Source organism: Cydia fagiglandana, chromosome 2 (assembly GCF_963556715.1).
Source record: "Cydia fagiglandana chromosome 2, ilCydFagi1.1, whole genome shotgun sequence".
Taxonomy (NCBI): domain Eukaryota; kingdom Metazoa; phylum Arthropoda; class Insecta; order Lepidoptera; family Tortricidae; genus Cydia; species Cydia fagiglandana.
This window is the reverse complement of record NC_085933.1, coordinates 22,060,771-22,204,949: the sequence shown is the minus strand read 5'-3', so window position 1 is coordinate 22,204,949 and position 144,179 is coordinate 22,060,771. Positions and strand designations below refer to the sequence as shown.

The 144,179-nt window shown below is 36.8% G+C and overlaps 3 protein-coding genes and 1 non-coding gene across 11 annotated transcripts; 2 read left to right on the top strand and 2 right to left on the bottom strand.

Annotated features, from left to right (window-relative positions):
- Nucleotides 1-19,064: 19,064 nt before the first annotated feature.
- Nucleotides 19,065-19,136, top strand: Trnaq-uug (transfer RNA glutamine (anticodon UUG)). The gene has a single exon. It is a non-coding gene; the product is annotated as a tRNA-Gln (tRNA).
- Nucleotides 19,137-43,767: 24,631 nt separating this feature from the next.
- LOC134679687 (uncharacterized) lies at nt 43,768-50,575 on the bottom strand. Its single transcript, XM_063538635.1, has 8 exons — nt 50,359-50,575; nt 49,727-49,840; nt 48,696-48,795; nt 45,945-46,093; nt 45,315-45,392; nt 45,132-45,214; nt 44,472-44,594; nt 43,768-44,109 (listed from the first exon to the last, which is right to left on the bottom strand). The coding sequence occupies exons 1-8, from the start codon at nt 50,450-50,452 to the stop codon at nt 43,768-43,770; spliced, it is 1,083 nt and encodes a 360-aa protein (XP_063394705.1). The 5' UTR covers nt 50,453-50,575.
- Nucleotides 50,576-80,302: 29,727 nt separating this feature from the next.
- Nucleotides 80,303-140,516, top strand: LOC134678787 (TOX high mobility group box family member 4-like). Of its 7 annotated transcripts, none has more exons than XM_063537509.1 (3): nt 80,303-80,442; nt 138,256-138,381; nt 139,027-140,516. In XM_063537509.1, exons 1-3 carry the CDS (start codon nt 80,322-80,324, stop codon nt 139,230-139,232), a joined length of 453 nt encoding a protein of 150 aa, XP_063393579.1. In that variant the 5' UTR covers nt 80,303-80,321; the 3' UTR covers nt 139,233-140,516. The 7 variants fall into 7 exon arrangements, with proteins under 7 accessions (XP_063393579.1, XP_063393570.1, XP_063393595.1 ...); XM_063537500.1 differs by lacking the exon at nt 80,303-80,442 and adding an exon at nt 85,679-85,834; XM_063537525.1 differs by lacking the exon at nt 80,303-80,442 and adding an exon at nt 117,120-117,276.
- Nucleotides 108,991-115,549, bottom strand: LOC134678426 (uncharacterized). 2 transcript variants are annotated; one of them, XM_063537011.1, is made up of 2 exons: nt 115,314-115,549; nt 108,991-114,370 (listed from the first exon to the last, which is right to left on the bottom strand). In XM_063537011.1, exon 2 carries the CDS (start codon nt 113,699-113,701, stop codon nt 112,739-112,741), a length of 963 nt encoding a protein of 320 aa, XP_063393081.1. In that variant the 5' UTR covers nt 113,702-114,370; nt 115,314-115,549; the 3' UTR covers nt 108,991-112,738. The 2 variants fall into 2 exon arrangements, with proteins under 2 accessions (XP_063393081.1, XP_063393075.1); XM_063537005.1 differs by having other exon boundaries at nt 115,345-115,549.
- Nucleotides 140,517-144,179: the final 3,663 nt, after the last annotated feature.

Genomic DNA, 144,179 nt, shown 5'->3' with positions numbered 1-144,179 from the left:
ATTTCCATAGAAAAATGAACAGTATTGCAGCTGCAGTTGGAAATGGAATGTCACTCTTATGGCAAACCCCAAAATTGGGGTCTAACGGATGTACTTTTAGGTACCTGTAGCAAAGCGACGAAATCGCGGAGTGAGCCACACCTGGCATGGTAACATTTATAGAGTTGGACCAAGTTAAATATGGCAAACTTCGCAGTTACGGAATGAGGGATGTGCCATCAAAAATGTAAAATTTTGTATGAAAATTATACGACATAATTATTGTTAATTCAAAGTCATGCAAAGTACGACTATAAAGATAAACATGCGTATGGATTAAAGCTTCTGTTGACTGAACATTTTTTTTTATAGCGGGAAATGGTGTAGGTATTGAGTAAGTAACATTGAAAGCTGCGTATATTTATTTATTGTATTGTGATGTAAATTTAATTTAATTTTAATGCACTGTAATGTAAATTTAATTTATTTTAATGGCATTGTAATTTTTATTTACATCCAAGGCCAAAAGTATGGAAACAACGTTGTTTTCTTTAATGTCTCATGTATCTATCTTTGTTGTATATTTGTATCCTAAAATTTGCATTGGACAACCCCAAAATATTAAAAATTCCCGCTACATATCAAAATATCCTAAAATATTGTCGAAAAGATAAAAAAAAGTTAGGACAAAGAAGATAGTTGAGGACAGCCTTTTCAAAAGGGCTTATTGGTCTATGGACACCATACAAAAATCCTCCTCTCTATCATAGCCATCATTTGAGTAATTTACTATTCAAATGTTCTATTATTAATTTTACCATATTGTTTCCAAATCGTCAATGAATAATATAAAATCAAACTTTTCTATCAAAGTATAAGCTTGTATACTTTTGGCCTTGGGTGTATTTGTTGAGATTTTATCTGTTTTATTTATTGTTATTATTTCTTTATTAAACATAATTTTATCCTGTATTTATTTGTAATTAATTTGTATTTAAATTTTAAAATGTTGACATGTATTTTTAAGTTAAAGGTCATTGGGCATTTTGTTCGGACATATGACCCACAGCGTACACAAACGAAATAGGGCTAGGTATGTGGGTAAATGTATCTGCTACACAGTGGTATGAGTCGCATTCTTGCAAGCCATGGGAGAATTGAGAAAAAAATAAAAATGGTTTCTTATCATTTTTATTTTTTGGCATTTTTGCAATGAATTAAGTCAGAACTATTGGAATTATATCAAAAATACTTTGAATAGCTGCTGTTATATTGCGTTGCTGTTGTTATATTGTTTAATATCAAGAGGAACAAAAATAAAATCCAGTTATAAAAAAAAACAATATTTTTATTCTGCTTGATCAAAATAAATTGTTAATTCGTCTAAAAAGGCAGCAGGCGCGAAATAAAGGGGGAGTCAGCATTCACCACACCGCTGGGGGCTGGGATACTCTTCGAGCCCCGCTCCGAGGCGGAGTAGCGCAACCCTCCTTCACACCGATTGAAGATATCAAGAAACTCCTGGAGAAGCTGGGCCACCCCAAATACGCCAAACGGATAGACGCAAGAGGGGGCTGGGGCTGCACATGGGCATCTACGGGATGTCGGAGCTTCTCCAGATGAGGAGTGTCAAGGTGGAGGCATGGCGCGGAAAGAAGGGTCCCGCGCAATGTCACCGCTGCCAGGGCTTCCGGCACTCATCACAAGGATGTCACAGACAGCTCGCTTGCGCTCGCTGCGCCGTACCACACTGGGCCAGCCAATGCACGCGACCTGTAGACCAGAATTCGAAGGCCACCTGCAAAAACTGCAGAGGAGACCACCCCGGCAACAGCCGCAATTGACAACATTTCATTTGCCATTGTGCTATAAAACGTTTATCATGCTGCACGGACCACACTTTTGCACAATGCTGAAAGTAAAAACATTAATTACGCTATCTTGTACTGTTGAATAACTTTTTTCTGCCGGGTGATATATAAAAAATAATTTCATATTTAGAAAAGTGAGATTAAATTCTCTTTTTTAAAACTAGTTTGGTCTCTGTACGCGAAAATTCATAAAGCGGGTCAAAAACGCCCAATGACCTTTATAATTTTAATGTGACATTGTTTTTTTTTTATCTATGTGTATTTTTGCCTCAAATAAACATTTTGATTGATTGATAAATATTCCGTCGCTAGTTCAAATATGGAAATGATGTGTAGGTGGTAACCGAAAGACCACAACCATTACTTAGGTAGGTATCTAGTAATAAAGTAAGTTGACGGACGGTGATGAAGTTTAGACAGACAGCCATGCAGTATTGATTGATTGTACTGAAACCAGATCGCGATCGAATAAGGCTAGTCATAAAACGTTATAGGTCCGCATTCAGCCGTTGGAATGAGGTGCAAATTATACGGATTATGTATACTTGTTAGTTAAAATTATCTTTGAAAATTGTTTTTCATAGCCATTTTAGCTATTAGGCTGCAAGACGGCCACATCTCAAAATATATGATTTTTGGTGATTGGATACTAATTAAAAAATAAAGAGTACCCTTTAAAAATGGTAGGTAGATACGCTAGGTAACCAAGTGGTCGTATTTCAGGACCCGTACGATTTGACCACATGATAAATTGTCTGTCTGTCACCGAAAATCCTTTTGCAGTGTTTTGACAAAGAACATGTTTTGTTCATCAGTAATGAGTAGGTTTCGTCTGCCTATCGGGTATCAATAATTTAAAATTAAACTTTTTTTATTGCTAGTAGAATAAATACACTATTTATAACGATACTAAAAGCTAACCGACCATTATTTAATTAACTGTAAGAATTGGCAAAAATTGCACTCCCAATTGGCCAAATGGGTTCACCATTACACCTTTGTCGCTGTCAAGTAATGTAGAAGTTAGTAAACAACGTGTACTTCTGGTTAAAGTGACAAGGTACTTCAGTCCCTTGTAATATGCAACTTCGCGGAGACGGAAATAAACTAACGAATATCGTCTATTCCTGGAAGTTCAGATGTTTGAGCAATTGAATGGAACTAAATTTGGCACAATTTACGAGTTTGATGCTATTTGATTAAAACAGTAGTTTCACGAACTCAAAGTTACGTTGTAAGCATAGTTGAAAAGAAATAGGTACAGTAGCGTTCAAAAGTACATGGATAAATGTCGCCCGTGATGCCTTAAGGATGACTCACGTTAGAGCGGGCCGTGTCCGGGCCGGAGCTTCCGGCGCATCGTTTCCTATGGAAAACATAGGCCCCTGTTTCACCAGGGAACACCCAAATATTCCGAAATACGTTTTTCCGACTTTCATAACCTCGATTTTCATAATCCCGATTTTTTACATGACCGAAATATCGAAATTACGACTTTGAAAACCACGAAAGAACAAAATCACGACTGTGTTATTTCCGAAAACTTAAAATCCGATTTTCATATGGACGAAAGCTTAAAATTCCGATTTAGAAAAAATCCGAAAATATTTTTCCCGAATTTGTCTATTCCGAAAAATCATTGACCGATCGGAAATAAAGTAATTCGGTATTCAGAAATTCGATCTTTTGTGAATTCGGAATAATGAAATTCGTGATTTTCAAAATAAGATTTAAACGCACTTTTTTAAGTCTCACTAACCAAAATCCGAATCGGAGCACCCCACTATCCACGTCGTCTTGTCTGTCCTACCCCTAGAGTGTATGTAAAAAGCCAGAGGCGCGGAGGGAAAGCACGCCCGATGTAGCAAAGCAGAACAGCCGAAGCGGCTGAGGCGAGCATTAGTGCCTGCGCTTTGCTACGCAAGGGCCAAGAGGCTGCTAACCCGCAGCGCCGGAGCAGTTGCGGAGCAACTGTTGCTAGATGAGTGGCTCAGGTTAGATTAGAACTGCAACCCGACGAAATCAAACTGTTGCCAGAAAAGTGGGTTAGGTTAGGTTAGAACTGCAACCCCCAAGAAAACGAACAGTTGCTAGAAAAGTGGGTTAGGTTAGGTTAGAACTGCGACCTTTACAGAAACCAACTGCTAATAGAAAAATGGGTAAGTTTAGAACTGCGACCTTTACAGAAACCAACTGCTACTGGAAAAGTGGGTTAGGTTAGGTTAGAACTGCGACCTTTACAGAAACCAACTGCTACTGGAAAAGTGGGTTAGGTTAGGTTAGAACTGCGACCTTTACAGAAACCAACTGCTACTAGAAAAATGGGTAAGTTTAGAACTGCGACCTTTACAGAAACCAACTGCTACTGGAAAAGTGGGTTAGGTTAGGTTAGAACTGCGACCTTTACAAAAACCAACTGTTGCTAGAAAAGTGGGTTAGGTTAGGTTAGAACTGCGACTTTCACAGAAACCAACTGCTACTAGAAAAATCGGTTAGGTTAGGTTAGAACTGCGACCTTTACAGAAACCAACTGCTACTAGAAAAATGGGTAAGTTTAGAACTGCGACCTTTACAGAAACCAACTGCTACTGGAAAAGTGGGTTAGGTTAGGTTAGAACTGCGACCTTTACAGAAACCAACTATTGCTAGAAAAGTGGGTTAGGTTAGGTTAGAACTGCGACCTTCACAGAAACCAACTGCTACTAGAAAAATCGGTTAGGTTAGGTTAGAACTGCGACCTTTACAGAAACCAACTGCTACTGGAAAAGTGGGTTAGGTTAGGTTAGAACTGCGACCTTTACAGGAACCAACCGTTGCTAGAAAAGTGGGTTAGGTTAGGTTAGAACTGTGACCTTCACAGAAACCAACTGCTACTAGAAAAGTGGGTTAGGTTAGGTTAGAACTGCGACCTTCACGGAAGCCAACTGCTACTAGAAAAATGGGTTAGGTTAGAACTGCGACCTTTACAGAAACCAACTATTGCTAGAAAAGTGGGTTAGGTTAGGTTAGAACTGTGACCTTTACAGGAACCAGCTGCTACTAGAAAAATGGGTTGGGTTATGTTAGAACTGCGACCTTTACAGAAACTAACCGCTACTAGAAAAGCGGGTTAGGTTAGGTTAGAACTGTAACCCCCCACAGAAAAGAAGTGTTTTTAGAAACAGAACTAACTACATACACAATTATGTAGAAACATACATAATACATAATATTTTCGTTATTCGGAATTTAAAAAATCGGAATCACGTCAAATCGGAATTTAAAATTTCGGAATAATGACAATTCGGAATTCGTGATTTCAACAATCGTAAATGTTAAATTCGGTATTTTTCACTATCGGAATTATAATATTCGGAATTATGTGGTTCGGAATTTTAAATAATCGGCGGTTTTGCTATTCGGAAATATAAAACTTCGTGATTTTCATAGTTCGGTAATTACGACATTCGGAATTATGATGGATCGAGCATTTAAAAATCGGAATATTAAAATTCGATATTCTAAAATTCGGCATAAAATATTTCGGAATTGTGTAGTGTACCCGTTTCACCAACGTGACAGGTGCGACGAATTGTAAAATCACTGTTGCTGACGTCACAGGCATCCATGGGCTACGGTTACCGCTTACCATCGGGCGGGCCGTATTCCTGTTTGCCACCATCATTGTATTATTAAAAAAAAACTATGATATCGGAAAAAAACAGATATTTCTCTTGCTAAGTTTATGACAATTGTATCCATCATTGTACATCATTGTATTTTTTAAATAATACAATGATGGTGGCAAACAGGAATACGGCCCGCCCGATGGTAAGTGGTAATCGTAGCCCATGGATGCCTGTGACGTCAGCAACAGTGATTTTACAATTCGCCGCACCTGTCACCGATGTGAAATTTGTCATATCATAGAAAAGTAAAGCGTCGGAAGCTCCTCCCCGGACACGGCCCGGTCTAACGTGAGTCATCCTTTAATATTACGGTCAAAAAATTTTTCAAGCAATTTTGAACGCCAGAACATTAATTTAAAAGCTGAGGGCCTGCCGCGAAAACAGTAACTGGCAAATTGCGTGGTATCTTTCTCTTTTACTCCAATAAAAACGTAATTAGAGTGATAGATAAAGATGCCTGCAGTTTGCGAACTTTGATTTTCGCGGTTACTAGCCCTGAACCATTGATTTTGGAGCGTAATAGGCGGTGCGTTTCATATTTGAAAAATATATTAAGTAAAAGAATTACTACAATCTATTATATATTGATTATTAAATATAATTACAATACGTGGTTCTTTATTGTAATTATATTCCGTCGTTTTTATCATATCAATTCAAATAAAAATAAAAAATACGAATGTAGGTAGTAATCAATACACACGACTGACCGATTTGATTCAGAGGATTACTGTCAACCTGTCACTAAAACATTAATATTTAACTACTTGACACCACAAAAACAAAATGTGATCAATTTTAAATGCTCTTTAAAATAACTTGCAAAGGTTTTATTTTAAATGTTTTTTTAAACTTGTGGGGTGTGATGAAGTGGGAACTGGGAACTTACTATAATTTTTAATTTATTTTCACTAGCGTACACGTTCAGAGTTCACTAGCGTACACCAAAATTGAATCATTTACGATGTTCCTACACATCAAAAACTGTGACTTTTTTTTTCTACATACTTATACTTTTTTTTGCAAACTATACCTACTTACTACCTACCTAAGATGTTGGAATTTGGTGTAAGTATTCAATTTACCTACGGAAGACAATAGTCGATGTTTATGAACTTTTTATCACACACTACAATCAAAAGTAAGGTGTGAGAAACCGGACTATTTAGCTTTTAATTTTAACTTACTTTAAGAAATTTATCTACATACAGCATCTGTGTTTTGATCACCAAAGATATAGTGTTACAATTATTATGCAGCTGCTTAAATCCGCTATTACACAACACAAATTGTACTGACTCCTAAAGGTTTATAAACTTAAAGTACCGTTAGCAAAAAACAGATTAGTTACGGAAGGTTTCGTAACGGAGTAGCAAAAAAGATGGTAAAGGTACAAAGTGGCCCAATCATTCACAAAACATTTTTTCTGGCTGTTTTAGACACTAGTCTAATTTGAGCATGAGGTCCGTTATAACTTTGTGCTATTGGGGATCTTTTAACACTGGTTTTATAGAGGTGTAAGTGTAGTTAATAAGATGTCAGGTTATGTGATTGGGGCCTTTCAGATATTAAGGAATGTTTTTGTTATTCTTATGCCTTATCATTGGTTGCAGTTTGTACTTTTTTAGAGGTATAAAGCTCGAAAGAGTTACCTAACATAAATCTCTTGAACTTTACAATTATATACCTAAGTAATAATAAAATTCTGGCGCTACTTTCATGAAAATATAAAAAAGAAAACTTTTTATAGTCAAACAAAAAACTAAGTAGGTGGCTAAAACGACGTTAGCTTAACCAGTACCTATACAAATTACAAGCATAAACATAACAGTATTTTACACAATAAACATCAAAACTATAGATCAAAACCACCTCCACAATTGCTTAATGTAATATTATAACAACCTAATAATGGCTAATTAAAACCCAACGACATCTTTAGTGCCGTAACTTAGTCGTAAAATTAATAAAATTTGCTAATAAATTAGTTATTTCACCGTCGTATTCGTTTTTGGGTATAATTAAATTATTGTTGCTAGTTTAGGGATAATGGCCAATTAGACGAAAACGGTCGCTTCTGTTTTGTCATAGAGTAGAGATTGTAGAGAATGATTTCGAGCTAACTGAATGTATGGTAGAAATATCGGAGTCTCTGGAAAGTTATATTTTCAAAATCTTATGAATTTTAGGTTACATCACTTGCGTCCCACATAAGAAAGAAAAGAAAGCTATGCTCATTCGGCCCCGGTCTAAAGATTTTTACCATAGACTTAAGGCTCTAGACTTCATCAAAAAACCTAGTGGTAAATATTAAATGATACGAAATTTATTTGTAGGTACGGTTATACTAATTCCATTCTAGAGTACAGATTATAATTCAAATGTGATATTGATTTAGTTAGGGTTGAGCACAGGGCATCAATATCAAATTCATCATCTTCATTAATCATTTTTTAAATCCGAATGCGGCTGTTTTGAACCTTTTTTCTAAGTAATAAATCTCTCTAAAATGATGTTATATTTGTTCGATATTTGCTGCTCAATAGATACATAGTGATACTCAGAGAAGATTATTCAAAAATATTACCAAGTTATGGTTATGGTATGGTTAAGTTACATTCTTGGTTGGATCTTTTTTCAATTCTTTCAATATCTTTCCATTTATAATTTAACCTAAAAATAGTCTCTAAAAACTGCTCTCACCTACCTACCTACCTACTCTGCATAGGTAGTTAAATATGTGCTACTTTAGTCTGCCAAATCGTCGTCTGCGCAGCGCAGTGCATCTCTGGAACCGCTCATTATATTTTATCTGTTCGGACGTGACGTACATATATCGTATGCGTGCTTTGCTTACGGCTATCTATATGTAGAAGCATATATTATAGGAAGTTCTGGAAAATATCTTAGTACTTTTGTGTTATAAATGCACCTAATGAAAGTTATCAAGGGCGAATCGAATTTTGTTATCGATAGTTAAGTAAAGATTGTGAGCTTGTGTGAACTTTTCGTTTGTTTGTAGATATGCAAATCAATCCCATTTTCACCCTATTACCTACTAATACTAACTCTTCAATAATCTGGGTAAAATGCTCTATCAGAATGCAGTGCTTTAGAACCCCAAAACTCGTTATATAATAAGGACAATTATTGCTAAACATCTTTAATTTCTTTTTGGATTTACTAATTGATTTGTGCAATAAAATGTTTATTGCTGAATTTTCACCCCTGATCTTATTGCACGTCTACAACCTTCGAATAGTTTCAAATCTCCTTCAACGGTTTAGGTAGTTAGATATAAATAGATAAAACGGCTATCTGATTCACTGATAAGCAATTACGCCGTCGATAGCATCCAGGTCTATCGGTATGACCTAGACTTGCAATTTACGCTGTCTAGACTTGTTACAATATTTATGAAACTGACCGATAGCTATTAAGTTCCAAGGTATATTTGAATCTAATATTTTTCATGTTTTTATTTTAACAGTAAATAGAAATAAACGTCTACTCGTATTACTGGACGTAAATTCATTAGTTATTAGTGTTATCACCATGCTAGTAGTTCTAGTAAAATAAAGTAATCCCATTTTGCAATTTAAATGCAATTTCAATTTTAATATCCTGTATGAGTTGGAAGACCACTAAACAGTCCTTTGTATGGAAATGTGACGACAAAGTCCCTTAAATCCTTAAGCGCCCTATAAGTAAGTGCATGAGCTTAACACAGGACATATACAGGATGCATTTAACCTAGAGGCCTATTCGGTTTTTACATAATAATCGCGTCGTGGATGTCATAATCATAACGCAGTGCAACTCCATCGAAACCTCTCCACGCCAATTTAGTAGGCCCATAATCTTATTCTTATTTAGTCAAAGTAATGTCTTTAAAACTTGTATTTATTCAAGTTATAAAAATAATCTAACCAGCTTGTGCATGCCAGTTCTTAATATCTACCTATTTCTTTAACTCATTCAAATTAGCGTATAGGTAATATATGTATTATCAGAGACAATGAAATAATAGACTTTTAATCTCCATTGAAAGCTGCTTTATATTATAACTATGTACATTCCTATAAGTACTAAGTAGCTGTGTAGCTGAAGTTCTACACTGTGACACCACCTAATTTTTTTTTTGAGAGATTTAGAGATAAAGGACATCAATGAGTTACAAACTCTATAAAAGTACTTATACCTACTTAAAAAGATATCGATGATGGCGTAGTGTAGTATATAGATGTATCAATTTTTATGGAATCGACACTATGTTTGTTAACTTGTCTCTGAGTAAGAAATATATAAATATGTAATATGTATTCAAAGTTAAAGCAAAGTAGCGTTAAAATAAAGCCTGTAAAACTGAACCTTATTCAAAAGACTTTAAGATCACACTATTTCCAGATTTTATATGTATTTATACAATGATCTATAATAGTGATTTAAATTAATTGGCACAGCTTTATGGATTGTAAAATGAATTATAATTTTATGGCAGCTCGTCATAACAGTTGTTTATTAGTCTGTGGGCTTCTTCAGATTGGATGTCGTTTATGATTTATATGTTACCTGTTGTAAAACAATTAAGATGTATAATGTATTGAATATTTAAAAGGTGCTTTAGGTTGATTCCGAACTGTTGGTAAATGCGAAAATATATTTGATAGTGAAAATAATATGTCTTGTCTCGGTACATACATTTACATATTAGCCGGGGAATAAAAAAACCGCTCGAGAATCGAGATGTTATATCATCAAGGATGATTTTTATTTTCATGTCGAAGATAACGGTTGGTTAGAAGAGCTCTTTGTTTTGGCCGGTATAAATCCGAAATCACAACTTGTCCCGAAAGAAATGTACCTACTGGCATTTTCCGTTGAGCACGAAAATATCATACTTTTTCGTAACTCAGTGGATTATTTTTTAGGACATTGTAATAGGTAAAAATTGGGCTTATGTTGTACAGAATGGAGAATCTGTTTAATAAAATCAAATTTAAACGCAATCTGACGAAAAGAAAATTCGGCAACAAAATAAAATTTGACCCATCATACAAAACATAATTAGTGGTGTTAAGTATGCCTTATGACGGACGCACAGACCAACCCCTATAGACCGAGCTTATAGGACGACTCGCGGTCACCGCACGTATGGTGTATAGGTCAAATATAAGATTGCTCGCGCGCCACTCCGATCAGTTGCGCCCAAGATTACGACCTGTTAGCAGTGTGCACGAGTCTCAGAAAATAAATCGTAAACTATTGAATTTATTGGGAAATCATGGGATATTGCAGCATAAAATGGTGTGGCAAGTCATCTAAGACTTCTACTTACAAAACAGATGGAATAACATCTCACTGGAAAGTAAAATTCATTATTTCATTGAATAATGTTTCTTGTCCGCGGGGTTCATTTTATACTGGTCACTAAGCAGAGGCGCAGTAGTCCGTCCCTTTTCGTCAACTTGAAAATGCAATGTGCTATCCCTTTCCCTTTCGACTAGTGATGTGACGATGATGGTTTCGTCAGTTGCGGAAACTTCGTGCTTCGTCATGCATGCCGTATTGTACCATTTTAGACATAATATGTAGGTAATTTGTTTTTAGAATCCTCTAGGCCAGCGGAGCCGCATGTTATAAGATGGACCTGATGATGAAAGACGTGCGAGGGAACTCGGTGTTGGTTTGTAATAGACATATGTTGTATGGGTTTTTTAGAATCCTCTAGGTGAGCAGTTAGGTCTCATGTCACGAGATTGACCTGATGATGAACTTCAAAGAAGTGCGAGGGAACTCGGTGTTGGTTTGTGATAAACATATGTTGTATGGGTTTTTTAGAATCCTCTAGGTGAGCAGTTAGGTCTTATGTCACGAGATTGACCTGATGATGAACTTCAAAGAAGTGCGAGGGAACTCGGTGTTGGTTTGTGATAAACATATGTTGTATGGGTTTTTTAGAATCCTCTAGGTGAGCAGTTAGGTCTCATGTCACGAGATTGACCTGATGATGAACTTCAAAGAAGTGCGAGGGAACTCGGTGTTGGTTTGTGATAGACATATGTTGTATGGGTTTTTTAGAATCCTCTAGGTGAGCAGTTAGGTCTCATGTCACGAGATGGACCTGATGATGAACTTCAAAGAAGTGCGAGAGAACTCGGAGTTGATTTGTAATAGGCATATGTTATTGGTCCATTTGAATATGTTTTCAATACAATCTTCTATGACCTTAATAAAAGGGACATAAAAAAAATTATGATATTTTGGCGACACTTTTTTTCTCGTATCGAAAGAGATTGCGATTCTGAGTGGAAATAATATGAAATTTCTAAACTTTAAAATTCAAGTTCTGGGTACTTTAAACAGAAATGCCCTAATATGTTAAGTAAAATTTTCAGGTACTTTGTTAAATTACTTAATGAAATATTAAATTATTCAATATAATTATTAAGTAAGTTTACTCTAAGTATACTAAATTGGTAACAATTTTACCACAATAAATTTCGGTATCACTAGTAGCAGTACCCACTAACTGTAATGAACATGTCCCATCCCTACGCTTACACGTATCAGCGCGCCATGTTTGAAACGACCAATCGCAACGCCGTGAGCACCCCTCCCGCACCTCACAGTTTGGTGATTTGCGTCGGGAACAAAATGGCCAATATTAGGTTTCTAGAGGCGGTGTTCTGTGGACGGACGATATTGGATAGGTAAGGTAAGCTACGGCGAAACGTTGCTCATCCTTTAAGGATGATTCGGACGACTCACGTTAGACCGGGCCGGAGCTGCCGGCGCATCGTTTTCTATGGAAAGCATCACGTGATCGCCTGTTATGTCATAGAAAAGTAAGCGCTGGAAGCTATGGACCGGACACGGCCTGATCTAACGTGAGTCATCCTAAAGGCCCCCCCACATCTGGCGTCTTTCGAGCGTCGGCGTCTGTCGGCGTCGGTCCAGCGCTATGGAAAATGACGTCGCTGCGCAGTTGCGTCGACGTCGGCCATAGAATTGTAGACGCCGACGCTCGAAAGACGCCAGATGTGGGGGGGGGGGGGGCTAAGCGTTAGTTTCATCTCGAGTATGGATATAAACTTATTTTTGACTTAACACTAAACCACTTGAAGTGCATGAGTAACCGACATAGCTGAGTCATCCTAAAGGGAAATCTTTTGCAGGTGGTCGGAGCTATGAGAATTAGTTGTAGGTATTTAGGAATGCAAGCAATTAAGAAAAATATTTCAAATTTCTTGAATACCTACCACACAAGTGGACTCTACAACATAGCATCAGAAATTGTTGGACCGATATGTTACTGTACTATATACTGTATGTAAACCTAATTATCGCTGCGAATTTATGCGTTCGATCCATCCAAACTAACGAATTTAAGTAAATATATGTAGAAGCCACTTTCCAAGGTAGTCGGCTATTAAAAAAATGTCGGACTATAGCTATTTGTCACGGCTTTCAAGTGTTATATCAAATCGTGCATGATTAAAAGTAAATACTAGTTAACTACACCCAATTAATAAAACGAAACGAGACGAAAATGCGATTAATGTCAGCCACTAGTTCTTTACTACCATTTCGCTTTACAAACTTAATTTTGCGTCTGTAAAGGTCTCGGAGCGAATCTTGAAGTCGTGGTAGGTCTTCATAGCAACGGTTTTAGTTGACCATTGATGAACTGTATGTCGTTGCAATAAAGTTTACAAATTATCATTATCAGTTAACAGTGAAGACGATGGTACTGGATTGCCCGCGCTGACAGTCGTCAGTGATATATTTTCACTCTAAATGATTCTACTTAAGCAGTATGTGGAAACCTTTAGTTCCTCAAGTTTCAAAGGTAAATGTAAGCTTGTCGAAGTATAGCAACCATGTAGCGACAAATTTACGTTTACCGTTCAATATTTCGCTGCAATCGCCCTACAGACGGTAAATGAGTTTTGAGGCTATGTTGGTTACTTTTCCGAACCGCATCTATAAATTTGTAATGCAATGGAATTAATTCTCCAGCATCAAAACTGAAATGTCGTACTCCATACATGTTCCATATTACTTTAAGATTTTCTTTTTTTGGCCCGAAGATGGCACCGGAGAGACACAGGTTCGACTAATCTAATCCAAATTTATGCAAATATATAAATATGTATGAGAAAGATTACGATTTCGTGTATATCGAGTATGCACTTATTTTGATGGCGGATTTGAGGTGTTCGTCGGAAAATTATGTGTGAGACGTTTTCGTGTCGTAATTCTATGACGAAAGGAAAAGGGCTAAAGAGCCGGCGGGAAGCGAATCTAAGCTTGAGTGTAGTTCGGTTTTGAAACGAAATGACAGTCAATAAGGGCGGTTACAGACTAGCGTCTTTTCTGCGCTTATACGGTTGTTTCAGCATTTCGCGCTTAACACGCGCGCTACATTTTGCTACATTTGGTATGTACGCGCCTACACACACGCACTTCCGAAAAAAACGTATAAAACGCTATTAGTCTGAAACCGTCCTAATGACCGTAACACAAATGAATGTAGCATTTTCTATCATTCTTGTCGATATATTGCAGAACAAGAATATTGCTGTGAAATGACATACTGTGAAAGACAATTAGCACTTGTACATCAGTGGTGGATATATTATCTACAGGACAGATGTAAATTTTATTTAAGTAAGCCCTAATATTACCTAATAGAAAGTAGTTTTAAAAGCCGAACGAAACTGGCATCATTACAAAGACAAATTCTCTAGAAAATTGCATTACTTAAGTTGAATTTTACCTATTCTCGGACGTTACTCATTACACAAATACACAAGTTGCGTCACACTTCATCTTCAAAACTATTATTTTTATGGCAATACCTATCTAAGCATGTTTATTTCCTATTGTTTTGCCTGCCAATAGCTTCCTACAGGTACCTAAATAATCGTATCCAGCATAAAGTGTATTTCTATGCTATAAAATTACCAATAGGTACTTGTAAATTTAATCTTAATTTTTGGCAGCCAATTATTGAAACTGACTATTTTTCGGAACTTATGTACGAAATATCATATAATATTTACCACTACCTTTTCGGTGAATAAAAACATCGTGAGGAAACCTGCATACATCTGCGCAAAGTGTACCTAAGTGAAGTCCCCAATCCGCATTGGGCTAGCGTGGAGACTATAGCGCATCACGCGCATGGGAGGAGGACGAGGCCTGTGCCCAGCAGTGGGACGTTTATAGGCTAAAATTATGGTTATTATTTAGTTATTGAAATGGCCACTAACGATTTCACTGTGATTTACTATTCAAGATTGCCCAAACGAAAAACCGATGGAAGGTGTATTAGGTAAGTTATAGTAGTGTACCCTATGATGGGCGTGGAACCAGTAATGGGACAAAAAACCACAAATCCTGTAAAATAAGTGTCTAAAAGTAGTTTATAAACACTGCCTGTATATTATCATAAATAAGAGTCCTAGAGCTGTTTCAGTTTGAATTTTTATTAAATTTGGTTGTTTTTTAAGAAATTGGCGTCAACCCAAAAGTTGTCGTGTCATTGAAAAAAAAATACCACTACGAATTCTTAACAACTTCGCTAAGAGAGGTGAGTTAATTTATTAAATTTTAATTAATTAATACTTGATGAAAACTAAAATGTGTTTTGTTAATTGCATTTACCATGAGATAAGGTATACAACATACTATGTTGTGAGTCCACAGATGTAAAAAAATAGTGGTATTTGGCCCAATCCCATTATAGGAGCTGTAAAACTGCATACCTCCTATAATGGGAAATTTACATAATGATGCTTGCCATGCCATCATTTCATGTTTAAACAATACAGAAGTAAAATGTAGTTACGAAATATGTCAACCAGGAGGTATGCTCGGACTTCGGATAAATTAATATCGTTTTTTAGTGTGGGTCAAATCTTGGTAGCCGAGTTTGAGCCACTTTCCCGTTTTCCGATTGAGTTGAAATTTTGTATTCGTAATTAAATATGCAAATCGGATGATAATGCAATATTATGATAACATGGACCAGATCTGATGACCTATTTCAATATTTTATACTGATAGAGTAGTGTCCATTACTGGGGGGCCCATTACTGGAGCTTTGGTGTCCATGACTGGAGAAAAATAGCATAGTTTTAATTTGTTAAGTATGTGGAAACTCATTGCAGTATCTTTGATACAACACGCCTGAAACATGAAAGACGGGTAGGACTTTCATCTTTCAATACGCTAAGCGGTAGACCATTCACATGTATTAGGGAAATATCACAAATACTCCAAATTCCCTCTTAAATGTCCCATGACTGGTGCTGTTACTATAATTCCGAAAAGTTCTGAAAAGCAATTCCAAAAATGAACTTTAATAATGGAATTACGGCTGATAATTCAGAAAGCCGACATTTTGAAGTAGTTGGAATTACCTGAGTATACCCTAGTTCAGTTATCACATTTCTACCGCATCAAATCGGCTAAATACTGTTTATGAAAATTCAAAACGTTTCTATACTATACTTATACATCCCCTGAGATAGAGTTTCATTTAAAATCGTTTATAGTGCAAAATAAATATTATCTTGTGTATCCTAAAAACACAAGAAAATTCAGCATAGGTATGCAAACTGTACAATATTGTCGGTCATTTCCGCCCGCATCTACTACCTACTTCCGTCCGTCAAAACCGAGGACAGGTTAAAGGGCATTTTTATGTACAGCCTGGCAAAAAAGAGTAGAAATTAAAAAGTGGCAATACTGTAGTGTCGTCTCGTTCAAATTAATTTATAGAAGAGAACGGGACGACACCACAGTGTTGCCACTTTTTAATTTCTACTCTTTTTTTTGCCAGGCTGTATTTACCGACATTTAACGGTCGGTTATAGTTTTAATTTATTTCATGATTTATGGGTCTTGCAGAATATAACTTTGTATTAAATAGGTACCTAGGTGTATATTAAATAAATAAAAAATATATGTTTTTCGTATGAAAGCTACTTAATACGGTACTGAATGCTTTAAATAGCAGGTAATATAATATAGTACATAAGGTAAGTGTCCCTGTGAATGACACTATTAGGAGGAAATTAAGACATTTACCCGGAAAACTACTTAAATATGACCCATACAGACTATTGGTGTATGCAGATTTATGAACCAGTTCTTCCTTAATATCAGCGGAACAATACATTGTACAATAGTAATAACAATTATTAATTATTTCAGTTTTGCTCGACATCTGAAATTGTACCAGTGGATAACTGGCGAAATATCGAATGTCCCATTGTATGACTATGAAAAAAAAATGTCGTTGACCCAGTGTATGACATGGAGGTGCATCAAGTTTACATGATAGCTGTAACCAATGTATGACACTAGTTACGACCCAATGAATGACACCTCAATACGTAACTGTCATTCACTCCACCACCATAGTAAAACAGTGTATGACACTCATGTCAGACACTACTCACATGATCGAAAAATAATTGGTTTTTACAGAGTATATTAAAAGTATGTCTTACTTCCTTACAACATGGTCAATATTAAATTTCATAAAATAGTAATTTTGTGCGAGTGAATGACTTAGATGTCATACACTACTAAACGCTAAATTTTTTTACCAGTGTATGACATGCCTTCTAAATACTAACGTAAGGAAAATAATCTACTTTTAATATACAATATCAATCGTTTGGTTTATTATGTAACATTATAAATAAGCACTTACTAATTACTAATAAAGTCCTGTTTTTTATTTACACTTTTAAGATGCAAAGTCTTAACAGATGTACTAAGAAACCCGACGCACAACTAAATCGATGCACCTCCTAGCAAAAACTACCTCACAAAGTGAAAAATATTTAACGTATTAATGACAGCTTCGGAAGAAAATTTAAAGATAACACATGCAATCGATTAAGTCCTGTTTTATGTTTATATTAAAAACCGTTTTCTTGTTTTTCAAAATAAACTGCGTAAAAGTCATACATTAGGTCAGTGTCATCCATACGGACGTTTACCTTACATACTTACAAGATGTTCTGCAATAATTCTTCGGACTAAGTACAATTATTGCACTTAAATCATGGACGTTGGACGCTGATTTTGTTTTACGATGTGAAACAATAGTACATTTATATTTGTTTTGGATGTCTATAAACAAACTTAAAGTACCTATAAAATGTGTTATTTCGGTCAAAACAAATATTTGGTGTCAACAAAAATATTTATGATTAGCTATTAGCTGTACCTACTAATGAACATCGATCAAGTACTTTTTTATAATAATCACTTTTTCAGCATTTTACCTATATTTAAAAATATTATAAGTAAAATACATAAAAAACCTGCAAACTTATTCCACTCAAGCGAAAAGTCAGCAACTGGCAAAACTTTTTAAACTACGTATTTAAACTTAAATAAGAAAATTTTAGATTAAAATTCCGTCATAAATTAAACAAAAAACACAAACCTTCGCACTTAATAAAAAAACAAAACACAGTCACCAACTGTCACTTTGCGTCGGTTCGAATTTGGAACTCGTTCGAAACGAATGGCGCGTGCGAGTCGCGCGGTATCCCAGCCTCCACTGGCGAGTGGTCCATCCGTAGACACTAGGCTCTAGGTTCGCCTTGCCTTAACCGAAAATGCTATAAGCCGGCGTTGGATGTCTATAGTTGTCTATGGTGCTCGAAAAAGAGCCGTGGTGTGATGTGAGCCGATGTGAGATGAGCCAAGGCCGATATGCTAAATCGGTTTTTTGAGTAAATATTAGAATACTAGCTTCCGCCCAAAATTTATTTGTGTGGAATGATGATGATGATGATGATTGATCACAACTACCCTACGTCCTTTCCCGGGCTTCAAACTCATTCATCTCAATCATATCCATTATATCATCTAAAATTTAATCTAAATTTCATCTAATTCATAATTCATCTAAATTTTAGAATTTTATCTAAATCGTTTCAGCGATTGAAGCGTGAAGATGTATCAGACAGACAGTTACGAATTACTTTCGCATTTATAATATTCATACACCTCTATTATGGATTAAAGAAACTCAAAAAGTATTTGACCTTTTTTTACCGTGAGTTGCTGCTGAAAGCTGATTTAACGAACTCCTGAAAACCATCAATTTAATTTATACATAGCAACTAATCCTATTACACATCATCACATCATCATCATCATCATCATCTCAGCCATAAGACGTCCACTGCTGAACATAGGCCTCCCCCTTTTTTGGGGGGTGAATGCCATAATCGCCACGCTTGGCAGGCGGGTTGGCGATCGCAGTCGAGTACACCGAATTTGAGGGACGCTGCTGCCCGTCCACCGGTGGTCTTGGACGTGGTTTAAGGACATACCCGGGTCCAGATCCTATTACACATGTGCATAATATATAAGTGACGTGGATACATAGTAAGTAATCATTAATCAGCGTTTTGTCTTGATTACACCTGAGTAAACATTTACCTCGACGTTTTGCATTCAACGCCATTATGCCCAACAATTTGTGTTTTTGGGGTGCCCGGTATCCGGTTCCATGGTGTAATGGTTAGCACTCTGGACTTTGAATCCAGCGATCTGAGTTCAAATCTCGGTGGAACCTGTAATTTTAACCCCCGACGCAAAAATAGGGGTGTTATAAGTTTAACCGCTGTGTGCGTCCGTATGTGGCACCGTAGCTCTTAAATCGGATGTACCGATTTGTTTGTGGTTGCTAAGACATGTTTTATCAAAATCGGTTCATGTGTTTCATTGAGTTGCCGGTATTCTTTTGTAATTTTTAATTACTTACGGCTTAAATTACAAATTGTATTGTATGATAAATTATATTTAGAAATGCTCAATTTTATGGGTTGTCAGTACACGTAAAAAAGGTATTTTTTTTAAATATATTTATGATCTTAAAATTTACCTAGCAATTTAAAAAATAATAATTAGAGGAATCATTGACTTTGGCTCTGATTCCTGACATGTTCATAATTTAAATATAGTTTATTATCCCATATTAACATTTCAATTCTTACAGAAACAAGCTCGTTGGAAAAAAGTAAAACAAGCCAAGAACATTACTTTCCCAGCGATTCCAAAACATATTAAAATAACACGGTACTTAATGTAACTACTCACTACATCCATGAAACACGCCGATTCATACATACACAACGATCAGAAACTCAAGCAAGTCAAATCTGGTCTTGGCTCAGTTTTTACGCGCACCTTTTCTGGACTTGTATTAACTAATACGTCGGGAAAGTATGTCCGTGCGTCCGGCGTGGCGATATGTCTGTAAAAACTTGGCTGATAAATACGTTGTGACAATTTAGCAGGGAGTAAATTAAACTTGTTTTTGTTATAACCTCTGGCCGCCCAGAGGTCTATAAAAAGGCCTACCATTCCATTCTAATTTGAATCGTTATTTTGACAAATCATAATTGCATTTGTCTTGGCAAGTTTTGACGCGTGGGCGGCTATAGGATAACACGTACAGATGTAGTACATAATTATTTTCCATATTTTCCGTATTTTCGCGGAAACTTATGATCGTGTCTTGCTATATCAGTCAGTCTCGGTTTGGTCTCGGTACAAAAAGAACTGATATTGCCTGAGCTGACTGAACTGACTCAACTAGCATGACAGATTCGAACGTTTTGAATAATATACGATGGAAAACAATTATGCACTATCTCTGTACGAACCGAGGAATTTACTATGACATACAATTGTAAGTGTTGAACTGGTTTTATGACAATATTTACATAGATGAAGTCGAATAATTTGCTGTAAAACAGTTATCCGAAAATAAAGTGGATTGCGCTCCTGACAATGTATAAATTGTAACTATCACATATGAATGTGTGATATATTCTTCACGGAGATATATAATCTTATAATCTACAATTAAACGTACGCGATTAAATGTGTACAAAAAAAAAAAGAAAACAAAAGAAAAAAAGAACAAAAAAAAATTAAACGACTAAATTTGTCTTAGAAAATATGAACATAATTATTACATATATTATAGCAGTCAATTATACAATTATATTTATATAGAATAAAAGTTTAAGTAACTTCTTAAGTTATACTTAAACTTATAGCCCGTTGATGTCTTTAACTCACAAGAGCGTTCGGTTTGCGAGTATCACGACTAGAGCGGTAACAACCACTCTCCGTAGATGAATTACCTGACGGATATCAGTTTGGACTTTAAATTTACTACTTTTTCTTATAAAATTAGGGAACAGTCAGTGGCGTGCAGTGGAGATAAGACTTAAATCGGGCTCTAGAAGAGTCATTCTTGAAGGAATGTAACGCAAACTATAAAAATCGGCAACTTTTTTTTTGGTCATTTTGTATGGACTGCCTACCCTAGTGCCTACCTTTTTTTGTATGCACTGCACGCCACTAGGAACAGTAGGTACTAATAAGTGTAATAAATAACCAATGAGGTGCAATGGGTTAACTTCAACAACAGGATAATATGAAAAAAAAGCAAATTTAAGTTTAGTGTTGATGTTTGGTAATGTGGATTATTTTGGAGAAAGTTAGCATACAAATAATTCATAACCTGGAAAATGGAAATGGAAAATTACATAGCATTTTTTTTTATCCCAAAATTTAACTTCTACGGGGATGTGACGAGGTCGAGGCGGAAGGGCGTGAAATTTAAAGACTCACTCGAAATCACGGGCATATCTAGTATTTTATTAAATTCGACCGACTTTATTAATCGACAGGTGAATTTAAGTAATTCTAGGAATGCATCTATTTCGTAATATTACACGTATCGAATAGCAAGAAAACCGTATCTGTGTGCATGTAAGTTAAACTGGAGGCAAAGTGAGTGGCGGTATTTTATTACGCTGTATTTGACGATTGGGTAGCGTCGGTAAAAAATATACCAATAATACCTAGTGACACTAAAAATTTTTGAAAGTTGACATTTGTGACACTTAAAAATGTTTAAAGGTGGCCACTGACGAGCCTTCCAACAGTCCAAATAGAGTGGCTGCAATCCAAAATAGGTCCGTGAATGTCAAAAACGTACAATGTTTAATATTAGGATGCCGTCCATTTGGATGAATCCATTGTAACGGCATCGGCATCCATTTGGAAGGCTCGTCAGTGGCCTGCTTAAAAGATTAGTAGTAACTGTAAATAATCACACACGGCTCCTGCAGCTCCACGTCTCATAATTCTTATAAAAATGACTAACAAACTGACTTACAATTACAAAAAACCTGTATTAATTAGTAGGTGCCAAATTAATATCACTCGTGCTTCGAGAGGTCCCTATCACCAACACTAATTGTCAACTATTTTGATAGAAAGGCCACCCATGTCAAGATAAACAGCCCCCAGAGACTTTGGGTTTGTATTTTTTTGAAGTCAAACGACTTCATCGTTTTACATTAGTATCAAATATGGAAATTTTAATTATATTTTTAAGGAATAAAATATTGTTATTTTGTATATTATATTGTAAAAAAATTGTGATTAATTATTATGGAACCCTTAACGCGCGAGTGTGTTTCGCACATGGCTGACTTTTTTTATTAAATATTAAAGCCTTCATAAATTCATAAATTCTTCATAAACGGAAACTTTCGTGAATCTACATCATCCTATTTTTATTATAATAATATAAGTATTATTGTCCAGTATTTGAAGTCAAGAAGACTCATTCAATAAAAATTCCGATCCCAAATTACCCCACAACAATTTTGCTGACGCTACCCAGATTAGGGAAAGCTGCGGTTGCGGCTGAAACTAACCCGCGTGGTCGCTGCTAACGGTACAACACATATGGAGCAGCATTCCAATTTCAAATGCCTGATCTTAATTTGATATAACTCGCAGTTTATCTCGCCCGTATCAATAAACAAAAGCAACCAAAGAGAAGTCATTACCTATCAAAGTAATATCAATTCATGATTTAATTCTTTGAAGTTGAATGCCGCTCATGAATGTTTGTTTATCAAGATCGTGTTAACTTTGACATCAACTCATCAAGGAAAAAGCGGCCTACTCGCGTCCCGAGGAATCACCACCTTTTTTTCGTAAGGTAGAGATACTAGGTTTTCGTAAGAATCACGCTTGACCTTCTTATAGGTTTTCTTGTAATCTAAAGTAAACAACACTCGTGTGATGTTTTAATGAAACTCGCTTCAGCTCGTTTCATAAACCCGCACTCGTATTTTAATGCCTCTCATTACCTACGTAGCAGTCACATAAGCTGTTACCGTTTTTTTTAAGACCAGCAAAGGTTTAATCTTTTTTAATGACGTATTTTGATGACAACGATTAGAAAATGCTCTTGGACGAGAATCTAATCCATATCTTTCTCAGATCTATTAATTGACGTATCTTAAAGTTCGAATTTTCCGTCTGCTTCCTCGATGCAATTATGGAAATTAAGAAAATCTAGGTCGCCTCTTTAAACTCAACTTAATTCATTACCATCAAATTGAATTTCAGTTTGATATACAATCTGCGGTTTAGCATACAACCACTGCCTTATAAAATTTATAAATGCTCGCATTGCAATTACAGTTTCAAATGAATATCAACTCTAATTTCACGTGATTTAAGGTTCAAATTTAAACAGGCGTCCAATGCGACATATGACTGTCCTTTTGAATATGTAGTTGTTACTGGGTGGCACCACCGTGGTTCTTATTCATTCTTAATTGGCAATTGTAATGCTAAACTTAACTAACTGGGCGAGACTTTACCTGTGATTCGTTAGTATAGTCAAATATATAAGTACCTATCCATATTTACGGGAGAGATAAACCAAAGAGTTATTTAATTATTTTGAATGTCAATAAACTAAGAACACGTTCAATTTTAACACGTTCGCTGCGACGTCCCCGTCGAGTAGATATGGCGCAAAAGTATTAAATTAAGTTTAATATATTATTACACTTAAAAAAATATAAAGGCAACTTTACAATCACCCCTAAATCGCGACAAAATGGTTATATTTAATTTTTTTTATCCGGAATCCAGAATTCCTACTAATAAATCGTCGGGTGACAAGAAAAGGTCACTAACTAAGTAACACCACGGAAATTATTGGACAATAAACCGTGTTACAAGTGTAATAAAGTGCATTGTTAGTTAAATTTATTGATAGTACTTAGTGACTTTTGCTTGTCACCCGACGAAATGCTTATCATCATCATCATCTCAGCCATAAGACGTCCACTGTTGAACATAGGCCTCCCCCTTGGACCTCCATTCGTACCGGTTGGAAGCGAACCGCATCCAGCGTCTTCCGGCGGCCTTCACGACGAAATGCTTAGGTAATTACTAATTATGTCTGTCGGTCTGTATGTTACCTCTTGACGTTTAAACCGCTGAATTGATTTAAATACATGAAATTTGCTATGGAGATAAGTAGTTTGAACCCTGAGGAAAGACAGGATAGTTTTTATTATTACCATCAGCATCATCGATCTTATTGATTTTTGTATTTGTCACAACTATTTGTTACTGAGTTATGGATATTTTCTACGTATTTATCCTTATCTAAGAATCTATTAGTAGGCATACGGTAAACGTACTGGTGCTCGACACAGTCCCAGTACATGTCACCTTGAAACATAAGTCATTGTCAATAGAGGTGACAGCAAGGTGTCATCTATTGGGCATAAGCATGTCAAGCACTAGTACGTTAACCTCATCGTCGTCTACCTTCAGCACCAACCTTATTGAGCCTACTGTTCTATTGAGGCTAGGTTCACTAGGTCAATTTCAGAAGAAATACACGTTAAGGTACTTACGCAAATATTTACTTCCTTACCGGACTTAAACCCAGATCCGTCACCTTTGTAACTATTGTTTATGTCTGACCGTACGAACATAATTTAAACTTAAACAAAATTTAAACTATTTGCCTACGACTAATCTATGCGAAATGCCTTCGTGCACCGCACATGTTGACAACGATCGATGAGGGGCTATAGATCATCGATCTGGATTCTGGGGCGCGCACGAGCCGATGATTCGTTGCGCGTGCTCAAAGCGCTAGCACAGAACATATTGTGGCTATAGCTTGTAAATAATTATGTACCTCCTGAGACCTACCTCTATCTTTCTTTATATAATAGATATTTACACAGGGTGACCAAAAAATATGTGCATTCTCGTTGGCACGGAGGTTTTGGGATTACAATGAGCAACATTTACTATGGGACTAACCCCGAAATCGCGTAAAATTTGGCTGTTTCATACATGTTGGCGGGTCCATTTTCTATGGGAGGGTAAATTTTTTTTTCACGATTTCGGCATTGGTGTCATAGTGAAAGTTGCTCAGTATAATCCCAAAACCTCCCTGGCATCGGGTATGCACTTATATTTTGGCCATCCTATATATAAGTAGGTATATTATACCATCTTACCCTACTTCTTTTATTTGTCTTTAAAAAGATACGTATTTAGCTTGTTGCATAACTTGTATACCTATAGAAACAATATATGTTTATGTGCCAGTTGCTTTTCAGAGAAAGAAAACATTATCGTTTGGAAGGAGCCTATGGGCTGTATAGTAGTACCATCAGTGTCATATAACAACTGCTAAAAGTTAATACAGGATCCACTCGATTTTGAAATACTTTCGCGATATAAATTCCGTTTGCACATAACGGTTCAGGTAACTCGATGAGCGATGGTGGCGATTACCTTGTTAAAGGGTAATCTAGGCCCCGCATTAGTATGCAACATGATTTGGTTCGTATTTAAATAGAAATGTCTAGGACTTGCTTAACCCTTTGAATGCCACGCCTGTCGTGTGCGGCGCTTCATCGTGAACCATGTCCGAATGCATGAAGATTAATATTCGGTTGTAGCCGCGCCGCGCTCGTCAGTTGACGTCTTTGGCAGTCAAAAGGTTAAGTCAAATGGATCGCAAACGCACAGAGAAAAAAGTTCCCTCTTCTCATAAGTTAAGGGTATTGGAGCCTATTTTCTGGCTGTGACTTAATTTGGACAAAAAATGCATGGCTTCATCAATGTTCCTTACTTTCGAGAATAGAAAAAACAAAATTATAACCTAAATGTCCGTTCGTCATACTAGGAAAAGATTAGATCAATCTATATTATAATACTTATATATGAATACCTTTAAACGAGCAATTCTTGTTTATTTATCCAACGTGGTAACGCGGCAAGTATAATGGGCACCTTTGCACCCGGTACAGCCCGCGGAGGCCTTTTAGATTAAAATATTTTAATATTTAGATATATTTAAGTTACTTTTGTATGATTATTTATGTACAATTAACCTTTTGTATAATAAATTTTAATTTTTATTTATTTATTTGAAATGATTTGTACTTCGGGGATCTCGGAAACGGCTCTAACGATTTCGATGAAATTTGCTAATGGGGGTTTTCGGGGGCGATAAATCGATCTAGCTAGGTCTTATCTCTGGGAAAACGCGCATTTATGAGTTTTTATATGTTTTTCGAACAAAGCTCGGTCTCCCAGATATTAGAGGATAAAGTGGCTATCGATTAAGTGATGGAATTAATAATGGAAAGTCATTTACGGCAAGGAGAACATTTAAGAGAAGTTAGACACTGCACACCGCACCGGTGACTTATTGATAAACAAGTCGAATTGCTACCAGAGCCCATGAATTAAAAAATCATCGAATTGCACCGCCAAAACCGGACCATCATGAATATTTATAATATTGCTTTTGAAATCTATTAATAATATGAGTTGAACGAATATCAGACATTATATTAATAAGACAAATATTTATGTCTAATAAATAATAATCTATCAATTTAAAGTTAATTTATATTCCTTTAGACATAACACGTTTATTTTTTGGGGAAAAAAGTGCAAGATTGGTTTTAATAGATAGAAGATATAGAATATAGTTTTTATGCTACTTATGTCAAGCTACGTTTAAATACTACACTACAGAATTATAAGAATAATTAAAATATTAAATAGCTGCATAATTCATTTTATGATTGTACAAAGTTTGTCTAACGCATTAAATTGCATTAAGTATCGCCATAATTTAACGAGTAGACTTTATTATTTACATATTAAGATGTTTTAATGCAGTCGGCTCTAATAACTATGATATGTATACCTACCTTGTTTTATGAAGTACATAATCATTATTTATGTTATGAGCGGGAATTATTTCTGCATTTAAGTGTTTACGCAATTAAATATTTCGCAGCCTAAGAGCTCTTTCCCACTGAGGTACAGTTTATTGCGGGTACGGTTTTCTGCAGGATCCAGTTTTCTGTAGTACCTATGCGTGCAGTACAGTCAACGGTAAAAATATGGGTGTACAAATCATTTCAAAAATATGTCCCATAACTCTTATGTCAGTGAATTAAGAACTTCCTTAAGGGTTCCTTAATGAATGAATGATGGAGAGCACTACAGCACAGAGCGACTTATAGTGGTCACGACACGACCCTCAGACATGAGGATTCGACTAGGAAGAAGAAGAACTATGGGACATATTTTGGAGTAAGTTGTCTACACCCATATTTTTACCGTTGACTGTACCTATCCCGCAAACAGAATGGTCGCGTGGACCTTACTATTGTAGCACGTATAAATACTATTAAAACGGGATCCTGCAGGAAACCGGTCCCGCAAAAACTGGACGTCAGTGCATGGGAAACAGCTAGAAGGTCTAATAATACGTACATAAAATATGTAGTACTTACCCAAACTTTGAGACAACGATTTTTTTATGATAGTTATAGTAGGCAAACAAATCGACATAATGCTTGACGTTGACGGTAAACAATCAATTTTTTCAACTTTAAATTGATTTCTATTCTAAGCATGCAAAGCAATAACAATGTTACACAGTATTATGTGTGCAAACATAGCTTTTAAGATGTATGGCTCCATACATTACAGTCCATCCTGTCCTACGAGTGTCCAGTGAAGGACCTAGGTTGTCTATTCCGAGTCTGCGGTTAACGGCCCTAGACAAACCATCTAATAACTAACCTATATGGTCTTTACTTATTTAGATGAAGCTTTAAGGCAGATGCGGGATTTATTATAATTTTATGATACGGAAATAAATAATTACTATAGTCTGTATTTTTTTAGTATAAAAGCTCATAGGAAATAGTACGGAATACTCTTTCCTTTCTTGCAGACAAAAATGTATGACGAAGGTAAAGGTAAAGTTAAAATATACAGACTGTAAGTAGTACATATTTAAATGTTACTTGACATTAAACATATAAAAATCGGGCAAGTGCGAGTCGGACTCGCGCACGAAGGGTTCCGTACCAAAGCAAAAAAAAACCGGAAAAAAATGCAAAAAGAAAACGGTCACCCATCCAAGTACTGACCACGCCCGACGTTGCTTAACTTTGGTCAAAAATCACGTTTGCTGTATGGGAGCCCCACTTAAATCTTTATTTTATAATGTTTTTAGTATTTGTTGTTATAACGGCAACAAAAATACATCATCTGTGAAAATTTCAACTGTCTAGATATCACGGTTCGTGAGATACAGCCTGGTGACAGACGGACGGACGGACGGACGGACGGACAGCGAAGTCTTAGTAATAGGGTCCCGTTTTACCCTTTGGGTACGGAACCCTAAAAACGATAAGGCTATTATAGATTACAGGCTATAGTAATAACTGTAATTATTTTTTAATTCAGGATATTATTAATCCTTCGGTTGTGATTCAATTTATCGCCACTCGTGGCAAATTTCCTAATTTTCGTGTAATCTCATTTATATCAGTCTATAGGGCATATTCTTTTTCAGACCCAGGTCTAGTCCGACTGAGACTGTCCGACTTTTGAGACTTAAAATAAAACTGTATTAGAGCCATAGAGAGCAAGTTAAAAAAAGAAGAAATAATTTTTTTTTTATATTTTTACTTAAAGAACTTTCAAGACCCACATCTACAATTTATCCCATCTAAGGTTAAAAGTTAAGGCGCCGCGTATGTAAATAGTTACAAATCACGGCATAATGTTAAGTAATGGTTAAGTTTATTATTTCGCGTACGCTGTCTTGTTAAGGCTTGTTGGCTATCTGCCGTATCGGCCTTCTTCGCATACTTGTAGGGTCAGCAAAAATGAACGTTACTTAATTACTACTCATAAATAATGATTATATTAATTCCAGTTTTAATTTTTAACATGCAGAAACGTAAGCGATGTTATTAAGTTTAGAATAAATTTAAAAGTGGAATAATTACTATCTTGGATGAGACTTGAACTCTCGGCCTCTGGATCGACACTCCAGCGCTCTGCCATCTGAGCCACCAAGGCCACGTCCATAGCCAGCAAATCTTTCCACCATATGGGTCAAGGGGACCCTAGCGACATCTACCATAAGAGTGTATTAGGTACACTTCTTTTTTTCCACTTTTATATTTATTCTAAGCTTACCACCAGACACTGACACTCACTGATATTCGCTTGCGTGTGCGTAGCTTACTATCTCGCTCATACTCGCATACTAGTGCTATGTAGTTTCACACGATTTTCACGTTTTACGTTCTCACATTCACGTTGCTATTCGCTTCATAGCTCGCATGAATTTATAACAATTAAATGGAGCTAAAAGTGGATTCCTCAGATTTTGTAATAAGTAATTGATAACAAATACGATTATCAAAGACAAACAAAAATTGAATCAATTACGTAAACGTAGCGGAATGGCATGGGAATCAATTTCCGGACACTGATCTTTGTACTTAGTCTTTACTAATATTTTTCTTTTATGGACATTAACAATTTTAGCAATGTTTTTCTGTTCTTATTTTTAAATCACCGTTGTCCTAAAAATTCATAGTTCCTAACTCTAACCAAAGACAGTAAATTCGTAGGTCATTCGTAGTAAGGAAGTAAGCGTAAGCTCTTTTCAGTTTAAAATAAAAAAGCAAATAACTACACAAATGCCTATTAGTATAAAAACAACATTTTATGCCGACGGTACCAATAAGTCCCAATAGCCTATTGTTCAACTTTGCATTTCGAAATTCTCCGAATCGGGAACTATTTTGCTATCGGTACGCATTTCAATGTCAGGGGTCTGCGAGGTCGAGCGTGCCTTTCTTTTTTGTCTCTTTCTCTCCTACTAACCGACGTGCGTCAAAATATTGAGTTAATTTGACGGCGATATGGGATTAAAGTGATAATGTTGGTGGTAATGAGGCTTGTTTTGTTTTGCAGTCTTTATATAAACAAAAGAAAACAACGATTAGCGAATGTGCAAACTAACTATTTTATAAATATAAAAAAATGCGGTACAACAAGGTGATATTGGAAAGTTTTTCCTGTATAGTGACATACATATAGGTTATCCTTACAGTTTAGGTAAAACATTTTAATATAATGAAACTTATCACAATATAAGACAATATGATTATTTTTTATTATAAACATTTAAATTACAATAGACTAAACATACAAATTATAACCTAAAATAAATCTAAGAATGAGTAAAACTAACTTAACAAATAAAAATATTGCCCCCCAGTTTAGGTTGGGTTTGCGTAATACAGGTTTGGGATAATTGAATAGGTACGCTTAGACCGGTACTGTCGTCATAAATAGTAGGGGCCACCCTGGAATACTTTTCCAACCAAATATAAATCTCTACAATTTGCGTTCAAAAGTCTTCTACATGTAAATACAAATCTTTTTCTTAAGGTGTTAGCGAATGTACTGTTGACGCGTAGTCTGATCCCCAACTTTTGATACCGACTGTACTCAGTCTGATACTAGAGAAATTATATGGATATAAAAATAAATGGATATCTTATGTCAATGATATGTGATGCTCATTGCTCAAATCCAGACAATTTTTGAAAGCACTTTACAACGCTTGTTACATGGTAGTTATACCTATTATAAAAATTTACGCACCTATTTACTGTACAGTCAAGGAATTTAAATTCCGACCCATTTCGTACTTTGTCACAGTGACAACCGTATGAGGTCTCTAGCGGCTTTCATATTGATTGTCACTGTGACAAAGTACGAAATGGGTCGGAATTTAAATTCCTTGACTGTACTACAGTACATATTAGTTATTTGTTGAATAAGTTAATATGATATATACATATTCTTCTACTTTTTACATAGGTAAATTAGGTTTTGAATACAGTAACCAAATATGACCTAATACCTGTTTTCTGAATGGGTTCTAATCTAAGCATCGATTGATAATTTGATCTAATAGTATATTCATCGTTATTATAATGATGTTTAAACAAGCCAAAAGTCTCCCAAAACACTTTTACGCTTGAAATCATAATTTTATTTTTATTTTATTTTATTTATTTAATAATCAAGTATACAGTACCACTTTACAGAGTAATCTAATGCGCGATATGTATTACATAAAGGAAGACAAAAATAAATAATTAACATTTTACAACCCACTTAAAAATATTATTACTTAAAAATATAATGACTCAAGTCACTAAATAATCGTAGTCCCATATGTAATACACATTTGTGTCCATATTTATGTGCATATTGACATTCATGTGATAGTAGTCTCATTAGTGCGAATTATTAATTTAATTAATTTAACAGACTAAATTCCTTCTATTGCATCAAGGTGATGGTAAATTGTAGAATATTATGTTTTACTTATTGAAATTGTATTGATTTACGTGCAACGCTTTCTGCCAATACGGAATAAAATCACAGCAATATGTTCGTGAAGCGAAATAATTTATTAACCTGACGAAATGCAAACAATACAGTCATATATTAAATGCAAAAACTGAGTGCTTTCCGTGGAAGCCTTGTAAACTTACCTACGGTTCGGCCACGACATTGAGCGACTTGCGACGGCGGCAGCGATAATCATAGGTTGGAGCGAGACACAACGATCGGACCTTTTGTTCCCACCTATGGCTGCCGCCGTCGCCAGTCGCGTGATGTCGTGGCGTGAATGCTGCAAGTTCTACGGTCCCTTACCCTAACCTACCGCCATTTTTAAAACCTTACACATCATCATTCATCATTTCAGCCTAATATATACGTCCCACTGCTGAGCACAGGCCTCCTCTCATGCGCGAGAGGGCTTGGCCTATAGTCCCCACGCTAGCCCAACGCGGATTGGGGACTTCACATACACCTTTGAATTTCTTCGCAGATATATGCAGGTTTCCTCACGATAAAACCTTACAGAAGACGGTAAGCATTAGGACCTCACGGGGCGGTTATTTCATTGCTGAAAAGGACGAAGGTGTATTCGATACCAAAACCCAGTGACAGTTTTGAAAGATTCACGGTTAGTTTCACTACACTCATATCGACTGTGATATGAACCGTGATTACCTTTTGTATTGTTTTCGAGCTCCCGATATTTTGACGCAGTTACGAGTACATGTATCTAGTTAACGGGTAACTCAAAATAGATATAAGTCTAGCAAAACCCATCAGTGGTTTAAGTGCCTAAAGCTACTTAGCTTTTTTTTACAGCCAATGAAAATGCAATGTTCGGCTCGATTCGGGAAATGAAATAGATCTCTACTAGATCTCAACAAGTTACGATATGGATAATTTAAAGATATTTGTAAGATAAATTTGACGTTTCCGCGATTCTGAAGGTCCTCTTGAATGATTTCGACAAGTTATGACTTAGATATCCAAGTCATATCTAGTCGATATCTAATGTAAATCTAGTTGATCTCTATATCGTCTCTAGATCTTGTGATTATCTCGTTTCCCGAATACGCGTGGTTGTCAGGATGTATAAGTCATTAAATATGAGTCGGGACCATTTCGTGACCGTGGTAGTATTACCTGTTGTTTTATCTATTAAGTTTTGTCAGGAATAAAAACATTCTATTCTATTCTATTCTATTCTATTCTATTCATTAGATTTGGATTGGATTAACACATACAGCATGCAGCCAAAGGTTGTATCATTAATGAGACTGCCGGTGGTAAAGTTATGCCAAATTATGCACAAGCTTAATTAAGTGAACATCTTAATCGTTAAATCTATTTTAGTTCGAATATGTATTTGCAGTTTGCACAGTTATTTTTCTCATAATATGTATTATTAAAATGTACCTACACTAAAAAAGGGTACACAATAATCAAATAGGTATCTTTATAACGAACGACGAACGAAATAGGTACATGGTATATCATAACGTAGAAGGTTGCTAAAGAAATTTAAATTGTAGTTTTGGTACTACAGTAGAGTTTTGGTACTAAAACTAGTTTGAAATTGGAATTATTTCTTGTTTACATAGTTTACAGTTCAAGTATATTTTTTAAATTTATTTAATTATTTATTTATTTGTTTAGAATCAGTAGATCCATAATTATAGCTATCTATATTTACGACATGCCTAAATATTTACTTAAACTTCAACCAGTAGTAGCTGATCATAAAAAACTTCTTACAAACCACCTCAGTTACACACAAGACCCATAGTTTCTGTTTAGGCACTTAAAGATAACATAGGTATATATGGCAAATGATATTTTGTGTAAATAACCATCTAGGCAAGTAATTGTATCCTTTAGGATGAAAAACACTATCTAATAAGTTTAAAACAGTTAATATGATTTTAATTTAAACTAAAGTTCTGTCACCATATTTGACCATCGTTTACCTGTCAATGAAACAAAAACGGTCAAAAATCCTAAAAAAACAAAGGTGTCACCTACTTAATGGCGAATTAGTGAGTCGCGTCAAAAGCGATAAACGCCATCTTGGATATCGAGTGCCGTAAAACTCTTGACGGATCGCTACCGGCGGCTCCAATGGGAGCAGGGCCTTTTAGGGTTCAATATAAGGGATACGGAGGGAAAGAAACCATGTTTAAGTTGACGGCCTCCTACTCCTAGCCTAGTCGGTAGTAACCCTGCCTAGAAACAAGAGGTCTAGGGTTCGAATCCTGGGATAAGGTACTTATGGATTATGAAGGTTTTCTAGGTATAAGTATTTTTACTTCAGGATCGTTTTATGCGTAACTGCAATTACGAACGGTATTTTGTCCCTACATAACAGACATGCCATTCTGTTAGAATAGCTTAAGTTATTGAAGAGATTATTCCCAGGTAGCGCAATGTACAAATTGCAGAACATTCCCAAAAAGCGGAAACGTTCTCGAGAATGTTCTCAGAACATTCCTGCAACATGGAAATTATTGTTTAAACAAGAGAATGTACTTGAAATAAAGTTTAAATAGGCATAACTTAAAACTAAATGTTATTTATGCATATATTATTGTCTATTACAGTTAGCTATTTTGTTGATTTGATAAGTTTACCAATAAATTGCTTAAATTCTCACTGTATTTCAGAGAACATTTCGACTTTCAACAATTTTATCCAAAAAAAATTTTTTTTTAATTAGAATCTAGAGGCCTCTATCTCCCGCCATGCCAAATCTCAGCGCGCTCGGACCAACTTAAAAAAATAAAAAAAAAGTCGGCCATTTGTTTTTTTTTAATGCAGTTTGTTTTGTCTCGAGGCCCTCTATGACATTTGGTCGAGCACCCCCCACCTATCACGAACCGTTTAAAAGTTGCCATACAAAATAAAAGTGGCCAGTTTTACCGCAATTGTAGCATTTTTCCAAAAAAAAAATTCATAGGTATCTAGGGCACCCCGAGATTCCGTGACCAAACTTTCAGCGCGCTAGGACAAAATTAAAAAAGTTAAAAAAAAGTCGGCTTTATTGAAAAAAAATGGCGGCGTCAAAAACTGCCAGGGTCCCTCTATGACATTTGGTCGAGCACCCCCCACCTAAGTCTGACCGTTTGGCCGGGTCGTCATACATTTTTCTGACCGGAAGCGGACGAACAAAAGTTGGAATTTTCTGGGGGTAAGGACTACACCTAAACTATCGTGAATATTCATGGTATAAACTACGATAAATAAATAAATTCTCGTTCTCGAGAACATTCTCAGAAGTTACCGAGAAATTCTCATGTGGAAAGTTTCGCAACTTGGGAAAGTTCTCGTGCGTGCATTGCTATTCCCAGGTACTGTATTGTAGTTTATGTATACAGTTTGTTTGCATTTTCTTCTACTGTATGACAATGTCGTTTACAATAGGTACGTTATCAAATTTCAAAAAATATCCTCTCATTATCATAATGAGACACGACTATGAAAATCTAACCACATTCTCTGGTATTGCTTAAAATTATGTTACACATTATCTACGGAACCCTTCAATCTCATTCTCCCTTATCAGTTCCCTAAGGTGTGAACGCTGTTTCCGCTGTCCATTTTTTTGCCTCACTTTGTTTTGGAAATTGATATCTAATTGGGATCAACAATAGTTTTTTCTATTCTTTTTTTTAGTGACCGTCATAGTGATATTTGATTCCCACACGGGAACAAACAGCACTCTTAACTGTCTATCAATGGACCTTATGCCTATTGTAATAAGGTTTACCAACTGTCAGTTAACAATGTGGGCGATGGTGCACTAAATAATTCCGCATATTCTTTCATACCCATACCAATGGAATATCTCATACGAATGATTCTGAATTTGTTTATGATGTTTTGTTGGGAAATTTTATTATTTTGCTATAAAATATTTAATGTTAAAATTTTCCTTATTTGGCAAAAAATGGCTCCTGAAATTGTGTAATTGACGATAGCTTACCAGTAAAGCTGGTAACGTTATAGCTCCCTAACCGCCGCATATTAAGCTCTACTGTTTCTAAATCAGTATTCAGAATTGCAATTTTAGATTGGAAATCATTTGTAGCTTCACAATACTACTGGTTCTGTGAGTTGTAGACCTCGAGATCCCCCATATCGCTACTATTAAATAAAATTCTAAACAGGATCTAGATCGAATAAAATTTCGCTCTACGCTCGCTCGATGAATTCGACGATCACGTTTTTTATGTTCTATTGTCCACAGTTTTCCCTACTTAAGTTAGGCTAGGCGTAATAAAGACACTTCTTTTTAACTCAGTGCAAGATTTTACCAGTGCCAGTCGTGTCGCAAGCAGGTAGAGTCGCAGGCCATAAACTAGCTTAGCAGGCATTCCCAACAGCTCTATATCTTCCTGGCAATGCAAATAGAGGTGAATATTGAAAGACCTGGATATTGTGGTACTAGAATATCCATATTTAATTTGTATTCTTGCTCTCTTTATTTTTTATACAGGTATAGCCTATATTGTGTCCCACTGCTGGGCGTAGACCTTCCCTGTCTTCCGCCACTCGTCACGACTTTGTGCACGCTCGCGCCGGTCGCCACAAAATATGACTGTCTCTCCATCTCCTTTTTGGCACAGCACACCCGGCAGTGGCCGCTCTGCTTTGGGTGATCTGTGGTGGGCACCTCTTTCTATTGTATAAAATTCACAATTCGGTAGGTTTTTAGAGTAGTGCGTACGTTTGTAAGTCAACGATTGCACTGTTGACTTGGAAGGACAAGGGTTTATAACATAAATATGTATTTGATAGATACAAAAACATATAAGGCACGATATAAAAATAATCAACATCTTTCGTAATAAAAAAATGTAGTCCTATTTATTGTTTATTTAATCCATATCAAGTACAACATACACACGTACATCTAATAGTACCTAATATTTTAGTACTACAGCTGAACTTTAAGGCACCTCCAGCAACACTAAGTTCTTAGCCGTAAAAACCATAAATATCGTTATAGAAGTCTATACTCCACAATTCAACGGTCCAACTGTAAGCATTATATGCAATTACAGTCGTCATTTATCAAGAGTTATCACCGATTTGAATAATATAATAACCGGTGAGCGAGCCAAATCAATTATGTGGGTTGGTGTGAAATGCGTGTAGTGTGGTGCCGCGCCTGCGGACGCGCGCTTGTAAAACGGACAGGTTTGTGCGCTTGCGTTCGCATCGGCGCGTTCCACACGGGGTGGTTTTATTACTTTCGCTCTTATCTAGTTGACACTTATGATTTAAACGCCTGACTACTGTCTAGTTATAAATTGCGGTGTCCATGCAAGCCGCTGACTAATAGTTTGATTTAATCAGTTGTTTAGGAGTTCCTTAAGTAAATAAATTGCATGTGATTATTTTCGCTTGTAATTGATGTAATCGAGTTTCTAAATCGTCTAACATGTATCACAAGTGACAGATTGACGTACCAGCTATATTTACGCCCTCGCTAATACTCGTGTGATTAATTAATTTTTAGTTATTATGAGGAAAAATATATATTAACTAACAGTTTACCTACCTGTTATCTATTTATGCAATGGTTGCATTTGTGCAGTCGACATCAAGATCGATTCAATCAAATTCTCATCCGAAAATTGATCGCTGTACTTTATATCGAGGAGGTTCCGGGGCAAACTGCCGAATCCGACACAAGAGCAGCCGGCACAACGGAGCCACGCCGTTTTGTCGTCTAAATAGTGTTTAGTTTTAAGTTTATAAAATACATATGTATGTTAGTCTGTAAGGTATTTGCAATATGGGCCTTGTTGCCTGAATTAAATATCTAAATAAATAAATAAATAAATTACTCTTAAATAAATTACAACTAACGAAGAATATATTGAACGCTGATTCAAACGAGTCATATCATAAATGATTTGTTAATTCAACATTTAAAATAAAGCGAGTCGGGCCTGTATCATCATCTCATTTATAAGAAATGGAGTCAAAGAGAGGCTTATGTTTGTTAAATGCTGCAGTTGGTGCTTCATATTTATTTCAGAAAATTTCCATTTTTGCCACTTCGACTGTCATCATCGGTTTTAGTTCCCCCACCACGCACTTCGCACATAGCATACAAAGTTGCAACGAACTAGTCAGTGGTAGTGATTCTGTTCCCGCGCCGCAATGTATTAGAGCTCATAAAACCATTTACGGGACATAACTAGTGAATGTAACTCTAAAGTCAACTAGCATGACTTTACTACAATATAAATTTTAAAATCAGCACGTCGTCTCACGGTGACGATCGGGTGTCAACTGAAGCTGCATTAAGCTAACATGCCATTTCTGACCGTAGCTGCACTACTGTTCCGACACGTCGCGTCGATGTTATTGTCAATTTCCATAGTAAAATGAATGACAAGACAATGAATGACAGTAACGTCGCAACAGTAGTGCAGCTGTCGTTGGGAATGGACTGTCACTTTTGCTATGGCGGCGTCGTTGTTGCTGCCGCTGTATCTGTCAAATTCCTTGATAAATCATCAGCTGTAGTTGACATCCGAACGTCAACTTTATTTGGAATCTCTAGAACTTTGTTAAGTCATGTTATTTCAACAATTTAATTTATTTTTTTAGGGTCGGCAACGCGTATTGCGCATGTATCACCTTTATAGTAGCAGGCGTCCATAGGCTACGGTGAATGCTTACCATCAGGCGGGCCGCCGTTGTTTGCCACTGACATGGTATAAAAAACATCTTTTGTGTCATAAATTCTTCATTGAAGGTTTACAAAATGACTTTTAAGTAGAGGGAAAAAACATCTACATGCGAGGTAGATACTTCCTGGCTCAGGTTGACTCAGTAGATAGTACTAAAGCATCATTTGACATGTATTTTTGACGCTACGAGTATCATACGGCAGGTACATTAGCTGTGATCGCAGCCAGGCATTCAGACATTGATCTATCGGCTGCCTTTGAATGTCACATATCTCATACGGCGCGATTCCGGAAATGAATTAGAGATGCACTAAGTAGGTATGTTTATACAAAATACGAGTAACTAACATAGCACAAGTTATCGTACTGCTTCTCTAGTTAATGACTGTAGTCGCGGTCAGGCATTCAAACACTGATCTATGGGATGCTTTTGAACGTCACATGTTTCATACAGGCATGTTTGTTCAAAACAATAACATAGCACAAGTTATCGTACTGTATCTAGTTAGAAGTTACTGACTGTAACCGTGGTCAGGCATTCAAACACTGATGCATCAGCTGCTTTTGAACGTCACATGTTTCATACAGGTATGTTTGTTCAAAACAATAGCATAGCACAAGTTATCGTACTGTATCTAGTTACTGACTGTAGCCGCGGTCAGGCATTAAACAATGATGCATCGCCTGCTTTTGAACGTCACATGTTTCATACAGGTATGTTTGTTCAAATCAATAAACATAGCACAAGTTATCGTACTGTATCTAGTTTCTGACTGTAGCCGCGGCCAGGTTTCAAACTCTGATCTATCGACTGCCTTGGAACGTCGCGTATTTCATACATTCCAAGAAATTATACAAAATAATAAAGCAATGTTTATTATCTGTTTTGACGTACAAAGTGAGGTAAAGCAGTGAGTTTAGCACGACATCTATTGTGGGATAATCGGCAATATCACAATCAAAAAGGTATACAGAATACCGAATACCTTACTTACACAATAAAGAATACCTTTTTGATTGTGATGTTGCCGATTATCCCACAATAGATGTCTTGCTAAGTATAACTAGATTTAATATGTAGACAAAGGGTCGATGTTTAATTGTTTATGCATATTTTCTACACAAATTAATCTGTTTTGATTGCTTTTGAGGGTAAAGGATGACTCACGTTAGACCGGGCTGTGTCCGGGCCGGAGCTTCCGGAGCTTACTTTTCTATGACATGACAGGCGATCACGTGATGCTTTCCATAGAAAACGATGCGCCGGAAGCTCCGGCCCGGACACGGCCCGGTCTAACGTGAGTCATCCTTAATTGCTTAGGTATGACACAAATATGTGCATAGAAAATATAAGATGCTGTAAGAGTTTATAACTACTGTGCTGACTGTCCTTTAAACAAAATTATTATTTTTTGGCTGACATCAGTTTAAAATACAAATACTGTCAAAACTTTAAGTTATCATGTTCCATTTAGACCAGTAAACCACAAAAATCGAATAAACATAAAATCCTTTGCTAACACACTAGTTTTACAAGACAGTATATTAAGGATCTGTTTTAATTTCATCTATTTTATCAACCTTTTATCTTTATAGAAGGTTCAACGCACAGCGGCTTCGTAAAGGAATTAGGATGTTTTTCAATATTGTGGTATAGAGGTTCACGGTCAGTGGGACCCATAAACATGTCAACGGTGCGATTGTGCGTCTATGACGGGGTCCTTTGATTCTATTATGAGGGCTAGCATGGTCTTTTGTGCATTCCTTTTAAGTCGATTGTATCGATTTAAACATCTCGTCGTCGTATCGATTGTATCTTCTTATCGTCGTCCAGTTGATATTTATGAAAATTTATTCAATCATATTGCTGTAGGATGTAGTCCTAATTTTAAGCCTTGTATCAGGATCTTGTATCTATAGGACCATAATAATAGCAGGTTTATGATGAATATTCAAACTTATAATATAGGTAAGTAGTAAAAAACTGTTGTATTTTTTAAGTTATATAAGATTTTAGGTAAGATTTTAGTTATATAAGTTATTAATGTACTTAATGTGCTGTACATACTTAGCTTTAATCTATTACACAATAAATTATAAATTATAAATTTATGCTCTTGTATAGGTAGGTATTTATATTATGTACTTTGATTTTATTGGCCATGTTAGGGTTTTGTTTCGATGCTGTCTTAGAAGCAATATTATGCGTAATGGTACATAATTACGTCCTAAAATACAGGGGCCCGAGTTACTAAACTTGTCTTTGTCTTGTTTAGCCCTTATTATGTACCTGTTACACAAAATACTATTTCTTGATACAACAGAGTCATAGAGGAAAAATATCTGCGGAAATATTACAACGTCCATGCTAGCCATACAGCGTTCAGCTCGGGTTGAACGTAAAAGCCATTTTAGTTTGATTTACGGACTCACGGACGGTAGGGTCCACTTCGAGGTATTCGGTACGTTCGGTCCAGACAGGACACTGCTCATGTAGGTTAAACTGCTTAAATTTTATTTATTTATTTATATTAGCCCCTTAGACTGGGTGAGAGAATTTAATATTATGTTGGTTGCTGGCTTCTATTTCTATATGAAATCTCTCAACTCAGTGTGCCTGTTGGCAAAGGCCTCCTCCAATAGCTTCCATTGTTTCCGGTCTTGGGCAACTTTTATCTGGGGTGTAAATAGAGTTGCAACATTGATGCTACTTATATTTTTACTATACAGGGTGTGTCTGACCATGGGGCTTTTAATCCAGGACTCGATTCTACTCGCTAAACTGAGCTACTTTTTAGCGAGTAAAATCAAGCCCTGGATTTAAAACCCCATGGTCAGACACACCATGTATTTTATTTGAGGGTTTTGGTCTGAACTCCCCTCGGTGACCAGCCGTAGTGGAAAGACTACGGCTGGTTAAGAAACTGCTTAAATAGTTCTTTTTTAATTGGAAACATACAACTAGTACTTCTAGTAGTAATTATTAGAAAATATCTGGATTTCGATTCAGAAATAACAACTTGTTTGAACTGGTTTTGATACGACTTTGGCGATCGTCTTGGTGATTGTCGCGTATCTCACGCACGATTTCCTCCGTAACAAGTTGCTAAATCTGAAACAAAATTGGAGATCAAATAGCACTTACATATATAAATATTGGAATGGAGGTCCAAGGGGGAGGCCTATGTTCAGCAGTGGACGTCTTATGGCTGAGATGATGATGATGGTGATGATGATATAAATATTGTGAATTTTAGTGCCTATGTCTAGTCTTGTGTTCGGGATGGTAGGTCCTAAAAAATGGACCCTGGCCCCGGACTCTAGAGGAAGTACTACCGGTAAATCGATAAAATGAGCGGGTAGCTTACCTGCTCATAAGATCTTAGTAAAAGTATTAATGCATTTTAATTATATTGTTTAAACTAATGCGCGATTGGTTGTGTGGTCTTGAAATGTATGGACCTTTGTTTAGAGTGTGTGTTCGCATTGTACCTACTCATACTCCTCAAGCATATATATTATATACCTACATGTTTAATTGTCAGCTGTCCTTATATTTATTACCCAAATGCCACAATTATTACATTCTCGATACAGTTTTTATTTCAGTAATTTATTTGGCCTATATTAGGTAAAAATAACACCTCGGTATCTGTGCTACTTTTGACATTGTGATATTAGAGTCGCCACTAGCAAAATCAGATTCCGAAGTCTTTGATATTCATAACTTCCCCTCCAGCCAGGCCTATTACAGTCGCGCTTATTGCGCAATGACATGATGATTCTTGTCTCACCCTCTGTCGTGTCATGCGTAATACTTAATACAAATATTTGTAGAGCAGACAGGCAGTTCCGTCTATCTTACAGTACCTACTGACCCGAAATGTCGTAGTGTTATGGAAACACGCCGCCCTCAACTGTCGTAACTAATACACTTGACACTTAATACTTCCTCCATGCTTGGGATTTTGAATAACAACACAATAATGTGACCCATTTGTTTGACTTATTGGGTTTGTGTTTATTCAACCGTTTTTTGTTTACCCGCTTTTCTAACCTCCTCCGAAAACCAACCTAAAGAACAACCATATAGGGTTGCCTTTTCAACTATTGAGCAGAGTTTTTGTATGAGTTTTTTAATGGATTTTTAATAGTAAGGGGTTGATGTATGATATCATAATTAACTGGTACAAAAGGATTTGGAATAGTTATGTTAATGTTTTTCTAATTGATGGGAAGAGTTTTTTACTTTTTTACTTTAAGAGGTATTTTAGCTGGATATTTCCGTTACGATAAGTACCCTTATACATATGTTGTTGTCCTAAGGCACCCCAGAGGTGCAAGGGCCTTCACAAGCTCGCGCCACGCCTTCCTATCTTCAGCGACCGCTCTGGCCTCGCTCCAGCTCAACCCGACCGCTCGTAGCTCATTTGTGACGGACCGCTGCCAAGAGTGTACAGGGCGCCCGAGGCCACGGCTTCCTTCCGGCGGTTTCCAACCGAAAGCGATGGTTGCGTTGTTTGTTTCCCCTCTTCGAATAGTATGTCCTACCCATCTCCATTTCCGTGTCGCGATTTCTTGGCCGATGGGTGTTTGCCGGCATATACGCCACAGGTCTTCGTTGCGCATAGTTTTTGGCCAGAAAACGCGAAGGATTGACCTGAGGGACTTGTTGACGAAGACTTGAAGCTTATTCGTTAGGCCCTTAGTCACTCTCCACGTTTCGCAGCCAAAAAGCAACACAGATTTCACAATTGATTCGAAGAGGGAAAGTTTAACACGTCGCGTGAGCACATTCGACTCCCAAACAGCCTTTAACTGCGCGAATGCAGCTTTCGCCTTCTTTATCCTGTTGTCGATGTCCTCATCCGCTCCACCTTTGCAGGATAATACGCTCCCTAGGTACACAAACTTTGACACCGAGTCTAGGCTCTCGCCCCCCAGTGATAGCGGATCCGTTGTCCTTGATTTAACTCGCATGCTGACTGTCTTGCGTCTGTTGATTCGCAGGCCCATCCTATCAGCCTCTTCTTTAAGTCTATACATATACTGTTGTGTAAGTTTTTTAAAATCAATTACATATTTTAAAAGTAAATAAATAACCTAATTTTCATACCTAACCTATATGTCTATAATTTATCATTGAACTTATTATTATAAGTATACCATCTTCAGTTGCTGTTTTTTATCGATTAGGTAATTAGTTCTCATGCTTTCCTGTATGGCTAAGATGGTCGGCTCTTTATCATTTGTCACCTGCCTGTGACGTTCTAACAAATATGTAAGTGTGATAGTGACGCATGACGTGACAGGTGATATAAATGCAACCACGATACCGCTCCTGATGTAACATTTTTAAATAAGCAAAGGTACATATTATGTATTTCAAAACAAGTATCGGGCTTAGTTTGTCTCAAACTAAACGTTTAGTTATTCTTATCTCGTCCGTGCCCCTCCTTATATGAAAAATTTAACAAGCTTACATTAATATGTCGAATTCGGGGTTTTTGTCGGGCCGCGTTACGCGAGTAAGTTTAATTAGATGTTCAAAACCAAGCTTTGGTAATGGCTTCGATATGTCAATGGATATTTACAGGCTTTTTTTAAATGTGTGTTTAAAATAGCTTTGTAAGCCAGATCTTGCAATAAATTATTCAATCGGCTACCGATATTAAACTGGCAACCTGAACGATGTAACATCGACAATGCAATGTCATGGTACTATCGAACTGATCTGATGGTGGAGACAAAGGGGGGGCTTTTGGAAGTCTGTTAGGTTTGTTAGAATCGTCTTGATGAGATAGTGGAGTTTGTAAACCTGGTGCAAAATAAAAAAATTAATACAGAATCAAATTTACCAAAAAAAAAAACGATTATTATTTATTATGCCTTTATTTTTACATTGCTGGAATTATCAAACTTTTCCGATGTGATATTATCCTGTTTCTGTACACCCAAAAGTCTTGTCAAAATTCCTTTCTCCTTAAGGAATTCCCGGAAAGTCATATTAAGTGGTGTACGCTCTTTCTTAAAATAGTTATTCTTTATAACGTCTGTAATATTTTCGAAGGATAAAGTGTCGGATCTGCGGATTTTGACCTTGAAGGGGTAGTCGGCGTCGAAGTCTTCGATGTTGGAGGTGGAGTTTATCCAGTACAGGTAGGGGTACACGTCGATGAAGCGGGCTGGGGCCGAGCAACCCGGGCCTTGGACGCCGAATCCAACCTATACAACAACAACATTACAAAACAACACACAACAACAGTACAAAACAACACACAACAACAAACAGTAAAAAACACACAGAAAAGTAAGAAAGTCAGGACATGATTGAGGGTTTCTTTACGACAGATATGACCGCAATGTGGCGCAAGCGCGAGCAGGCGTCCGATCCATAGCGGTGCGCGGCAACTACTACTGCTAGACACCAAAATTGGTGTGGGCCGCATTTACTTGAAGCGACGCGACGAAATCGCGGAGTGAGCCACGCCTGCCTTTACCTAAATAAATATCCGCAGCGGAAATTACCAAACCCAAGTCCACAAATACAAACACAAAAGCAATAGCATACTTAAATCACGACTTACCAACACCCACTGACCCGTCGCATTAGAAACTAATACCATCCCGTTCTCCCATTCGCAGTTTTCCATTTTGTTCACGGCGAACGCACAATTGTATAATGACGGAGTATACATACTCTTCGCGTGCTGTAAATAAAACAAAAATATAACATTCTACATTCTACCAGGCGTGGCTCACTCCGCGATTTCGTCGGTAGCTAAAAGTACATCCGTTCCACCCCAATTTTGGGGAAAGCCATAAGCCGCGCGTGGCGCTGTCGCCACCTAGCGGCCATATCTGTGCTGATCGTAGCAGACGCGTTTTGTTAGAGAGTGAGTCTTCTGTACCTAGTATTATTATTTATTATTTATTCTGTGATTCTACCCCGTTCTTGAGAGACGGTACATAAGAATTTACATTGAACTTTTTAGAATGGGCCGTTGAAAAATTATGCAATAAAAAGAAGCACATAGACGGAGGAAGCAAAAGCAAATATATTTATGTCACCGTCCATATTAAGTAAAATGATGTATACTTAATTGAAAAATAAGTACATACCTTATATTTAAAACCAACATATTTACAACGACAATTCGTCGGTTGTCGATACAAATGTCTAAAATGGTGTTGTGTATCAGGGATTTTGTTGCAAACTGAATACAGTTACTTGATTTAATACTTACGCCAGCTCTTTCGTAAAACTCCTCACAAAGGGCTTTTTCTACATATTCCACTTTGTATGCTATTTTTTCCAGTAATTTATTTTCTGTAAAAAAAACGATGCTGTTACTACAAAAAACCGTTTCAATGAAAGGAAAAAAACATCTACACAGTTATATCAATTAAATCTGGAGTACTGGACTTACCGTCAGTAAATCCAACGGCATACAATTGATTAGAGGCATTATACATTAATGTAGGCATACAGACAGGAAGCATGGGCGCTGAAAAAAAAACAACAAAGAAGAATTTGTTGTTGTCAAGTCAAAAGATGGTAAAAAGTGTGTGCAGTATCACAGAATAAATAATAGGAAAGGACACTTCCTACAAGGTCTGGTCAAGACTGCAAGGGCCCGTTTTTTCTCAGGTTTTGGGGGTTTTATCACTGGACTCTGGGTTAAAGATCTTCCTCGCATTATCCCAGCATTTTGCCTCGGCTCATGGAAGTCTGGGGTCCGCTTGGCAACTAATCCCGAGAATTGGCGTAATAGGCATTAGGCGTAGTGGCGTAGGCGTAGTTTTTACGAAAGTGACTGCCATCTGACCTTCCAACCCAGAGGGTAAACTAGGCCTTATTAGGATTAGTCCGGTCTCCTCACGATATTTTCCTTCACCGAAAAGCGACTGGTAAATATCATATGATATTTCGTACATTTGTTCCGAAAAACCCACTGGTACCAGCCGGGTTTGAACCCGCAACCTCCGGATTGAACGCTCTTACCGCTAGGCCACCAGCGCTTCCTGGGTTACAGATTATATGATTCAAAATGACTGACCAGTGTTGGTGAGTGACTCCAAATCTAATTCTACTACGGCGATTGTGTTGTAGGTAGCGAAATCGTACTCGGGATGTAAAGACACGTCACCCAGCTTGCACGTCCAGGTGCCTCTGTCCTGGGAGATGAACATGGCTTTGCTATCTCCTCTGGAACATGGAAAGGAAACGCGAATTAAGGTGACAGTCCATTTCCAATGACAGCTGCATTACTGTTCATTTTACTATGGAATTTGACAATGAAAGCGACGCGTTCAGTACCGGTAGTGCAGCTGCGGTTAGAAATGGAATGTTACCATTATTGGCAATTAATATTTAATTAATCTTATTGTAAACAAAGGGTTCAGCTGTCCGTCCGTCCCGACATTTTAGAATTAGGTAGTTATGCATAGACATGTGGTAAAAAGAAACAATACGTAAGGTACAGTCATCAGCAGAAGTTGCTAAGCGGGCGAGTTGTTCAAATTGATCTTGACGCGACTTATTGTTAGGAGAATAAGAGCGTGTCACTGTCAAGGTAATTTTGAACACTTCGCCCGCTTAGCAACTTCTGCTGCTGACTGTATAGCGAGATGTTCATTCATTTTAATTTCCATGTAGTTTAGTTTTATCATTGTTTAGTTTATGTAGGATTTGGATTATTTTATCATAAAGTCGCAATTCAATTTTGGGGCTAGATGTGATGTACCTACCTGAAGGACATATTTTTAGTTAGTTTAGTTGATATTTTTTTTTAGGGTTCCGTACCTCAAAAGGAAAAAACGGAACCCTTATATGATCACTCGTGCGTCTGTCTGTCTGTCTGTCTGTCTGTCCGTCTGTCACAGCCGATTTTCTCCAGAACTACTGGACCTATCAAGTTGAAATTTGGTACACATATGTAAGTTTGTGACCCAAATACGGACATGTAACGTAAACAAATGAATTTTAAACATGGGGGCCACTTTTGGGGGGTAAATGAAAAAATGAAAAAATTAAATTTTTCAAACTATATCATGTTACATGTCAAATGAAAGAGCTTATTGTAAGGATTTCAAATATATTTTTTTTATAATTTTCGAATAAACAGTTTAGAAGTTATTCAAGAAAATAGGCAAAAAATGACCATTCCCCCCACCTTATCTCCGAAACTACTAGGTCTAAAATTTTGAAAAAAATACATATAATAGGTCTATACCTATAGATGACAGGAAAACCTATTAGAAATGTACAGTCAAGCGTGAGTCGGACTTAATTACAGTTTTTGATCCGACCCCTACGGATTTTTTAAAGAGATTTCACTCACGTTTCACATAATAAATACATTGTTAACAGTGCCGGATTACTTAGAGTAGTAGTTTTCTTAGAGTAATTGGTGATAATTTTCTGATAAGATAATCATTTTAAATATTTAACGGTCTTACCTACTTACGAGTAACTGTAAGGTCAAATTAAAAATAATGTTTTAAAAAAAATGTTGAATTGAGAGCTAGCTTAAAGTTTTTTGTACTCGTCGACTTTAATGGTTGAATTAATAAAGACTTTGTAACCAATAAGCAAAACAACCACGTGCTTAGGGCACCAAATTGCCAGGTTGAAAAAGGTGAACAAATTTTAAAATTAGGGACAGACACATCGTTTTTACCACACGATTTTTTTTAGCTGTCCAAAAGCTAATTTGCAAAAATAATGGCGCGTAATTCTTTGGGAAACAATCGGTAGTAGTAGAAAAGTCGTGATTACATGCATAGATTCGATTTCAACCCACTCTTTTGCGGTTCGGCGTTAGGTCTTATGCGAGGCCTTCTGCCTTACGGCAAAGTTGATCTTCTGCCGTAATTACACTTGGGCGTGGATCCAAATCCAAGCTTTCCTCTTTCGCAGCTGGGCCTACTTACTGCCTTTCTCACACTTCGCCAATTCAATTCCAAGCTCTGCTTTCTTGCATATTTTATGCATGAAAACAACCTCGCTGAGACCCTTAAATATCGAGCCCTACTTATGCTAGGCTGATAGAAAACTGTCCCATCCCTTCTCTGTGTGAAATCCTGGATTCGCGCCTGGTTGGGACTATAAGTAAAATTGCGTTTATATATCGAAAAATTTTCGCGCTCGCTTCGCTCGCTTTTTCAATATCTTTATAAGGTTTGATAAAGGTGACATTCGGGTGGCGATTGCAGCAACATTACTCTGTTGCAACGTTACTGCTGCAGTACTGTCAACTTCTGTGATAAAATGATATGACTGATTTCCATACTAAAAGTCAAAATGTACAACTGTCTATCATATTGCGTTTTTATATCGAAAAATTTCCGCGCTCGCTTCGCTCGCGTTTCTATCACTTTCTAAGCTATGATAAAGGTGACATTCGGGTGGCGACTGCAACAGCATTAGGTACTCTGTTGCACATTACTGCTGCGGCACTGACAATTTTCGTGATAAAATGATGTGACTGATTTCCATTCTCAGCTGTAATGCGGCAATGAACTTCTCTCAATTTACCAAAAAAATCAATGTAATCTTGATGACCAATGAGGGAGAGGGGGCACCTAGAAATGCTTAGGGCACCAAAATAACTTAATCCGGCACTGATTGTTAAAAATTGTGTAATATACGGAACCCTTGAATTGGAACGCGAGTCCGACTCGCACTTGGCCGGTTTTATTTTAACCTATGGCGTGGGGTGTTGAAAAGGTCGGGAATTAATTAAACCTTTGAGTGAGTGCAAATTTTTGTTAATTATATTTAGCATGGATTGGATCATCTCTCTTACTGTTTCCGTATTTTAGACATGTCATCAGCATTTGCTATAGCGTATCTGGGTTTTACTAAAACTGCTCCGGTGACTGCTATGTGAGTTCTGCCGTTAATATCTGAAACAAGTAAATATTTAATCTTACACAAATTACCGTTTTTAGGGTTCCGTACCACAAAAGGACAACGCGGAACTCTTACGAAACTACTGGGTCTATATTTAGAAAAAAATACACAAACTATATTTCTTTACCTATAGATGACTGTAAAACCTATCAGAAATATGCAGTCAAGCGTGAGTCAGACTTAATTAAGTACTTAGTTTTTGATCCGACCCCTACGGGTTATTTAAAGACATTTCATACACGTTCCACAAAAAAAAAAATACATTTTAAAAAATTGGGTAATGTAAGGAACCCTTGGAACGCGAGTCCGACTCGCACTTGACCGGTTTTTTATAATTCCAATCGTTCGTACCTGTCCGTACATACATTGGCGCGAGTGAGACACACGATAAGTAAATGACATTTAATAATTTAGATATCATTCTTATATTTGTTGCACTCGTGAAGGTGACCTTGGGAAAATATTTGTGGTGTAAGTACTTACGGAGATGCGCTCGGAATGCAATGTATGGATCAGAATGTTGGGCGATGAAAGTAGCGGATGAAAGAAGAGTGCACGCAGCGGAAATGAGAATGCTGAGATGGATATGTGGCACTCGAGAAAGGATCGGATCAAGAATGAGTATATAAGAGGAAGTTTGAAAGTAGCTCCAGTAACGGAGAAAATGAGGAGTACTACGTTAGCGTGGTATGGGCATGTAATGAGGAGGGATGAATGCCATATAAGCAAAAGAATGTTAGGGATGAATGTTGATGGACGGAGAGCGTATGGTAGACCCAAATAACGATGGATGAATTGTGTGAAAGAGGATATGAGAAAGAAAGGAGTGAGTGCTGAGGAGACGAAAGACAGAGGAGAATGGAAGAGAAAAACATGTTGTGCCGACCCCACATAACGTGGGATAAGGGCAGGGGAAAGACTTACGGAGATGCGCTCGGATGACGCCGAGCCAGGCCAGCATCCCCGACTGCCCCAAGTTGCCTTCACGGAATGGCTGGTGCGTCAAGCTGTCGCAAGTTAGTTCCGGCTTGTTTTCCACTAAATATAAGGTAAGTTTTATTATTCTTAAATGGCCCACTGGTTAACAGTCCGCCGGACGGTATCGGCCTGTCAGTTGTTCGGAACTGTCAAAATTTAGCGGACTGTTAATCAGTGGGCCCCTTTAGGGAAAGCGACCCGCCCCAGCTTCGCATAGGTTAACAATTTATACACCTAAACCCTCCTTAAGAATCACTCTATTGATAGGTGAAAACCGCATAAAAATCCGTTCAGTAGTTTTTGAGTTTATCGCGAACATAACAAACACACAAACAGACAGGCGCGGCGGGGGACTTTGTCTTATAGGGTGTTGTGATAATGATAGTGATTTCGTGACTACTTTGAAAAAAAACTCGTTTCTTGTTCTGTCGATCAAAAGAAAAATGTGATAACTATGTATGCATACAGACTTATTGCGTTTCAAGTTTGAGTAGCAGCGTGAGATACGAGATTATTTCAAAATAGTGACGATTTATGACAATAAAGTCAAAAGTATCCAAAACTTATACAAGGCTTACCTTGAGTAGTAATCAAAACTAAAATAAAGCTGCCTAATTTTACAAACATTTTTAAAACTCCACCTGCGTGTGTACCAGCACATGAAATGAACATTTATTGTAAGTAATTAACTTTTGATAAGCTATTAAATAGCTAGTAAGATTAGGGAAATAACGTGTACTTATAGGTAAACAATTTCTCATTAAGTAGCAAGTACGTAAGTTATAGTGGTGTAGTCATTACTCATTGGAGTAATGATTGATTAGGTAGAGGTAGCATTTCTTAGGAGATTATATTTAATTTTTCTAATGAACTAAACAAAACAAAAAGCGACATAGATCTAAACTTAGAAATTCAAATACTGTATAACTATATCTTGTTTGTAAATAAATGATCTTTGACTCGAATACAGATAGGTACTGATATACATTTTTTTTTTCTGAAACTTTCAGAGCAGAAAAAAGAAGAATCATAATGTCTTTGTCTTACGCTAGTGCTAGTACCGAAAAGAAAGGGATGCGTATAGTTTTTTCTTTGTTCTTGGTTTGACAGACTATACGTATTATATCTTACGTACCTACCCCTTATTTAGGGTAAGGTGTAAAGTAGGTGTAAGTAATTTTGTCTTTTCTGTCAAATTGTAATGTAAGTTACTATACAGGGTGTTTGGTACATCGTTTGCCAAATTAATACGGCAGATAGCTTGAGTCATTTGCTATCTTCTCATGCCTAGAAAAACAAAATTGGCCATAGTTTTTTTTACTACTACGCAAGTCAAAATTTGAAATTTACGAAAAACTGTCATAGAATGAAAAAAATTTTTTGCACCAAATTATAAATTTCTAGGCCTGAGAAGATAGCAAATGACTCAATCTATCTGCCGTTTTAATTTGGCAAACGATGTACCAAACACTTTGTATACTACACATTTATAATTATACAGGTTGGCCAAAAAATAGTGCGTTCCCGTTGCCAGGGACGTTTTGGGATTATATTTTTATTTATTTAGATATTTAATTCAGGCAACAAGGCCCATATTACAAATACCTTACAGACTAACATACATATGTGTTTTATAAACTTAAAACTAAACACTATTTAGACGACAAAAAGGCGTGGCTCCGTTGCGTCGGCTGCTCTTGTGTCGGATTCGGCAGTTTGCCCCGGAACCTCCGAAACACGACACCTTTCGGCCAGAAAACTTATATTGAGCAACCTTTACTACGGGACCAACCCCGAATCCGCGAAAAAAAATGTACCCTCTCATAGAAAATGAACCAGCCAAAATGTATGAAACAGGCAAATTTTTTTGCGATTTCGGAGTTGGTCCCATAGTAAAAGTTGCTCAGTATAATCCCTAAATATCCCTGGCAACGGCATGCATTTATTTTTTGGCCACCTATACATATCATTCCCTACCATCTTCCTGATTATTAATGAACATTAATAATTCTCTCAAAGCGGCGTTAGTATTTATCTAAATATTGACACTAACACTTCATATTGTCAGTTGTTAACTGGCCATTCAATATTGTTGTTTGGCAATCCATCTACTTGTGTGCGAACCTCGTACCGTTTGCGGAGTGTTAGTTTCATTTCAAGACAATTTCCTTAATGCAGGCCTTGTACTGGCTAGCTAGATTGACAAGTATCGACGCGATTCGAGAAATGAATTAGAGATTCACCAGATATGAAATAGTAAAGATATGTGACGATCCACGGCAAAAGGTACCTTATGGCGGCTGGCGCTTACGTTATTATTAACGCCGCTCCAATATTCAGCCGGGGCAATGGTACCTTTTGCTGGGGAACGTCACATTACTATTTCATATCTCGTGCATCTCTAATTCATTTCCCGAATCGCGCCGTATGTATGCGGACCAGGGATTGGATACCGGTATTTTTTGTATGGGAAAACGGAAGCGGTATATTTTCGTTCTTTGTTAATTATTTCATTTATAATTGGGCAATTTAATAATACGAAGTGGTTACCTAAAAACACAACTGAGTTCTACATTTGGAGTATAAATTAATTCGAAATATATGGTTACTTCGAAGATTTTGCGAAAAACCGGTTCCGATCCCTGACGCGGACGAAGCATGATCTCTTGGATCAGGGCTGTGCACTACCGGTAGCTGTGGAGACATTTAGTGAACTGTATTATCGTCAATCGAATGATATAAATGTGGATGTAAAGTGACTATTACTCAAGGGAAGAAGTGACTTTTACTTCTACCCAGAGAGGCGACTGGTTCATGATTCCACTCTCATACACCAATCGTAGGTTGTGGGTTTGAATTGTTTTAATAATCGCTTTTTGGTACCACAGCACAGTGTAAAAAGCTTTTTGGAAGCACAGTGTAAAAAGTAATAGTGGTCTGACGGCCTTTGACATAATAATATACCAAGCTACTAACAATGCGATGACAGCAATGTATACAGCTCGGGTGCCCGCCGCCCCCCTCCCTGTCTCCCTTCGTCGAACAACTGTGCCTATAGGTTAACATCATCGAGAAAAAACCGGTTTATCTCAACAATGCCTAGTTTTCCCTACGGTTTGGAAGGTCAGGTGACATTTGCATTCATACAATCATGAATCATCATTATCATCAATACTAATGTGAGCTTACTACATCTTAGACTGTCAGGGTAATTTTATATAACTGGACATAATTTAAGATGTCCTGTTAATATGTACCGGTAAAAAACGCTGTTAATAATATTGCCTGTTAACGCTGTTAATTGGATGTTCCGTTCCAGGCAGCCCACCTCGAACCACGTTCGGCGTGTTGTCTCCCTGTCACACTTACGTACGAATTTACAAGTGCGACAGAGAGGCAACACCTCGAACGTGGTTTGCGGTAGGCCCTCAGGCATCATTACGACGCATTATAGCGTCATCGGCCTTTTCTCCTGCTTTATGTGGGAACCACGCCTACGTTTAAGGCTCTAAGAATACGCTTGGACTTTTATTTAGGTTATCGTATACATAGGGTTAGTTAGACCACGAAAAGTATGCAGCGATTTTGATAGCCCACGCAGTGCAAGTGTTATTTTAAACGTCAAACATCTATGAAACATTGTCGTATAAATATCACTATCTACCGCCTATCAAAATCTCTGCAGAATTTTCTAGGTCTGACTCTACCTATGTTACTGTTGTTATACATATATATGTAGTATAGTAGAGAAACTGTCACGTCGTATGATATCTGCTAGACGGCCACTAAACTAAACATTTAAAGCCAGCGTCCCCTTAACAAGAGGTGTAAAGTGAAGACCATTAACTCCCATCGTGCCATCCCACAATTTGCGAAGCCACAATTTAACATTACGGTGACAGTCGGTTCCTGGTGGCTTGCCCTAGAAATATGGCTGTATGTTGTTGTAAAACATTCATTTTGCTTATGTTATGGTTATCGGGTACCTACGTTTTTACCAATACCAATACCAGAGAGCCTGGCCAAGATAATAAAAAAAAAAAATATTGATAATTTGTATGATATCGAAAAACGACGAACGAAAAGAAAAAATGCATCGGGATGACAGATCTTTCTGTCCTCGTAACGCTCATGGTTCCACTTTTCGAGCCACTCGCAACGCTCCTGATTCAATAATGGAATCTTCCATTTGCTCGGGTATAAGTATTATCACAAGTTAAGTAACAACTTTGCCCCCTTGTTAAATAATTATTACTAATCTTAAATCTTTTCTTCTGTCAAAATTTTGTTTAATACCTATCACTATTATTATCACTAAGGCCCACTTGCACCATTCCACTAACCCGGGATTAAGCGGTTAAACCGTTGACCTAGTGTCAAATTGTACTGGTAACCATGGGAACGCCAGGTTTAACCGTTAACCCCGGGTTAGTGGAATGGTGCAAGTGAGCCTAATGCACTTAAGGTATATGTCACTGCTTGTCAAAACCCGTCGTAAAATTGCGTTTCAGAGGCAATCAATAATGCCTGTTTCCTCCTTAGATAAGTTCATGCAGACTCAATGCAGATCGCAATAGTAGATTGTACACAATATGCATAGTTAACCTTTTGACCGCAAATTCTATTACGATATGTAGCTAAATATACCTAATAATACAATAATTATGTGTATTTCTTCTTCTTCCCGCGTTATCCCGGCATTTAGGGAGCCTGGGGTCCGCTTAGCAACTAATCCTAAGAATTGACGTAGGCACTAGTTTTTACGAAAGCGACAGCCACCTGACCTTCCAACCCAGAGGGGAAACTATTAGGCCTTATTGGGGTCCGGTTTCCTCACGATGTTTTCTTTCACCGAAAAGCGACTGGTAAATGATATTTCGTACATAAGTTCCGAAAAACTCATTGATAGTACGAGCCGGAGTTTGAACCCGCGGCCTGATTGCAAGTCGCACGCTCTAACCGCTAGGCCACCAGCGCTTCACTATTCGTGTATGTGATTTGAGTGATTTCACAGTTTGTAATTGAAATCATGAAGACGGTTTTACATAGGTTATAAATGTTATTTATTCATTGATTAACACGCGTATTCGGGAAACGAGATAATCACAAGATCTAGAAAACGATATAGAGATCAACTAGATTTACATTAGATATCGACTAGATGTGACTTGGATATCTAAGTCATAACTTGTCGAAATCGTTCAAGAGAGCCTCCAGAATCGCGGAAACGTCAAATTTGACATATCTATCTTACAAATATCTTTAAATTATCCATATCGTAACTTGTTGAGGTCTAGTAGAGATCTAATACATTTTCAGAATCGAGCCGTAAGTAAATATTAATTAGACGTAGGGTTTGCAATCCGGATCCGAAATGTATGAAATTATCCGGATCTGGATCTGGATCCGCGGATCTTCCCATACATTTCAGATCCGTCGTGCAAACCCTAATTAGACGTGAAGTGAGGAGATAAGAGAAATAGTTTATTTTGTCCAGTCGAGACAGTCCCCCCCTGCACTGAGAGAAAAATCGGCTGACAAAGCACAATAAATGCTTTGTCATTTTTTTTGTTGTTGTAAGAGCAATAAGCTTTGTGGCGAAAACAAAACGAGCTTATTGCCACCGACAACTTTTTTATTGCTAACCGTAAATCAACAGTTTATTGTATCGGTAACAATATTTACATTGCTACCGGAACAACCTATGTTTCCTTTGTCATGGCCTTCATATAATATTGCTAATTTATCAAGGTTAGACTTAGCTTCTACAACAAAGCATCTATATTTTGTCGTAGCGACCAAACTACTTTGCTGTTTTATCAAATCACGTGGCTTGTTACTGCAACAAAGCGTTTCTGTTTGTTCCAGTGACAATGTCACTTTGCAATGTTATCAAAGTTTTACCTTGTTGCTGGAGCAAAGATTTTATCCTTTGTTGCAGGTACAAACGTACCTTGCTAATTTATTAAAGTTAGATTTTGCTTATATAACAAAGCAGTTATATTTTGTTGTTCTAACAACTTCACTTTGCTCATTTTAAAACTAAAACGATTTGTTGCTGCCACAAAATGTTTTTTTTTGTTCCAGTTACAATATCACTTTGCAGTGTTAACAAAGTTTTACCTTGTTGCTGGAGCAAAGATTTTATCCTTTGTTGCAGGTACAACGTGCCTTGCTAACTTATCAAAGTTAGATTGAGCTTATATAACAAAGCAGTTATTTTTTGTTGTTCTAACAACATCACTTTGCTCATTTTTAAACTAAAATGATTTGTCGCTGCCACAAAATGTTTTTTTTGTTCCAGTTACAATATCACTTTGCAATGTTATCAAAGCTTTACCTTGTTGCTGGAGCAAATATTTTATCCTTTGTTGCATGTACAACGTGCCTTGCTAACTTATTAAAGTTAGATTCTGCTTTTACAACAAATCAGTTATCTTTTGTTGTTCTTACAACATCACTTTGCTCATTTTTAAAATAAAACGATTTGTTGCTTCCACAAAATGTTTTTGTTTGTTCCAGTTACAATATCACTCTGTAATTTAATCATAGCCCAACCTTTTTGCTGAAACTAGGTGATTTTCTTTTATTGCACTAACAAAGTGCCATTGTTATTATATTCAAATATGACTTAGTTTTTATAACAAAGCAGTGTATTTTATTGAAGTTAGACTTTGTTGCTGCGAACGTTACTAAGGTAGGTACACTCGACTTCAAATCAAGACTTTAACAAGATTTTAACAACATATAAGTTTACGACCAATTTAAGCACGAAACTCGAATAACCGGTTGTTACGGTTATTTTCGGTTATAAATTCTATGAATTTATCTTCTTTTTTGGCTGTGACACCTGTGACTATAATTTTTGTCATTCGTGTACTTAACGAAAATGTACCAAATTTACTTCCCTATTTATGAAATACATATTTTGATTGAATATTGTATCACGTCCAAGGTCATATTTTAACTTTTACTGTATTTTGTGTGCGTTATGAAATAATTACAACCGGCCGAGTGCGAGTCAGACTCGCGCACGAAGGGTTCCGTACCATTAGGCAGAAAACGGCAAATAAATCAAGTTTGTTGTATACCCTACTTCAACTGTCTAGCTATCACGGTTTATGAGTTACAGCCTGGGGACAGACAGACCGACGGACAGACAGACGGACTGCGGAGTCTTAGTAATAGGGTCCCGTTTTTATCCTTTGGGTACAGAACCCTAAAAACGAAGACTTACACTCACATTCCTTAATACTGTACATTTATTGTCGTAATTTTGTAATTATATTATTGTAAATAAAGTTTATCATTTTTTGTCGTGATTCGAGAATAACCGTAACCGATTATAAACGATTATTTTTCGGGCATAACCGTAACTGAAACCGGTTATGAAGAGCCCATCAACGTGCACACTAGCGCCACTGCTAAATAATGGTGATTATTTAAATTTAACGAAAGATATTTAAAAAAAGGGGGCCGCTACGTACTGTATTTTGTATTTAAATATTTTTTGAATACATCAGACTAGGTTTTATGTTGCTGGATTCGTCGATCCAGGAACTCAAAACAAAAACGGCCGTTTTAACTTTGGACGCATAGATTGACGAATCCAGCAACAGATCTTTCGTTAAATTTAAATAATCACGATTATTTAGCAGTGGTGCTAGTGTGCACGTTGATGGGCTCTGAAGTCTGGCCGGTTATTGCATTTCTTAATCATGAGTGAAGTCGATTACTCAATCGAGCATCACTCAAATCGAACCTTTACATCAAAAATGTCAAAAACTATTTCCCTCTTTAATTATTTTTTAAACGTTAAAGGCACAAACTTATTCTGCCATTCAATTCAGTACCATTCAATATATAATATACTTGGTCAAGCAGATCTTGTCAGTAGAAAAAGGCGGCAAATTTGAAAAATGTAGGCGCGAAGGGATATCGTCCCATAGAAACTTTGAATTTCGCGCCTTTTTTTACTGACAAGATTTGCTTGACCAGCTTTAGTTTGTCAAAGGACTGCCGCATTTCAAAGATAGACAGAGAGATTCATACTACCTTTGTCTTGTATTAGCACCCAAAAGAAAAGGATGAGTATAATTTTTTTTTGTTCTTATTTACTGACAATTTGGTTTGACCAACTATACTTAATTATGCAATAAAAAATAATAATTGTGCAATATAAGCTGTATGAACACGGATGAGATAAGTTGTTATTAAGTTAATATTACTGTATTGTTTTTTATTTCCCGTCCGCTAAAACAGGACAGTAATCGTTTTTTTTTTATTTGAGTTTTACAATAAAGAAGAATTTCCCGTACTATTTTTGCTACAATACGGAGAACATTAAATTTCTGAGCACATTGGAAAAATTGATTTTTTTAATGCATTTGCGATAATTTTACGCGAGTGTACAAGATTTAATTCGTCACAAATTTAATTTGTCAATTCGACAACCTACCAAAACTAACTTTGTGAAAATGGCAACTCGCGGGCACGGGCGGGGTACGGGGTAAGGGGTATGTATGTTGTCGTTTCGTTTAGTTTTTTTGTCTTCAAATACGAATGTCAACGGTAGAGAATGGACGCGCGCCTATATTACTTAGTGCTACGATTCGATCACCAAGTAAAGTGCTTTTATTATGAAAAGTGCAAAATGGACATAACTAGTTTTCTTGACAGTGCCGGGCTGACACATTTGTCGCAGCGTATGGTGGGTAAGTGTTTATTTATTCTTATGAATGTTATAAATATGAAAGTGAGTTTTTAAGTTTATTTGTTACTCTTTTATTCACGCATTAACTTTTCAACGGATCATCAAGACCATTCTCGTTTTTCTGCTAAAACATACTGCGTTCGATCGGGTCGGATCGGGTCTTTGGGGTGATGGAGTGTTATTTTGTGTACTCATGTCTGTATACATGGCCACAAATCAAAATATAACCAGCAGAGGTGCGACACAAAGTGTGAAAACACGAGGCGTGTTAAAATAAAACTTGATGTGTAGCCGTGTGTAAATATGACGGCCGTCAGTCCAGAGCACATTATTTTGGCTACCTCTATGAGCAGGACCACCGTGCTATTGTTTTGTACAAAGATGTGGATCTGAACTTGGAGTATAATATACCAAGACTCCAAGGTGATGGGTTCCAAAGTTTTCAAACACATTGCGTCGCACTTTTGACCATAATTTGTCGATCCAACAAAACTATTGTCATATCGACAAAGGTACATATTTACTAACTAAACCTTGTTTCTGTAGCAATGTATAACATATTGTATTGTCGTTTCGGTGACGATGACGACCGGTCTGGACTAATGGGTAGTGACACTGCCTGTGAAGCCTATGGTCCTGGGTTCGAATCCCGGTAAGGGCATTTATTTGTGTGATGAACACAGATATTTGTTCCCGAGTCATGGATGTTTTCTATGTATATAAGTATGTATTTATCTATATAATTATGTACATAATTATATCGTCACCTAGCACCCATAATAGTACAAGCTTTGCTTTGGGGCTAGGTTGATCTGTGTAAGAAGTCCCCTAATATTTATTTATTTATATCGACAAAGGTAACTATTAACTAGTTGATGTTGTTTCTGTAGCGATTTAACTGAACTTTATCTTGCTTTCAGAGGAGGGAGTGACACTTGATTTTTTGCTGCAAGCAAATGATGAAGAGTTGTCTGAACTGACAACAAAAGTTGCAGACAAAATAAGACTGAGATCTTCATTAGAGAAAATTAGACAAAAAGTTGGTAATTTTTTTTAGTAGTAAAATAGTAGTATTATCTCTTTATTCATCATTCGTCTTAGGCTAGGTTTTTATAATATGAATATAAAAGTAAAATATACAAACACTTACAAAACAATAAAAAATACATATACACATTATAAAAAACCTAACCTAGGGTGCCGCCAGCAGCGGGGCAAGGCCCAAGCTACCGGTGGTCAGGGCCGCAGAGAGAGGAACCGGCGGACTATCCGCGCCGTGTCCAAGATCACCGCCTTCTGCATCTGTCCCTTGATCCAACCACCTAGCGAGAGTCTCTCAAGATGTTGGTCGAGACTCTTCGCTATTAAACCGTTCACTGAAATAGTAGTATTATTATTGAAGCTTTTCCGTAGCAGCTATAGTTTTGTAGTTCATTTGTTAGTCTGTAGTAGTAAGTATATGTAGTAAGTATATGTAGTAAGTATATATTCTCATGAAGTGAAATGTACAATTTCTTTTGAGAAAATAAAGTTCTTTAAGCATAATACACGACGCTCTTCACGAGGCAGCAGATAGAAGTGTGTGGCGCCGAGTGGTCCACACAAAACTATTTCGACGAGATGGTCACGACCCTCAGCATTAAGGAAACCGACGCGAGGAGGAGGAGGGAAGCATAATACAGAATTCTTAAAATTGTTTCTTTTTTCAGAACGCCCCTTTTATGAATGACCCCGTACTGTTCTCTCCAAGGTCCAGCGCATGCAGCAGCCCAGTGCCAGTAGCTTTGCCTGAAAGGCAAAGTATATTAATTCTAGGACCAAATGGAACTCTTGAGGTATGTATTTTGAATCTTAGTCCTTAAAAAAAGAATTCTGGGTGGGTAACGGAAATTTGGTGGGTAAAGATTTTAAATCATTTGAACAGCTTGGCAGATATTTCTGCCGGTGACTGTACCTACCTAACAAATTTTTTTTTCAGGGTACTCCATTAGAGATCAGACCAAGTGTACAGCCCACTATACAACAGATCACACCTGTGCCAACAGAACCACCTACGATACCGGCCACACCTGTGCAGCCTCCACAGCCTCCACAGGCGTTGCAAGATTATAATAGGGAAGGATACTTCAAACCAAAGGTAAAAACTGTTTTCATTAGTCTTAAGAGGATATTCCGCGTTAAAATGGAAAATCTGCCTTTTATTTTTATTAAAACACTTTTCAGTCTTGAAATCACCAAAAACGCAACGTTGCCAGCTAAGTCCGAGTCCAAGTGTCCCCTAAGCGATATTTTGGTAATTTTTGTGATTATGGAATTTTTAATTTTCACAATAGGATTGTGAACTATAAATATAAACTAAATTTTCCATATTGAATGCTCATACACACACACACACACATAATCACGCCTATATTCCCGGATGGGGTAGAGTGGTAGACAGAGCGTTAGAGGTCACATCATGCCACTTTTGACAAAGTTTTGAGGCTTATGATATCATCAAAATCGGCACGCGGTGACAGGTTATCAGTCTATCGCCCACGGTCCAATCCATGTCCCTTTACTGATTTTTACAGTAGGTATGCCCGGGAAAAAAAGCAGCTGGAACATTCTATGTTTATGTTTGTCTCCCAGCCCAGCATGAAAGTTAAGCTATTGGTCATAATATATGTATAAGTAATGTATTATAAATGGTTGCATATGATTGTTTTGCAGTTGGTGAGGAACAAGCAAATTCAACCGCGTTGCTGGGAATTGTTGCTTTGCTCCGGCAAATGCACACTATCGCAGTACCGAAAAAAAAAGTGTGGAGGCTGTCAAGGCACGAGGCAAGCACTGGTTTCCTGGCGCGCGTTGCAGCAGCGTCAGAGATTGCCACATATTGCCCTCAACAAGAGGCATTCAACCTCTCAAAAGGCATAGAATCAACCATACATACTTGCGGTCGGACCTTCATGGGCTAATATACACACGTATGAAATTGTTACCACTGCTGGAGGGCTAAGATATCAAGTATCCACCATTTGTGAGACTATAAAGGTGACGTATAATTTATACTGGGCATTGGACTTAGCGTACCCTAAGGTAGCTGCACCTTGTTGGATGTTTATCCAACGGGCCATATTTAAGATGAAATCTAAGTTTGACTCTGAAGGAGTTCCATTAAGAGAACTACTTTCGCTATTAAATTCGCTTGATTAAACTTTTGAACGCCTTTTGATAAGTGTCTCGCGCCATTAAACTAATTTACTAATAAACCATATTTGATAATACCTAGCTTGATACAGTTGCGTTGACATTAACACGGCGTTCTTGAAGTCCAAGGGGATAAAGCAGCTACACTTTCTTTGCACGAATATTGTAGAAAAAAGGAAAATGACTACTTGTGCGGTATGCAACACTTCCTTTGGCAGTTTTATTCGGTTGAGGAAGCACATGGCTTTTTATCATAAATAAGTTACAACTTTGATGATCATTACTTTGCATACCGTGATCAAGAAGCTCCTTCCGAAGATGAGCCCATATATCTTGATTATGACACTATGCATTATCATTTTCCTTGCAATCTCATCTATATGAGGCATGGTGGGCTGACTATGAAATATGTTTTTTGCGTAAGCCATTGTAATGTAATTAAGTGTACTCATTACTACTGTTACTGTTCCGATTAAACGTTCCGGCATATTGAAAGCAGTTTCGCCGCTGTACTAATAAAACATTCCTCCTATACACGCTGATGTTGGTCTCTGACGCGTCGGTCACATGCAGGAATAAACACAATGCTCTATGAGACGCCGCAAAGCGACGCTGATAGATCTGCCGCGCAGACATGAGTATCGCTGTGCGGTGTCCCATACCTACAACATTGTTTATTGGTACGCTTGACCGATACCAGCGTTAGCAGGAAATCAACCCTAAAAAGCGCAACTGTCCGCAACCGCGTTTGACCCGCTTTACTACAGCCATTATGACAGTTTGCGCGGCCCCACAGGGTCATTGACGTCATTGTATAACTTCAACCCAATCCGGAAAATAACGCAAATGTATGTTCTAAATAAACTAAAGCTGACACTCAGCTCATACGTTTCCGTTGTTTTTCAATTAGCAACAACCCTTTCGGCTCGGCCACGACATTCAGTGCTTTGCGACGGCGGCAGCGATAACCATAGGTTGGAGCGAAACAGCGATCGGACCTTTCGTTCCCACCTATGGTTGTCGCTGCCGCCGTCGCAAGTCGCTTAACTCAGCTCAGCTCTCAAACTGCGCCGCCCCGCGCTGTTTCTGCCTTGCTTTTTAGTGTGCCGGAGCCTTAATAAAGAAAATAATTATTATTATCTATGTGGACTTTAGAGTGGTCCAAAAAACGCTTTTTTTATTTTTGAATGTGCTGTTATTTGAGGTCGGTAATATTGTAGGTAGGTACATGTAACAAAGGACCATGTTATGCTATTTTCTAGAGGCCTGGAGCCTCAACTGCTGTTACTTAATTACTTAGTGATTAGTAAAAGTATCTTTGAAATAAATACACATGAATGTACAAGTTAATGTTTTATTCACTATTTTTGCATTTCCCTCCTATCATAAACATCGAGGGCAAATTTCTTTTTAATCACCGCCAATTAATTGTTTTATTGAAATAGTTTCTAGTAATGTAAGTAATTGTTTTAGTCATTACATAACGTCGCGTTGTTTTAAGCTGTCAACTCTGTAAACATAGTATTTTAGCTATCTATTGCAACTAACCAGTTGTGCCTACCTTACCAAACGTCTTCAGGGGCCGATATTATAAAGTTAATATACTGTCTGCGCTAGTAGTTGTATCCATGAACAGAAAGCGCTGTTATAGCTATAGCAATAAAAAAATGGCAGCTAAAATTATGAATAATCCTTTAAAATATTGCAAGATATATATTTTGTTTATTTCACTGTCTGATAATGTAGATTCAGGCTCTCATTCAGGATTAAAGGCTATTTAGTGTTTGTTATTTATCTGTCAGATTTAAAAAGTTTATTAGGTACCTTAATGAATAATGCTATTTTCAAAAGTATATATTAAAAAAAAATGTATTAAGTATTGTTCATATCTAAGGCATAACACAAAACTAAACAACTTGCATGATTTTAGAAGAATACTTTTTCATACATTTTATAATTTAAGCTGCCTTTTTCTCATCGCTATGATGACAGTGTGAAGAGTGAGTGACTATTGCTACCCTATGGTAGCACCAACAGATTTGTTGGAATAGCTAACTAAATGCTGTGTTTACAGATCAGTGTGGACAGCTTAGCAACATGTTATTGGTATTAATTATAGTTGCTGGCATATTAAAAAGTAGCTTGCTCTCACATAATATAGGTATATTGTGTCACTGTAGCAATACATTGTGAGACACACATAATATAATATTGTTGTCACTGAAAATTAAAAATGAAAATGAAAAAATGTTTAGTCGGTTTTAGAATTACTTATACAATTGTGTGTTGGCGCCTCTTTTTAAATAACAAATACCTGTGTTAAGAGGCACTCTGAAAACAAAAATGTTGTCAATTTTACAGCAGATCTGTGACTGCAAAACTGTATCACTATAGCAATATGTTGTGTGACACGCATATATTGTTGTCACTCTGACAACATAAATGTTGTCGATATGGCTACATAACTGTATCACTATAACAATATGTTGTGTGACACGCATATATTGTTGTCACTCTGACAACAAAAATGTTGTCGGTTTGGCTGCAAAACTGTGTCATTATAGCAATATGTTGTGTGACACGTATATCTTGTTGACAGTCTGACAACATAAATCTTGTCTATTTGGCAGCGGAGCTGTGTCACTGTAACGATACATTGTGCGACACACATAATATCGTCAGGTGACAAGCAAAACTCACTAATTACCACCACAAGTTCATAGCCATAGTGAACCATATTAGTACTAAAAGAAGGTCGATTTTTTTTTTTTAGTAATTGTTTTTTTAGTGACTTTTGCTTGTCACCTGACGATATATTGAATATATTAATATATTTATATTAATATATTCAATATATTTAGTGTGTCTCACAATGTATCGCTACAGTAACACCGTCCGCTGCCAAATAGACAACATTTATGTTGTCAGATTGACAACAATATATGCGTGTCACATAACATATTGCTATAGTGGCACAGTTTTGCAGCCAAATCGACAACATTTTTGTTGTCAGACTGACAACAATATATGCGTGTCACACAACATATTGCTATAGTGACACAGTTATGTAGCCAAATCGACAACATTTATGTTGTAAGTCTGACAACAATATTTGCGTGCCACACAACATATTGCTATAGTGACACAGTTATGTAGCCATATCGACAACATTTATGTTGCCAGACTGACAACAATATATGCGTGCCACACAACATATTGCTATAGTGACACAGTTATATATCCAAATCGACAACATTTATTTTGTCAGACTGACAACAATATATGCGTGTTACACAACATATTGCTATAGTGACACAGTTATGTAGCCAAATCGACAACATTTATGTTGTCAGTCTGACAACAATATATGTGTATCACACGAAATATTGCTATTGTGACACAGTTTTGCAGCCAAATCGACAGCATTTATGTTGTCAGACTGACAACAATATATGCGTATCACGCAACATATTGCTATAGTGACACAGTTGTATAGCCAAATCGACAAAATTTATGTTGTCAGTCTGACAACAATATATGTGTATCACACGAAATATTGCTATTGTGACACAGTTTTGCAGCCAAATCGACAGCATTTATGTTGTCAGACTGACAACAATATATGCGTATCACGCAACATATTGCTATAGTGACACAGTTGTATAGCCAAATCGACAAAATTTATGTTGTCAGTCTGACAACAATATATGCTTATCACACAAAATATTGCTATAGTGACACAGTTTTGCAGCCAAATCGACAACATCTTTGTTGTCACACTGACAACAATATGTCACAAAACTTGTTTTGATTATATGACAACGTTGTACACATTGCTACAGTGACACAGCTCTACTGTCAAATTAACAAAGTTTTTTGTTGTCAGAGTGACAACAATTAATCACAAAATTTGTTTTGACTTTATGACAACGTTGTATACATTGTTAATAGACATTGTGTTCTGGACAATTGTAAAAGTTGTTGCAGAACGTTGTTATATCAACAATAAACTGGCGACAATAAAAACGTTAACTCAATAGCAATGTAACAATGTGGGTTGTGTGGCGTTAAAGTTTTATTGTTAGATCAACAGTATTTTTCTCTCAGTGTGACCAATGTCAACAATGTTTTTAGGGTTCCGTACCCAAAGTGTAAAACGGGACCCTATTACTAAGACTTCGCTGTCCGTCCGTCCGTCCGTCCGTCCGTCTGTCACCAGGCTGTATCTCACGAACCGTGATAGCTAGACAGTTGAAATTTTCACAGATGATGTATTTCTGTTGCCGCTATAACAACAAATACTAAAAATAGAATAAAATAAAGATTTAGATGGGGTTCCCATACAACAAACGTGATTTTTGACCAAAGTTAAGCAACGTCGGGAGTGGTCAGTACTTGGATGGGTGACCGTTTTTTTTTTGCTTTTTTTTTTTTTTGCATTATGGTACGCGAGCCTTCGTGCGCGAGTCCGACTCGCACTTGCCCGGTTTTTATGATATGTAGAGACTTGAGAGAGATTTTGATGGTAAGCCATTGCCGTCGCCCATAGACACCTGCAACACCAGAGGGGTTACATGTGCGTTGCCGGCATTTATGATGGGAGTACGCTATTTTCTGGAAGGCAATTCTTGTATATTTATTTATTTTATTTATATGTATATATATTTCGGTGATCTCGGAAACGGGTCAAACGATTTCGATGAAATTTGCTATATGGGGTTTTCAAGGGGCGAAAAATCGATCTGTCTAGGTCTTATCTCTGGGAAAACGAGCATTTTTGAGTTTAATATGTTTTCCGAGCATAGCTCAGTCTCCCAGATATTATATATGTATATATTATGTTATGTATTAGAGTTCAATGTATTGATTACTAGTTGATTACTAGACAAACAAGATTACAAAAATAGTTATCGAATGAATACTAAAGAGCTTTTATTAAAATATCTCCAGCATGACATTTAGTGTCAGCGGTGGATGTCAAACAAGAAATTTTGCCCCCAAGGCATACCGTATATATCTTCGATTGGTATCTACTCGCGTTATGGCAGCTTCATTCGTTAGCGTTAGGGGTTGTGCACAAATCACGCGAGGTGTTTTCGGCTACTTTTAGACCCCCCCCTTGGTGATATTTGGTAAGGTTTTTGGTTACCCCCCCTCCCCCCACACAACCTCACGTGTATTTTTTTGAAATTTTTTCATTCGACCTAATTTTAAGATAAATAATATTGTATACTAGCTGTGCCCGCGGCTCCGCCCGCGTGGAATTCAGTCTGTGTCAGTAAGCGACTTTGGTAGGCGTACACTGCGTACAGTGTGGCACGTACCGTACGTCAGTCTATACCCGACTCTTTTAGTATATGAGGGCGCCGAAGGCGCCCGGCTTTGGAACGCGTACAGCGAGCCACGTACGTCGGATTACGCCCGACGCTTTGAGTATGAGGGCGCCGAAGGCGCCCGGCTTTGTTAGGCGTTCAGCGTGGCACGTACGTCGGTCTACGCCCGACTCTTTTAGTATGAGGGCGCCGAAGGCGCCCGGCTTTGGAACGCGTACAGCGAGCCACGTACGTCGGATTACGCCCGACGCTTTGAGTATGAGGGCGCCGAAGGCGCCCGGCTTTGGTAGGCTTTCAGCGTAGCACGTACGTCGGTCTACTCCCTCCTCTTCTAGTATGAGGGCGCCGAAGGCGCCCGGCTTTGGAAAGCGAACAGCGCGCCACGTACGTCGCCCGACGCTTTGGGTATGAGGGCGCCGAAGGCACCCGGCTATGGGACGCGTACAGCGCGCCACGTACGTCGGGCTACGACCGCCTCTTTGAGTATGAGGGCGCCGAAGGCGCCCGGCTTTGGAACACGTACAGCGAGCCACGTACGTCGGATTACACCCGACGCTTTGAGTATGAGGGCGCCGCAGGCCCCCGGCTTTGGTAAGCGTACAGCGTGGCACGTACGTCGGTCTACGTCCGACTCTTTTAGTATGAGAAAGTCGTAGTCGCTTGGCTTTGGTCCGCTTCCAGCGCGCCACATACATCGGACCACGCCCGACTCATTTAGTATGAGGGCACTTAGGGCGCCCGTCTTTGGAACTGGTACAGAGTGCCACGTGCGTCGAGTTACGCCCGATGCTTTGAGTATAAGGGTGCCGAAGGCGCCCGGCTTTGATAAGCGTACAGCGTGACACGTACGTCGGGCTACGCCTGACACTTTTAGTATGAGAAAGTCGTAGTCGCTTGGCTTTGGTCCGCTTCCAGCGCGCCACATACATCGAACCACGCCCGACTCATTTAGTATGAGGGCACTTAGGGCGCCCGTCTTTGGAACTGGTACAGCGTGCCACGTGCGTCGAGTTACGCCCGATGCTTTGAGTATGAGGGCGCCGACGACGCCCGGATTTGGTAAGCGTACAGCGTGGCACGTACGTCGGTCTACGCCCGACTCTTTTAGTATGAGGGCGCCGAAGGCGCCCGGCTATGGAACGCGTACAGTGCGCCACGTACGTCAGGCTACGCCCGCCGCTTTGAGTATGAGTGCATCGGGCTACGCCCGACTCTTTTAGTATGAGGGCTCCGAAGGCTCCCAGCTTTGAAACTGGTACAGCGCGCCACGTGCGTCGGGTCACGCCCGATGCTTTGAGTATGAGGGCGCCGAAGGCGCCCGGATTAGGTAAGCGTATAGCGTGCCACGTACGTCGGTCTACGCCCGACTCCTTGAGTATGAGTGCATCGGGCTATGCCCGACTCCCTTAGTATGAGGGCGCCGAAGGCGCCCGGCTTTGGAACTGGCACAGCGCGCCGCGTGCTTCGGGTTACGCCCGATGCTTCGAGTATGAGGGCGCTGAAGGCGTAACGGCGGACGTAAGTACTCTTATGATGTATCGTACGTCTAAATCGGTTAAGGCATTCAGAAGTTAAGGCGGAACAAAGAAATTCACATAAATAAATATATATATACCTACATACACTCGTCTTTCTTTTGGGCAGTCGTGAAGTGTAAAAAGACGGCACTGTGCAATTAGGGGCAATTAATTTGTTTAATTTTGTTGTATTATTAAATCAACATAATTATTCAATTAAATTTGTTGATACCCGGTCTTCTAAACATAGAGTTAATTTGGCAAAATCCTTCTTCGGTGGCTTATTCGTGGCACTACGTATTAAATTCAGCGCCATCTGTTAGTTTTCCAGGGTACTCAATAGTGGTAGCACATATTTGAAAAAAGTTTGCCCCTCCTTCCTAAGTAGCGCCATAAGATTCAGGGGCAAACTTAAATCAAGCGGGTGTTGTGGCTACCCCCCCTTTTAGGGGTTAAATTTTTATAGCCTATAACCTGGCCGGAGATTTTCTCGACAGATTAGTAAAATTTGCATCAGAATCCGTTCAGCCGTTTTCACGTGATGCGCGTTCAAATAAACAGACAAACAGATAAACAGATAAACAGACAAACAGACAAAAATTCTAAAAACTGTTGGAACGTGTTCTGTTATCGATTCTAAGTATCCCCAGCCAACTTTTTTTCAAATATCTTCCATGTACAGACTTTCGACCCTCTACAGCTTTATTATATGTATAGAATAGATAGATAGATACAGATATAGATAGAAGATAAACAGACAAACAGACAAAAATTCTAAAAACTGTTGGAACGTGTTCTGTTATCGATTCTAAGTATCCCCAGCCAACTTTTTTTCAAATATCTTCCATGTACAGACTTTCGACCCTCTACAGCTTTATTATATGTATAGATAGAAGATAGAAAATCTTGTTTATTTTTCTAATTTCGTTAAATAGACTCGCTATTTTGAAGTGCAGAGTGAAGATTTATGTTTAACGGAACCGAGAAAAAGTATATCTTGTTTATCTTGTAATAATAATAATAATACCCCCGCGGGGGCAGCTTGTGGCGAAGCTGACGGTGAGTGGCGACACCGCGGACCCCTATTCCAGAGGGCCCTGTCATCTGCCTCTGTGCTTGCCTTGATTGGCCGGTCAGAGTGGAGTCGCAAGAGCGGGACCTATGCTCCAGGTTGGAAGTGTAAAATGTCATAACGCCGGCGGCCTGCTGAACGGATCACCGGGATCTGGCTACCGCAGACTCACCTCTCGACAACCTTACAGCTGCTCCGAAGTGTTGCCCTATTGTCGCACTGTGCGTGCGGCCATTGTAGGGCCCACTAAATGAGTAGGCGAGTCACCGCCTGTCATTTACAATTTTGAGACTGATTGTCACGGCAGGTGTCCGCTAGTCTCTCCCATAGCCCATTATCCAGTCCATCCAACTTTCAAATCTATAGCCCATGACCTTAGTTCCCATCGCAGCACAAAAGTGCTGCACTGCAATAGTCTTTGCACCTGGCGGGGACCATCTCCGGATGTATCACATTGTGCGTTCGGGGATGGTATCCGCCACGTGTATCCCTTGCTTTTAGATTAAAGTGTCTTAAAGGGCCTCTGCGCTGTTGGCTTCGGCCCCACGTACGCCTCCCAAAGGTCCGGGACCCCATGGTCCCGAGATATGGAAAAGACATACAAATAATGATGATGATCCTTCCGGCCGGTTTCGACCAAGGCGACCACTACGACTCCTAGTTAGTTCGGCGCTCGTGCGCCCGAATATGGCTGACGTAGCCGATCTTTGAGGTGAACCCCCGCGCACATTGAGGGCACGTGAGAACGCCAGCCACATAGTGGTAGTGAATGGAAGCAGGCTGGCGTGCTTTTAGCTCGTCGCGTTTAACGTCGAGGTCAACTTTACGTTGCTCCTCGAAATCGCGCACTTTGTCATGCACCAGCCTGCGCCACTCAGGACGCTGTGCTGCCAAACCTTCCCACTGAGAGGGCTCGATGTTGCATCTTTTCATGTGCCGTTTCTGAACATCTTTGTATCGGAGGAGTTGCCCGCCAAGTTTCCGCTTACCCTCCTCTAGCTCAGAAAAAAAGATGCGCTTTGCCACTCTCTCCTCCGCCATACGCGATACATGACCGCACCACCGAAGTTGTCGATGCATTAAGTAAGCCTCTAGTCCACCGACCTTGGCGCGTCGCAGAACTTCGGTATTTCGCACTCGGTCAGACCACTTAATGTTCATAATCTTACGTAAGCATTTGAGGTGGAACTGGTCTAAGGTACGAATGTGGTGACGGTACACGCACCACGTCTCGGAAGAATATAAAAGGTTAGGCAGCACGATCGCCATGTAAACCGAAATTTTGGTGGCCAGTTTTAGGTCGTGCGTGCAGAAGACCTTGGAACACAGTTTTCCAAACGCTGCAGCTGCAGAGCCGATCCTGCTGTTGATCTCAGCGTCAAGGTCACACTTTGACGTTATAGTGCTTCCCAGATACCGGAATTTATTGACCTGCTTCAGCACGTCCTCACCAAGCTGTACGGCTAGTGTCTCGTGACCATGTGAGTCCAAAGACAACACCTCCGTCTTTTTAACACTAATTTTGAGGCCGAACTTGCAGCAGGCTTGGTGAAAAGCAGACATCAACTGTCACAACAAACACTACAAATAATAATACTACAAGAAATAAGTACCAATAGTGTTTTTCAAACTGGAAGGGTACGATGAAAGATGTCAATTCAATACAATTTTGCGATATTTGGTATAAAAAATACGGTTATAAATTGATTATTTATTTCAGGATGGATATTCAGGAAGAACGGGTCACTCACGCGAAGGAGTTTTAAAATATCTGAAGTTTTCATTTCATTTCTGTATCCATATATACCATGAGTCTCCGACAGTGTCAACAATGACACATAGGTATGCCAACGTCTACTAGGTCAGGAAATGAATGCTCAAAAAACGTTGTAGAGGGAAATGCTAGGAACACAATTTTTGACTCCGTAACTTTGTTTGGACGAGTTAGGAGGTGAACATATCAAAAGTCCCCGGCTGTAGCCCCGGTGCTGGGGGGTAGAGGGGGGTAAGAAGGTCGAATTTTTCGGTTTTTCATTGATATCTTGGAAACTTTAAAATCTTAGCGACATGACTACTAAGACAAACCGAAAGCTGATAAAATTAGTTACAAGTTTTATCCAGTCAAGGTTTTCGATATCATGAATATTTTATGAGATAAAATCAAAAAAAAATCAAAATCAAAATATACTTTATTCATGTAGGCCTAGCAACAAGCTCTTATGAATCGTAATTAATCTTAATCTAATTATCAGAGCAAGATACCCGCTCTTGAAAGTTTATTTAGGGATTTTAATTTTATCTTGATATCTACGTCAGTGAAGCTGTTAGGCCATGTTTGGTATCATTTTCGTATGAATCGGGGGTGCTGAATTCATTTATGGTATCACATTGACACTATTCCGACTTAAAACCTAAATTTAAAAAAATATATTTTTTTAAATCCCTCTTCACGCTTAAACTGCTGAACCAATTTCGTTGAAATTTGGTATAGAAATAGTTTCAGTCTTGACACAGGACATAGGATAGTTTTATTTAATAACCAAAAGCATCTTTTGAGGGTGTGAAAAGTGGGGTGGAAGTTTGTATGGGGAGTCAATAACCGCTGAACCGGTTTAGATGAAATTTAGGATGGTATATATCTGTGATTTAGATGAAAATGATACCAAACATGACTTCAAACCTTACCTTAAGCAGTATTAACCTCAGGAATTCAGTTTTGTCGACGAAGTTGAATTCCCCCCATACTCCAGTTCACAACTTTAAAGGATGATTATTGAGATAAAAAGTATCTTTTGTCCTGTCTTGGGACTCGAAATATGTGTATACCAAATTTTCATTAAATCGGTTAAGCGGTTTAAGCGTGAAGAGGAATTTAAAAAAAAGGTATTTGTTTAAAATGTATATGTTATTTCTTAGGAATGGTGTCAATGTGATACCAAAAATGAATTCAGCACCCCCGATTTATACGAAAATGATACCAAACACGGCCTAGCAGCTTCACTAATGTAGATATCAAGATAAAATTGAAAGCCCTAAATAAACTTTCAAGAGCGGATATCTCAAAAACTATTCAAGATATCGAAAAACTTGACTGAATAAAACTTGTAACAAATTTTATCAGCTTTTGGTTTGTCTTAGTAGTCATGTCGCTAAGACGCAAAGTTTCCAAGATATAAGTGAAAAACCGAAAAATGAGACCTTCTTTTCCCCCTCCACCCCCCAGCACCGGGGCTACGGCCGGGGACTTTTTGATATGTTCACCTCCTAACTAGTCCAAACTAAGTTACGTAGTCAAAAATTGTGTTCCTAGCATTTCCCTCTATAACTTCTTATTGCTTGGCCTATACGGTCTACGTAAATTATTTTCTATACATCTCGCTCGCACTAATATGTCTGTGCGAGCGAGATGCATAGAAAGTAAGTTACGTTCACGCTAGCGTTTATGTCAGTGCCAAACTGGTATTAGCCACACGTTTAATATTTAACTTTCTTACTTCTTTATAAAACCAAAACAATTGCAGAGAAACCAACGACCGTAACAAGAATACAACAATGCGTTTAAAATGCAAAGCGGGCTCGATACAAAATGATTCAATCTTTTTGTTTGTGTTATCGAGAAGGTGTTAATTATATTAAGATGGCCGCGAGATACGGGATAAATATCCCATCCTTCGGGACAGGTGGCAAAGCACACAGATTCTGGTAATTTTGTATCATCATCATCACTCGAAAGGAATCCGCGCTGGACATAGGCATCCCTCAAGGATGTTGCGTCCATATGGCTCTGCGTCCATCCAACTGTGCCTTGTGATTTTGAATCAGGAGCCTAGCCAAGATAACAACCGTTGATAGAAAACGGAAACTGTATGGAAATAATCACGTGACTTTTCTTAGCATCTGTCATCTCGATGCTTTTTTTTCTTTTGGCGTTTGGCGATGTACGATTGTAGTCTTGCTAAGCCCTCAGATCGTCATATTGCTGGAGGCCTTCTAACTGCATCCTCTGCCTATCACCCTTTCTTATTAGTGCGACAGTGACAGTTGCGTTTCGAAGCGTAAGCGATTGACATGTTAGCTACGCGGCCTGATTCGCGATAGTAGCTCAAGAACCTTTCCGACTCAGCTGCTATCGTTTTCCCAACACATTAAGTATATAGGTATAGTTCCGTTTCCTTGATTTAGATGTTTAAAGGTGACAGTCCATTTCCAACGACAGCTGCATTACTGTTCATTTTACTATGGAAATTGACAATGACATGCAGCGACGCGTTCAGTACCGGTACTGCAGCTGCGATTAGAAATGGAATGTTACCATAAATAAGATTTTCCCACCGTTTAATTTACAAGAGGTTCATGTTAACTTTGACTTTGTAATCTCTTACAAGCTTCAGACTTTCCCTTATTGTCTCACTTGGATGGAATACACATGTATTACTCATAGGGCGGTATTGCACAGGCTGCACTGCTGTTGGCAACCCATTTACTGGGCAGGTGACGATGTATTGATATTTCAATGAATGTGAAATGAGCCGGGAAGTTTATGACGTGTAGTAACTGTAATTTGTAGACCGCTTGGTCTACAAGTGCTTAACTATTGGAAACTTTCGACACATAGGTGCTCCAAGTGGGACGTTGAAATAGATGAAATACGTGACAATGTTGAGAGCGTGAGATATTGGGATTGGTTGTTTATAATATAAGCAAACCCCATTTTCATTGAAAATAAGGGCTGGCAAAAATACTTAGCCTGGGTTCGCCTTTGGGTACATAACTTTGCCTTAATGGGCGTTAAGGCCGTTAAGTAATTTGACATTTAGGATTTGGGATAAGTAAAGTTTTAATATAATGTTCAGAATAAAAAATAGATTATACAAAGATGTCACGGGTGGCAAAGTCGCGAGTATTTTAGATTTTTCGTTGGTTACGAATCTCTATCTATTTACCCGAAAGTCTTTTTATTTACCCTAATGAATTCTCCCAAACCAAATGAAATTAGTAGAAAAAAGTACAAAACAAAAGAGAATTGCAAGTGGAATATTCATAAAAACATTATACTAACAAATGCAAAGATTTAAGTGCCAAGACTGACAGGGCAACCCCCCACGCCTAACTTACCATTTCACGTTAAATTCTAAACTAGTAAAATAATCAAAGGCAACTTAGTTTCTGGACTTTCTGTTCCATAATACTTACTACATTTGTACCGGAGTATTATATAGTATTCCTTTACAAAGTGCTAATTTATTTTAGGTAGGCAAGATCAATGCACATATTCGCTCTTTTGCCTTTAAGCAAAAGGATAGCCTAAGAAGGTACATGGTCTGTATTCTGATGACTAACTTTATTTTACCTACTGATACTACTGTCTCAGGTATTGGTCGGACTGTGATTTTTTTCCTGCAATTCAGAATGTCGAAGAGTAATCAGATTACTTCTGAGGTTGAGGTTGTTATTGAAATAAACTTGGCAGTTTTCTTATAATCCTCACACGATAAAGGTCCACTCAGCCCAAGGTTTAATGCCACTCTTCATATCACTAAATTGTAAGTGAAACGAGTCGAATATACCCATGAACCTTAACAACGACGTCCAAACATGAAAAGCTTTAAATCAGATCTGTAATGATGCCGACCGGTTGCCTTTTTCGAAATAATGACATATGTTTCGCCCGAACACCTACATTTTGACATGTCTGGCACATTGCTTCTAAAGGTACCGACGGAAAATAAATATTTTTGGAGTCTTGCGTAAGTTTCGCTGTTTTTGTAAACCATTAATTTATATCTCAAACTTCATTTAATTAACATTATAAAAACATTATGCTCATTATAATTATTATATACTTCATTATGGTTATGTCTAAGTTTTTTCTCTTATTTTTAAAAATATTTTGCCTTAGATTAGGCCGGTCATATTTAACACAAAAAATTGCTAAATTCGCAAGCTAACGGCTAGTTCTGATTTTTTAATATGTTGTTAGGATCACTACCAGCATTGTTAATCCAAGTTTGCAGCTTCGAAAGACCTGTGCTAACTTTGCACCATTCGAAAAACCGCGATTTTTTCATACTTTTTTTGGTATTCTCATTATAGCTCCTAAACTATTCATTTTTTACCAAAAACGTCTATGAACAAACTAAAGTTAACTAAAATTGCTACAATTTAAGACCAGAATCAATTCTGTGAGTTCAATACTTACCGAGATACTGCTCTGCAAAAATGGCCAATTTTATCCAGTATAGCGAAATTTTAAGATTTGTTATATTTTCGACCCCGAAATCAGGGAAAATACTCATTTTACGGCTAAAATAATAAAACGATGTTCTAGAAAATGTAATTAGGGGAGACCGAGGTCAGTTGTGACAGAGGAGAGTTGTGACATTGTCGATTTTTTGGAATCTATTAACTAGAAACTAGGTCGCAACAGTGTGCGTTTGTTAGCTCGTAACTTGAACTGACAAGCGCTCGCTATTGCGACCTAGTTTCTAGTTAATAGATTCCAAAAAATTGACGATGTCACAACTCTCCTCTGACACAACTCCCTCGGTCTCCCCTACCTTTAATTTAAGCAAAGAACGACGTCTCTAGATCATACCGTTTATCTTATCTTATTGTATTCGGGGGCCCTTGCGGATACACTTCGACCCATAGGGATTTTTTTTGCAATTACCCCCTAGAGAAACTCCGTGAACTACTCAAGAGCTTTTCCCACCATATCCATGTGTCCGATGATGGAGCTCATGGGTAGCGTTTTGAAGTCCTTTGGTTCCAGATACCGTTTACACACAAATCTTAAAAGTCCAAAAAATGGGAAAACTGCTTTTTTCACATATTTGCTCTGCTTAGTTAGCTCCACCCCCCACGGCATTGTTCACAGAAGAGGGTTCGTTGTTCGACTCAGCTTTCACTTTGCTACCTCAAAGCATCTCAGTAGGAGCCGACATGATTGTTGTGGTAGATGGGTGTTTCTTACTGCACAAGGTGATATGGCACCGTAACAACTCCGTGAGGAATATCGTTGCAGGGTACGTCAAAAGTGGCAGTGGTGACTCTGGCCCCATACAATATTCTTCAACTTCATTTAATCGCGGAGATTTGGAAGTTCCTCCAGGATTCGAGTTGTTTCTCCCCGCCTTCACTGGGTGTGACACTACCTCTGCCCTTTTCTGGCATGCGAGGAACAAACTGTGGAGCGCCGTTAAGAGGAACGTTGAGCTTATCACCATAGCTGAAGTATTCCTGCAACCTAATGCAGCCTACCCAGCCATCGCAGATGCCGGAGCAAAATGCCTAGTAGCTTTATATGGAGGGGACTACACAAAAAATACACTCCATGCTCCATAGAATACGCTACAAAAAAAATATAAAAACAGCCGCCTTCGCTAAGGTTGACTTGGCCCGTTTACCTCCAACGGAAGATGGTGCAACATTCCATGCTTACCGAACTTACCACCAAATTCAGAAGTGGTTGGGGGTGGAAAACGATGCAACTCAATGGGGATGGGAAAAGACCAAACATCATCATTCAAATTCCAATAAAAATTACGAGTGAAGTAGTGGCACCTCCCTTCCTTTTGAAATTTTGCGGGTACAAAACAGGCTGTAGCGGAGGCGGCTGTACCTGCATAAAAGCAGCAGGCCTTAAATGCTTAGAGTTATGCAAATTTTGCTCCGGTGTCTCTTGTCACAACGTCGCCAAGCTTCAGATCGCAGAAGAAATTGAAGACGACGTCGATATGCCTATTTTTTAGACTGAATTATCTCAAAATGAACAGCTCTAACTAAATGTGGTGTTGGCGGAGAATGGAAGGGATTAGTTGGACGGAAAAAATATCAAATGATAGGGTTCTGGATAGGATTAACGAGAAAAGAAACATAATAAAGACAATAGAAAATAGAAGAGGAGTACTAATTGGACATCTGCTACGACACGACATGTTCCTAAAGAACATCATAGAAGGAAAAATAGAGGGAAAGAGAGGAAGAGGAAGACCAAGAATCAATTACTTTAACCAAATAAAAGAAAAAGTCCAGGTCGTGTCATATCAGAAGGTCAAGGAGTTGGCAGAGGATCGGACGAGTTGGAGATTGCTCCACCGACAAGAGCACAGCTCTTAAATATAAAGAAGAAGAACTAAATGTTATTTTTGATACCTTTTAAATATGTTTAATAAATATTTATAATTCATACTACCCTCAAACCATTGTGAGAACTAGGTAAACAGAGCAAATTTGCGAAAAATGCAGTTTTCCCACTTTTTGGATTTTTAAGCTTAGTGAGTAAACAGTACCTACAGTCAAGCGATATCATTGTTTGCTGAATATTAAAGATTACATTTGCGACAGCATCGTTTTATTAAATTACCCGTAAAATAAGTATTTTTTTCTGATTTCGGGGTCGAAAATTGCCCGAATGTTAAAATTTCACTATACTGGATAAAATTGCCCATTTTTGCAGAGCGGTATCTCGGTAAGTATTGAACTTACAAAGTTGATTTTAGTTTCAAATTGTAGCAATTTTAGTTAACTTTAGTTAGTTCATAGACCTTTTTGATAAAAAATGCATAGTTTAGGATTTATATAGAGAATACCAAAAAAAGTACGAAAATTTCGCGGTTTTTTGAGTGGTGCAAAATTAGCACAGGTCTTTCGAAGCTGCAAACTTGGATTTACAATGCTGGTAGTGATCCTAACAACATATTAAAAAATCAGAACTAGCCGTTAGCTTGCGAATTTAATGTTCGATATGACCGGCCTAGATCTACAACATTCAAATACATAATTGGGACTACTGGGCGAAGATATTTGAGGTTTTGAACCATAATACTACCAAACATACGCTTTTGGACTGTGTTGGTTTTATGGTAGATCTATTTTATCATCTTCTGTCTCGACCTGAGCCTGTACCAGGAGTCAGAGACAATTTCAAAACTGACATATACGCTAACGTCTACGTAATATACTTTCTATACATCTCGCTCGCACTAATATGCGAGTACGAGCGAGATGCATAGAAAGTATAAGTTACGTTCTCGATAGCGTTTATGTCTGTGCCAAACTGTACGGCTACCACCAGTTTTGACATTGACAGATACGCTCGCGTCTACGTAAATTACTTTCAATACATCTCGCTTGCACTAATATGCGAGTGCGAGTGAGATGCATAGAAAGTAAGTTACTTAGACGCGAGCGTATCTGTCAATGTCGAAACTGTTGGTAGTGGTTCTGGTGGTAGCCGCATAGGTCTATTTATTTACTTGTTCTGTTTTTCTGACGCTACAAGCAGACAAACAAACCGAGATAATGAATGCAGCCCTGATTTACCACCAATTGTCTTTCAGGAGCACTCGGTATTTTTAGTCCACTAATTACTGGCCGAGCTGACTTGCTCGAGTTACTTGACTAGTCACTTGAACCACAGAATAAATAATAGTACTACCGTACAGTCAGCAGCAGAAGTTGCTAAGAGTGTTCAAAATAATCTTGACGCGACATTAGTGTTAAGAGAATAAGAGCGTAGATGTTTTGTCATTTTGATTTGTTTGTTGTTTTTTTGGGATCCGTACCTCAAAAGGAAAAAAACTGAACCCTTATAGGATCACTCGTGCGTCTGTCTGTCTTTATCTCTGAAAATACTAGGCCTTAAATTTTGAAAAAAATACACAAAATAGTACTTTACTCATAGATGACAGGAAAAGCTATTAGAAATGTACAGTCAAGCGTGAGTCCGACTTATGTAGGGAACCCTTGCAACGCGAGCCCGACTCACACTTGTCCGGTTTTTTTATACATAATATACTTAATCTAGACTATGAAATACAACATGTCTCAGGCATTAAGACTTTAATAATCGTTCGGTTTCGCTATTTTACTTCGATAAACAATGATTGCTATCGTTAACATTGTGATAGGCTTATCAGCTTATCGTTAGCCGTAGAACGCACTGTCTCAAGCAAATTTAACTTTAATTGCGTGTAATTAAGGTTTCTTTTAGAATGCAATTAGGAGAGGAAGATTATTGGTTACAAAGGTAAACAATTTCTAGCGTTTTTCAGCTGAAGTGAAAATGACACTGTGTTTGGGGATGTACACACGAAAGCGTTATTGGTAAAACTGACACTGCTTTATTATCGGACCTTAGAATGGAAAGATTAAAATAACCTAACGCCTGACTATTTTAGTGCAGACATTAACGGTACAAGTGTGTTACGGTTTTAACGTAGGGATCTGTAAGTAAGTTTGTTAGCCGCGATCGTGATTTAAAAACACATATATCAAATAAAATATATGTATGCTTCGCGGTAAATTCATGTTAGTTAGGAGAATAATTTACATAGTAGGTACAACTAATCTAGACAAACATTAGCTATATCTGACCAATCGTCTTCCTTGTATTGTAAGTATTCAGTCTGTGCGGAAAGAGAAGAGTCGTAGAATGTATGCTGGGCTCTTGGGCTCCCTTACATTCCACGACTTCTTTCCGCACAGACTCTACCTGTAATATTGTATTGCCAACACCGCCAGCGGGTGTGCACACAACAATCTGCTTCCGTCCATCATCTCAACTCACAGCATCTAATTTATCCACGATATTGGATTATAACCCGACTAAATCCAAAAGCCCAAACCTCTACAATGCACTCTAACTTTAGCCGTATTCCCAATTGAGTTGTATTGAAAGTGGTTGACAAGTCAAGTCGTCTTTTGTTTAAAAATGTTTTTAACCGAGAAAGAGATAGTGTTTCTGTTTTTTCTAGTTATGGTGCTGTTTCTGGTGTGGTCGTATTTGCAAATATGTGATTTGTTCGTGGGGCGGATCGTCTACAAAATATTTAGTAAGTATTATATTTTACGTGTATGTTTTAACCTCCAGTTCAGTGTTCGTGATTTGACACACTTACCTTTGCTATATGAGGTGTAGGAAAATGGACAGTCAATGGAAATGTACAGTTTTCACATTCAAAATGTATTCAGTCCCAACTAGCTGTTAATGTTCGTGTTACGGCTATGTAACAACGACGCGGTCTTATCTTAATCTGTCAAAAGAAAATTGAAAGCTGGCTCCTGACGTCACTGCATGGATAGCCATTCAAGATAGTAATCACTACCTATATTTCCTTTTTCTTCATGAGTTTTAGGAAAAAAACAGGGCAAGCCGATTGGAGTCGAGTTCGATAGATACCCGACTGAGGGTTTACCGCGAACCACGTTCGACGTATGTCTCCCTGTCTGTCAGACTTACATACGAATTTACAAGTGCGACAGAGAGGCAACACGACGAAAGTGGTTCGCGGTAGGCCCTCTGCTGTAGCATAACATAGATAATTAGATACATATATATAATTACAAAAATATTCCTATCTAAATCTTGATTATCTTTCAAAGTAATTTAACAAAACATTATACCTACTTAACCACTATTAAGTCAGCGGATTATTTATCAGTATAATGTAATCTTAAAGGAAATTAAAAAAAAATTAGTCATATTATGGTGACGACATTTTCGTACGTTACGTTAACCGTCAACCGGGACATATTTCATATCGTTTCTAGATCTATTCATTGACGTATCGTAAAGTTCGAATCGTTCAGGTGTTTAAGCCGACGATAACGATTTAAATTCTCAAAGTTTAACATGTTAAACATCGCATGCAATACAAAATGTTTTGGATCCCTTTGAGGTCCAAATAGTCTGTACCTTAAGTTATTTAAATAAAAGTAAACAAACAATTTCTACATTTTCGGGTAGTTATAACGTTTATTGGTTAACCGACCAAATACAAAACCGCCTGGATCAGTCTCTGAACGACCTGACTTTATCCTACATTATTTGATCATGCAATGTCTTCATCTACCCTCAACTGGCTTAAGGAGCTATTTGAGGGTTTTTGTTTACTTTTATTTAAATACCTAAAGATACAGAGTGTTACCTATAATTTATTGTAGATATAAAAAACTCTTCCGCGACTTATCTTTGAGCTTTATATTAATTAAATCGTATCGTAGATACCCGGTATCTGCACTTAGATAATATTCGTATATACGGGTAGTTGTATCGCGGATTTAGGAACGAAACAAGCCATGGATGGATTAATTTTGTTTATGCCGTTCTTTTTTATTGTATTCTTATATACGGTGACTTGTTTGTGCTTGAGATGCTGTGAGATATTTGGTAAGTTTTCTTTTACTTTAACACAAAGGTCTTGCAACACTTTTGCTTGTAAAATTGTGCCAAATTCGATATGATTTTGCCCGCAAACAGGAAGCGGAAGTATGGCTGTGGCCCTGAGTTCAAAAAGTTTAGAAACCCATGCTCTTGGTGTCGGTGAAATAGATTTAAAGATTCAAGAAATCACAATCACAAATTAAACAAATAATGAAATTCATTAGGTAGTTTGAAGTCCATTGCGTAAATCTTTGCTGATTAGTTTTACCTACATCTATGTTTTTCTTTACCAGTGAGCGTAGGTAATCGTGTTATCAATGTTATCATTGAAGTTTTGGTAATTTTTAGCTTCGTTAAATAGAGAGAGTAGCTTCGTTAGAGAGCAGCAAACCAAATAGGTTATTTAGGTGCATACATACTTACTTTTTGGTTAGGTATGTTACTTTTCATCACACTTGCTCGGAAAAGATGTATTTACACGTAGGGCTTGCGGGCGGGAAATTGAAATTTTCGCCCTAGGGCGGAAAAAATCTTTTCCGAGCAAGTGTGATGAAAAACACTTATTTACACGTAGGGCTTGCGGGCGGGAAATTGAAATTTTCGCCCTAGGGCGGAAAAGTGTTTTATACAGAAGTTTGTTTTTATTAATTCTCCTTTTTTTCCTTACAAGTGTGATGAAAAACATTGTGTGTGCCACGGGCGGTAAAGAAATTCCGAACTCGTGAACATTTTAAGCCCTCGCTTCGCGTCGGGCTTAAAATTGACACTCGTTCGTAATTTCTTATTTCCCGCCCTTAATACACAATGTACTATTTAGTGGCCAGAACCTTATCGATAATTGAGTATTGTCCTGCACAACTGTTTTGAGACCCGTACGAAATTATTATACTTAGGTACTATTGACAGAATTGACAAAAAAGTAGGTAAGCATAGATTTATAAGGCATAGATTTCTAGTTCGTACACCCCCAGTGAAGCCATTTCAAGTGCGACGTCACGTCACACTCGCATCATCGTATTCGAACGGCCCTCGCAGTAGCAGTACTCAAAGTAAAATCGGTCTGTGTGCACCTCCCGTTTAAAAATCAAAAACTACAGGAAAGATGGTTGTTTGTACAGCGAATGGGTGTCACAACACATCATATAATAAAAACAAACCGCTTGATATTACATTTCACGCGTAAGTATCGAGTTTAATGTGATATTTTTACATAATCGTAAATACATAATACCAAATTTTCGTCAGCCGCCATTTCTTCTAAATGTTGCCAGTGTCGTGAATATTTTTTCCTCCAAATGGGACATGACGTCTACATTCTAAAATAAATGCGCTTAATTAAATTTCATTGTATTAATATAGAAAATTATAATTAAGTTAATTTTTTAGGTAAGTATTTATTTTTTTCTTATTTTTAGTTTGTGTCATGTTCGTTTCAGTTTTCTGACTGATCTACTTCTGTCTGCGAGATGGAAGGAAAAAAGTAGACTAAATCGGAATGACGCAATATGGAAACATTGGAAACGGACTAAACACAGTCGAATATGCTCTGTCCTATTTAAATTTATTCTTATTATTTTATGCACATTTTTAAATAAATAAAAATAGTAGGTAAAAACTTATCAGCTATTTATTTAATCCTTATTTCACAAAGTACAGAAATGCAACAAATCCCAAATAAACAAAAAGCTTTTGCTACAAAATCGAATCTACACACTTCCAAATTATTAATAACCAAGTGTGATGTTGTTAAAATTCCCCTACTTTGAGAGAAGTAAATGAATACTGGCAACATATTTTGTATATATGTGTGTGTTTGCTGAGCGTAAGACACGAGCGTTCCACGCACACATCGATCGTGTTTCGGCTTCACTTTTGGCAGGTTAGCCGTATGGAGACTATCAGTCTATGCGTTAGTAGTTTAAGTAGGTAAGTACTTAACTTAAAACTTTTCATTAATTAACGGGGCAAGAGAAACAGTCACAAAATAAATTATGCCTCATAGCGTGTTCATAGCTCACCTAACTATTACTATTTTTTTTAATGCTATCGTAAGTTTATTAAACATTTAAATATACATCATATATTATTATTTTTATAAATCTATACATTTGCGCCATCTAGCATCGAGTAGCAGAACTAACATCGCTTGTAGCAACTCATTTTCTATTCATGATTTAGTTTTACATGCCGATTACAGATGGCGTGGCATGACTAAACATTAAGTAGTTTTGCAGTCAAAGCAAACAATGAATAGCGCCATCTACAAATCTATATCACTGCACCCTCCTACACCTAATAAAACAAAGTCCCCCGCCGCGTCTGTCTGTGTGTTTGTTCGCGATAAACTCAAAAACTACTGAACGGATTTTTATGTGGTGGTGATTCTTGATGAAGGTTTAGGTGTATATTTGTTAACCCGCGCGAAGCCGGGCGGGTCGCTAGTATTAACTAATTGTCTCTGGCGTGATTAAACAAAATGTCGTCAATGGACTTAATTTACTCGCATTACTTTCCTTATTAAACATTACATTTCTGCGAAGGCAGTATTAAGTTGTGATAAGATAAATTAAGTATACCTACTACACATAACAATAATTAATTAATAAATAGAATTTATGAGCTCATTGGTAAATTTACTCAAGGTAAGTGCAGTGGTTTCAGCAGTTTGTGAAAAATCTTAGCGGTTTTTTACACCATAATTACGGTTGACAAAAAATATAAATATTATATGAATAGCTATCTTGTGGCCTTTCTCTCGTAATTTCATCGTTTTAAGGACATCATGTTTATCCCTTTTAAAGTAAAATAATAATGTAAAGTACATAAATGTTTAGGTACACAACTCGGGGAAGAAAATGAATAGAATCTGTATAGTAGGTACGTAAACAGAATAACATTGCATAATATTTATTTATTTTCATTGTCCTGATAGGTACGATACGTAATGTGCACGTTTTCGCTATTAATATAAATTCATTGTACACGATGTCTAATACGAATAAAAATATAAATATATATCTACATGTGTAATATGTTTATTAAGAGTATTAAGACGAAAGTAGGCGTCCGCGCGAAATCGTCTTTCCATACGAATGTAAGTCGTCATTTTCCTCTCTGGATATTAACGTTATCGAAAATATGTTGACACAATTTCATATAATAGAGTCTATATGGGACCCCATACATTCCACGACTCTTTTCTTCTCGCACAGACTCTACATAATTAACACTGATTGCCCCCTTCGATTGTTTTTTGTTTTGAATTTTTAATCATTACTTATATCACTAAGGAGCATTAACATGGTAGGTACATATATTGAATTTGTTGTTCACTCCTAATTTTTACAATAATAAAAAAATCTGAATAAGTTAAACGCATGGCAAACGTATCTATATATACATCAAATTATGTAAAAATATTTTCCATAATGTCAGTATGCAGAGAGAAAGATGGGGACTAGGTTTGTATTGAGAAGCGTTCGTCCCCTTTCCTCAATACCCCACAAGTATAGACAGTATAGTGCATAACGAAAACACAAAAAAACAATCATCTACGCACCCAAGCTTGACCTTTAGTTACGTTACGAAGCTCTAACCAAGGCGACCGTTTTTTATCAATGAATCTCGGCGGCAACAGACATCTCTACGGATTGTTTGTAGTTGAACGCACTCCATTCAAGCGGATAAACGTCAAATAAACGTCAATTTGCGATAAACATATCGATAAATAATACGCGCGGCGGTTCAGAAACGCAAATTACCGGTCTACTCAAACGCGTTCAGTCCTAATTTTAAAAAGTTCGAATTATTTATAAAAATAGAAGCCGCGAGTGAAAAAACAACAAATGTTTTATTTTTATTTGAATCTCACACGAAGTGGCTAGTTTTCAAAGACTAAAAAAATAGATAAAAATAAAACAAAATGGATCAAGAAAGTTCGATGGACATTAAAATTGAGAGTGATTTAAGAAGGGACCCCTATTTTTATGGACTCATACCTGTTTGTATTTTAGTGATAGTTGTTTTTGTACGAGTCACATTTGTTATATGCAAAAGCTACGGTAAGTGTTGATATTTTTTTTACAATCAAACAAATAATTAATCTATCTACTTGTAACTTTTTATCTCTATCAATTTTGTAGTTTCTTGTACACATAGCCTAGAAGAAAAAAACTGTAGTAAAACATATAGGTATAATAAAATAATTATTCGTTTATTAAACCTTTATTGCACAAAATAAATATGTACAAATTGAAGAACTAAACAATAAGTACCAATTCGATTTATAGGTATATAGTTAGTGCAAAAAGTATTTGTGATTGATTTTTTTATAAAAATTTTAAAAATTGCTTGTAAACATTCAATGAACCAACATTGATTTGTATTACTTACCTAATCCTATATTATACTTAAGTATTATTGCTTATTAGGTACCTTTGGCAATGCTGTTATTTTTTTGACATTTTATTCAGGTATAATTTTTAGCCGCACAAACCCGGGACCGTTCTTCGTATAACTAAATATCAAAATATGTATCTCATAGCTTTCACATTATTTCTTTGATATTGTAGAATAGTATTTAGGTAAGGATAACGATAGATCAAATTAGCTAAATTAAGTCTAAATATATACATAAACAACCAAGATACCGAAATTGAATACCGGTTCATTTGTATGAAAACATACCGGTATTCGGTCCCTGGCACAAACTCGAGTACCTAACTTGAATAATTTGGTATTTTATATTCTGTGAGGTTCTGAGGTGAAGGATGTCAACGTTTCGAAACACATCTATCTATCTTCTATCTATATATATACATATAATAAAGCTGTAGAGGGTCAAAAGTCTGTACATGGAAGATATTTGGAAAAAAGTTGGCTGGGGGCACTTAGAATTGATAACAGAACACGTTCCAACAGTTTTTAGAATTTTTGTCTGTTTGTCTGTTTATTTGAACGCGCATCACGTGAAAACGGCTGAATGGATTTTGATGCAAACTTTACTAATCTGTCGAGAAAATCTCCGGCCAGGTTATAGGCTATAAAAATTCAACCCTTAAAAGGGGGGGTAGCCACAACACTCGCTTGATTTAAGTTTGCCCCTGAATCTTATGGCGCTACTTAGGAAGGAGGGGCAAACTTTTTTCAATTATGTGCTACCACTATTGAGTACCCTGGTAAACTAACAGATGGCGCTGAATTTGATACGGTAGTGACATGAATAGCCACCGAGGAAGGTTTTTGCCAAATTAACTCTAAGTTTAGATGAGGGGGTACGGACATCAACAAATTTAAGTGAATAATTATGTCGATTTAATAATATACAACAAAATTAAACGACAGTAAATTAATTACCCCTCATTGCACAGTGCCATCTTTTTCACGACTACCCGAAAAAAAGAGAGAGAGAGTGTATTGTGTTTTCAGCGTTCGTGTTTGTACGTAGGTATATATTTATTTATCTGAGTTTCTTTATTACACCTTAACTTCTGAATGCCTTAACCTTAGCCCGACGTACTATCGGGTGCAGCGACGGTTGAGCATTTCTCAACGAAAATCGCTTGCACCCAAAACTTTAAAACGTCACGCCTTCTTATATTACAAGTATTACAACCAATCACAGTCGTGCCTTAAGTATATGCATCGATATTGTTTTTGGGTTCTTACCTGACCAACCCAAACATGTGTTGACCATCGTTATCAGTTGCATATTAAAGGGCATTCTATGTTAGAAAGATTACACATCTGGTGCCCGTAAAACAATTGTGCGACCAAGAATACGTGGAAACTTTTTTTAATAGCCATGATGTTTGTCCAGAATTGTTAAATTTTGCGCACTTTGCGTGCAGAGACCGTGCGGCGTCTTAACTTAACATCTGCCCGCTTGAACGAATCTTAAATTGTTTAACGACCCTTACTTTTTTGGGCACGTATTTAACCGGTCAACTAATTAATCGGATTTCAGTAGCTTAAAAAATAGAAATAGGTACTAAAATGAATACCTACTTTGGCAACAAAAGCGTTAAAATATTTCAATATGAGCAAGCTACCAATTATTTATTTGGTAACTGAATTATTATGATTCGCGCACGAAGGATTCCTTACCATTGCGCAAAAAACGGCAAACAAGTCACGTTTGTTGTATGGGATACCCCACTTAAATATTTATTTAAAAAGTGTACGTACGTGACACGCTGTACGCTTACCAAAGCCGTAGCCATAGTCAAACCTTCGGACCAGTGCCGGATTAACCAATAAGCAAAACAAGCACGTGCTTGGGCACCACGTTGAGGGGGGGCACCAAAATGCCAGGTTGGAAAAGTAGAACAAATTTTAAAATCCGGACAGACACATCGTTTTTACCACACGATTTTTTTTAGCTGTCCAAAAGCTAATTTGCAAAAATAATGGCGCGTAATTCTTTGGGAAACAATCGGTAGCAAAAGAGTCGTGATTACATGCATAGATTCGATTTCAACCCACTCTTTTGCGGTTCGGCGTTAGGTCTTATGCGAGGCCTTCTGCAATGCTTGCTTGCTTGGATGCAATGCTTTGCCGTAGCAAAGCATTGCATCTTTTATGCATGAAAACAACCTCGCTGAGACCCTTAAATATCGAGCCCTATGCGAAGCTAGGCTGATAGAAAACTGTCCCATCCCTTCTTTGTATGAAATCAGATTCGCGCCTGTTTGGGACTAAAAGTAAAATTGCGTTTTTTATATCGAAAAATTTTCGCGCTCGCTTCGCTCGCGTTTTTAATAACTTTCTAAGGTATGATAAAGGTGACATTTGGGTGGCGACTGCAGCAGCATTACCCTGTTGCAACGTTACTGCTGCAGTACTGTCAATTTTCGTCATAAAATGATGTGACTTATTTCCATACTAAAAGTAAAAATGTACAACAGTCTATCATATTGCGTTTTTATATAGAAACATTTTCGCGCTCGCTTCGCTCGCGTTTTCACTCACTTTCTAAGATATGATAAAGGTGACATTTGGGTGGCGAGTGGCGACTGCAGCAGCATTACTCTGTTACAACGTTACTGCTGCAGCACTGTCAATTTTCGTGATAAAATGATGTGACTGATTTCCGTACTAAAAGTAAAAATGTACAACTGTCTATCAAATTGCGTTTTTATATCGAAAAAATTTCCCGCTCGCTTCGCTCGCGTTTTCTATTACATTCTCACCTGAGATATGATAAAGGTGACATTCGGGTGGCGAATGCAGCAGCATTAGGTACTCTGTTGAAACATTACTGCTGCGGCACTGTAAATTTTCGTGATAAAATGATGTGACTGATTACCACTCTCAGCTGTAATGTTGCAATGAACTTCACTCAATTTACCAAAAATAAAAATGTAATCTTAATGACCCTAGGGAGAGGAGGCACCATGGTCTAGAAATGCTTAGGGCACCAAAATATCTTAATCCGGCACTGCTTCGGACTTAACCCGACGTATAGTCCGTAGGTTTCAAACAGAGCCCGACGGCTAATCCAATTGTCTATTGTTAAGTAAAACCGCCGTGCCACGTGCCACAACTACCTGCATAAAAAATACAATACTTCGGTTACTGAGTACCGGCGAGTCGAACACTACAGAACCAGTCTAAAATGTGTCATCGAGATGCGTAACAAAGGCGCGTTATCGGAGAGCGCACCTACACTGGTTTTTTGAGCGTTGGACTAGCCCGCGCTCAGGTGCCAGATAGAATGAGTAAGACCCTTTTTTGCAGGTAAGTAGCACGTGCGGTTTTACTTAACAATAGACAATAGGATTAGCCGTCGGGCTCTGTTTGAAACCTACGAACTATACGTGTCGCGCTGTACGCGTTCCAAAGCCGGGCGCCTTCGGCGCCCTCATACTCAAAGCGTTGGGAGTAGCCCGACGTACGTGGCGCGCTGTACGCGGTCCAAAGCCGGGCGCCTACGGCACCCTCATACTAAAAATGTCGGGCGTAGACCGACGTACGTGATACGCTGTACGCGTTCCAAAGCCGGGCGCCGCCCTCATACTCAAAGCGTCGGGCGTAACCCGACGTACGTGAGATGCTGTACGCTTGCCAAAGTTGGGCGTCGAAGGCACCCTCATACTCAAAAATGTCGGGCTAAGACCGACGCACGTGGCGCGCTGAATGCGTTCCAAAGCCGGGCTCCTTCGGCGCCCTCATACTAAAAGAGTCGGGAATTGCCCGACGTATGTGGCGCACTGCACGCGGTCCAAAGCTAGGCGACTTCGAATTTCTCATACTAAAAGAGTCGGGCGTAGTCGGACTACTACAAATCGCGCTCTAAAAAGTATGAAACAATAAGATTTTAAGAAATTATCATGCAGGAAATGATAAATGTTATAATTTTTTGAATAAAAAAATACAGCGTAATGTAATTTACTATTTTTTATATATTTAGCAGCTTACTGACACAAACCGAATTCCACGCGGGCGGAGCCGCGGGCACAGCTAGTGTTAAATAAAATTAGGCCCTTAGCAATATTATAAATTCTTTTCAAATTACCTACCTCCAAACGATAACTCGTACCTATCAACCAAGATTTATAAAAAAAAATAGTATTAGGTCGACATTAAAAGGGACATTATTAATAATAATCATTTAAGGCGGCTAGAAAAGTTAAATCCTTCAATTTGCCTACTTACTGATCTAACCCAAAGGCAAGGTACGATTTCTTTTAAATCTAGGTTAGAAATTAGTAAGACCGGGAAAAGTACTAAGTAATTATATACCAAAAACCGTTATCAATGTTGCAATTAGGATTGTTCATTTTTTTTAGACCCCCATTTTTATTTTATTTTCTGAAAATATAGGTTAATTTAAGATACCAATTTGAATGATTTAGTAATTCGTGGCTCGGTTGAATATTTATAATTTATTGAAAATATGAGATACGACTTCTCGTAAATTACATGTCGTCGGCTGATTAGGATAATGCACAAGCAACAACAAGCATTAAAAAAATTGTTGTCATTGTCAATTGATTGTAATGTCACCTGTCGACAATGTCAGTGTCACGTGTTTCTATAAATAACAATCGTCTGGAATGGAAAACTCGTTTATTTTGAATCATTAATTTCAAAATACCTACGCTATAAATTTGAGAAAGCTGATTCCAGAAATCTGCCTAAGTTATATAATATAACTTAGTTTTATTGGAGTATGTATCCATATAGCATCCAACTCCAACCATAACTTGGCTGAAATCAAGGGAGCAAAAATACAAATGTAAGTTACCTACATCATATATATTTTAACTGATTCGATTTGTAAGAAGATTGGATTCATAAAATCGTTACAAGCGTCCATTGCTAAAGGTAGCTTAGCACCCAGTGGGTGCTTTCTACTGGCTTGTCACCATTGTTTGGATATTGTACTACATACTTATACTACTATATTAGGAACATGCCAATTTGCTAATTATATCCTATTATTTCAGGTCATCGTGATTCCTATTTAGATACAGCTGTGAGATATGTAACTGCACTTGGGCCCAGAACAAAGTTGAGCATTTTGTATTGAAACGAACGTCATATTAATTATTAATCGTCGTAATACTTTACGACCGTAAATAATGCCTGGGAACAGAGTAAATAACAAACCATACACTTCTCTTCTGGATGGTCAACAAGAAGCCATCATTGTCAGATGCTCGTGCAGAACATGATAAACATACATTTAATGTAAAGTTACTATTTTTTTTGGAAACATATATAACATATTTCCCAAATTAATAAAAAAGTAGGTAAACATAAACATGTTTTATTATTCACAACTCTTTATTAAGTCTTGTCCACCATGATATCAGCAGCTTGAACTGCAACATGTACCTGGAAATTAGAAATTATATCTTTTTAAAGCAGTTTCAGGCTGAATTTTGAGTATGGCTATGTATTCTTGTATATTCCTTCTTTCTAGTAGGCACCATCTCTGTTTAACGGTTTGCCTTTAGATACTCTGGCTACATTACCACAGAAAATAAATAGATACCATGACCCTATCAATAAAGTGAGCTTTTAAATACTTAATTGTAGTAAATTAATATTAATTTTATACTTACATCGACGTGATTCTCACAGCAATACTGTGTGTAACACGTGAAGTAGGTAGGTATTCCAAGTTTAATTCACGGCACCATCTTTCACGTCGTAGGTCTTCGTGGATTCGAACTATTATTTTTGTGAATCATTCCCACACATAGGAACAAGGTTTTTGATATATTATTAAGCAATGAAATCTACTGTTTAGGTATTAATTATAAATCAAATTGTAACAAACAAGCGCAGCGGTTTAACTGAAAAATTTTGTTATGACAATCGATGACAATGATAACTTTGACAATACGTGAGTGACGGATTTATTTACTATGGTTCGATAACTTTTATTATGCAATGACTTTACATTCAGCCCAGGAGAAGGTCAAACTAAGGTCATAAGGATATTTGTTGAAATATCTTCAATCCTCAATTATTATATCGCAGCAAATGTCGGAAACTGTTTAAAAACCTTATATCTCGAAATGGTTTTCGAAATAGAACATTTGAAAAAAAATGAACAATCCTAATTCATTGAAAATTAGGGTCGCCAAAATTAATTCCCGCTGGGTCCAACAACTTCACACTAAAGGAAACAAGGGTAGATTTTTTGGAATTCTCAGGCACGTCAGCAGCAGAAGTTGCTAAGCGGGCGAGGTGTTCAAATTTATCTTGACGCGCTCTTATTTTTTTAACAATAAAGACGCGTCAAGATGATTTTGAACACCTCGCCCGCTTAGCAAGTATTACTGCTGAAGGTACTCTAGTGGTGGTAATAAGGCGTTTAGGACTTGGACATTAACCTTTTGAACGCCACAGATGGCATTTGACGTCACCGCAAAATCGTGACAACGACGCCAAAGACGGCATTTGACGTCGATCGTTTTTTGATGAAAATCTACTGAAAAACACCCCATTATTATTGGGTTATTATTGGGTTGGCATAATTTATTCACAAAACTAAATTTTACCCCCGTGGCGTCAGTGGCACGGCAAATGGATGCGCCGTTTGGTGTTCAAAGGGTTAAGTTTTTATTGTCGCAACGTTACAAATCATTAGCAAAAGTATTTACAGTTGCACCTAAATATGTTACTGCAATAATAACCGCAAGTCCTGAAATAATTAAATACCTGACCATAGTAAGCTGCTGCATACTTCACTACTCTATATGCAAGTACGAGTACCTATGTACTCAAGATAGCCTCTTATCTGTAATTTTAAGATTTCAGGAGGAATAAATTACTAAAATACTTTGTCTACACTGTCATAATGTACCTACTTGTAGAAATAATTCCATTCATGATCATATTATATTAAAGTGTGGCAAACCAATATGTCAGTAGAAAATAATGTAGGCGAAAAGTCGATCTCCCATCCTTCCTTCTTCCTCCTCCAAACACGGGTACCATCTTTCAAACGCAGATGAAATAATTGTAATGTCAAAATATACACTTTTAAAACAAGATGTTACTGCCGACTTAATTTAACATTCATCTGATATGCTGACACCTACTTGTTGCGACGATTCTGACAAAACAACTCTAACCAGAACTCAGCCAGGTTCCGTTGCTTTATCACCTAGACTAGATAGAGCTCGTCTCTATCATCAAATCAGCTAGATGCCATATCATTGTCACCGGTCTTTCATGATGATGATGATGATCATGCATTCCTGTTATCCTTCATCAGGGATTGCAGTAAAATTCTCCATTTCTCGCAACCGGTCGGACCGGTCTTTCATACATATATCAAAGGGTCTAGCCGTGTTTGTATGGGGCATCGGCCCCAGAAGCCAAATTGATTGCCGTTTTGCCAATTTATTAGGCCAGATGTAAGATGCTATTTCACCAAAAAAATAACCCTAAAATGCTGCAGGTTTTTGAGAAAATTAAAAAAAAAAAGAAATTTGGTTTTCATTTTTTTTATCTAAACTACTAAACCGATTTTTTTGTAACTTATACACATTATGTAAGTAATCTAGATGAATTATTAAAAAAAAATGGAGTTTCAAATATCCTTATAACTAGTAATATTTTCACTTTTAATTTTTCAAAAAAATTTTTTTTATATTTCCGAAATAGGGACACCCACCAATTTTGGGTATTATATGTATAAATTAATGTTCTATAACATATATTTTTTTCAAAAATATTCATTTGGCTCAACAGGGTAAAAATACCGTATGTATGTATGTAATGTATGAACAGACACAACCGGGAGAACTCCCGGTCCCAAATCGACCACCGCGCCGCTCTGTACGAATTTGAATTTCGAACGTAACAAATTGCTAAAATGGACTATATTATTATTGGCTGTATGCGGCTTGCTTGTCGTCGCGTCACGAAATTAAAAAATAAAAAGGCGGGAAACGCGGCTCACTAAAAAGTTCCGTTTTAATATGAGCTGCGTTGATATTGATCTTGCAATGGAAAAAAGGAGATTATACACAACATATTTTCAAAATCTCCAAGATCGTTACATTACTAAAGTCGCACCAAACAAAGTCTGCAGCGGATTTGATAGCCCACGCAGTGTAAGTGTTAAGTATACGTCATAATTTCATAGAAGTTTGACGTTTAAAATGACACTTGCACTGCGTGGGCTATCAACATCGCTGCAGACTTTTTACGGTCTAACTATACGAGTACGTTCTTAGCAATATCTGCAAACGGCTTCGAGAATATGCGATTGATTATATAGAAAAAAGCCCGCTGTCCTTAGAGGAAAACGTAAGCTCTTATAGGATCACTCGTGCGTCTGTCTGTCTGTCCGTCTGTCACAGCCTATTTTCTCGGAAACTACTGGACCAATTAAGTCGAAATTTGGTACACATATGTCAATTCGTGACCCAAAGATGGACATATTTTTATATAATTTTAAAATACATAGGTTCGAAGTTATTTAAGGAAATAGCCAAAAAATTACCATTCCCCCCCTTTAATTCCGAAACTACTGGGTCTAAAATTTTGAAAAAAATACTCAAAATAGTTCTTTACCTATAGATGACAGGAAAACCTATTAGAAATGTGCAGTCAAGCGTGAGTCGGACTTATGTACGGAATCCTAGAAACGCGAGTCCTAATCGCACTTGGCCGGTTTTTTAATTTCGTGACGCGACGACCACCAAGCCGCATACAGCCAATAATAATAATATTATAATTATTATTGGCTGTATGCGGCTATTATCAGACTATATTATAGTCCATTTTAGCAATTTGTTACGTTCGAAATTCAAATTCGTACAGAGCGGCGCGGTGGTCGATATGGGACCGGGAGTTCTCCCGGTTGTGTCTGTTCATACATTACATACATACATACGGTATTTTTACCCTGTTGAGCCAAATGAATATTTTTGAAAAAAATATATGTTATAGAACATTAATTTATACATAAAATACCCAAAATTGGTGGGTGTCCCTATTTCGGAAATATAAAAAAAAAATTTTGAAAAATTTAAAGTGAAAATATTACTAGTTATAAGGATATTTGAAACTCCATTTTTTTTTAAATAATTCATCTAGATTACTTACATAATGTGTATAAGTTACAAAAAAATCGGTTCGGTAGTTTAGATAAAAAAAAATGAAAACCAAATTTCTTTTTTTTTAATTTTCTCAAAAACCTGCAGCATTTTAGGGTTATTTTTTTGGTGAAATAGCATCTTACATCTGGCCTAATAAATTGGCAAAACGGCAATCAATTTGGCTTCTGGGGCCGATGCCCCATATAAACACGGCTAGACCCTTTAAGATGAATCAAGTATCAGGAGTTGATTCCCCCTGATTTAGCTTTCAATGATCTAAAATAATAGGTAATAGGGTATTTGACTGTATTTATAATAAATTATTTTACACCATGCAAGAAATAAACACCAGAAGATTATTAGAGAGACGTAGAAAGTAGTTATTTTTACACAATTTCTATTTTAAAACCCGCATAAAACTTTAAAGAGTAGGCAATTTGATTGTAACTTCACATGCTAGGTGTTTCATATAAATTCCATCAAAATCGTTTCGACGGTTCGAATAAAGAAACTGATTTGACTAGTAGTCAAATACTCTACTAATAAGTAATAGTGCATGTCGGACCACGCGTAGATAATGCAACTTTTTTAGCTTTAAAAAACACGCATGCCGAAAAGGGGTATTTTCCCTTTTCTTTTGTTACCTAGATGTTTTCTTTTGTCTACGGAACCCTTAAGAACTTGTAAAACGGATCACACTATGAGTACATGTAAAAGACGTGATCTAATTCTATAAATATACATTTCCTTATCAATAACTATCAATATGTGTCAAATTTATATTTAACCAGATAATTCGCGAATGGTACTTGAGACGGATTTATTTCTGTTCAAAGGGACCGATATCAAGATCATGACTAAGCATCACATGCTTTCAATTTAGAACTGATCATGTGAGACTGACGATATTGGAGATACCGCTATTGATTTCGTCTTGTACTTAAGCTGCTGATATCTTGATAAAGTTATTGTCTTTTGTTTTGACACAAGAACTTTCATGAAATCTTTGCTTTCCAGCGTATCTTTACCGTTCTATCGGAAAATTCGGAATTGTAAGATAACATGCAATTGTAAGGAGGAGATTTGATTTTTGATGAAGTGTTTAAAGAAACAGGGAATTTACTGCTAGTCAAAACAGTTTCTTTTTTCGAACTGTCAAAACGATTTTGCTACTATGGAATTTATATGAAACACTAGCATGTGACGTCACAATCAAATTACCTACTCTTTATAGTTTTATAGGGGTTTTGAAAATAGAAAGTAATACAATCTCTATTGTGAGTGACTTACCAGACAGACTTTTCTCGTATTGCGGTTTTCCTTAATTATTGTAATCAGTCGTTTTTAATACCACTTTTGATAGGAAGATGTAGATAACTTATCTTATGTAAGTAAACAATTATCTTGTGTAAGTAAACACTTATCTTATGCAAGTAAACATATGTCGGTGGGGTAAACTGGCAGATAAGACTCCTAAATTAAACATTCGTCATAGGCAAATATTACGCAAAAACACTAACTAGGCAAATTAGACCATAATAGTAAGAAAATAGGAGTCATAAAGAAAGAATTTGAAAAGAATACGATACCAGTATGACGAGATGTCATAAAACATTGTTTGTACAATCTACTTTTTGTGACAATTCAGTGTTTTTGCGAGAGTCAGTGCCTATTGTACAGAATTAGGGTTGTCACCATCATTGTTTTTTGTTGCTATACACAGTTAAGAGCATACTAATTATTAAACTACCAGAAGAAGGAATAAGATAAAAAGAGAATATCTACTTTATGCTTCAAATGAAAGCAAGTGACGCTGCAACAGAAAACTGCGTCACGAAAATGATTTTTTAGTATTTAAGATTTTTTATTGTATATATATATGTTAGTTTGTAAGGTATGTATCTCTGGGCCTTAGTAGCCTGAAAATAAATACTTTGATTGACTGATTGATTAAAATTGTTTGAAGCAATACTACTGTTTCAAACACTGCAACAAGGATGAGCTACGTAACCTTTAAGGAAGGTTTGGAAGGAGGAAAGAAGGAAGGCCTTTGTGTTGCTGCTAACGTCTTTTATATTTAAATACCAGTATACGACCCTCTTCTTATATACAGGGTGATTCCGGGGTCGTGGAGCAAGCGATCAAGGCATGATACACAAGCCCATACTGAACAACTTTTACTATGGGACCAACTCCGAAATCGCGAAAAAAAAAAAAAAAAAATTGGTAGTTTCATACATTTCGGCCGATCACATGTTGTCGTGTTCTATGGGAAGGCCAGTTTTTTTTCGCGATTTCGGATTTGGTCCCATAGTAAAGCCAGCGATCAAGGCATAATACAGTGATCGGCCGAAATGTATGAAACTACCAATTTTTTTTTCGCGATTTCGGAGTTGGTCCTATAGTAAAAGTTGTTCAGTATGGGCTTGTGTATCATGCCTTGATCGCTTGCTCCACGACCCCGGAATCACCCTGTATACCTTATAGCCCTTATAGGTTCTTCAAAAGTTTGATAAAATTGCAAAACTAAGGTTATAACCCTGACCCGGGTATATCCTTAAACTACGTCCAAGAGTACTATTAGTTATTCTGTGGTCCAAGGCCACCGGTGGACGGGCAGCAGCGTCCCTCAAATTCGGTGTACTCGACTGCGATCGCCAACCCGCCTGCCAAGCGTGGCGATTATGGCATTCACCCCCCATCATGAAGGGGGAGGCCTATGTTCAGCAGTGGACGTCTTATGGCTGAGATGATGATGATGATGAAGGTTATAAATTAGACTTTAGTAAATTAATGTAAATAATTATTCTGAACATATTCAACGGTGGTGTCACGGGACAGATTAAGCGTCTGCGTGATTCATTAAACAGAACAAACAAATTTTAAAAATAGATTTTACGTTTTACTTTGCTTATGGAAATACTTAAATCAAAGAGACGGTTTCTGGATGTCATTTTATAAATGACTTCGTGATCTGTCATATAATAACCGGCAAAATAAGGCAGTATCTGTAATTACCGCGGATATTTGGCAGCCCTACCAAAGTAGAGTCAGCTCCAAAAAAAACATAGGAAAACTATTTTTACTTTGATGGAAATGTGTACCTATGGCAGGCGTGTCTCACTCCGCGATTTCGTCGCTTTGCTACAGGTAGCTAAAAGTACATCCGTTCGACCCCAATTTTGGGGTTTGCCATAAGCCGCGCGTGGCGCTGTCGCCACCTAGCGGCCATATCTGTCCTGATCGTAACAGACGCGTTTTGTTAGAGAGTGAATCTTCTGTACTTAGTACTATTATTTATTCTGTGCTCGTACATTAAAATCGTAGCCAAGATTTATTAAGTGACATCATTATGTTAAACCGGTAGTTACTTTCGCCTCTACAACAGGCCTTGCAACAAATCGCATGCGATACAGCCTGGCAAAAAAGAGTAGAAATTAAAAAGTGGCAACACTGTAGTGTCATCCCGTTCTCTTATATGGATTGATTTGAAAGGGACGACACTACAGTGTTGCCACTTTTTAGGGTTCCGTACCCAAAGGGTAAAACGGGACCCTATTACTAAGACTTTGCTGTCCGTCCGTCCTTCCGTCCGTCCGTCCATCCGTCTGTCACCAGGCTGTATCTCACGAACCGTGATAGCTAGACAGTTGAAATTTTCACAGATGATGTATTTCTGTTGCCGCTATAACAACAAATACTAAAAACAGAATAAAATAAAGATTTAAATGGGGCTCCCATACAACAAACGTGATTTTTGACCAAAGTTAAGCCACGTCGGGAGTGGTCAGTACTTGGATGGGTGACCGTTTTCTTTTTGCATTTTTTCCGTTTTTTTTTTGCTTTATGGTACGGAACCCTTCGTGCGCGAGTCCGACTCGCACTTGCCCGGTTTTTTAATGTCTACTCTTTTTTACCAGGCTGTACTAGACACATTGCTGGCTAAGTAGGTTCATCTCAATAGTAGTATTGCTTCAATTGATCGATCAAAAGCCGCAAAGTATCAAATATCGCATGTGATCCGTTGAAAGGTGAGTAGAGCCCCTAAAAAAACTTTAGTGCAAATTTGTGCAATGACGTTGTGGGCAAAGTTTACGAGCAAACTTGTGGGCAGAGGTCAAATAATTTACATTTAGAACCAGGTCATTAACTCGTATGCCGATTTTAGAAAACAAGTATCATGACGTCTTAAAATAACTTCGCGATACTAAATAAATTAACAAGTTTATTGTTGACTGTCCCTGTTTGGAAATAAAGTCACGAAGCGGGCTTGACTAATATGGGGAACGAAGTCAGTTTTTATGGTAATACAAGACGATAACGAGTGAAGATCATATAGCTATAGGATATGTAGTACTATCTCATGATTTAATATGAAAAAACTGGCCAAGTTCGAGTCGGACTCGCGCACGAAGGCTTCCGTACCATTACTTACCCAAAAAAATCACGTTTGTTGTATGGCAGCCCCACTTAAATATTTATTTTATTCTGTTTTTAGTATATTTTGTTATACAGTCTAGTGACAGACAGACGGACGGACAGGACCCCTATTCGACAAGCGACGTTTGACGTATCGTGTTGAATTCCCGTTGATGTGGGAAAAATCATAAGTTCTCGAATACGTACAATGTCAAAATTTTACATTAACAATCCACAGTTAGGGTGACAAGCAAACCAAACCGAACCACCTTTAGTTTAGAGTTGAGTTTTGGTTGTACCAAATGATATTATCCACCGTTGATGGAATCAACACTCAGTATGCAATAAAATCAACTGTTGATTTGACGTGGATGCGAAATCTGACAGTTGTACATGTCGAATTTGGCCCCAGACGGATAGACGGACAGACGGACAGCGGAGTCTTAGTAATTAGTAATAGGTCCCGTTTTTACCCTTTGGGTAAAAACCATAAAAAGGAATGAAACGAAGGGATATCAACATTATTCGTATCATACTCCAACTAATTTATCCAAACACTTTTAAAACTGGTAAGGTTGTGGATATAATGAAAATTCTTTGTTCAATAACACGGCTGATGACAAGGAGAATACCTCTTCGCACTTTTCTACATAATGACAATTTGATTTCCTTATTTAACATCACTTGCGCCGGTGCTAGCGACATACAATGTGTGTTAAATCAAACTGTGATCATTTAGTAAATCCGAATAGCCTCCTAATCTCATTTACTTTTTGTTTCAATATACAAGTTAAAACATTCAACTGGGCGTTCCATTTTTAGTTCTCTAAATATAGGAAATGATTAAAATGGTAGTCAATAGATAAAAAAATGTTAGTTTTACCACGGGTTTTTCTTATCACCATAAATAGATAAGGAAACGTGAAACATTGACATTAGAATTGATACTGTAAGTACCTACCGGCCGACCTTTTACACTCACGGTCAGGGTATCATTACGTCATTAGTAGGTTATTTACTATGGACTACCGCTTTGAGATTCCGCATTAATTATTTATTTAATCTTTATTTAAATGAAGAAATCAATTTTTCTCTGACCTTGTGTAGCAAAAAGAACAGACGTCACTTTGATCGTCCAAAATATATGAAGGTACCTGTTTATAATAAAATATCTTATTTATAAGCAATGAGTTTTTATTGGGCTTAATGGCGCACAACCGACAATCGACAAAAACATAGATAATCCAAAATCAAGACGAACGGAGGGACTCGTTCGAATACGCTAACATAAATAAATAATCACGTTCGGAAACATCTCCCTTTCTCAAAACAAGATACAACATAGTCTCTTAGATGACGTGGTTGTGTCTTAGCCCGCCCACTGCGACGCACGGCCTCTTCAGGTTCCATCGGTGGATGTTGTTCTCTGATTGGTGGCTGAACCACTAGAGGGTTAGTATACTGGTTCTCTTCCACTAATTCAAAGCCAGTAAACTCTGGTTCTCTATCGTGCAGCGGTTGGTGATCTGGGACCTGTGTCTGACTAGGGTGACCACCATCTACAGTGTCCCCACTGTAAGGCTTTATGTGAACTCTACTTCTTCTGTATGCTTTATCATTTACCTGTACTATGTACGATCTTTTATTTAGTTTCTTTGTGATGATACCAAAACTCCATCTCTTATCAACCTCTGGCTGAAGTTGAGTAACAACATTCTGTCCTACCTGTAACTCTGGCAGCTCAGCACACCTTTTATCACATTCCCGTTTTATCTTTTCTTTTCTTTCTTTTATTTTAACTGGAATATCAGGAATTATGTTTGGCTTTAAATGTCTTAACAGGCAAGGAAGTCCAGAACGTGTTCTTCTAGAAAATAATTTCTGAGAGGGACTGGTATTGTCCATTTCTATAGGAACATTACGCTGATGAAGTAAACTGTACCATAAATCTTGTTTGGTTTCTAGGCTGTTAAGTACTAGCTTCTTTGCAATTTTCACAGTAGCTTCGGCTTTTCCATTTGACTCTGCATGATGCGGTAATGATGTCACATGCTCGAAATTCCACTTATCTGCAAACTTCTTAAATGACTCATTGGCAAAATTAGTTGCATTGTCTGTGCATACTCTCTGAGGAACACCATGTCGAGCAAAGTTTTTCTTACAGATAGATATGATTTCGTTAGCTGATAAATTAGAAATTTTGTCTAATTCGAAAAAATCTGAGTAATGATCTATAGTGACCAAAAACTTTAGATCTCCCACGCTAAATACATCCATGGATACATATTGGGAGGGTAAGCCGGTATGTCATGACACATTAGAGGCAGTTTTTGTTGTGACGGAGCATGTGCCATACAAAATGTACATTTCTCAACATATTTTTTTATTTCACCTGACATTCCAGGCCAGAAAATGTTTCCCTTTGCTAAACGAAGGGTACTAGCAACTCCATTGTGACTGACATGAACTCTTTGCATCATCTCTGCTCTTAATGCTTCTGGAATCAAAACCTGGTTATTTCTGAAGATGAGCCCATCTGATGTGGACAGTTCATGTTTGAATTTATGAAAAATCTTGACCTCTGCTGGCATGTCTGATATGTATCTGGGGAATCCGTTAATAATATATTCACTTAACTGTAGGCAAAGTGTGTCTTTTATGGACTCTTCTTTGATTTTTTCTAAGAGTTTATCTGTAATCTTTAAATATTTTAAACTTGAAATTTTGCTTATCAGTTTATAAACTTTTTTTTCCTTAATTTTATTTTTCCAGATCATAAGTGTCACATACCTCTGTTACTGGAGCTCTGGATAGGGCATCTGCTACAACATTTTCTTTTCCTTGAATGAATTGTAACTGTACATTATATTTTTGAAGTGTGAGTAGCATCATTTGTAGTCTTTTTGGAGCTTCAATCAGTGGTTTATTTGCAATATTAATTAATGGTCTGTCATCTGTCTTGACCATAATTCTACTATTGCCCGCTACATATTGATTAAATCGGATGCAAGCAAACACCACTGCTTACATTTCTTTCTCTATTTGAGCATATTTCTTTTCTGTCTTTGTCAAACATCTAGATGCAAAAGCTATTACCTGATTGTTCTGATACATTGCAGCACCCAAGCCATATTCACTCGCATCACATTCTAAAACCACTTCTTTATTTACATCAAAATACTGCAATGTAGGTAAATCACTAACTTTCTTTTTTAACATATTAAACTCTTTATATTCTGCTTCAGACCAGACAAAATCCACATCTTTTCTTGTTAGCCTCCTAAGATGCGTAGCTTGAATACTGAGATTATTTATGAATCTGCTAAGGTATCCAACCATTCCCAGAAAACGTAAAACATCCTTACTAGATGTTGGAGTAGGCATGTTGTTAATAGCCTCTACCTTAGATTTGTCTACCTTTAGACCTTCATTGGTTAACACATGTGCATAAAATTTCACTGATGTTTTTAGAAGATTGACTTTGTCTTTATTCAACTTACAATTTATTTCTCTTAACCTTATTAGTAATTTTTCAAATTTAATATTATGATCCAACACGGCTTCTTCAACTGTCTCTCCAACTCCATAAATTAAAATGTCATCGGCTATAATCTCAATGCCTTTTAGATCCTTAAGGAGACTGGTGAGTTGTTGCTGGAAGATCTCAGGCGATGAACAGAGCCCGAACGGGAGACGGAGCCACCTGTAACGACCAAACGGAGTCCAAAATGTAGTCAGTTTACTACTGTTCTCAGTAAGACGGCACTGCCAAAATCCTTTCTTAGCATCTACAGTGCTGAAAACCTTCGCTTTACTGAGCTCAGGCAACATCTCATCTAGAGTAGTGAATTGGAAGTTTGGTCTCTTTAAAGCTTTGTTTAACGGAATAGGGTCTAAACATAATCTGAATTTTGAATCTCGACTAACAATCAATATGTTATTTACCCAATCTGTGTGCTGCGTCTCCTTTACTATGATGCCATCAGCTTCTAGTTGTTCCAGTTCTATTCTTAATTTTTCTTTTAGTGCAACTGGGACTCGACGTGCAGGCTGAATCCGGGCTGGGACTGATTCATCCAGCTCTAATGACACTTCACCTGGGAGGCTGCCATAACCCTCAAAGACATCTTCATATTGTTTCATTATATGCTCTGCACTAGAACGATCCAGCTCTGTTGATACTTCATCACAGTATTGAATAAAGCCCAGAGCTACACAAGCTTTCTCTGATAAAAGCGGTTCATGTTTTCCATTAACAATGTGAAAGTTTAATTTATAATCCTGATTCTTTCTGGTGACTAAGAAGGATGCATTTCCATGATTAATGATGGGAGAGCCGTTAAAAACTTTCAGCTTTTTTACTGGTGGAGTCAAAGCCAATAAATCCTTTTGACCCGTTAACTTTTTATAGTATTCTGCTCCCATCACAGAAACTGCAGCTCCTGTGTCCAAAGCACAGTATATTTTCTGTTTTTTCTCGCCAATATGGAACAACAGTGGTGCCTCAACAGGACCTGACTCTTCATTGTGCCTCACCTCCGCTATGATTACACTGTCATCAGAGTCTTCTTGTAATTCTTTTACCGTTCCACGCTTCTTACAAACCTTTTTAAAATGGTTTCGGCCACCACATTATTCACAACGCTGTCCCCAGGCTGGGCATACTTTCTTTTGATATACATGAACACCTCCACAGAATTTACACTTTTTAGGTGTGTCCTTATCCAGCCTTTTTTTATTAATTTTGTTGACCTCTTCAGATTTTTTTAGATCTGCAACTTGTGCAGCAGCACCTTCCGAGGCACGACAGATATTGATGGCTGTTTCTAAAGTTAGGTCTTGCTTTTTTAGCAACTCTTTTATCACTTCACCATCCTTTATTCCCACCACAATTCTGTCTCTTAAAATCTCTTCCTCGAAATCTTTATAATCGCATCTTTTAGCCAATTTCTTTAGAGCCAGTAAATACTCGTCAAAGCTTTCTTCATTCTGGTTTTTGATATTGAACAAGTACCTGGAGTATATTACATTTGTTTTTTGAAATATGACCTTTTCCATTTTTGCTAATATTTCATTATGACTCTTCTTCTCTATCTCAGACAAGCCAAAATCCATATATTTTTTCATGGCTTTTGTACCGATTGCGCTGAGGAGTAGCCCGGCTTTTGTTTCATCTTTTTCGGTACTCCAACTATTCATTCCGGTAGCAAGGCAATAATCTTCCCAGCGGCTCTTGAAAAAGGTAAGATTTTCGTAAGGATCGCCATCATCTACTTCTAAAGGTTGCGGCCAGGGCACAGAGACGCGGCTTTTAACATCCGGCGTTGTGACATTTTTTACTTGCTCTTGTAGCATGAGCATTTGTTGCTGCATCACGGCTACCAATTGCGACTGCTGCTCAAGAAGTTTCTTATATTCTTCTGCTTCCATTTTTATTTACCACTTCTACACCATGTTAATATTAAAATATCTTATTTATAAGCAATGAGTTTTTATTGGGCTTAATGGCGCACAACCGACAATCGACAAAAACATAGATAATCCAAAATCAAGACGAACGGAGGGACTCGTTCGAATACGCTAACATAAATTAATAATCACGTTCGGAAACAGTACCTTTACTGAACGTGGATATGAATAATGCTTCTCAAGGCACGAAATACTTTACAAAGAGTATATTCACGCCTAGGGAATGCAACCGGCCAAACTTCATAACCGGTTTCGGTTACGGTTATGCCCGAAAAATAACCGAATATCGGTTATAATCGGTTAGGGTTATTTTTGACACAAAATTATAAATATACAGTGAAGTAATTAAAACATTACGAAAATAAAGATACAGTAGGTATTAGGGAATGTGAGTAGTATAAGTCTTCGTTTTTTAATAAAACACAAAATACAGTAAAAGTAAAATATGACCATGGACGTGATACAATATTCAATAAAAATATTTCATAAATAAGGGAAGTAAATATGGCATATTTTCATTATTAAAGTACACGAATGACAAAAATTATATTCACATACAATTTAAGTCATAAATAAATAACCGAAAATAACCGTAACCGGTTATTCGAGTTTCCAATATTCGGTTATGAAATTTTATCAAAATATTCGGTTATAACCGATTATTTCGGTTACGATTATAACCGATTTGCATTCCCTACTCATGCCTCATGCTCAACTAGAAGCGTGCATGTGATTGAATTTCACAATAGAACCTTGACTGACTGTCTGTCTACTTACAGAACCGGAATGTCTATTGACATTGGATGTATGCAGCCGTCTTTTATACAACCTCGTGATCGTGAACGGTTTTTTTATAAGTAATTAAAAAATAAATATTTAATTTTACAAGTGCCTGTAATACCTAAAAGTGAAACAAATATTATGAAAGGATAATAATATACCTTTGCGTCGCAAATCACCGCAGCCTGTATGAAAATGAAACTTTGTATGTATACCTAAAGTTATCTTAATAAAACACTTAGGTATACTTAGGTACCTAATAGGTAAGTGACTTAGGTACTTATGAAAGTACGTACTAACACCTACTCGCGACCTCTAGTGATGTTATACCTAATCTTCTTGTAGGTACTCGATGGATTTGAAATAACTAACTTTCCCAATTTTCTGCTAAATTATTAATTATAATATTTACTAGCTGTCAGTTTGCGCCGTCATACAAGTACTTAACCTAATAAATCTAGGTCTCTATAGGGCACCTAAAGGCTATAAATCAATATCGCTTTCAGGTAACTAGGTCATGCCAACGAATCGCAACAGATTCTTAGGATCGGGTTTAAATAACAAAACACTACAAAGATACTGAGTCTGGACAGATAGAAAGTTTAAATAGTGGAAATAATGAAGTAATTCAATTTACTAATGTTACTCCATAGTTTCACACTGTTTGGGAACAAACATGATTAAATCATTTTAATTTTTACACTTAAACTTTGTAGGTATAAAATTTCAATTAGTTAAGCCATCCGTTTCTTTTCATTTCGCACAAAATATTAGGTTATTATATCAAATACTTATATCAACAGTTTTAATTATAGCAAATAATGAAACGTTACCCTAGAAAACTCTATTGTCATTAACCGTACCGTTTAATTAATTAAGTACCTACTGCGATGTAGGGCAGTATCTAGTACAATAAAATTGATAATGATAACCTACATGCAGTTAGCACTTCAGTTATTTAGAAAGCTTAAACGTACTACCTTTAATATTTTAGTACCTACTACTTATAGCAAATGTTTAGCTACCTTATACCTATATGGAAAATCCAACGTTACCTATTTACTGAAAAAAATAACGAGCCAAATTCATTGAGTAAAGAAATACATTTTGATAAATATCCTAAAGCCGATTTTGTTTTTACAAACCGATCTATTGCCCGGTGTAACACATAGTTCTAAAGTCCCAATTTTTGTGTAAGTAACTAAGTAGTAACAAAATATTTTGTCTAGTACTATTCTGAAAATAACAGTTTCTCCCTACATAACGAAACTAGCAACATTAATAAATAAGTCTATATATAGCTCATAGATAATGATAAATAAAACATGATCTACCTTTTACCAGAGATAGGAACAAAAGTTGCAAATTTGTACGTTGGTTAATACATTCGATGCAGTCAAATACGCACCTGTATCTTTCTACCGACTTTTTGGAACTATCATGGGTATTTCGGTATACTTATATGCAGCTCACTGCTGAGAACCTACCGCGAACTACGAAATTTCCGGCATCTTTCTCTTTCCCAGTGTGATAGTGTGAGTAACAGAGATACCTAGTTACTTGAAATTTACGAATTTGGTTTTATACCGGATACCGATAGTCCGAGATTAAGGATATGAATCGAAGTCCTTACTTTATCCTTTGTCCTTTTTTCCTACATCCTACTAGTGATGAATATGTGGGGCCAATTTTTAATACAATTTGTAATCAACCGTTTCAAAATGAATGTTTCCCATAGGGACTATAGAGCCAATTGGGCACCAAGAACACATACAGATTCAATTGTTCTCAATGAGGACTTTATGTAGAAATTTAATGCTACAACAGCTTTCCTTAAGATATTTTCCTACACCGAAAACTTGCTCTACACATAACAAAAAATACATATTCTACATAATTTAGAATATCATATGAAAGGCCCGTGTATACTTCAACGCTTTTAGTAAAGTGCAAAGCTTCAAAAGCTAATCTTATCGAAAAACTAGCATAGTCGTTCAAGATAAATACCTAACAAGATAATATAAACATTTAGGCCATTAACAGAACAGTGTTCTGTTGGGATTATCGCACCTAACTCAAACCCTGTAACACATAAATAAAAAAAGTTGTTAAAAAGTAGTATTTACTTGTTGAAAAAATGAATTCGTCTGAACTTGATGATGATCAAATAGAAGAAATAGCAAGGAGAGGGTGGCTTAAACTATTAGCAATTATTGTAATTGCTATCTTCCTAATTCTGTGCCTCATATGGAACTGCTATAAAGCCAATAAAAGAATGTAAGTACTCAGCTTTACATAAATCAGTGTATAAAGTAGGACAAAATAAAGGATTATTCATCAAACAAAGATATAGATAAAGGAAAGCTGCATGTTAAACTAGTCTTATTTATGCGCCGATAAATAAATATGATAAAAGTGTAACGGGCATATTAAGCTTTATCAAATTATCAGAACATATTAACGAGCCCGTTCTCATCATCGATTAACGTTTATCCATAGAAAACTTCCTAAATACGATTATTGAGTAGCAAGTGCTTCAAGAATATGAATACTTCGGAAATTTCGGAATGTGTGGATCATGAATGTAAGGAAGAAGACGTAGCAAAGAAAGTATTTCTGAGGTTAATATTGGCGCCAATCGTTATAACAATTTTCTTGCTCTTATGCGTTTTTTGGAACTGCTACCAGAGCAACAAAAGAATGTGAGTATTTACTGTTTTAACCGTGAAAATTACGTACGTTTCCTAATATATCTGAAAAAATATCTGTCTGTTTGTTGTCCAGATTTGAAGTGTTGTGTGTTAGTATTGTCACATATAAAGAATTTATAGCCTGTAGTGGGTATCAGGTACCCGTAAATAATATATTTGATAATGAAAAAGTTGTTACTAAATAGTTTTTATATAATACTATAAATATACCAGCTACCTATTTTAGAAACTTTAAGGTCGCCTTAAATGAATTTTAATAATAACACTCCATATTTCAATACATTTATTACTACTTATGTACATATACATTTATTTTCTAACAATTAGGTACGTTATGTATCACACCATTATCAAGCTTCCCCGTACTTTTAATTTGTCGTACCCTGAGAAAAAATATAGAGTAAGATAAGATCAGTGCTACCTTCAATATTAGACACAGGAAAATCATTTGTTCTATAATCTATACCCCCGATATTACACCGATAATTAGTGACATCAACATTATCTTTAAGATGCAAATATATAAAGGGTCTAGCAGGCTAAGCGAACAAGAAGTGCCCCCAACGACGGATTTGGTCATTCTTTCAGGTGGTGTACTGGCAGGTCCTAAGAACTCTCTATGCTTAATATCAGTCCTCGATCTTCTTTTGTTTTCGAGTTATTCAGAATAATGTAAAATCATCAATGTATCATTGAAAGTGTCATATTTTGTAAACCGTTCAAGTTAGATTAACCAATCAAAATTATATTTGACAACAATAAAATAGACTACAAAATGAATATGTTTAACCTGCATCATGTCCTTATACTTCATTATAAAAAAAAAAAAATTTTCTTCTCATTATTTTTTATACTATTTGCGGAGGTACACCTACAAAAAAATTTGTATGAGTAGCCACTAATACCCACTATATACACATATAAAAATATTTGCATAAATCTTCGTGCGTCATGTCAAAAAAAAAAAAACATTATCGAACAAGGATCTCGGAAACGGCTCTAAACATAAAAAAACTCAAAAATGCGCGTTTTCCCAGAGATAATAACTACCTAGCTAAATCAATTTATCGCCCCCGAAAACACCCATATAGCAAATTTCATCGAAATCGTTAGAGCCGTTTCCAGGATCTCGGAAACGGCTAATCGATAATGTTTTTTTTTTGAGATGACGCACGAAGATTTATGCAAATATTTTTATATGTGCATATAGTGGGTATTAGTGGCTACTCATGCATATTTTTTTTGTAGGTGTATCTCCGCGAATAGTATAAAAAATAATGAGAAGAAAAATTAAATGTTTTTTTTTATAATGAAGTATAAGGACATGATGCAGGTTAAACATATTCATTTTGTAGTCTATTTTATTGTTGACAAATATAATTTTGTTGTTGTTGTAATCAATGTGTGTTACCAGTGATGACTTACGGCTCCGAAACGTGGTCTTTCACTATCGGCCTCATCTCAAAACTCAAAGTCGCTCAACGAGCTATGGACAGGGCTATGCTCGGAGTTTCTCTACGTGATCGAATCAGAAATGAGGAGATCCGTAGACGAACTAAAGTCACCGACATAGCCCACCGGATTAGCAAGCTGAAGTGGCAATGGGCAGGCCACATTGCACGCAGAGAAGATGGCCGATGGGGTCGAAAAGTGCTCGAGTGGAGACCACGGACTAGCAAGCGCAGCGTAGGACGTCCACCCACAAGATGGACAGACGATCTTGTTAAGGTCGCCGGAAGACGCTGGATGCGGGTCGCTTCCAACCGGCACGTATGGAGGTCCAAGGGGGAGGCCTATGTTCAGCAGTGGACGTCTTATGGCTGAGATGATGATGATGATGATAATTTTGTTTGGTTAATCTAACTTGAACGGTTTACAAAATATGACACTTTCAATGATACACTGATGATTTTACATTATCCTGAATAACTCGAAAACAAAAGAAGATCGAGGACTGATATTAAGCATAGAGAGTTCTTAGGACCTGCCAGTACACCACCTGAAAGAATGACCAAATCCGTCGTTGGGGGCACTTCTTGTTCGCTTAGCCTGCTAGACCCTTTAGCAAGTGTCCTGTTGCTTGATACGTAGACGAACTATTAGTTATTAAAGGAAATCAGCAAAATACATATTTATATTTTTGTCAAAATTGTTTACGCATTGTTTTTTTAGTGTTTTGATAACTTAGTAACGCTTACATTCAAGAGTCTAGATATAATGGCTGGCTGTGTTGAAATGAGGACATTTCCTAAAATAGTTACACAACGTTAAGTGCGAAAAGTGTACATTTTTCATTTAAACGCGAATCGTGACTGTGGTGTGGCTATTTTTAAAGATGTTATGATTTCATATTGCTTAAACATAATTTCTGATTACTTATCACTTAATAGAAACGCATATATTTAGAAACGCCTGCATGTCATCCTATTTACACAAATACCATGTTATTTCCTACTTCATACAGGTCATTGCTATCTTTAACTTAATGGAAATGCATATTTTTAGAAACATTTCAAACAACAACATATTTCATATGTATACCAAATGGCATGGCCACAGAGCAATAAATGCTGGTCCGCGATATTAACCCCGTTATTTTATTAAATATTCATTTCAAGTTAATTTTACAGTCCAGGGATGTTGTGGATGCAGATTTTTTGATTTAAGATTTAGGTACTTAAGTCAAGATTTAGGTACTTAAGAACGTCAAATATTTCATTTATAATCATTTTTATGAAAGAAATAACTAAAAGTTTAGTATTTGAACAAAAATATAGGTGCGTTATATTTAATTAACAGTAACTTGGCCGACTTTTCCGGATATAGACGATTTCGTTAATAGGTAATGATGAAATTACCTAGCACTTATGCCACCGCTAAGACGTCCTACCGACTTGTTCGACATCCGCATCCGCATAAGCTCCGCATCGATTTTATGTGGATGCGGATGTTAAAAATAATGCGGTTGCAGATGCGAATTTTTTTTTTCTCTTTTTATCTGCAATCGGCAGTTTTAGCCATAATCAGATGTTCTGTCTTTTTGAGGGTTTTGAGAGGTATTCCATTAAATACTCTCTCTATTACTGGAATCAGTTATGTAACGCTGCCATACATGACCCAAACAATTTTTATTAAGCTATGAGCTTCATCACATCTGATATTTGAGTAATTCTAAGCATTTCTAGCCTGAAGTTTGTACAAAGACGGCCGCCACCCGTCATCTTTAAAAAAAATCTATTCTGATCCTGGTGGGTACTAGGGCAAGTTTGGTATCATTTTCGTATAAACCAAAGACGTAGAATTCATTGCTGATATTTGTTTTTTTCAGTTTCATAGTAATTTTACAAGAAAAACGTAAAAAGTTGAAAAATTTGGTTTTTCGAACACGGGACTTGAATCTTTGTATTTGGGGATATTATTAAAATACAGGAAAAGTAATTTCAGCGTTTTGTAAAATTCATCCCCTAACAGGGTTAAAAAGGGGTTGAAAGTTTGAATCCATTACAAATCCGAGTAGACACACATTTCTTATTGCCTCCCAGGCTTGAAATGCTTAGAATTACTCAAGGAACATATGTGATGAAGCTCAAAAATTTTTTGGGTCAACTTTATAACTGCTTCCGCTACTATACTTTGATAGAAGTTATCTTCTAGTGCCTTTGGTCTAGCCGCAGTATTTGCCACCTTTTCAGCCTACTCGGATTGTCGTTGGTGTTTACCAAGTCCCTTGCAAGTTCGTTTGTATGTTTTTTTAGTCGTTCTTTGTATTTAACACAATATCTATTAACTTCCTCTTTGATTGTTGAAATCTTTACGTATTCATGTATCTCTGTATTTTTTGCAAACCATGGTGCACATGTTACAGCCCTTAGGACATTATTCTGAAACCTTTGTAGAATTTCGAGGTTTGAGTTACTGGCCGTTCCCCAGAGTTCAATCCCGTATGTCCATATGGGTTTTATAATGCATTTATACACTAGCATTTTATTAGTTAGTGTCAGAGGTGATTGTCGGCCAATCAGCCAGTACAAGCTCTTGAAATGAAGGTCTGCTTCTTTTCTCTTTGTTTTGATGTGGTTGGTCTTTTCTCTTTGTTTTGATGTGGTTGGTCTTTCTCGTTGTTTTGATGTGGTTGGATACGAATGCGAATATTCGCAACATTCTTGTTACAGTCCTGACAATTAACATCGTCTTTACCATTCAGGTAATCATCCCATATTTCCCTGTGCGATTTCATACTCAAGTACGATATTAGCAGAATTATTTCACAACCGCAAATACATATGAAAAGATAGTCATATACTTCAGGAAAGTAATAAAGAGCCTGCGCGAGAAGCAAGATAGAGAAAGCACTCGTAACATACAAGAATATCTTAAATATTTGAGTAGTATTTTCGCTACTAACCATCCTTACAGTAGTCAGCTTTAAAAGAGCGTAAATAATGCTCAAGTATATGCCTGTAATGACATAGGTCATAGCATGTACGACATAGATATGGGGAGCGTCCGTGCCCACTTTAAAATATAAAGAAAAGGTAGATTCTAAAATAGCCAAACCCCAAGTCAAAGCGTTAGCTTTATAATATTTGTGCTGTAAGTCACCACTGAAAACCTTTAAGATTTTCGTGTAGATAACTAGACACATGATCAGCACCCAGTTGGAGAACGCTGACATAGACAATGAGTAAACGAAGTTCAATATAGTGCCGCAGCAAGGCCAGTCCGCAAAGCAGCTAGCGTATGCTGCGTTCATCAAAAACATGGATATGACTATGTTGAGAAAGGTGTAATTTTTGAATTGCCGCCAGGCTGGTATTTTGATCCAGGAAATGGCGATGAACGCCAAAACCCCTGAGAACACGATGAGGACAGTGACACTGAGCGCGAGGCTCCAGAGCACGGAGGACGCTTTGCTAAGGGATATGTATTCCAACATCGACGCTTTGGTGTAAGCACTCGTTATGTTGGCGTCGTGTGTCATGTTTAGATATTTATGCTAGGCTGCTCCTGAATATTAATGTACCTAATGTAATGTAATGTGTTGGATATGAAGTTTTTCTGCAAATATATTTATTTGTACTTGTAGAATTAGAATCAAATTATACTCTACATAGTAATGGACCTTATTACAATCACAAATAGATTCTTTTTAATACATTTTGTACCTAGGCAAGTCCAAGGGTTACTTTGAAATTTAACTATCTACATTTAACTATTTATCTACAATTCAAAATGTCAATAACAATATAAAATAAATATTCTTCTCAGAAGTGCTCTGTAAGAAATATTATTTTGTACTATTGCTTATCTTTTAGAATGTTAATTTCACAAGTGTGAATAATTATCAGACAAGAATAATGTATATGTATCTATAAGTACCTACTAAATACTAATATAATATCACTAATTTTGAAAGCAAATTGAACAATAATGGATACATATTATAATTATTTTCTCATTGCTATAGACTCCTTAGTATCCTCTATTGGCGTAGGTCGCTAAGTATGCATAATTATTGTATTCCTCGTTTTTTATATCTTCATTGCCGATAATTTCCCCACAGACGGTGATGTGACTAAATCCACAAACGTAAAGATCACAAATAAAATCTTTCCTTCGTTTAGTTTTTATCGGCTTGTCCTTGCACAATCTGCAAATAAATGGTTGTTTTGCGCATACATTTTTATTTGATAAGACAAGCTGAAAATAACCACAATCATAATTTAATATAAAATTCGCCAATAGCAATATTCTATTAAATAATTAGATAATCTTAACAAATTGTTGTTCTCTTATTTACTTCTGTTTTAAATAAGCATGTGATTTAAAAGTAAGGACAATGATTTTATTGCAACGAGTGTTTTCAAGGGGCTGTTTTACGAAAGCTTTAAACTTGTAATAAAAGTGGAATTTAGGCCTTTTCAGCCATTTCATAAACAAAGAAATACCTGCTAATTATTACAATTAATAGATATTCCTTTTTTACACTTTGGCTGTATAACGTTCATAATTCAAATCCTGAGACAGTGACAGTCTCTGACTATTTTCATGCCATAAATAAATCTGATCGATTAATCGAACCCTAGTACCAAATACATATGTAACTTCGTATAAGATGAATAAAGTCTAAGGAAAAAACGTGCCTCGGAAATCGAGTAAAAGTCATTCTCGGATAGATGACGCACACACCTTTGGCCTATTCTCGGCTAGATGGCGTGACGACACCGTTTCATATTTAACAATTTTAACACATAGATATCAGTGAATGAACATGGGTCAAAATTATATAAAAATAATAAAATCATTTATCCATATATATATATACATTTTTTTGTTAATTTTATACGTGTTTATTTTGAGTTTTAGTGGTGTGTCGATAGATGGCAGTAAATTTACAGTGACTACAAAATTTACTATGACAGGACCCCTCTATACCATCTATTCTTTTTGCTAGTACTTATCAGGTTTTCAGTTGACAGTAGGTAGTTTAGTACTCTTATTAAAATGCATGCAAATGTATGACGTAGTCTTAGTTAATCTGCCAAAAACATATTGTACGCACGCCATGATATATAAAAAAAATTAAAACGCACCTAAAAGTCTGACACCGAAAATGTTACTTACTAAATTTAAGGACAATCCATGTAACTGCACATTTGTTTTATCAATAGTTACAACTTATAGGTTACACACATGAATATACACAGTTAATTTTTAAATGCCTACTTCAAAAAATGTAAACATCATGATGGATACACGTGTGAGCTATCACAAGCCAGAAGCTATCTGCCAGGTTCGGACCCAAATAAACAAAAGTGCAAGACCTAGATCGAGTACGCAAACGCGATGCGCAATGCACTTTATTGATTGAAATCTATTTTAGAGCCCTATGATTATTACATAAGTAAGTAATAATAACTCGATCATATAAATCACAATGTTAAAGTTATTGTTTTAATGTTTGGAAACCAAATTAATGTTTATTTTATTTAAAAAACCAAGTTTCAGCTTTTTTCGGAAGATGAGTTCGTAAGTCATTGAAAGTTGACGATGCATTACATTTTCTAAAATCAAACAATCTTCTACAAAAAAAATGTTTCTTTATTTCAAATGTTAATACATTCTATACAAAATCGCGGCGGGTACTAGTAAAGTAAATACTTGACCAAGCGCCAATAAGCATTTTTATGATCTGGATACAAAGAGTGCTAACATTGAAAAATCTTTAGAATGTTACTAGAGTTACACCAAGAAAAGTCTGCAGTGATTTTGACAGCCCACGCAGTGCAAGTGTTATTTAAACGTCATAATTTCATAGAAGTTTGACGTTTAAAATGACACTTGCACTGCGTGGGCTATCAAAATCACTGCAGACTTTTCGCGGTCTGACTCTATAACTTTGTTACTAGATGGGTACAACAATGTTAGTAGTGACATGAATAGCTGCGGTTTTGTCGCATCGCATTGTCGGTTAAGAGTGACATTCCATTTCCAACTGCAGCTGCAATACTGTTCATTTTACTATGGAAATTGACAATGACAACGACGCGTTTCCATAGTAAAATGATCAGTATTGCAGCTGCAGTTGGAAATGGAATGTCACTTTAAGCTGAGCATCCAACCTAGGGTACGTATGAGTATGTAGATACGTTCGTGCGTTACGCACAAGGTTAACTAATGACAGTAATGACATAACTGAGGGTCTACCGCGAACCACGTTCGATGTGTTGTCTCTCTGTCGCACTTGTAAATTCGTGCGTAAGTGTGACAGGGAGGCAACACGTCGAACGTGGTTCGCGGTAGGCTCTATGGTACGAGTATATGTCCGGAAGAAATTTCAAGGTGTTTAACTAATCCGATAAATCCAGGTATATTTCAAACACTCCATTATCAACCCTGGTAGTACGCTAATAGAAGCTATAATATCGTGGACATAACACAATCGTATCGGTGGTAAACGGATTACCTGCCCTAAAATCTCATTATAACACAAACTAATCGTTTTGCCCTGTTTTCCTTGTTTGGTTTTCCGGTTTTCTATTTTATTGGCACGTTTAAGGAATTTGATATTTGATATCTGTAAAGGTAAGAAGTTGTACCTAGTCACAATGACAATAATATAAGATCCCTAATAGGATTTCATATTGATTGCAACTGTGACAAGTTATGAGTTGGCACAAAAATGGCTCCTGCTGTTGTTATAAGGAGGAATTTAAGCATTATAAATATTCCACTATCATTTAAGAACATTTGATAAAAATACGTAAAATCAACACCGAACGACAAACATGTCGTATTTATTACTTATGTAGGTACATAATAGCATCATGCCTCCTCATTACATCACGGTTTTCATGTAGATAATAGTAGATCAGACCGTCGAAACGACGTTTCCGCGTTTTATTTGGAATTTTCATTGAATCTAACGGTGTTTTTGGTCAGAAATGTTGTCGGACTATTCTAAACTGCTGTGCATATTGTTAATTCCCTTGTTTTCGTATTTGTTGTATTTGGTGTTGCTGACAATACTTTATCTGGCGAGATATTTTCTCACAGGTAAGTCCCTACTTATGTATATATAATTAATATTTAATAAATGCGAACAAATATGTAAATGTAATTTTCATATAAGAAAGTTGAGCATGGCTGGAGGGAGGAAAGAAAAATCTCACTCCAGTAAAGGTACGAGCTCAGCTAATTTATGAAAATTACTTAATTAAAGACAAAGAAAAGTCTGCAACGATTTTGATAGCACACGCAGTGCAAGTGTTATTTTAAACGTCATCTATGAAATTATGACGTATAAATAACACTTGCACTGTGTGTGCTATCAAAATCGTTGCAGACTTTTCTTGGTCTAACTCTACCATAACAAATCTCTCCACAATCTTTTGAATTTCTTTATTTTATACTTTATTGCTCATCAAAATAGTACAAAATACCAAGTAGTAAGTAGTAAATGAGTAAAGTTTAGTAAAAAGTATAATTTACTTATTATTTCGATCCAGTTATAAATAGAAAGTGAGATGGGAATAAATCTAATATTTTAATATGACCGACGGGACTACGTACTTATAGTCCTTTTTATTAAACGTTACAAGACAACCGAAATTTTTTATGTACTCGTAATATTAGTTAGTAGAAAAGGTCCGATGCTTTAAATATTTCGCGCCTTAGTAGGTACCTACATTTTACGGATTTGACGTCTTTTTCTATTAACAAAGGTTTACATTTCCGATTCATTTAATTACTACGCTCAAGTACCTATATTAACTTAATTGTAGTAACTTAGGCACCTATATTATTATTAAATAAGCAAAATATAATAAATAGGTACATTACTTTATACAATATAAAACTATCATCAGCAACAGCATAATTCTTAAGAGCCTGGCTCTTGTCTTGTCGGTGGAGTAGGTAACCGCCATTCCGTTCTCTCTGCGGTCGCTGCCACTACATTGATTTTCTCTCTGACCTGGTCCAAAAATACACGTCTGTCTTCCTCTGCCTCTTTTTTTTCTATTCTTCCTTCATTTTATGTAAGTATCGTGCCGTGTCAGGTGCCCCAACATGTTTCCCCTTTCTTTTTCAATTGTTCTCAGTAGAGATCTCTTCTAACTTTAAATAAATTAAAAAGAATTGTACTTTGCGCCATCTAGCGGTGAGTAGCAAAACAATGCTATGCTTATCCAAGCAAAGCATTTGTGATAAGCCCGTTGCTTCTTTATCACTTAGTATGTCAATTACTACAGAGATGGCGTTACTGATGTTAGTTGTTTTTTTCTATTTGGACAGGAATTTACTGTACAGCCAGTTGTAAAAAATGTGTTTTCTGTAAAAAAAGAAAACAAAACAGCAAATGAACAAAACTCTATGAGTTTCCGTTCACCAAACTCAATGAGTGTCAAGTCATTTCCGTCAGTAGAAAAAAAGCAGATTTTTTTTAAATGAAGGCGCGAAGGGGTATCGTTCCACAGAAACGTTTTTGCTACTGACAAAGTTGTTTGACAGACTATACCTATTTTAATTATTTTAGCAAGTGCAAAACAACTAAATATATATGCGCATACATTAACATAGCCCGTGTAACGACATTATGTGAATGTGATATACCTATTTATTCATCTTAAAAACAGTCGTAAGGCCTTGGAATCTGGTTGACGCTGCCCGCTGCGTACAACCAGAACCAATAGAAATATATACTTGGTCAAGCAGATCTTGTCAGTAGAAAAAGGCGGCAAATTTGAAATATGTAGGCCCGAAGGGATATCGTCCCATAGAAAATTTGGATCCCGCGCCTTTTTTTACTGACAAGATTTGCTTGACCAGCTATAAATAGCCGATGAATTAACGCGTCAAAAGTGTCTACCACCCCCGGATCGCTTTCAAAAGTACCTATCTGCCACCAGAGAACGAGAGAGAGAGATCTCTTTTAGTTAAAATATTAGAAAATGGTGTAGGTATACTTGGTCAAGCAGATCTTGTCAGTAGAAAAAGGCGGCAAATTGGAACAATGTAGGCGCGAAGGGATATCATCTCATAGAAAATTTGAATTTCGCGCCTTTTTCTACTGACAAGATTTGCTTGACCGTCTATACCTTCCTTTATGTGTGAGCGACGAAAAGATCGGAAAATTATCTTTCTCTTACATTAGGAATAGGTATTACTTTGTTTGATTACTTAGGTACTTAATTAAAATAAGTTAGTACTTATAGATATAGATATCGCAGAGAGCGACCACGCACACAACAATATGTCGCTTGATTATAGACATGACCAGAGGCTGTGTAATTTTAAATTTGGAATTCTCATCTCTATAATTTAGACTTGTGTGTGTTTGTAATTTCATTCCCTCAATACAAGTTCGATTTACCGCTTAGTATTGCGAGACGTATTAGTCCAGGATATTAAATCTAGGGTTTGACGTCACAAAGCACTCTCAAGCTCGCACAATAAGCTCGATACCGATAAGATAAACTTATCTAACAAAGTGGATCAGATATCGAACAGCGGAATGTGATTCCCTTTTGATATTACGTTTTGGAACGGGTTGAGAAGAACGTTCCATTTTTGAATTCGAAAATGTAACAGTTCTTTGTTTATTGAATGAGAATAGCGTTGTGCTTCTGTTGTGAACGATTTGCGTTGCGATTTTCGTAATAAGTGAAATTACCTACTTAGGATTTTTGTTCATAAATGGAGTCGGGGCCGTTATTATTTTTCCCTGGAGTCGTTGCTGGGATATTGTTTATATGTGTGTTACTCCGTTGTTGCATTTATTGCAATGGTGAGTTAGAATTTTACAACTTAGGTACGAGTGACAAGCAAAACTCACTAATGACTACCACAAGTTAATAGTCATAGTGAACCATATTACCTAAATAAGGTTGAGTTTTGTTTAATATTTTCTTAGTAATTAGTGAGTTTTGCTTGTCACTTGACAATATATCTGTGTATGTGGTGTGTGCACTGCTATTTTTTGTACTAAAACATTTTCAAATACAATTTTACAACACGTTTTACACATGGCACATTAGTATTTATACCTATTAACTATACCTACAGGTCAATTCGAACGCACACTGTCATCAGATCGATATCTAAATGACTTCTGAGATACGCGTCATACTCGTGAACGGGTGCTTTTTGTGGAGACTGGTCTGTTTAAGCTAACACCACAAAATAGATAAGTACAGAAGTCAATCACATGTATGTACTTTACTTTTCATACCTACGCTCGGCGGTCGCTCTAGGGTTGCGATTGTTGCGAACTATGACTTATGCACAAAAAACTATCGTGGTAGTGGCACTCGTATCTATCGTATCGTATCTCGTATTTAGTTGTTTGATTTATTGTTGAGGATGAAACGGGAAGAATGGAAATATAAATTAATAATAACATTAATAACTCAAATAGGTATTTTAATTTTAATGTCATTTTTATATTACAAATTTGCCACAGAAAATATCTTGCGATGATTCCGAGATTGGCGAAATACACGATTATTATATTTTTAAGTGTAATAAATTCGCATTCTCATGTACAAAGTAATAAATTCGCATACGCATTCTCTCTGAAACCACTGGTAGCTTAAAAAACGACAATTCACCGTTTAATGTTGAATTTAAACAACCGTCCACTGTACAGTTATAATAACGTTTTGTTTTGTTTCTCCATTATTGCACAAAAAAGTTCACAGACGCGTGTCTCAAGCGGATGGCACTCGCGCTCGCACTGGTCCCAACTGGTCCGAGATATCGTGTCCGTGAGCAGTGTCTGTGTGTGCGTTGCTCGAGCGCGCTTTGTATGTAGGTTGATTTCTGCACCTATCTGTTTTGTGCTAACACGAGCTATTATACTTAGTAACTTAATTTTTATTAATTAATTACAGTGAGACGCCTCATTCTGTTCTCGTATGTTTCTTTTCTCTTAATGAATGTATTAATTACCTATACAGGATATTGACTCTTGGAGACCCTATACATCTCTAAGGATAACTTGATAAACTATATAATCTTATAGTTCTGACACCTAGAGACATTTACACCTCTAAATATTATAGATTTTTTTGTGTGTTTTTTTATCTGTATTTTGTATGTAATTCGACATTAAGAGACCATATACATCTCTTAGTAATTGTAATACGTTAGATTGAATTGTTAGTTTTATTTTATAAAATTGTTGATGTTATTATTTTTGCTTTTATGTAAATTCAATGTTGACGTGTAAAAGTGCCCTTGTGGCCTATTTGCTGAATAAATGTTGATATTTGATATTGATATTTAAAAAACATCATTTGCATGTAATTCTGATGTCAGAGGGCCTACCGCGAACCACGTTCGACGTGTTGCCTCCCTGTCACACTTACGTACGAATTTACAAGTGCGACAGAGAGGCAACAAGTGGAACGTGTATGTTTACGTACGTGTACGTTTGAATTGGCCTGCCTGTGTCTTCAAATCTGTGATGCACCCACGCAGTTCAAAAGTCAATTGGATAATGTTTCCTGCCGTAACTATATTTACTCTCGGGACATCTTGAAAATATGTGGGCAACATGTTAACACGTTAAAGGATGTGCATATTGTGCATAAATAGGTAACATGTAATATCCTTTAATTTGTTTTCCGCTCTATCGGCTTTAGAACCTTGAGTATAAAATGTAATCCTTTACCCGTACCATGAGTCACGGACAGTGTCAAAACTGACATAATTATACACTAACTACATCTCGTTCACACTAATATGCGAGTACTAGCGAGATGCATGGAAAGCAAGTTACGTTCTCGATAGCGTTTATAAATGTCAGTGCCATACTGGTGGTAGCCACACTGAACTGCTGGCATATTCAGCCACGCTACTCGAATCGTACATGTCAAACACAAATTACTTATTTATATTTTCATATTTCCAACAATTACATATGGGAATGGAAAGATTTGATCGGAAATGTCGTTTTAAACCGGTAGGTATGTGCCGAATTGAGAGATAGCTATTCAAACAGTTCGCGATTAGTTTTTGGCCAATGTGTCCGATATTAAAGGCTAATTCTAGTTTTAGTTATTCGATCTGTTTCCAATATTATACTGCACTGTCAGTCTCAAAAGTGACATTTCTTCAACCAAAAACATCACAGAGCGGCTACCGCGAAAACCGAAATTCGCAAATTGCGGGGATCTTTCTCTTTTACTCCAACGAAGTCGTAATTAGAGTGACAGAAAAATTCCCGCAATTTGCGAACTTCTATTTTTGCGGTAGCCCTGTATCATATCGGAAACAGATCGTCTAAAACTCGAATTCGAAAAAGCACGAAGTTAGAAATTAAAAATTTCGTTACCCCTCTTATGGTTCGTATACAGAAGAGTGCTAGAGAGGCAAACAGACGAACGAATATTTATTTTTATATTACCAAATCCTTAGAGTCTTATCATAAAATACCTAATTCGGAAAACAAAGATTACACGCTGATAATTAATAATCTAGTTCGCGATTGATAACAACTATTAAGACTTGTTGTTTATTATCAAAACGGCATTTAATGATACAACAAAAGGAATGAGTGAAGTGTTGATTTTAATATTAGTTACCACTGTGCCCGCTGTGATGATATTTTTGCTTTTCGCACTTGTGATGATGGCGGTATCTTTTTATTTCTATATCCGTAAGTTAAATATTATATATCTCACGATTCAAATATGGTATTAGGTTATAATTTATAATATGTGTCGTCTGCCTTGGTTGGTTGTCTGTTGTCGTGAACTAATGTGATTATGTCCTGTGGTTGCCATGTCTAATTTGAATTTAAATGTCCGTAGTTCCAAATATGTATGTCAGTCAGTCGGTCTACGTTAGGTCGCCACGGAGGTTGGAAGCCACGACAGTCTGAATGATTATAGTATCTGTAATCTGATGATTGTAATTATTTATAGACTTTATAGTGTAACTAAAAGAAGGCAGGAAGTTAAAGTAAAATTGCTTGTCTAGTCAGTCTTCCTCGTTTAAATGTTAATAAATTAATAGAGCTGGTAATAGCTAATTACCAAGGCTAATTATTAAGATGAAAGAGAGGCTTTCAGCTACGGTCAGAGCGCGTATCCACAGATACTTCGGACATGTGACGCGACGTGGAGAGCAGGCCATGGAGAGACTTGTTGTCCAGGGGCGGGTCAATGGCTGTAGGTCAAGAGGACGTTCCCCAATGCGTTGGACGGATCAGATAAAAGCCCTTACCAACACCCCACTTAACACATGTGCCAGAGAAGCATCTGCCAGGGAGAACTGGCGTAGAATCGTTCGTCGTTCAACGTGACCACGACTGCTCTGCCAAGAGTAATTCGACGGAGAAGAAATAGCTAATTACAATTCTCAAAATATCGATTTTAAGAAAGAGAGGAGGTTACGTAGAAAAAAATTGGTTTATAAGGTACTTATTGAAATCAAAATAAAGTAAGAACTAAGTACTTACCTAATTCAAAACTACCTAATGTAAAACATCCAAAACAGGTCAGAAAGTAAACTTGCTATAAGTACCTATATTATTAGTTATTAAATTATTATTCCTATTAAATAACGATCAGAACTAATATAAATCAAATACCCAAACTAAAGTCTAGGCGCATCGAAGAGTTTGAGTAATAGGTACTCAAATTACTTTATCTAAAGTGGAAGTCTGCTACTAGGTATAGGATATAAATTTACTAATGATCCTGTCAAAGTGATTTCATAATTATTTTAGTACCTACCTATTGATGCAGATGCAATTCAATTTTGAGCATTGCGAGGGTTTCAAACTTTCAAGATAGGAGAGGTGATAGAACGGAGTTGCCAAAACAACATTTTAAGCTCAACACCATGACGAAAATATCTACCAGTTGTAAAACATTATAACTAAACAAATTAATCCAAATTAACATTTATCATTAAAAATAATCACTTAAAAGTCCATCCCACCAGCTAACGTGCAGACAAACTCAAACTAACTTTGCAATCTAGAGGATAAAATGCAATTTTGCTCTAATTTCACAAAATAGAGTGTATGGGGTGGCGCTGCTGTGGCGTATATTCGCTCTTTCAGCTAGAAAATCATAGAACCTAGTATTTTGCGAAAACCACTCGTAGCTTAGTGACCAATGATTATCATCCGTTATCGCGGTACTGCGTAATGCGTATTGCATATAGGTTATCAGTCCTCCACTCACCTGTGGGAGGGAAAGAGTTTCAACACAAACTTATAACAATAATTAGTGTTCAGTAAAAGTGTGTATATATAACTAAATGTATAAGTACGAAAAATATCTTTGAATTTGCGACTTTTTTGACGATTATTTAAAAACAAAAAATAGAACTTTTCTCACACACAAGGACATCGTTTTCTAGCTATCCTCGTCATTTCATTTTTAACGTTTTTTTTTTAATTTTACCTTTTCTTTGATTTATACTCTTAGTTATACAAAAAAAATTCTAAGTACCTTTGGTTTTTAAAGTTTTTTATGATATAAACGTAGAGTAGTGTTATACATTCAGTGAAGGAAGATATTTGACAATGGGTTGGCACACTAAAGAGTCTTTGACCATAATGACCATAGCTACTGCCACCACGGCGGCGTGTATGACAGTTTTCATGGGAGTATTGTGTATTTGCGTTGTATACCGCAGAAGTAAGTAAATAAATCGTAAATCATTTATACGTGCCTCTACTAGGGTCTAACACTCTACACCCTAGACATTTATACCTACATATAGGCACAGAAAAACCAATTAAGCAAAATCTATGTCATCTTTATTAGCATATGATGATAATCATCTCATTTCAATTTAAAAACCGGGCAAATGCGAGTCGGACTCGCGCACGAAGGGTTCCGTACCATAAAGCAAAAAAAAACGGAAAAAAATGCAAAAAGAAAACGGTCACCCATCCAAGTACTGACCACGCCCGACGTTGCTTAACTTTGGTCAAAAATAACGTTTGCTGTATGGGAGCCCCACTTAAATCTTTATTTTATTCTGTTTTTAGTATTTGTTGTTATAGCGGCAACAGAAATACATCATAATTATGTGAAAATTTCAACTGTCTAGCTATCACGGTTCGTGAGATACAGCCTGGTGACAGACAGACGGACAGACGGACGGACAGCGAAGTCTTAGTAATATGGTCCCGTTTTACCCTTTGGGTACGGAACCCAAAAAAATAATCAAGAAAAAAAAAATTTGTCAGGTAAAATCGCAAATCCAAGAGTACACCTATGTTCAAATTCTAAAATTAAATTAATAGGTTTTTTTAATTATTGCGTTTAGTAGGTAGGTAGGTTACACAGTTTGAAAAAAAAATGAACCGTGGCGCATCTGAACAGCAATAATGTTATCCTATAAATTTTCCTGCTAAAATCACATAAGTATATTAACTTTAAGTAAATGCATCATTTAATTTTTTTTAATTATGGTTGCTACCATTGCTATGCTAGCTATATTAAGTCGCAGCTCATCCCTATTACATACACTTTTAATAAAATTTCCGACACTGAATCACAATGGACAACCACACACATTCTAACCACTCATTCATTCATTGTAGTTTGTCGTTCACTCTCCACCCGCGCTCTCATAGCGTCATATGAATTTTAAATTTCGAATCGATTCTAAAATGCCACAGACGTTGATAGCGACAGATAAGGCAAGATTAAAGTGTTATTTATTTTAGTTGTAGTCAAGTTTGAGTCGGTAGCAATGATGGACATAGTGGCGTCTTTAATGATAGGCGTGTTTATATTTATGTGTTTGTATTTGTTTTGGTTCTGGTTCTGTCTCGGGTGCTGTATAAAGAGAAGTAAGTTTATATTATAACTAAACTTAAATTAGTCTGATTCTTTGGTGGATTACTAAAAAAATGTTTACTTTTGTTGTGTTTAGGTGCCCAAATTCCAATATTTGAATTTAAGGAACAGGTAAAAAAAATTATCTCGCCTGTCTCCATTTTTCTGATAAAAACGGACTCAGTTCGGTATGTTTTATAATACTTACTAGTATTATACCTAACAAAACTTGTACCTATCCATATTAACTCACGCTGCTCAACTATATTACGAGTTTTATTATGTTATGTTACAAGTTTTGTTATGTTAGGTTAGTGCCAAGGCACAGCATTGGTTCTTCTCCCGGACAGTGTCATTTCTGTTTTGGATAGAACTTATAGTTCGTTTTTATAGCATTAGAAAGACCTTGAAAGAAGGTAAGCGATCTTGACATGTCTTTAATTGAAAAACGATTATTAAAAATCAGTAACTATTACTTATGAAAGCAGATTATATAAATGATCGTATTAGATTCATAATTGTTACATATTTGCCGTAACTTATTTTTAAAATGTTTAAAAAGTCGTTTTCAAGGCTTACATACCTAATAGGCCTCGGAAAAATACATGTGCTAAGCAAAATTTAAAACACTTGTGACTATAAATATGAAATTGATGTTTACTATCGACTTTATGTAATATAATACTTTTAACGATGTGGTAAAAGGACCGTTTTGTAATAATTATAATATTAATTATCTAATAGGCTAAGATTGTTTTAAAATATATACACTGGCGTTCAAAAGTGCATGGAGATGTTTCAACCGTAATATTAAGGCATTACCGTCGACATCTATCCATGCACTTTTGAACGCCACTGTATATCATTAGAACAGTCTTGGTGAGTGACCGCAGTGTTATGGAATTGAGAGACCTAAAACCGATTAGCTTAGGTACTTATTACTTACCTACTGGTATCAAATGAGACAACTTGATTTCTTAGGTACTTATCTTTTTACGAAATTGAATTTATCATTAGTCATACAAATCTCTTTTCAATTTATTCATATATATGGTACAAAAAAGTCATAAAAAGTAACCTAAAATTAAAACTACCTACAAAACTAAAACTAATACCTAAAAAAAAATACATATATATAATATGATGTGGGTGATCTAGCCGAATATGTATATGTATATTAGGCTAGATCACCCAGGTCCGAACCCTGTAGAAGGGTTCCCATAAGGCTGGCTGCGTTCCCCCTTTGGATGGCTATGCCGATCCGTTGGGCGAGGAACGAGCCAGCCCTACGGTCCCCGGTGACCTCGAATATTTTTTAGGTACCTACTGTTTTAAAGTGAAACGGTTAGCGAATAATTATATGCTTTTGAAGGAAGCTTCTTTTTTCGGCAAAAAGTGAAACTTAGTTCAAAATTTAAAGATGGTATAAGCTACCGGTGCGCATTTTAAAGGTTTTTTTTCTTCCTCGCGTTATCCCGGCATTTCGCCACGGCTCATGAGAGCCTGGGGTCCGCTTGACAACTAATCCCATGATTTGACGTAGGCACTAGTTTTTACGAAAGCGACTGCCATCTGACCTTCCAACCCAGAGGGTAAACTAGGCCTTATTGGGATTAGTCCGGTTTCCTCACGATGTTTTCCTTCAACGAAAAGCGACTGGTAAATATTAAATGATATTTCGTACATAAGTTCCGAAAAACTCATTGGTACGAGCTGGGGTTTGAACCCGCGACCTCCAGATTGCAAGTCGCACGCTCTCACCGCTAGGCCACCAGCGCTTCTACCACTAAAAAATAGCATTTTTGACAAAGAATTTAAACACAATTTTTTATTAAGTACCCACATTTTTTCGGTACCAGTGGCAATATTATTTAGTTTGCACATTGTGCTATTAATTTGTATAAGGCGTTAAAAACAACGTTCAAAAAGTGAGTCGTTGATTTTTATTTGTGGCTTTCCATTACAGAAGGGGCCTTATGCTTCAAATACAATAAGGTCCTTTCCTTCTGAAATTCCAACAAAAAATCTGATCCTTTTTTCTTATTGCACATGAAGCATAAGAGCCCTTCTCTATAGGAAAGCCACATTTTACCTTATGCCAACTAGGTTGTTAATTATGGCTTTTATATAATTTGATCCATTAATATTGTCTTATTTTAATCGAAACCGTAGTTTTATAACAGTCATGATCGCATGTACTTAGTAATGATCTAACGCGGGACTTACCTGCATCAATTCATTATGCATTATGTATTTTGAATGACTAGGTATAATGACTTTTATATGTGTCATGTCAAACCATGATAATAACTTCAGCCAACTGTGGAAGTAGGTAAATACAGTAACCATTAACAGCAGATGAAACTACGCACCAAAAGTATAAAGAAAAGTATTATTAAAGGTTGCCACCCTGGAATCCTTTTCCTAATACCTAGAGATATATCTCCACAGTTGGCGGTCTTAAGTAGGTATCTGTCAGTATAGGCCCCGTGTATATCATCCGGCGAACTGGTAATCTGTGAGCCCCTTTGGATGTGTAGCCTGATCAATGATAGACACATTGGATGTGTAGCCTGATCTGTTATTTTTGATTATGGAGTGCTTCTGGTACTGGTTTTATATACAAATACAGTACCAGAACCGGGAATTCCCGGTTCTCGCCATACAAACTCAGTACCGGGAGCACCCTACTTTTGATGATGAATGCACTAGTTTCCAGTGGTAATTTTATGACGGCTACTGGTGACAGGTAGATGCCTATTAGTAATTACTATATTTACACAACCCAGAATAACAAGTTAAAGGAAGTAGGTACTAATATACTTCCTTATGAGGCGATAATTAATAAAAACCCTTGTAATTCAATGGTTTCGATCGGAGATAATTTTAATCAACTAAGAGAAATACTACCTACTGCTTGAATATAGCATATAAGTACTTAAGGTACCTAGTCGTAAATAATATAAAATAGAACATTTTAATCAACGCTTTATCAATGCCGACTAATTCTAAATTAAATTCTATGTTTGAAAGGATAGATTCCAAAATCGAATGGGTTTTAAACTATCTGCCGCAATCTCGTATAAAATTTGCTTGCTTTAATAAAATGCAAACTTTATGTAGCACGAATAAGGTTCATTGTCTTGAAGATAATGTTTTCATGTTTTGAAAGATAGATAAATGCTAATCTGATTAATGTTGCCAATAATTTGCGATTAAGTTACTAGTTTATTAATAAATATAAGAAGAATAGTACGTGAAGAATTATTATTCAAATTATTTTTAAATTAATAGTGATACAAGTTATAATGGACGAATTGACAGCAGCTTTAATTTTTATGGCAATAAATATAATATTGTTCTTCTGCCTTTATGGAATATTCGTGAAATATATTGGTGAGTGTTTTTGTTTGCGTATTATAGACAATGATAACATCAAACATACACTATAAAATTGTTTGCTTTGTGCTTTCATGAGGTGGTATCTAACATATTTTTCATTGGCAATACCAACCAAACTCAGATTTACTATCAGATATTCATAATTTCCTTCCTTCAATCCTAATTAAATACACATTTTATATGTTTATATATCGGTGTAAAAATGTTCTTCGCTTAATTTTTGGGACAGACACGCTGTCAAGAGTTTTAACTTCAAAAGAGGAGGTTAAGTACCTAACTTTTTGTAATAGTATGAGGAAGCTTTAGAGGTACGAAACTGTACGAAATAATTATATTAAAAGTTGTTCTTTATTTACAATCTGTTTGTATACAAAGTGTGGATAAAACAACTATCTAAATATCTTATCAAACCAGCAACGACATGGCTGAAACATGGCTGAAACAAAGGAATATGTTAATATATAGGGAACGATATCGCGGTTATCACACTGATGCTAATTCGCACGTCGCTCCGGTGTATATAAGCTACGCACACGTCACGCAAGCGGTGTGCCGTCTCTCTTAAGGGGCTACCCGAGGTTTTCATCGATTTTTGACAAGTTTTGAATCGTATCTCCTTTTTTTGCACTACAGATAGAATTATAAAACAAACGGTTATCGGTTCTTCAATCTTTTATCTCCGGTTTTGTCCACCGGATTTTGAAAAAAAATGAATATTTATTTTTTTATGAATTTTTCAAACATTGTCTAAAAAAGCAATTTTTTCGTATCTAGTTTGCAGTAAAGGATCTTACATGTACGAAATCTACATATTTGGGTTCGTCTTTGAAGTCTCGAAAATCGTGTCCAAGGTTTTAATTTTAAACTAATTAATACATAAGTTATGGCCAGAAAACCAGTTTTTTAGCCTAAAATTGTTCAACTTTGATGCCAAACATCTCGAAGACAATGAAGTTTAAAGTAAATATGGGATACTATATTGCTTAAAGCCGTTGCTGTTAATATGATAAGCTACAAAAACATTAGAAAACTAAGGGATTCAGATCGAAGGTCATCGGCGTGGGGGAGCCCCTTAAGGATCTGTATAAAACAACGAGCACGTGCACAATTGCACATCTACGCACATCCAGTGTGCACAGGCCTTAAATGAAATTACACCTCATACATTGCATTGTACGTAATCCGGCAAAAGGTGTATACCTAGGCCAATCAAATTAGATTCATAACAAGCGTTATGAAAATTAATTCCCAGCAAGCTGGAATCGTTTTGATACCTTAATTTGCAGTGGCGTAACTTGAACTAGTCTAGCCGTGGGCGAAGTCACATCTGCGAGGCCTTTTTCCTTTAATGTGTATTCCCAAGATAATAAAAAGGGTTGGTTTCCGCGAGGCATCTTTAAAGTGCGAGGCGTGGGCGAGGGCCCACTTCGCCCACGCCTCGCTATGCCACTGGGCTACAACCGCGAAAATCGAAGTTCGCAAATTGCGGGAATCTTTCTCTTTTACTCCAATAACGGCGTAATTAGAGTGACAGAGAAAAATCCCCGTAATTTGCGAATTTCTGTTTTCGCGGTAGCCCCTTTGATCCTAAATGCGTGTAATCCAATTTCGCGCAATCCCAGGAAGTGCTGAGTCGCATATTGCATTTCAAGTTTACCTATATAAATTATTCTAATACCTTACGTAGATTTTGAAGAGATTTAAAACTTGCCCTTTTAAAGATAGATATCTCTTTTGATTTGTTTAGAGTGGTACTTAAAACAGATAAGCAATCGTTATATTATGTTTAAGTTTTAACAGACGTTTCATTTCCTGATATCAGTGTTATACTAAATGCATTACTAGAACGTCCATTGGCTAGCATATGTTCTTAATAAGTTCAGCGTACATTTTCATTATATACCTACAATACTTATTTGCTGATAATATTTTGACTTTGATCTTTAACTTCGGTCTAAAAGTTAGTAACCCTAAATATGAACTATTTAATGGCAATAGTAATGCTTATAGGAGTGAATATTGTGGTTATCTTGTGCATTTATGCATGCATGTTGCGACATTTAGGTAAGACATAGACAATTTGAGTTTTTCTTACCATCTTCTTCATATTTTTGTTGTTAAATTGGCTCTACGAGTACATTAATTCCTGGGATTAATTGGCTGAATGGTTCCCAGGAATCTCAGACTGTTTTAGCTAACGTGAAGATCGCTAAGGTAACACACTCTATGTAAAACTGTTTTCAACGAATTCGTCCTGACGACCCCCTGATGACCGGTGTCCTACACGTAGTAGGTACGTAGGCCCCAATCCCGCCATACGATAAAGTTTAGAGTTTTTGTCAATTTGACAAAAACTCTAAACTTTATTAAAGGGTTAAATGAATAACTAGCAGATAATGATAACCACTCCTCAGGAGGATACAATTTATCAGATACCTACCTAATTTAGTATCCAGCCTTATCGTCAAAACCCCGATAGTAAATTAATGATATTGATTATTAAACACAAACGTATTGTGTGAACGTGTGCAATGTCGTATTATAATCAGGTGCTGCGTTTATTTTTTTTGATATTATTTATTATACTCATCATGCTGGCAATAACGTTATCCAGAATCTGTAAGTAAATTTTAGTTAATTTCATTGCGTAAAATTTGCAATATCACATTTTATTCGTGTTTTCATTTATTGACATTGATAATATACTTATCATTAATGATCGTAGCATAACATCAAAACCCCTTTAATTTTAAAACAATTCCCAACATTTTCCATTGTAGCTCTATCGTTAATATTATCGTTATCGTTAATTATTTGTCTTATCAAGTTATCACCAAAACCCTGATACGTAAATTAAATCGATGATAACCGCCTAAAATAGAGATTTATCGGCTTCTAGTTTATTATCGAAGAGTGGTCGTTAAAAACAACAGTGTTATGTGACCGTGCATCATGTCGTACTACGTTATGTCCCCAACTGTATATTTTTGGATTATATTCTTCATACTACTCATGATGGCTATATCACTGGCCAGGATCAGTAAGTTCATTTTCTGTGGCTGTGTCATCATTGCATTATGTATTTGTATATAATTTATTGTATATACCATTGTCTGAGTAGGTACCCACAACACAAGCGTTCTTAAGCTTATTGTGTTCTAAGCTTAATCAATTTATAAGCTATTCGGAGGTTCACAACAAAAGTATAGCATTTAAAGCCTAGTTTTCACTTAGTGTTCTGAGCAAACACTTTGTTTTGAGCAAATGTTTGGTCTTCCCTTTTACTAATTGGAGTAGGTAATTGTTACCATTCATGTACCTAATGAACGAACGATTGAACTCAGTACCCATAGTGTAAATTTCATTCGATAGCGTGACGAGCGTTTGCGTTGTCTATTATTGTATGGGATTTTGAACAGCGCGCCAAGCGGGATGTTTTGGAAACTCAAAATCCCATACATAATGACAACGAAAACGCGAACGTCACGTCACGCTATCGAATGAAATTTACACTACGGGTACTGAGTTCAATCGTTCGTTCATTAGGTACCTGAATGGTAACAATTACCTACTCCAATTAGTAAACGGGAACACCAAACATTTGCTCAAAACAAACTGTTTGCTCAGAACACTAAGTGAAAACTAGGCTTTAAAGCTCTATCGTTATCTTAGTTGTTATTTGTCTTATCGACAAAACCTTAAATTAATTCGATGATAAACACCTAAAAGAGGGAATTATCGACTTTAGTTTATTATGGAAACGCCAGCGTTAAACGCGACTGTGCATAAATATGTGGTATTATTTTATGTCACCGAGTGTATATTTTTGGATTATAATCTTCATACTCATCTGTTTGGCAATAGCACTGGCGAGCATGCGTAAGTTAATTTTGTGGTGATACCATTTGAAAGGGGCCGAGTTTCGGGGCCACAGTGAAGGCGAAGTATAAGGAACTTTAAACACTTTCCGGCTGTACACACTTGTCGTGAGCCTCTTGCCGAAAGTCTCGGAAAAAAATTGACTGTGTACGTTTGCGTTGCTGAAATGAAAGTCGTGTAAAATCTTTCGCTTGCTAGGGACGATGTCAAAATGTGCACATGCCTATGTATCCTGTAATCTTAATGTACGAGTAGGTATATTATCAATGAATAAATTAGATCATTGACCCCAGTGACCGATAGAGATTCAATTGATACTTATTGTTATACCTATCTACCTGCTACTTAGCTGTGCAATGCAACTATGAAGTGAGGCCCTTTTAACCCACGAAAGAAAAAACCGGGCAAGTGCGAGTCGGGCTCGCGCACGAAGGGTTCCGTACCATAATGCAAAAAAAAACTGAAAAAAAATGCAAAAAGAAACGGTCACCCATCCAAGTACTGACCACACCCGACGTTGCTTAACTTTGGTCAAAAATCACGTTTGTTATATGGGAGCCCCACTTAAAATATTTATTTTATTCTGTTTTTAGTATTTGTTGTTATAGCGGCAACAGAAATACATCATCTGTGAAAATTTCAATGGTACCCTATTACAACAACGGGACCCTATTACTAAGACTTCGCTGTCCGTCCGTCCGTCCGTCTGTCCGTCCGTCCGTCTGTCCGTCCGTCCGTCCGTCTGTCACCAGGCTGTATCTCACGAACCCTAGCTATCACGGTTCGGACAGCGAAGTCTTAGTAATAGGGTCCCGTTTTACTCTTTGGGTACGGAACCCTAAAAAATGAGGTTCGCAATTGCATTTTTTTATATTATGGCCACGTAATCACTCAAATCGTCAGATATATTTTTTTACATAATCAAACGAAAATGAAGAAATGTAGGTTGGCGACTGTATTTTACGATTTCAACTACGGATTCATAACTAAGGATCTTTTCGGACCTTCTAGCCTTAGCGGCACAAGCATTCATGCTAGGTTCTTAATTCTCAGAATCTTTGACCTTTTCAATTATATTTATAATATATAATAATATATAATACCTACTGATCCGAATAATCCTATGATCATTCTTCGAAATGTCAATATGTCAATGATAAATCTGTTTGAAGATAACGCAAGGAATTTGTGCACGGGAAATCAACGCAACAATACAATATTTAATGTAACCTAAAGATGAATACAATAAAGGTGAATTTTGCATAAGCGTTTATTTTGAATACATTCGAATGAAAATATAAAGCTACAACAGTGACTAAAGTACTTGCTTAAAATACTGACGGGTTTCAGTGTCAAAAATGAGAAGAATAAAATACTACGATTAAAACAGTGAACAAAAGTGAACAACTATTAGAAACTCGATAATTGTTTTAAAAGAAGACAATGACGAAAGTTTAATTAACAATAAAATATCACAGTTTCAATCATTGAAACTGTCGTGTATTTGCAAATAGAGTGAAAACATATCGAAAGAATTAATTTTATATTTAAAATGGCTCCTCTTTCTGATTTCGAAATAAATTACTCTGATATGGTTACAATTGTAGACCAAGTACCTGGACAAGATGTCATTGTACCAGAGCAATTTCTATCTTCAGCAGCTGTCATATACTTGTCAGTGTTTTTTACTTTACTGGTAATTCGTGATGTTGTGTTTGAAGATATCATCCCTTGGTAAAGTATTTTTTGTTTTATTTTAGTAAATAGTACCTATATTGCATTAATGTTATGGACTTATCTACTTCCAAGTAGTTTAGTTTTGTAGTTTTTAAACTAAGTTGACTTATATATGTCAGCATGTACTTACTTAACTATTTTAGCGCTATGATAGAGCGTTTTTATTCGTATCTAGAATCTAGATATCAATACGACTCTTAATCGTATCTAAACGCAATAACTATATATATATGTATATTCCATGGAAAGCTACCCTAGTTTATTTTTATTGACATTTTTACAAACCTCTGTTCACGGCTTCATCAGGTCAGAATTGAATGGTACATATTTATTACGTTTGGTCACATATTTCATTTTATTTGGACGTGCCTTCTGGTATTAAAGCACCGAGCTATCCTATACATGACTGCAGGTTACATGTCATTACATTTTCAGTAGTTATCAAAACATATATCCAAAATGCCCGGAATAGATTTAAACATACATTGAATAATATTAGTAGAACAAAAGGAGTTTTTAGGAAAGATGCTAGATTAAACGAAATATTAGATAACTGATATCTTATTTTACACTAACATGAGAAACAATTCGCCCTTCATATCTTTAATCTCGTCCTGTCAAAGATAATTTTGTAACATGATAATTTAAGAAAATAATGTGCAGGGGAAAATAAATTTAAATCTATAGAATGTATATACCAAGAGTGATCAATGTTCTGTCACGTAGTTGGCGAAAACGATATTGGTATCATATCAATATTTAAAATAATATTCACTATCATTATACATTCCTCGGTATGTGTCAAAGTTACACGTAAAACCATTAAAACTAAACGTGAGGTATATGTATAAGTGGCAACAAAAAGTTGCGAAATAAAATGGGTTTAATGTAGTCAATGATTACATAAAGAAAAAAATGGTGTACGCTGGTCGATAGTTAACTTTGTATTGTTTAATAAAATAAACAAAAACAACAGTTAAAAGTAACGCTAGTATTTTGTAGTAACAGTGAATAATTTAAGCAAGATAGGAAAATATTCAGTAAAATGGCTCCGCGAATAGATACTGATGAATTTCCAGATCTAGGTGATTCATCAAATTTTACTCTTCATGCGATCATATTTTGGTCATTGACTTTCATGTTAATGGCAATGGTTATTGTAGGAATCCTGATCATCCGTATCAAAGGTAATATTTAATTAGTTGTTTTTCATTATTCTATCTTGCATGTGTACTTCGGCATCGAAAACAATGATTATATAATCTCATAATTTATATACCTAGTTAGATATTATTATGCAGAAATCCGATATTTTATTGGTTGTTTGTGTATCAAAAGTTAGAGAATATCGTCAGCTACCCAATAATACTTAGTAGAGTATTTTTTAGTATAAAATAATACTAAACTAAAAAAGAATTAAACTAGAATCGTGATAAAAATTACGCTGTTGCCTGATAAAAGACAAACAGCAAAGGTATTTCAAAATTTGTCGCAGACATTGAAGAGTAGCAAGATGTCAATTCGTCAAACTGATCAGATATGATATCAACCTAAATCTTCCGTAGATATCTCATTATCTCAAAGTTTACTGTAAAAGTGACATGTTCCAGTGTTTTAAGTAAAAATGTGAAAAATAAAATAATTCCAACTTCTAAAAACTGCGTCAAAGAAAACGAAAGTTTGTTTGAACACTCCAATAATTTGTTAATTCAAATGATTGAGAGTGATTACTCTTTGGACAACTCACCCGTTTTTGAAGAAACGGTCCGAGTTTTTAAGTCCAAACTGGTTAAACATTAATCCAAAATGGCGCCCATGTTCGGTCAGCCGAACTACATCTGGTCGGAAGAGAATTTGAGAGAAAATTCTGAGGAGTTGATTGACGCTGAGCACGCAGCAGATAGTGCAGGGTTTCAAGACATGGCATTCGGGTATATGATAATACTGGTGGGGATGCTGATCTTGTGGCTGATCGTGTACTTCTGTATGAGGCTGATTTCGTTAAGTAATGTTATTTTATTAATTATATTTCGTTTATTACCATTTTTTGCACCTTCATGGCATTTAACAATGAAAGTTTGTGTTTCTTGTTTAGATTTCTTGGACAGATTTAAGTCGAATCAGAGCAATATTAGGTTTATTTTTCTGATCTGTAACAATGTATTTGTATCCAAAAACAAATTTGTTTGGCTGTGAACCTTTTGTTCAATATGGTTCTTAATTTATTATATGTCTACAACTTACGATAAGTTACCCCCTACTTGAAGCAATCAATAATCTTTATTAGATTATTCTCTTTTAAGATGTTTGTTTGAGCAAGCGTGTTTATTGTTATATTAACTTCATTAAAATTGCAATACCGTTAAAATGTGTGTGTTAATTATTTAAAGTGCTATTTTTCGTTATTTTGTTAATAACGGTTATTTTTCATTTATATAATGAATTCGGAAGAAGCAACGGAAAACTCTAGATTTAATAATTATGGAAATGAAACTAGTACTCTGCACGACTTTACGATTTATTTAATTTTATCAGTGTTAACGATTTTGCTCGTTGTATTACTGGCTATTATAACTCGTCTATTCCAAATAGGTAATAAAGGTATTATATAAAAATTTCGTAATATGATTTAACTTGTAAAAATAATCTTTTGTCTCTTGAAAAAAAAAACTTGTAAAAAGAATATTTCAAAATAAGAATAGTAATATGTATTTTATAACGAGCCACTGACATCCACTGATCACTTAATTTAAACAGTATGAAGTAAAAGGATGACAGTAGATACGAGTATAATATTTATATTATTCTTTTCCATCTTAATATAATTGACATTGTATTGCTACTTTTATGTCCCTATTAACGAATTTACCTATCCTCTGAATTTACGGGCCATATAATTCAAAAACATATACCTACCATAGGGCCATATACTAGGCAACATATTATATACCCTGTCATAAAACGTATCGGTAACGAAATAGACAGGAAAAGAATAACCACAATTTATATCAAGACTTTGCTACTTATGTACTTAGGTCATGCTGAAAATTCCTGGACTGGCTACTTAGAAAAAAATAAGTCGTCTCATATATCGGAATCCAGAATCATTCAGTATGGCTCACGTATAAACGAATGTTCAACCAAAGAAATTGTTTGTTAAAAAAAATCGTTTTGATTGGTGGTATATATTTTGTTTCTTTGTTTCCAGGGCAGAAAACGCGCACGCCACCACAGAGGAGGATGTACGTGGGCTCCCGAGTCCGACAGTCATTGTCTCAAGCCGAGCCCACTATCTACGTCAGCCCCAACAATTTGCCGCCCCCACCCAAATATGGTAAGCGCTTACATTGATAGTTTCCTCGTTTTAACACACTTAGGGCCAGTTGCACCAACCACATTTGACAGACTGATCAACGTCAGCCGGCGCGCCCCGGCGCTTTACTATCAAACTTTCCATAGATAACAATTTAGCGAACTCTTTAACGATACGAACAGTTTGGTGCAACCGACCCTTAATATTTAACTTCATTTGTAGCTGACATTGTACATTAAGTAAACCGGTTACCGACCGAGCATTAGCGAAGGTCCCAGTTTCAGTTTGACTTGGGCCAAAATGCTTTCGTACATCCGGTTGATCTCCTCAACAGGTCGCGATTCTCAACCGATTCTTGTGAAATTTTGTGAGCAGGTTTGATGATGGAATATAATTTATATGTCGTGTAATATTCAATATATGGAAATTTAAAAAAATTACGGTGCCATACATTTATTCTGTTTTAAGTTATGTTCGCGACGCCTACAGCTCACAGAGACACTATTAATAGTTTTGCCGACTGTAAAGTCAATTTTAAGCAGCTTTAAATATGATATTCTAATAAACCTCTCTCCTCTACTCTCTTACTCTCCTTCTCTTACTTTAGTAACCCTTTACTTGTTTTGAGGACGTAACCTAACTTCATCTTAACTTTCTCAATTCCAGAATGCCTTGCGCCACCCAGCTACGAGGAAGTAGTGGGTATCCATTACCCTCAGTACCAGAACCAGCCCATCACCCAGCCCATAACTGTAGCCATGGCGCAAAACACCCAACCGTCGCAGAACGTCACAGACGCGCCGCCCGCGCCGACGGTCATCACCGTTACGTCAGAGCGGACGTCAGTGCAAGTCGCCGCGTCGTCGTCGTGATTTGGTTAACCCGTTATTTTAGTAATAACGTTATTTGCCAATAACGATTTTAGAAATCGCGTTGCTGATGGTATAAAAGAGTTAACGTTGTTTTCATTCTTCTAGCGTTGTGTTTGGAATACTTTGGTCGACAAATAAAAAGTGCAATATTAGTATTAATTCTATGAACTATCCAAATCTCAATGAGTAATTATTATTAATTTAATATTTATGTATTTGAGTAAAAATTTTAATCCGTTCTGGAACAAAATCAGTATATTTAACTTATCGTAGAAAATTAAATTTAAACTGTATTTTTTTTTGATGATTTGACATTTACGCGCTTTCACTACAGTAACATTCCTTGAGCATCTTGCAGTATTATGTTATATTTTTACCACCAATAAATACCACCTATTTACTGCTGGACAGTAAAGTAAATGCGCATAATAGCATGAGATTTTCGATCATAGTCGATACATTGTGATACTAGTGTACCAAAGTTAAAGTAATGCTAAATCAAAATAGATATTCAACCATATTCAAAATATTTAAATGGATGTTGTCCTAGCTGAACACCGAAAACGAACCAACGCGATAGAATACTTTCAAACAAATCCATGCAACTACATTAAACTGTGTTTACAGTAAACTTTTACAAGTGACAGTACCAACACTTGATATTGCGTGGTCGTCTTTGTCGCTTGAATTAAGCGAAGATTTGATCTTAAATATATTTTTTGCCATTATTATTTGACAAGAGGACACACAGCAAATCCAGCTAAATGCTTAGTCAGTTAAGCGCCACTTGCATCATCCCACTAACCTTGGGGTTGAACGGTTAAACCTGGAGTTAACATGGTTACCAGTATAATTTGACACTGGGTTAACGGTTTAACGGGTGTCCCCGGGTTAGTGGAATTGTGTAAGTGGCGTTAAGTCAGTCCTATTAAAGCGGGGTTTGCTGGAAAATGAAGGTCACCTATGTGTTACCTATGTTGTTAAAGAAGTACGGTAACTATTTTCATTGCAAATAGCGGTAACAGTGACTTTATTGTTTAATAAAATGTTTTTAACATGAGATTTTGTTCTCATCTAAAAAACATTTTGTTAGCTGTCTCTGTTCTCTGCCAAAAATGCAATTTGTAAATATTATTTCATATAAAATTAGTACATTTGTGTACAAATTATTATGTATAAGTAGAGATATAATTGTTTAGGTTAAGATTTTTATGTACATACATAGACTGTGGGTGAAACTTGACAAAAAGACCATATTTATAAACTTTAATAAAAATATTGTTACTATATGACGTGTTTTTATTTGATTGTATTAAGTTCATAAGTTTATGTAACTATTGTAGTGTAGCTACATATAAATATCATATAATGAATATATAGGTCTTGATACAAATACTTTCAAGGAAGACATAATACTCATAATGATAAAATAAATCAGCGACAGCTTTCAAAGCTTTTAAAAGTTAAAAAAATATAAAATATCTTGTTTCTATACCGATCAATCATAGTTATTTAGGCAAATCAACATTTAGGTATCATATTTAGGTAGTTACTTGGCAACCCTATTAGATTTAATTTAATAAAATAAGCCTTTGTTTTGGCTACCTACAGAGAACTTTAGAATCCGCTCCTAGCCTGGAAAACGTTATAAAAATAACGTTATTATTTTCATAGCAATATCAATTATATCCACAACGTTAATTAAGTATAAATGTTCATAACTTATAATATATTTAGAATTCTCTGACTCATTTTGATTTTGTTTTGATTTTTTTTTGTGAATAAAATGGTGAAATAATTAATAGACATTAATTATTAATATACATTAATTATTTCACCATTTAATTCAATTATTATTTATATTAAAACATACACACTTTGTCAGTAGCAAAATGCGAAAAATATCTCAAATTTTCTACGGTAAGTCAACTTAGTCAACGCTTCACATATCTTAAAAAAGCCGCCTTCCTATAATTAATATTGTTATTAAATACTGATACTTACCCTGACCATGTCTTCGAGAAATCCTACAATTGCTTTGTTTACTTTTAAAAAATTGTAGCCTGAGTCAGCGGGATGTCTTGGCAGAATGCCACAAGGGCTTGGCCTCACAAGAATAAAGTAGGTATTTATAAGGATTCGTCATCCTTACCAGAATACATTGAACTTTTGAGTTTATCGGGGACATTAACTTTGGAAAATATTTATTTAAACACGAATGATGAATACCTATACGGTATAGGTATAGGCTATACCTGTATTTAAACTTCATTTAAACGTAACTTAAGGTGGTAGCTGTAATGCTAAATCTTAAATTTAAATAGCCATTATCCGTTACCGTCTCCGAACGGTTAGTTTCGTTTTGTCGTTTGCGGATATTTTACGGGCTAGGGCGGGAAAGTAAATGTAAGGTTAATTTGTCAATTAGTTATAAGTGTTAAATTCTGTATTGCTAGCTAAAACATAACACTTTTCATTGACCTTTGTCAAGTTATGCTTTGGAGCGCCTGATTGCAAAGATATAGCAATAAGTCGTGCAATTGAACAGTTTAAATGTTTTCCTTAAAATTCACAATCACTACCTATATCATATCACTACAGGTTATAAAATAAAGTCACCCGTTGCGTCTGTTTGTATGTTTGTTCGCGATAAACTCAAAAATTACTGAACGGATTTTTATACAGTTTTCACCTATTGATAGAGTGATTCTAGAGGAAGGTATGTGTATAATTTGTTAACCCGTGCGAAGCCAGGGCGGGTCGCTACGCTAGTCTTACCTATTTCAAAATATAAGATGTGTAGGTATCAGATGTTCCTCGCGTGGTCTCATAATAGTTAATAATAACTGAACTACACAACACGACACCAAAGTTACATTATCGGAGTGGTCGCTGTCATTTTATAGGATATCAATAAATTTGGATCCCGACTGTACGAGTAAATAGACGTTTTTTCTGAAGACTACCTACTGTGACCCTGTCAACAAAGGCATCCGAACCGCGCGTCTTATACACCTTAATGATCGATTTACCCAAGCATGGATTTAATGTAAGGGCATAATTACCGCTCTGTAACATAATTTATAGCGATGTAATTCGCAAATCAGCTGGCTAGATCATAAGGAATTCGTTGCGAATTTCAAACTTCAAACTTCAAACTTCAAATATTTTATTGCCACAAAAAAAAAGACTTACTAACTAATACATATATGTACTTAATAATTATTGTGAGGCAATAGGTCTCAGTCTCAGCATGTGCTGTGCCGGTGGCTCAGCGCTGGTTTTCAGACCGAGCCTTTGAGTTGTGTGTCGGTCACAAACAAACAAACAACAAATTCTGGTGGTGCTTGTAAGTACATCAATAGGTAAGTACAAAAAGAAAAGAGAAAGATATTACAATTTTTAACAATCTGGATAAAAAATAAAAAAATTAAAATTATTAAGAATGTACTTATAAAAAAAAAAAGAAAACAATATTAGTGCCACAATAATCAGTAAAAAAAAAAACTGTATAAAAAACAGTATAAAAGAGAAGAAATAAATAAATAAATAAAGTGCCAGGTGTATGTATAGATATATATATGTATGTATGCATGTCTATACCTATGCGTGTGTGTGCGTGTGTGTGTGTGTGTGTGTGTGTGTGTGTGTGTGTGTGTGTGTGTGTGTGTGTGTGTGTGTGTGTGTGTGTGTGTGTGTGTGTGTGAGTAGTAAGAAAAAGAGAGAGGGGTGCCGTCTGGGGAACCTAAAATTTGCTCTGCATGTCTAGCAAGTGTCTTCGGACTAACCGCTTGTACTTTACAAAGGCCATGGGTTCCCGCAGGGGTGGGGGAAGGTCGTTCCAGACCTTTGCAGCTGCAAATTTGAAGCTCCCTCTAAAGAAGGCAGTCTTGTGTTGGGGTGTCGCTAGCTTGGTGCATCCTCTTAGCAACCTGGACCGTGTGTCGTTAACCCATTTCAGCTTCTCAAATAGGTAACGGGGCTTCTCATACTCTAATATTTTTCGTACTGCACAGGCCAAATGCATTGTCCTCCTGTTTGTCATATTTAGTTTGGCCTTGTCGTTTAGGTAAGGAGTAATATGCGCTCGTCTGGGAATTTCATAGCAGAAACGGGTACACGCATTTTGAATGTATTTTTTTGTATCTGCTAATAGCCTGGGTCCATATACTATGTCTGCGTAGTTAAAGGGTGACAGTATTAATGCTTCTACTAGAATTTCCCTAACTTTTTCTGAGAGATATTTGCGAATTCTGTACAGTATTTTTAATCGGTAAAAGGCATTTCTGACTTTAGTATTTACATGTTCAACATATCTCAGTTGTCCATCCATGACTAACCCGAGGTTTTTTGCTGTGTCTACTTGCGTGACCGGCGCCGTCCCTATCGATACTCTGGGGTTTTGTTCCTTTATTTTTAAGCATTGCCACTTGTTTCCTAGTATTATGTACTGGGATTTAGCTGGATTTAGGATGAGGTTATTTTTACTTGACCATTTTGCTACTGCTTCTAAATCTGCGTTGATTTTTTCAAGAGCAATTTCCAGATCGTTTGGCGCAAAAGAGTAATATAGCTGGGTATCATCCGCGTATAAGTGAGCATTACAATGTTTAATGTTCATGACTAAATCCGCTGTGTAAAGAATAAAAAGCAATGGACTCAAAATAGAGCCCTGTGGTGTACCGCGTGTAATTTCTATTGTTTGTGACTTCAGTACTTCGCCCTGATCTGTTTCCATTTCAACATACTGCTTTCGATTGGTAAGAAAAGAGTGAAACCATTCGCATGAGGACGGGGATACTCCATAATGTGCCATTTTGGAAAGTAGCAATGTTGGATTGAGGCAGTCAAAGGCACGCGAGAAATCCAAGAGTACTAGAATGGCTCCCATTCCCTTGTCTGATGCTGCAATAATATCATCTGTGACTTTCGCTATTGCTGTCGCCG

Coding starts and splice junctions, on each gene's coding strand:
- LOC134679687 (XM_063538635.1), bottom strand. CDS start 50,452: ATGTTCATTTCATGTGCTGGTACACACGCAGGTGGAGTTTTAAAAATG. Junction 49,841..50,358: donor AGTTTTGATTACTACTCAAG/GTAAGCCTTGTA, acceptor CCTTATATTTAG/TGGAAAACAAGCCGGAACTA. Junction 44,595..45,131: donor AGTTTTACGAAAGAGCTGGC/GTAAGTATTAAA, acceptor TTTTATTTACAG/CACGCGAAGAGTATGTATAC.
- LOC134678787 (XM_063537484.1), top strand. CDS start 136,854: ATGGCGCCCATGTTCGGTCAGCCGAACTACATCTGGTCGGAAGAGAAT. Junction 137,053..138,255: donor TATGAGGCTGATTTCGTTAA/GTAATGTTATTT, acceptor CTTTGTTTCCAG/GGCAGAAAACGCGCACGCCA. Junction 138,382..139,026: donor GCCGCCCCCACCCAAATATG/GTAAGCGCTTAC, acceptor TCTCAATTCCAG/AATGCCTTGCGCCACCCAGC.
- LOC134678426 (XM_063537011.1), bottom strand. CDS start 113,701: ATGACACACGACGCCAACATAACGAGTGCTTACACCAAAGCGTCGATG.